The sequence below is a fragment of the Crotalus tigris genome, unplaced genomic scaffold (assembly GCF_016545835.1).
Source record: "Crotalus tigris isolate CLP2741 ecotype Arizona unplaced genomic scaffold, ASM1654583v1 scf7180000018335.1346539, whole genome shotgun sequence".
NCBI classification, from domain to species: Eukaryota; Metazoa; Chordata; class Lepidosauria; order Squamata; family Viperidae; genus Crotalus; species Crotalus tigris.
The window spans coordinates 725,825-870,003 of NW_024096950.1; the positions used below are offsets into that span (position 1 = coordinate 725,825).

Here is a 144,179-nt window from a genome sequence, read left to right on the forward strand (position 1 = left end):
ACGGTGAATTGTTCCGCAGTGAGTTGACCACACTGAAATTGTCCTAGACCAGGGGTCTTCAAACTTGGCCCTTTGATGATTTCTGGACTTCAACTCCCAGAATTCCTCAGCCAGGCACGCTGAGGAACTCTGGGAGTTGAAGTCCATAAGTCATCAAAGGGCCAAGTTTGAAGACCCCTGGTTTAGAGTTTGAACATGCATTTCATTGGGGCAGCACTGTTTTATTTTGTTTTATATTTTATTATTATTTTATTTTATATTTTATTTTATTATTTTATATTTTATTATTATTTTATCTTATTATTCATTTTATTTTACTTTTTAAATTTATTGGCTGCACATCTGAACACAGGGTGGCTTACAATATTAAAGGAAGGGAGAATTTAAGTTTTTTCACTCGTTTATTCCCACAATTGGATTCCTGTTTACTCAACTCTGAAGGCACTTTGTTCTTCTGATTACTCCCCTCGGCTGAACTTATCCTGGGAGAAGTTCTGGAGGTGTTTTCAACAGTAGCTCCTTCTCAGAGAAGTCCTCAGCCTAGCTCTTAAGACTTTGAAGAAAGTGACGGACTCTTGATTGTTTTAGATCAGTGATTCTCAACCTTTCTAATGCCGTGACCCCATAATACAGTTCCCCATGTTGTGGTGACCCCCAAGTGGGTGTGGCCACCAATAAGAGGGAGTAGGACAGCTAGAGAAAAGGGTAAAAAATGGCGGACAGCATGGTTTGTGACCCCCGTGAAATGGTCATTCGACCCCAAATGGGGTCCCGACCCACAGGTTGAGAACCACTGTTTTAGATGGTGTCGCTTGCTTGATTGATGTGGCAGTTTGGACTGTGTAACATTCATCGCTAGACTGAACAATAGTGGAAATGAAATTTAGCACATACCGTCTGCAAAGCTGTTTGCATCTAATGGTGGTCTATAAATGAGTGTTTGTGTAAGCAGGCAAGCTGAATTTTTCCAGTGTGGCTCTCAGCCCCAAACATTTTTCAGCCTTTAGCTCAAAATAAATCTTTCCACTCTATCAGAAAGAGGAAACACTCTGTGGTTATTGCCTCCAGAGCTGATGGTTTACCAAGCATAGATCACTGATGGTTGTTTTCTTTCCTGCATTTGCAGAACAGCAAGAAATAAGCAGTACAGTACTTAACATGTTACGGCCATGCTTGAGAGGCATTTGACAGATCTTGGTTTCCCAGGGAGCAAGCAAGGCTGCTGTAGCTTGGTGACTCGTTTCCCCTGTTCAGATTTGAAGTTTTCTGACCTGGTTCATATTCTACATTTGCCGCGTTCTGCTGAGTTTTCATTTTCAAGGTGAAAAATTGGAACGCTTGGCTGTGCTCTTATCTGCACCTAAGCTTCAGGATGAGACCGTGGCTTTTCTTTCACAAAGGAGAAGCGTTTCTGTTGTGTTCTGGGCCTGATAAGGAAACTCAGCAGGCCCAGAATGTTGCAATTGGTCCCAGGCATTCCAAAAGCTGCCCGGGACCAGACAGAGAGGCGCGAACTGGCTAAATTCCTATTGGTTAACACTGTCTGGGTCTCTGGCCCCATAAAAAGGCCTGTGTGCCTTTTGTTCCTTGCTTGGGTGTTGGAGAAAGAGAATAAAGTGTTAGTTACTTGTCACCATGTGTCTTCATCATTCGCACGCGAACGACGAACTCAACAGTTTCTGTCTCGATTATGTCACTGGAGATGTCATAAGTACAAAGAGGCACTTTCCACCTGCACAAAGTCAACAAGTACTGTAGGGATCAAAGTTCTTGCTTAGGCTTGCAAGATTCAAATGCAAGGAAGACAGGCTCAAGAAACAGACGGATCTCAACAGACTTGAACACTGGGCCTTATCTAACAAAATGAAATTCAAATTCAATAAGATTTTACACTTAGCAGGAAAAATCCAATATACAGGTACAGATTAGGTGAAAACTGGGTCAATAATTGTGAGAGGGATCTTGGAATCCTAGTGGACAATCACTTATATATGAACCATCAGTGTGCTGCAGCTGCCAAAAAAGCTAACATAATCTGAGGTTGCATTAACAGAAGGATAGAATCAAGATATCATCAAGTATTCGTACCGCTTTATAAATCTTTGCTAAGACCACACTTGGAATACTGCATCCAGTTTTGATCACCATATTATTAAAAAGACGCTGAGACTCTAGAAAGAGTGCAGAGAAGAGCAACAAAGATAGTTAGAGATCTGGAGGCTAAAACATATGAAGAACGGTTGCAGGAACCGGGCATGGCTAGTCTAGTGAAAAGAAGAACTGAGTGACATGATAGCAGTCTTCCAATATCTGAGGGGCTGTTACAAAGAAGAGGGGGGCAACCTATTTTCTGAAGCACCATAAGGCAAGACAAGAAGCAATGGATGGAAACTAATCAAGGAGAGAAGCAACTTGGAACTAAGGAGAAATTTCCCGACAGTGGGAACAATCTACGAGTGGAACAGCTTACCTTCAGAAACTGGAATCCTTGGTACTATGAACTTGGTGATTTTCTTGCAGACATTTCATTACGCAACTAGGTAACGTCATCAGTGCTAGAAGGGAGTGGGGTTTGCTCTTTATTTATATACAAGTGGCTTGCCCTGTCAATGTTGAAGGGAGTTCATAGACTTGTACATTTAACAGAGAGCAAACCCACTCCTTTCTAGTGTTGAAGCTACTGAACAATGGACAATGGATGGAAACTAATCAAGGAGAAAAGCAACCTGGAGTTAAGGAGAATTTTCCTAACAGTGAGAACAATTAACCAGTGGAACAGCTTGTCTCTGAAAGTTATGGGTGCTCCATCACTCAAGGCTTCTAAGAAGAGACTGGACAGCCATTTGTCTGAAATGGCATAGAGTCTCCTGCTTGTGCAGGGGGTTGGACTAGAAGACCTCCAAGGTCCCTTCCAACTATGTTACTCTGTTATTCCCCAGCTTCCTGTTGATCAGATTTGCCAGACTACTACTTCCATCATGCTCAGCCGGTATTGTCCAGGCTGCTTCTGAATTTAAAAGGTGAGACATGGAAAATGCTGCTCACCTCCACCATTAGCCTTGAACTCTGTCTCTCCTTGACTAGGCTTTAGGGTTGGGTAGGGTGAACCTGGCGAGGAAGAATTAGTGCCACTTATAAGGAGAAGACAACTAAACATCTTAATTTGCTCGGACACATTTATTTATTTAAATTTATATGGCCATCCAGCAACCCTGCACAACATCCAAACAGAAACCACAGGACAAAGCTTTCCACACAGAAGGCAAACTTTTTCATTCGAAAGAAATAATTCAAAACTAAAACAGCGGCCAAGAACAGAAAGCAACAGAATGTAATGAAATAGTAACTCCGCTGAGGCACAATCACAAAATGACTACAGTGGGAACTCAGGTTTCCCAAGGCTCAGATTGCCCGAGGATTTGCTGATACAGTTGTACAGAGGAATTATTGAGTCTGTCATTTGTACAGCAACCAAACAGGACAGGTACAGACTTCAACAGATAGTGAGGACTGCAGAAAATACAACTGCAACCAGCCTGCCTTCCTCTTGAGGACCTGTATACTGCATGAGCCAGAAAGAGGGCTTAGAAAATATCTACAGGCCCCTCACATCCTGGACATAAATTCTTTCAACTTTTCCACTCAGGATGCTGCTATAGGGCATTGCGTGCCAAAACAGTAAGGCACAAAGATTTTTTTTTTCCCCCATGGCATCACTCTGCTGAACACCTAATTCCCACATCATTGTGGTACACCTAAGAATATCTAATCATGTAGTAGGACTGTATTAATATTATCCTCCTCGTTTTTCTTATCTTTTCATTTTTCCTACTGCCTTCTCCAAATCACACTGATTAACAATTAATCAGTGAAAAATTGGATATGTCTAGTTTAATGAAGAGAAGGACGAGGGGGGACATGATAGCAGTGTTCCAATATCTCAGGGGCTGCCCCAAAGAAGAGGGAGTCAAGCTTTTCTCCAAGGCGCCGGAAGGCAGGACAAGAAGCAACAGATGGAAACTAATCAAGGAGAGAAGAAACCTAGAACTAAGGAGAAACTTCCTGACAGTTAGAACAATTAACCAATGGAACAACCTGCCTCTAGAAGCGGTGAATGCACCAACACGGGAAGTTTTTAAGAAGAGACTGGACTATACCATTTGTCTGAAATGGTATAGGTTTTCCTGCCTGAGCAGGGGGTTGGACTAGATGACCTCCAAGGTCCCTTCCAACTTTATTATTATTATTATTATTATTATTATTATTATTATTATTATTATTATTATTACTACTACTACTACTACTACTATTACTACTACTACTACTACTACTACTACTACTACTATTACTACTATATAATGTCTCCGGCCATGAGCAGAGGGTTAGACTAGAAAAATCTCTGAGGTCCCTTCCAGTTCTACGATTCTATGTTCTAAGTTAGTGGTTCTCAACCTTTTTAATGCCACGACCCCCAACCGGTCGTAAGTCGAGGACTACTCAACTGGTGCAGCACCGTTTGCAGAATGGGACTTTTGGCGGGCTCAGCAGGGCAGAGACAGCCTGGACAATTCCTATTGGCTTTTGAAAGCCAATAGAATTAGACTCTATTCAAGAGAGTCTATTCTATTGGCTTTCAAAAGCCAATAGAATAAAAGGGAGTAGCACAGCTAAGGAAAAGGGGGGGGGGGGAAATGGCAGACTGCGTTGTTAACGACCCCCGTGAAATGGTCGTTTGACCCCAAATGGGGTCCTGACCCACAGGTTGAGAACCACTGTTCTAAGTGAAGGATATCCATAGGATATGGTGAAAAATGTCAAGATGGGGGTTGACGGTGCAATCAAAACTCTGTTTTTTGTGTATGTTGAGGTGTACGTACAGGTTTTATTGGAAGACTTTGAAAAATAACACTGCAGACAAAGTCGGTGGCAAACTACTTACGTACTATGCCAAGAACATTGCTTGAAGACACCAGGAAGCTGGACTCTCCTTTAAACCAATTTTAAGCCAGACATTAGACATTTTGGACAGAGAAGGACCGGGATCTGTTCCCCTGGAGGCCCATCTTGGAAAAGACGACTGCTTTAGTTTTTCACCCACCCCTTCCTGAAAAAAAAAAAATCCTTTCATTTCACTCCCATCCAGCCCACCCAGTTTTCAGGGCAAAGTCATAAATAAATATAATTATAGGTGAACCCTGAGCGCATGAGTGGAGTGTTAAAATTACAACGCTTGTGCTGATGATATGCAGTGAATTTTCCTTTAAGAAATTCCTGGCAGAAGGCGATCCAGCCAGAAAGCTGGAGGTGGGGATGAGTCACCCAAATGAAAGGGAGAGAGAGAGAGAGAGAGAGAGAGAGAGAGAGAGAGAGAGAGAGAGAGAGAGAGAGAGAGAAGAGGCAGGAAAAGTTATTCCCGAAGAAAATATGCAGCCGTCCAACCTGACGTCAGATCTGTCTTTAATAAAGCTTCCCCAGAGTCAAGGAGAAGCGATTTCCATCTCCTGTCAATTCAGCGGCTGGAAACGGACTCCAGCAAAGGGAGTTGGATGTTGTCTTCTTCCAAGAACTGGGTTCAATCCATGTCTTTCACCCTGGCTTCCAGTGATGAGGTGGCTTCTGCCTTGGCTTCTAGTAACCAGCAGCATTTTGCAGGTAAGCTCCCCGCCCTGGTATGGTTTGGCAACCCAGGAGAAAGCGAGAGAAGAATGCTCATTACTAAAGGTGGAAGGTGGGGGGGGGGGTTGTTAAAAAAAAAAAACTCTCTCCCAGGCATTTAACTAACTGCAAGACTGAGAAAAGTTGCAGAGAAGGAAAAGACATTATCGCTTTATAATACCTTGGTAAGACCATACTTAGACTACTGCATCCAGTTTTGGTTACCACGATATGAAAAAGATTTTGAGACTCTAGAAAGAGTACAGAGAAGAGCAACAAAGATGATTAGGGGTCTGGAGGCTAAAACATATAAGGAACGGTTGCTGGAATTGGGTATGTCTAGTTTAACGAAGAGAAGGACAAGGGGGGACATGATAGCAGTGTTCCAATATCTCAGGGGCTGCCCCAAAGAAGAGGGAGTCAAGCTATTCTCCAAAGCGCCTGAAGGCAGGACAAGAAGCAATGGATGGAAACTAATCAAGGAGAGAAGCAACCTAGAACTAAGGACTGCATCCACTTTTGGTCACCACGATGTAAAAAAGATGCTGAGACTCTAGAAAGAGTACAGAGAAGAGCAACAAAGATGATTAGGGGGCTGGAGGCTAAAGCATATAAGGAATGGCTGTTGGGATTGGATATGACTACTTTAACGAAGAGAAGGACCGGGGGGACATGATAGCAGTATTCCAATATCTCAGGGACTGCCCCAAAGAAGAGAGTGTCAAGCTATTCTCCAAGGCACCTGAACGTAAGAAAGACAAGAAGCAATGTATGGAAATTAATCCAGGAGAGAAGCAACCTAGAACTAAGGAGACATTTCCTGACAGTGAGAACAAGTAACCAGTGGAACGACTTGCCTTCAGAAGTTCTGGGTACTCCCTCACTGGAGGATTTAAAGAAGAGATTGGACAACCGTTTGTCTGAAATGATACAGGGTCTCCTGCTTGAGCAGGGGGTTGGACAAGAAGACCTCCAAGGTCCCTTCCAACACTGTTATTCTGACCTCTGGCAAGGTGATCAGGTGAGGGCTGAAGAAGTACAGTGAGACCTTGAAGTACAGTGTCTATATGGAAGTTGTTCAGCTTTTTGACCCCTTAGGACAACTGTAGATCTGAGTAATGAGCTGGATGCGGGGGTGGTTGGGGGGGGGAAGAACCTGGAGAACAGAATGAAGCTAGACACATGGAACCACTCCATATATATTTTCCCATGTAGAGCTCCTGGTCTTGAAAATAAATGTGGGACTGCTTGGGTGGAGGACTATGGAAGAGTAGGGCAAGAGGAGATATTTAGAGAGAGAGATCAGCATCTCAAAGATAATAATACATGACTTCTGAGGGATGAATCAGTAACTTAGAAGATGCCACATGCGGCAGGAACTCGCTGGAAAATGCAAGCTTGTGAGATGAGATTTTTGCAAAGCTTGGAGGACTGCGGCAAAAGATTTACTAGACAGTGCCCAAACAGGAGAACTACATTTCCCACGTGGCAAAACAATTGAGGCCATTAAAAAGCACGGATTCCCTGATTTCCTGTAGGCTAAGCTCCAAGACTCAATCCAGAACATGACCCGTAGAAAGGGGCAGGTTGAAAAGCTTGCATAAAGGAAACAAATGTTAAGAAAAAGAAATTGAGCACAGGTTTCAGCGCTGAGGCTTTTATATCAGAGGTTGCCTTGTTCAGAAGCTGAGTAGGTAAAGCAGGTGAGATTTAGTAACTGCGGTGTCCTGAATCTTTGAATATCATTGGCAGGGAAGACGGGGTCTTTCGATAACTTCTAGATGGCCCTCTACCATTCAGAGGAACTACAGATCAGCCTACATGGAAGATGTAGGGGAAAAATCAGGGAGGGAGGGAGGAAGGAAGGAAGGAAGGAAGGAAGGAAGGAAGGAAGGAAGGAAGGAAGGAAGGAAGGAAGGAAGGATGGAAGGCAGGCAGGCAGGCAGGAAGGAAGGAAGGAAGGAAGGAAGGAAGGAAGGAAAGAAGGAAGAAAGGACCAGTCTGAATCAATTCACTGCAGGATAACTTCTAGATGGCCCTCTACCATTCAGAGGAACTACAGATCAGCCTACATGAAAGATGTAGGGGAAAAATCAGGAAGGAAGGAAGGAAGGAAGGAAGGAAGGAAGGAAGGAAGGAAGGAAGGAAGGAAGGAAGGAAGGAAGGAAGGACCAGTCTGAATCAATTCACTGCAGGATAACTTTAGATGGCCATCAACCATTCAGAGGAACTACAGATCAGCCCACATGGAAGATGTAGGGGAAAATCAGGGAGGAAGGAAGGAAGGAAGGAAGGAAGGAAGGAAGGAAGGAAGGAAGAAAGAAAGAAAGAAGGAAGGAAGGAAGGAAGGAAGGAAGGAAGGAAGGAAGGAAAGAAGGAAGAAAGGACCAGTCTGAATCAATTCACTGCAGGATAACTTCTAGATGGCCCTCTACCATTCAGAGGAACTACAGATCAGCCTACATGGAAGATGTAGGGGAAAAATCAGGGAGGGAGGGAGGGGAAGGAAGGAAGGAAGGGGCCTGGATCAGCAGGGGAAGGAAGGAAGGAAAGAAGGAAGAAAGGACCAGTCTGAATCAATTCACTGCAGATAACTTCTAGATGGCCCTCTACCATTCAGAGGAACTACAGATCAGCCTACATGGAAGATGTAGGGGAAAAATCAGGGAGGGAGGGAGGAAGGAAGGAAGGAAGGAAGGAAGGAAGGAAGGAAGGAAGGAAGGAAGGATGGAAGGCAGGCAGGCAGGCAGGAAGGAAGGAAGGAAGGAAGGAAGGAAGGAAGGAAAGAAGGAAGAAAGGACCAGTCTGAATCAATTCACTGCAGGATAACTTCTAGATGGCCCTCTACCATTCAGAGGAACTACAGATCAGCCTACATGAAAGATGTAGGGGAAAAATCAGGAAGGAAGGAAGGAAGGAAGGAAGGAAGGAAGGAAGGAAGGAAGGAAGGAAGGAAGGAAGGAAGGAAGGAAGGACCAGTCTGAATCAATTCACTGCAGGATAACTTTAGATGGCCATCAACCATTCAGAGGAACTACAGATCAGCCCACATGGAAGATGTAGGGGAAAATCAGGGAGGAAGGAAGGAAGGAAGGAAGGAAGGAAGGAAGGAAGGAAGGAAGGAAGAAAGAAAGAAGGAAGGAGGGAAGGAAGGAAGGAAGGAAGGAAGGAAGGAAGGATGGATGGATGGAAGGCAGGCAGGCAGGAAGGAAGGAAGGAAGGAAGGAAGGAAAGAAGGAAGAAAGGACCAGTCTGAATCAATTCACTGCAGGATAACTTCTAGATGGCCCTCTACCATTCAGAGGAACTACAGATCAGCCTACATGGAAGATGTAGGGGAAAAATCAGGGAGGGAGGAAGGAAGGAAGGAAGGAAGGAAGGAAGGAAGGAAGGAAGGAAGGAAGGAAGGAAGGAAGGAAGGAAGGAAGGAAGGATGGATGGATTAGTCTGAATCAATTCACTGCAGGATTACTTCATAGTTCTGATCTACCATTGTCAGCCCTTCAAGGTAGACCAGAGAAGAAGTACCAACCATGAGTACTAGTTTTGTCTTTACAGTCAAGTTACAGTGACCGCAGCTTGCAAGTCTGAAAGCATTCCTCCCCATCCTCACCTTCACTTTCCAGAAAACTAAAATCATGGGGTAGACAGTAAAGAAAAACATATATTAGAGAGATAAACTGCATGAATTCTTTTTGCCTCTTGTCTGCACAGCTATAATTGTTTGGCTTTAAATTCCTTAGCCAGGCAATGCAGTGTGTGTTTAAAATGGGGCTCGCACAGGGCTTTCTCGCTCTGTGTTTACATTCTCTGATTATAACTTGGTCTGTGGTTTTTATGATCACTTTGGACTTCTCCAAAGCACTGATGGAAAAAAAGGCACCATCATTTTGCAGGGTCAAATTTGGAGGGTCAATTTCTTTTAACCATCTAGGGTGAAGGTAGATCTTTCGTGATCAACAGCATCATTTTTCTGGAGAAATGCACAATCGTGCTCTTGTTAGGCAAATGCATGTGACAGTGGGATTGTTCTGCTCTTTTTGGTATGAGGGTCTTCATGGTGCATCTGCTTTAGCCTGTGGTGCAAATCTGGACCATCTGATTAATGATGGTTCAAAGTATCCTGCAAGTCTTGAGAATGAGTTACTCAGTACTCTGGATCAGCTTGTTGCATGAACACAACTATAAAGCTGGACAAAGCCTTTGAGATCATCATGTCCAGCCCTCTGCTCATTGCAGAAATCTAGACTACAGCATCCCAGATAGATAGATAGATAGATAGATAGATAGATAGATAGATAGATAGATAGATAGATAGATAGATAGATAGAAACACATCCACCTCTTTCCTTGGATATTAACTCTGCTATTAAGCTGTTCTTCCTTTCAGGAAACTTGCCCTAATGTTTAACTAAAATACACTTTCGGGTAAGTTTGCTCTGTATTCCATATTTTGCACTCTGAAACGATAGAATGATAGAGAACAAACCCTGATTTTCTCCATTCAAATACTTGAAAAGTGGTGTCATATCCCTGCCCCCAGCTCAAGTTGCCTTTGCGTGAATTCATCCAGCTGGACATCCCAAAGATGGTTTTTCAAAAGGCAACTGGACTTTGGTTTTTTCCTTGAAGATGTTTTGCTTCTCAACCAAGAAACTTCTTTGGTTCTGACTAAATGGTGGAGGATGGAAGGATTTATATTCCTTGCAGTCATCTTTCTGAGAGTCGTTGAGGACACTTGGAGGGTTTATCTATGCCCACAGGGTCACCTGAATAGTGCAAATGGGTGTGGAGCCTTCTGGGAAATGCTGAAAGGATGGTGTTGTAAACAGGAGATAGTTGGTGTCGTATCCCTCCCCCTCTGATGAGAGAGGTCTGTTCAATCCTAATGTAGATGACCACAATCATGACTGGATGACTTAGAATCTCCATAGACATCCAGATGGTAAGATATCCAGATGGAGAATCTCCATAGACATCCAGATGTTCTTCCCTCGCAGACTTTTCTACTCTTCCTTTGTCATACACATGAAGTGGTAGAGAAGTAATCTTATGTAGATGGTAACATGCCAACCTGATCCTACACTTCTGGTTGTGTGGGGTGGGATAGTGTCAGTGGTGGGATTCAAATATGTGAACAATCAGTTCTCTGTGTGGATGCCGCTTCTGGGAGTCCATTCTGGACCTGGGCAACAAAAAATTAGCTACCGGTTCTACCGAAGTGGGGCGAACTGGCTGAATCCCACCACTGGATAGTGTCCATCTCCTAGAAACTCCATATTAAGTGTGAAGATCTGTAGGACACAGGCTCTTATCTGTTTAGATTTATGCACACAGGTGGGTAAACTTGGTTGTGTGGACCAGTGATCCCCAACCTTTTGGACACCAGGGACCAGTTCTGTGGAGAGAGGATTTTCCGCGGACTGGAGGGGGTGTGGTTACATGTGCTGCCTGCATCCCGCGGATGGGGCTTTGCTTGTTTGCATGGATTGGTTGCTGGGATGCTGCAGCACCAGGGGGTTGGGGACCCCCGGTGTAGACCAACAGCATTGAGCAAAATTTCTAAGATGGCTTAATGTCTCCAACTACTGCATGGAAGATCTGTAGAACCAGTTTGTTCCAGTGTTAAGGCACCAGTCTGGAAAACAGGAGATGGTGAGTTCTAGTCCTGTCTTAAGCAGGAAAACCAGCGCTATGAATTTGGGACAATCACCAGGAGACTATGAGTTCTAGTCCTCCATTAAGCCTGCAATCTGGCTGGGTGACTTTGGGCCAATCGCCAGGAGATGGTGACTTCTAGTCCCTCTTTAATCAGGAAAGTTTAGGCCAGTGGTGGCGAACCTATGGCACGCGTGCCAGAGGCAGCACTCAGAGCCCTCTCTGTGGGCACCCATGCCATGCCCCGGAGATGGCAACCGTCCTCTTCAACCAGCTGCCCGCTAACTCGCCAAGGTCCCACATGGCTGGATGCATCCCAGCACCCATGCGCTAGTTGGCCTCTGTGTACGGGGGCCAATGGTACCAGGCCCCTGCCTCACCCTGCGACAATGGTACCCCTGCCCTGCCTCGCCTTGCCTCACCTCATCCCACAGGACCAGCCTCCTGCCCACTGCCCCACCCACCAGAGACCCCCTGGATCTCCCCCAACCCTGCCCGGCCCCCACAGGTGTCCCTCCCCAGGAACAACATTGAGTTGGCCACACCCACCCATCTGCCATGACCTGTAGCCATGCCCACCTGGCAGGCCACACCCACCCAGCAGCCATGCCCACCCGGTGATACATAAGTGGGTTTGGGGTTGAAGTTTGGGCACTCGGTCTCTAAAAGGTTCGCCATCACTGGCTTAGGCAGTTTTTTTCCCAAATGCAATCATATCTCTTCATATAATGTTGCCCTACCTACTTCGCAGTAATCAAGCCCTCCCCCCCAAACATTAGGGGCAGCCCCTATCTGGAAAAACAAATACCCCCCAAAAAAACACCTTTATATCTGCTCTTTTTAAGATCCCTCTTCTTATATCTGCTGGGTGCTACAAAAATCCAGTTTAAGGATCAGTTTGATTAGATTGAATCTGTAGATTCCATCGATTCATTCACTCAACATGATTTAAGTTGTTGAACTGAAGAGCTTTGGTGCAGCTGCTTCTGAACGTCCATTTCCAAATCAAATCGATGATTCAGACTGACTCGGCTCTATTTACCAATATGAACTGGCATCTGAAGTCAAATGAGTTAAACAGTTCAGAGAAAATTTTTTGCTTTGAAACAAAAGAAATTGACTTTCCAGAGACGCAGGATGCTGTGAGTCCAATCAAAGCTAACTTATATCCATTTCATTTTTTGCAAACCATTTCTCCATATGAAATCACATCTAATTTGAACATGTTCTGGGCTAGAGAAAGCCATTTAAACATCTATGTACTACTAAAACTCTCAGCTTTGTAACCTCTAACTGGGTGACATGATGCATTACAGGGCAAAACAGTACCTCCAGTCGGACTAACTTATAGAATGCATCCAAAATCTGGGATCCATCACTCCCATGGCATTGAAATATGGTAAATTTTATAAAAATCATTTTACAAAATTCATTTTATGAAGGCAGGACAAGAAGCAATAGATGGAAACTAATCAAGGAGAAAAGCAATCTAGAACTAAGGAGAAATTTCCTGACAGAACAATTAATCAGTGGAACAATCTGCCTCCAGAAGTTGTGAATGCTGCAACACTGCAAGTTTTTAAGAAGAGACTGGACAGCCATTTGTCTGAAATGGTATAGGGTTTCCTCCCTGAGCAGGGGGTTGGACTAGAAGACCTCCAAGGTCCCTTCCAACTCTGTTATTCTGTGCTATTCTAAAGCATTTTTATGACAAAATACATGTCACAACACATTTCCTCTGCTCAGTTTCTGATGTCTGACTATGCTGTACTGTTCAGCATGGGCTACTTTCAAGGCAGATAATATCTCTGAATATCTCCCTGAATAGAATAGAATAGAATAGAATAGAATAGAATAGAATAGAATAGACCTTGGAGGTCTTCTAGTCCAGCGCTCTGCTCAAGCAGGAGAACATATACCATCTCAGACAGGTGAATGTCCAGTCTCTTCTTAAAAATCTCCAGTGATGGAGCACCCACAACATTGAAAGCAAACTGTTCCACTGGTTGATTGTCTCACGGTCAGGAAGTTTCTCCTTAATTCCAGGTTGCTTCTGTCTTTGATCAGTTTCCAACCATTGTTTCTCGTCCTTCCCTCTGGTGCTCTGGTGAACAACCTGAACCCCTCTGCCTTGTGGCAGCCCCTCAGATACTGGAACGCTGCTGTCATGTCTCCCTTATTCTTTCTTTTCTTTAGACTAGCCAGCTTTTCTTCGTATGTTTTGGTCTCCAGGCCTTTGATCATCTTAGTTGCTCTTCTCTGAATTTTTTCCAAACTCTCAACATCTTTTTTATGATATGATGACTGAAATTGGCTGCAGTATTCCAGGTATGGCCTTACTAGGGTTTTATAAAGTGGTACTAATATGTAGAGAAGGTGATGTACATAGAAATCTTTTTTAATGTTACTCCCACTGTAACCCTGCAAACCAGGTTAGACTGTTGATCAACACCTGAATTATTACACCCTTACCTGTGGTAATTAAAGCTGCAATTCTGTTCATACAGCTGGTCCTTGACTTACAACCATAACTGAGTCCGGAATTATAGATGTAAAGCTTCCCCATTGACTTTGTTGTAAAAAGGTCACCAAAAGGGGATCACATGGCCCCAGGACAGTGCAACAGTCATAAATACATGCCAGTTGCCAAGCCTCTGAATTCTGATCGCGTGACCATGGGGCGGCTGCAATGGTTGTATGTGTGAAAAACGGTCATAAGACTCTTTTCCAGTGCCGTTGTAACTTCGAACGGTCACTAAACAAATCCTTGTAAGTCAAGGACTATCTCTAAGTGGGCCTGAATTTTAAATACCATCCATATTTCAACCATGCTCACCTTTTTAAAGAATCATCCTGGTCTTAAAACATTAAAACAAAAACCATTTCTCTCCTTTTGTCTTACACACACAAGTTAAATGATTAGAACAGCCATAAAACAAATAAATAGCACTAAAAGCAACATGTTCTAAGAAGCTATGCTGAGAGATGAGTTCAGAATCCCAGCCAGGCTAAAATACGGAGTGATTTCATACCCGAGATTTATGAGTTGTAACGATTTGCGGTTCAGTCAAATGAGCAAGCAGGCTGACTCTTGCAAAAATAAAAAAAAGCAAAATTCCCAGATGAAGTTGCTTCCAGCCTGCAGGACCCTGGTGATTTAGCAAACCAAACAATTCCAACCGAAAATATGCAAGGGTGGGAACTCAGCAAAGCCAGGCTGAAACATAAATTAACCAAGGCCCCAAATCTTTCACCTAGAGATTTTAAGGGTTAAGTGGAGCCTTGAGCACCCGCACCCAATTGTGTGCAAGCCTAAACAGGTACTCCTTGACTTACAACTGTTGGAAGAAAAGTCTTTATCATGGTTCATCCAAGCTGGGAATAAACATGGCAACTGCTTTGGGAAGAAAATTGTAGTTTATTGGAGAGGAGAGTCAGACAGGAAGATGGTTCTGGCAGCAAGAGAAGTGAAAAAAAAAGGACTGAGCACATGTAGGAAGTGGGTTTATATACCTTCTGGATCCTTTTGTTTGGAGTTGTTCCTGTGGCATGAATTTTGACCTGAGTCTGAGTGTGCCTTTGTGGTATTCTTATGGTGATGGGTTAATCCTATTATGTCCAAAGGTCATATCCTGCTTCCCTGGGGCTGATGACTCTTAGAGTTTGGATGGGGTATGTAGATCTTTGTCTTCTTAATCTCCTAGCTCCCTGGATTTACATCTGCATCTCTATAGAGCTGGTTTCTGCTTGGGGAAGGGAGACCTGGGGCTATTAAGAAAAACTGGGCATGCTTTCCTGCGTTTTTAAGATCTTTTCAGAAAAATATATTTTCCTGCCCTTTTAATATTTCCTTCTCTGGGGGGCTGACTTCTTACACAACCATTCATTTAATAGCAATAGCAACAGCATTTAGACTTATACATTGCTTCACAGTGCTTTACAGCCCTCTCTAAGCAGTTTACACAGTCAGCCTATTGTCCCCAACAATAGGGATCCTCATTTTACCAACCTCTGAAGGATGGAAGGCTGAATCAACCTTAAGCTGTTCAGGATTGAACTCTTGGCAGTGGGCAGAGTTAGCCTGAAATACTGCATTCTAACTACTGCACCACCACAGCTCTTACCACGGCTGTCTAAGTGGTTTACAGAGTCGGCATATTGCCCTCGACAATCTGGATGCTCATTTTATCGACCTCGGAAGGATGGAAGGCTGAGCCAACCTTGAGCCAGTTAGGATCGAACTCCAGGTTTTGGGCAGAGTTAGTCTGCAATACTGCACTTTAGCCACTGCAGCATCATGGTTTTTGGTGGTGTGGTCCTGGCCAAAAACGATCATTGGGGAAGCTGGATTCATTTAATAACTGTGCAATTCGCTTAATGACTATGATGACTTAATGACCATTGTAAAAATGAATGTAAAATTGGGTCCGAGCACAGGGTGTCTTGATTTATGAAAGCAATATTTTATAATGGAAATCCCGGTCCCAGTTGTGATCGTAAGTTGAGGATTGCCAGTATGTGTAATTGTTTTGTTGTTGATGATGGAGGTGGGAAAGAGGAAGGAGGAAATGGCGTGGCTGAGTTAAAACAAAACAAAAAAAAAATGCAAAAAAAGTCCCCCTCTCAAATGTAAAAAAAGATGTCGAGACTCTGGAAAGAGCACAGAGAAGAGCAACAAAGATGATTAGGGGACTGGAGGCTAAAGCATATAAGGAACGGTTGCTGGAATTGGGTATGTCTAGTTTAACGAAGAGAAGGATGAGGGGGGACATGATAGCAGTGTTCGAATATCTCAGGGGCTGCCCCAAAGAAGAGGGAGTCAAGCTATTCTCCAAAGCACTGGAAGGCAGGACAAGAAGCAATGGGTGGAAACTAATTGAGGAGAGAAGCAACCTAGAACTAAGGAGAAATTTCCTGATAGTCAAAACAATTAATCAGTGGAACAACCTACCTCCAGAAGCTGTGAATGCTCCAACACTGAAAGTTTTTAAGAAGAGATTGGACAGCCATTTGTCTGAAATGGTATAGGGTTTCCTGCCTGAGCAGAGGTTGGACTAGATCAGTGGTTCTCAACCTTTTTAATGCCGCGACCCCCCAACCGGTCATAACTCGAGGATACTCAACCGGTCGTAAGTCAAGGACTACTCAACTGGTGCAGCACCGTTTGCAGAATGGGACTTTTGGCGGGCTCAGCAGGGCAGAGACAGCCTGGACAATTCCTATTAGCTTTTGAAAGCCAATAGAATTAGACTCTATTCAAGATAGTCTATTCTATTGCCTTTCAAAAGCCAATAGAATAAAAGGGAGTAGCACAGCTAAGGAAAAGGGGGGAAAATGGTGGACTGCATTGTTTGGCGACCCCTGTGAAATGGTCGTTCGACCCCAAATGGGGTCCCGACCCACAGGTTGAGAACCACTGGACTAGATGAACTCCAAGGTCCCTTCCAACTCTGTTATTTTGTTATTCTATAAAATATTCAGACTCCCCCCACCACCAGGATTGTTCTCTGAGATTTGTTAATGGCAAAGCTTGGGTGGAACATTTTATTAAGCTGCAGCTATTGGTTCTGCAAGCAGTGAGAAGACTTTAATTTTTAAAATCATTTTATTAAAGATTTTAATACGTCTAGCAAAAATGAATACAAACTAAACTAAAAGAAAAAAAAAGTCTGGAAAGTTCAGAAAAAAAGAAAAAGGGGAAAAGTAGAAGGGAAAAGACAAAGGCAACAAAGACAATATTGCAGAAGGGGTATCTAACTTTCATCTCCCCAAGCATGAGCTAATATAGAAAAGGTTTCTTCTCTTGTAAAGTTACAAGCTTAAATTTTATCTATATGCAATCCAGGAATCATCATTTTAAAAAAACTTTTACAAAAATAAAAAGTCCACTAGGAATGATTAGGAAGAATAACAATAAACAGTTTATTTTATAATAATGAACACTAATAACAGATAATTTGTTTATAACAATAAACAAATGGCTCATGTCTGGTCAAATAATCCAACTTTATATTCCTTCTTTTTGTTCTGTGCAATCTTGTCCTATAAATCATTCACATAGCATCTCATCCCTCTGTTGCTGTTGAAACAGGACCTTCTTTTTTATCCATTTCTATTAATATAATAATCATCTGATAATGATCAGATGATTATTATATTAATAGAAATGGATAAAAGAAGCACTTCAGAATGACAGTCACTGGAACTGCATCCAGAGGTCTAATTTCTCATGCCAAAGCATCTGTTGGATCTGGAGGTTTCATCAGAATCAAATAATGTGTGCCATAATATCACAGTGCAAGCTCTTGCTATGCAGGCGGTCTCGTTTAGCAACCATTCAAAGTTACAACAGTGATTAGAAAGTTCCTTTTTGATCAAACCTCACACTGATGATCTTTGCAGGTCTGCAAAACAAAGGAAGATGAAGTCAGATCATAAGCACAGTCACAGATGAGGACTAGCTGTTGTTGAGAGAAAAATCTTCATCAGAGTCCAGCCCAAGCCGGGAATAATCAAAATGAAGACTGCTTTAGAAAGAAGGTTGTAGTTTATTGAAGAGGAGCGCCAGACAGAAAGATGGCTCTGGAAAAACTGCACACATGTAAAAGGGAGTGGTGGGCTTTTATATCTTCTGGGGCTCTTGAGGTTGTTTCCTGTTCCTGTTTGAGGCTTTGTATTTCCTGTGTCATGGACTTTGACCTGAGTCTGTCCTTTTGTTATTGGTGGGTTAATCCTATTATGTCTCCCGTCCTTAGAATTTGGGTGGGGATATGTAGATTTTAAGTGTCTTTGTCTTCCTAATTTCTAGCTTCCTGGCTCCAACTTTCCTGAATGGATTATTGAATTTGCATTCCTAAAAGCTGGCTTCTGCCTACGGCAGGGGTAGGCAACCTTGGCTCTTTTATGACTCGTGGACTTCAACTCCCAGAATTCCTGAGCCAGCCATACTGAGAGGAAAGGGAGAGTTTCCAAGCTGAGCCATGCTGGCTCAGGAATTCTGGGAGTTGAAGTCCACGAGTCATAAAAGAGCCAAGGTTGCCTACTCCTGGCTTAAGGGCTGGGGCTGATTTCTGGGGGGCGGTTTCTGTCTTTTTTTAAGATCTTCTCCATTATTCCTTTGGGGAAATATATTCTGCCTTTTTAATATTCCCAAAATATTTCTTTCTCTGGATTCTTCCCACACTGTATATGTGCATGCATTGTTATGCATGCAATGTTATGCACAACGTGCAAGTTAAGCCTGCTTCAATGTCGGCTCGGCCTGCAAATGATTTAAAGACTTTGGGGTCCGTAGATGTTGTTAAACTACTGTGGGGCAAGCAAAGGTCTTAACCAGTCTAGTTTCAGCATTCTCAACCTTGAGATGGAACAGGATTTTAAACAGTGATCTTCATCAGACGTAGACTTCAAAGGAAAAAAAAAAAACCTTAGATCTTAGTCTCAGACTGTGGTGTCATGAGTAATCAGGAATGAGAATAATTGAAAGGAAGACATTATGATTAAATGCATGCTTTGTAGGGACAGAGGTTGGGTGTGGGAGATGTTTGAACCTCACCATACCAGTGATGCATGAATAAGACCACGGTCAACATCTGAAGTTCCATTTCATGCCATTCCTTGGGGGAATGAGAGTACAACCATGACAATCTCACAGACTCTGAATCTCTGCAGTTTCCTTGGAAAAGATTTTCAGAAGTGGTTTGCCCTTGACTGTTTCCTAGGAATGGGAGGGAGTAACTAGCCTGAGGTCACCCTGCTGGCATTGTGTCTAAAGCAGGACTAGAACTCACTGTCTCCTGGTGATTGGCCCAAAGTCACCCAGCCAGCCTACATGCCTAAGACAGGATTAGAACTCAACATCTGCTGGTGATTGGCCCAAAGTCACACAGCTGGGTTTTGTGCGTGAGGTACTAGAACTCACTGTCTCCCAGTTTCTAACGGGATGCTTTAATTACTACACCAAACTGGCTCTAAAAAAGAAAGATTTTTTTTTCAGAATATCAGAATAACAGAGTTGGAAGGGACCTTGGAGGTCATCTAGTCCAACCCCCTGCTGTAGGCAGGAAACCCTATACCATTCCAGACAAATGTCTGTCCAGTCTCTTCTTAAAATCTTCCAGGGTTGGAGCATTCACAGCTTCTGGAGGCAGGTTGTTCCACTGGTTAATTCTTCTCGCTGTTCAGGAAGTTTCTCCTTAGTTCTAGGTTGCTTCTCTCCTTGGTTAGTTTCCATCTGTTGCTTCTTGTCCTGCCTTCAGGTGCTTTGGAGAATAGCTTGACTACCTCTTCTTTGTGGCAGCCCCTTAGATCCAAAAATCCAAGCCAACCCTAGTTGTAGTCATCCCATTTGGCAACACCATCCTGCTGAATGTAAATTGTGCTGTTCACCAAAATGCTTGATAGGATGAACATCCTGACCATAGGATGTTCCAGGCATTGCCCTGGAACAGTGCAATGCCATCTAATACCTAAGCCTTCACAGTTCTATATTTTTCTATAATGTTCACAATATAGCTGTTGCATTATAATTGTGGGGCCTGGAGGTAGCGTACACCGAAAATGTACTTTTGAGATCTTTGCACACTCTGATTTCAGGATAAAAGGTGGTCCAAAAAAAAAAAAATCATACCCTTTTGGATCTCACAATAGGTCTTGATTCTTGTTTCAATGCTGCCCCCTGACGTTAGATTACAAATAAGTGGAGATTCTGCTACGTTGCCAGTAACTGGATTTTAATTGTGGAATTCAACTGTGGATAAACCCTGAGTCAAACTTCTCACACATTTCAATGAAATGTATTTTGACAGAATATTGCTTATCCATTGAAATCAGAATTTTGATTAGATTTGATTGTGTCAAACATGATATTCATCTAATCTCAGGTTGTTTTTGGCTTCTAGTGACCACAAAGATAAGATTTTCTTATGATAACAGAATGACAGAGTTGGAAGGGACCTTGGAGGTCTTCTAGTCCAACCCCCTGCTCAGGCAGGAAATACCATTTCAGACAGGTGGCTATAACAGTCTCTTCTTGAAAGACTACAGTGATGGAGACCTTATGCCATTCCAGAGAAATGGTTGTCCAATCTCTTTTTAAAAACCTCCAGTGTCGCAATACCCACAACTTCTGGAGGCAAGTAGTTACCCTGATTAATTTGTTCTGTCAGGAAATTTCTCCTCAGTCCTAGGTTGAGTTTCTTCTTAATTATGATCTCTCCCTAATCTGGACTCCCAGCAATGCGCTCATTACCCCTTTAACTGAGAAATCAGGAGTAAAGGAACTTGTAACGTCCACACAATTTAATACCAGATCTGCAAAGATTAGGATGGTAACAGATCATGTGACAGTTTGTGGAAGTGTATATTGGACTTTGAAGAAACACGGCAGGAAAAGTATTGATGCTTCTGAACTTTGGGGGTGGAGAAGACTCCCGAAAATAATGTGGACAGCCAAGGAAAGAAATTCGTGGATTATCACACAAATGACCCCAGAATTCTCCTTTCAGGCACAAACGGCATTGAAACTGATGTGAATGGAAACCCTCTTTCCATTGTTTTTCAACTTTGGCAACCTTAAAATGTGTGGGTGTCAACTCCCAGATTACCTCAGCCAGAACTCTGGAATTCTGGGATTTGGAGTCCACACATCGCAGTCACCAAGCTTGAGAAACACTGTTCTATATAGCGATTGTAATACAGGTATTCCTCGCACTTACAACAGTTCATTTAGTGGCCGAAGTTACAATGACCCTGAAAAAAGTGTCTTATGATCATTTTTCACACTTACAACTGTTGCAGCATCCCCATGGTCACATGATTTACATTTGGATGCTTGATAATTAATTCACATTTATGACGGCTGCAGTGTCCCAGGCTTGTGTCATCCCCTTTTGTGACCGTCTGACAAGCAAAGTCGATGGAGAAGTCAGATTCACTAAACAACCGCATCACCAATTTAACAACTGCAGTGATTCATTTAACAAATGGGGCAAGAAAAGGTGTAAAATGGGGCAAAGAAATTTCTCAGTTAGCAATATAAGTTTGGGGATCAATTGTGGTCATAAATGAGGACTATCTACAGAGCTGTAGGAGACCACTGGGCTATTTTGTCCCTACTAGTTTTCCCTTTACTCAGCTCTTTCCAAAAGAGCAGTAGAAACAATCTTAAAGCCACAATGAAAAAAAGAATCACTCAAAGGAATAAACACAAAAATGAGGCTATTTTTTACACAAAGAAAAGCAATTTGAAAAGCATACTAGATTCCCCAATAAATTAATTGGTTGAAAACTTTAGGAAGCTTATCAATAGTGCTGAAGGCTATCAATATTGTAATGACACACAACAATATTTTTCAATTTAATCAAAATTACACACACACACACACACACACCCTAGAAAGAGTACAGAGAAGAGCAACAAAGAGATTAGGGGACTGGAGGCTAAAACCAGTGCTTTTTTTCTTAAAAAAAAAAAAATGTGCCGGAACTCACACACGTCATACAACCTGCCTTGCCTACCCTACAAGATTCCATCCCAAAAAGGTGCTGTAGCTCCGTTCTGGGCGTTCTATGAGAAAAAAAAGCCCTGGCTAAAACATATAAGGAACGTTTGCTGGAATTGGGCATGTCTAGTTTAATGAAGAGAAGGATGAGGGGGGACATGATAGCAGTCTTCCAGTATCTCAGGGGCTGCCCCAAAGAAGAGGGAGTCAAGCTATTCTCCAAAGCACCTGAAGGCAGGACAAGAAGCAACGGATGGAAACTAATCAAGGAGAGAAGCAACCTGGAACTAAGGAGCAACTTCCTGACAGTTAGAACAATTAGCCAGTAGAACAACCTGCCTCCAGAAGTTGTGAATGCTCCAAAGAGATTGTCTGAAATGGTATAGGGTTTCCTGCCTGAGCAGGAGGTTGGATTAGATGACCTCCAAGGTCCCTTCCAGCTTTATATTATGGATCATCGCAGTCAGCCAGATGTTCAGACTGGATTTGGCATTTTGTCTACCTATCGAGTCCTTACCCAGGACCTGGGATAGGCAGATGTGAATGTTTGATGGTATTACAGATATTGTCGCAGGATGGAAGCAGTTCCTAGTAAGGCCGCCTTTTGCAATTAACTAATAGCGAATTTGTCAATGCCAATGGTGTTCAAGTGGTGCTCCAGTTGTTTTGGGATTGCACCCAAGGAGCCTATGACTATTGGTACTACCCTTGCTTGCTTTTGCCACAGTCTTTCTATTTCTATTTGTGGGTCTTTGTACTTTGTTATCTTTCCCAGCTCTTTCTCATCTATTCTGCTGTCTCCAGGCACTACCGTGTCCACTATCCAGACTTTTTTGTCTTTCTTATCAACAATTGTTAAGTCTGGGGTGTTATGTTGCAGGTGCTTGTCTGATTGAATTCTGAAGCCCCAGAGCAGTTTGATTTTATCATTTTCTATGACTTTCTCTATTTCTTTCTCTATTTCTCTCCCACCATTTTTTGCTTACAGGCAAATAATAATAATAATAATAATAATAATAATAATAATAATAATAATAATAATGATGACAAATTCGCTATTAGTCAATTGCAAAAGGCGGCCTTATTAGGAACTGCTTCCATCCTGCGACGATATCTGTAATACCATCAAACATCCACATCTGCCTCTCCCAGGTCCTGGTAAGGACTCGATAGGTAGACAAAATGCCAAATCCAGTCTGAACATCTGGCTGACTGTGCGATGATCGATAATAATAATAATAATAATTATTATTATTATTATTATTATTATTATTATTATTATTATTATTATTATTATTATTATTATTAAACTGCTCTGGGACTTCTAGTAGTCTTCTGACTACTTCTCAAAAGGTGACTAAGAACGTAGCCACAGAAAAGCCCAAGGGAAAGGTTTCCTCTATTAAGATTAAATATCTCTCTTAGTATTAAGTAGAAATCTAAGAATCTGAGAAAATTAGAATTAAAAAAAACAGAAGGCCCTTCAGATAGTCACTCATGTTCTGGTCACCTCCTGACTGGACTACTGCAAGGCACTCAACACTGACTCTGCTTCTCAGAAGTTCATGTCATAAATATGATCTCATGGTTCTGACAGATGAAACTCTTCAAAGAACTTCGAGGCATTGTTTATCTTAAAAAAGTCTTTATTAGAGAAGCATAGTGTGGGCACTAACATAATCGAAGCCAAAAACTGAATTCCCCTCCCCTGAGCACATAGTATCAAAGCACAATTCCCTCCTCCAATTAACAGTCATAAATCACATTTTCCAGTTAGTTTGAAATGCAGGCTTTCCCTCCAGTTCTCCAGTCCGCCAATTCTTATCATCTCTTATTTCAATAACCTTGGGTCACACACTAAGTCTATGTCTAGCTAAACTCTCATGCACGTTCCTCCCCCCCCAGCATCATCTAACTCTAACTCAAACTCTAAGAGTAAAATATAAGAAGATGATGGTTGAATCTCCAACTGTTGTCAAAGCAAAAACATCCGATGTTAGCAGCATTGACATATGAGCCAAGCATGTGAGTTTTGATCACATGACCATATGAATGCAGTAACAGTTATAAGTATGGAAAAACTATCATAAATCACTTTTTTCAGTGCATTTGTAACTTTGAGTGGTCTCTAAATAAATTGTTATAAGTCAAGGACTACCTGTAATGCAAAATTTGCCTCAAATAAGCTTTCTGTTAGTAAGTAGAGGGAAAGTTCCTTTGAACAAGTCTACCCAATTTTATGATCCCCCCCCCTTTTTTTATAAGTCTCTCTCTCTCTCTTTCTCTCTCTCTCTCTCTCCTTTTGTCTTTTTTCCCATTTTGCTAGTTAACTTTTTAAAATGTTTCCTAATGTTTAATCAATAAAAATCAAGCTACATTTCGGCTAGGATGATCTGAAGGATGGAGTTGGGTGCTCTGATTTGGGTAAGGCGTATGGTGGGTGTCAGCTAAACTGGAAATTATGCAGAGTAATCTTTCATCGATACTATGACTTTGATTAGGAAATTATGCAGAGTAATTTTCCGTCCTTATGATGACTTTGATTCCCCATATTCAAAAAGAGGACTGTAGTTGAAATGAAAATGGCACAACTTTTAGCCCACTAGGTGGTGCCATAAGAAGGTGGAAAGCATGCACAATACTTCCTGTTAGCTTTTTTTTTTTTTTTAAGTTCACATTTAAATGCAATTCTTTGGTCTCGCCCTGGGAAAGAGATTCCTGCTCTTCTTCACAAGTTGCTTGAAAATGGCTTTCAAATTACCCTGCTTGGGGTTTTAGAGCTTGCAACAGAATGTGACTGCCATTAGGCCAATTCTGCCCTGACATACTGGTGTCATCACAACACCCATTTTAACACTTGTGCTCTGAAGATGCTGCCTTGGGCAATAGAAATGGGAGTTCATGAAGAGCGCAAAATAAGACCACTACATAGTGTGGGGGAAAAAAACAGGTCCAGTTACAAGCCGGGAATAAAAATGGAGGTTGCTTTTGAGAGAAGGTTCTTGTTTATTGAAGAGCAGAGCAGCATCTAGTTCTGGGACTGTTGATCAATAGATTTGATGTGTACAAATACAGTTTTACAGCATTTTGTAATTTGGAGATTTGCTTTGGGTGCTTTTGTTATGAGATTTGTTTAGCTTGTTTGCAAAGGCTAGCAATGGATCTAAAATACTGACTTCCTTGGTCCTAATCCTGTCAAACAAATGTAATTAATTTTATCCCCTCATCTTTTGTTTTCGTACCTAAGGCAGGACTAGAACTCTCAATCTCCTGGTTTCTAGCCTGGAGCCTTAACCACTAGATTAGAGGTAGGCAACCTTGGCTCTTTTATGACTCCTGGACTTCAACTCCCAGAATTCCTGAGCCAGCCATGCTGAAGGGAAAGGGAGAGGTTTCCATGCTGAGTCATGCTGACTCAGGAATTCTGGGAGTTGAAGTCCACGAGTCATAAAAGAGCCAAGTTTGCCTACCCCTGCACTAGGCCAAACTGGCTCTTATATGAGTCTCACATACGTGAACGTGGGATAGAGCGGACATTGTAATGGCATGGCACTGCTTTCATGATTTTGAGAGAATCATTGGATCCCAGAAATAGCTGTGGATCGCCAACACTTTGCCAAAAGTCAAGATGGTGACTGGGAGAGTGTATCCAAAGCTGCCATCTTGACTTTTCTGACACACATCCACTTCAGATGTCCCTGCTCTGGAAAGAAGAAATAAATGTTGAACTACAGAGTCTGTTTTGGGCAAATTGCTGCCTTTCTTTGCAATCCAGCACTCAGAATATTATTTAATCTTTTATCCTCAAATCACCCGATCCTCTTGAAGGGGAAGGTCATCCATCTTACTTTTATTCAAGCCAAAGAAAAGGTAACAATTAGCTCAAAGTACAGGAGTACAGAAATTTGATCAGGAGTGATCAAAAGGAATGGAATCGAATTGCAGAGTGGTTTTCTGCTTGACCTTAGCTTCACTTTTGGCCTTCAAAGCTCTGATAAAATCCAGGAACTATGGCAAATTGGTTTTAAATGCCACGAACAAAGGGAATGGACTGCCCAGGCCATGGGAACCTTGGCCTCCTAAAAAAGAAGAATGAAACTACTTTTCTATGCCATTTGAAAGTAAACCAATTAATTCCAATTCCCGCTTGAAATGGGAACTGGTACAGCAATTACAGCATTGTAGCCAGGACATTTTGAGGAACAAAAAAGCAAGTTTTGACCCCTTTCAAAAAGGAGGAAGAGAAAAGGAGAAAAGGATGGGCTAGTTCTCTTCTGTAGGTCATTCAAGAAAGGACATTTTTAACTCAAAGCAGCAAAAAGTTCTTGCATTAAAGCTGGGCTAAAATGTTATGGATGTTTCAATGGACGTATAACTATAAATCATCTAGCATATGAGAGCTAGCAAACTTTGTAATGAAATAAATGTAGAATGTTTATGGGCATTTATGGGGCCAAGATATTCAAGATGGTTGGGACAATTTCAGTTGACTTGGCTCTGGCAAACAATTATTGTTCTGTTTGTAAAGCTTGGCAGTGTTTGGATCGCCATGATGATGCAGTTAGATTGTTATACTTGCATTTTCTTTGGATCAGAAATTGTTTGTTTACTTGTGAACTTGCAGCATTCTGTTCAATGAAGAACTATTCTCCTCCAGTTCAAGGTTTAGGTGCAATTAAATGATGGAAGACTTGTGCCCTTTTTAGATGTTTTGCTTGTAAAAAAGAATCTAATAGAAAAGAATCTGTGTAGCTTAAGCTTGAACTGTAGAGACCCTGGTGTTCTTTGAACTTGGTTGTTCATTGCCTGACTAATGTTGGGGAAGAAGGAAGGAAGGAAGGAAGGAAGGAAGGAAGGAAGGAAGGAAGGAAGGAAGGAAGGAAGGAGAGGGAGGGAGGGAGGGAGGGAGGGAGGGAGGGAGGGAGGGAGGGAGGGAGGGAAGGAGGGAAGGAGGGAAGGAGGGAAAAGGAAAGAAGGAAGGGAGGGAGGAGAGGGAGGGAAGAAGGAGGGAGGAAGAAAAGGAATGGGAAGAAGAAAGGAAGGAAGGGAGGGAGGGAGGGAGGAGAGAGAGGGGAGGAAGGGAGGGAGGGAAGGAAGGAAGGAAGGAAAGAAGGGAGGGAGGGAAGGAGAGATAGAAGGAGGGAGGGGAAGAGAGGAGGGAGGGAGGAGAGAAGGAAGTAAGTTTTATTACCCAACCATGGTAAGATCTTCAGCACTGATGATGTTCCCTAGTTGGGTAATGAAATGTCTACATCAGACATGTCAAACTCGCTATGTCATGTGACATTGCGCGACATATCGGAACTTTTTCCCCATTGCCGGCAATGGCATGGGTGCGGTTTCTTTGTTGTTGTTGCTGTTGTTGCTGTTGTTGTTGTTGTTGTTGTTGTTGTTGTTATTATTATTATTATTATTATTATTATTATTATTATTATTATTACATCCCACTCAGCCCAACAGGCCCCCTTGTCTACATGGTAGCTGACTCCATATAGTAATTTCTGATCTTCAATTGTTCCCTCCCATCAGCTGGTCTTTAACTAACTGTTGTAATTTAGGTGCCTGATCCTTCATGAATTAATGCCATCTTTTTTTACCTCCTGAAGATGTGGTAGAACATAGTCTGGAAGGGCAGGAGAAAGGGGACAAAGAGACAGCAGAGCTTGGAATGTCTGGCAGGCAGGAAGAGGATGAAGGTGGACCAATGGTGGGATTCAAATACCTGAACAACCGGTTCTCTGCATGGATGCAGGCCTGGGCCTTTGAGGCCTAGAAAGGACTTCTGGAAGTGGCATCCATGCACTTCTGGTGGGCCATTCTAGGCCTAGGAGACCTCCTCCAGGCCTCTTGAGGCCTTGAACGGACTTCTAGAAGCAGTGTGCATTCAGCCGATTCTCCGAACTCAACAAAATTTAGGTGCGAACCGACTGAATCTCACGACTGAGGTGGACCCTTCCTAGCAGTTCACAGAAGATACCTAATAGTTATGCAGATAAGTCCTTTAATCTGGCAAGATTCTGTTTGTAGGTGAACAACTCCTCAGAAATAACTCCACGCATCATACTTGGTTCTTTGCAACCTGACAGTAATTCAGTCCTTCTCAGTCTTTCTCCACCTGGCAACTTTAAGATGTGTGGATTTCTAATTGTCTCTTTGTTGCACAGGTCTTTCCCCAGAATGCCACCACCACTGTTACCACCACATCACCACCTGTCATCTCTTCAGCGACCGAAGTCTACACACGAACACAGTACTGTACATGGCCATGTGAATGTCCAACAACAGTACCTCTGTGTCCCTCAGGGGTCAGTCTGCTCACGGATGGATGTGAGTGTTGTAAGATGTGTGCCAAGCAAATTGGAGAGAAGTGCACCGAGGCGGACGTCTGTGATATTCACAGGGGCTTGTACTGTGACTACAGCAGAGATGCACCTAGGTACGAAATAGGAGTGTGTGCACGTAAGTAAAGTAAATACCTTTTTTTGGTTTGTTTTAAAAAAGCAAAGTGTTGGCTCACATACTAATCCAATTCTGCTACTCCTTCTTTTGGGGATGACTCTGTGCAATAGCTCACCTCCTCCTTTTCTGCTTTTGCTTTGTGCTTCCAAACTCCTAAGCTGCATCAAGATCACGTGAAGTATTGGTACGGATTTATACTGCACTGGTAAGACCACACTTGCAATACTGTGTCCAGTTCAGGTCACCATGATAAAAAAGAAGAAGATGTTGTGTCTCTAGAAAGAGTGCAGAGAAGAGCAACAAAGATGAGTAAGGGATTGGAAGCTAAAGCACACACTGAGCAGTTGCAGGAAGTAACAATGTCTAATCTAACAAAGAGGAAAGGGGTTATACAGTATGATAGCAGTCTTCCAATGTTTGATGGGCTGTCATAGAGAAGAGTAGACCTTCATATAGACATTTCATTACCTAGCTAGGGAATATCATCAGTGCTGAAGATGTTACCCTAGTTGGGTAATGAAACTTCCTTCCTTCCTTCCTTCCTTCCTTCCTTCCTTCCTTCCTTCCTTCCTTCCTTCCTTCCTTCCTTCCTTCCTTCCTTCCTTCCTTCTTCCCTCCCTCCCTCCCTCCCTCCCTTCCTCACTCACTCACTCATTCACTTTAAAGAGAACCAGTAATATTAGGGCTGTAAGGATTGAGAAGCTCACTTTGTAAGCTGCCCAGAGTTTTGAAATAGTGAGAGGGCATGTAAATTTACTAAATAAACAAAAAATATTATAGTCCTTCTGTGGACAAAGCATCTCCCAGCCATTCATTAAAACTGCCACATCTTAATTCAGCCCTTTTCCGGAGCCCGCACAAAGATGCAGCTGCTTTCATGAACAAATCATGAAGGTAGCACAGTTTTATTGCAACTTTTAAAGCAGCTGCAGTTTTTTGCAGATTCATATGAAAACATACCCATGCTGCAGGCCCAAACTGCATCTGAATTACGTTTGAAGAAGCATGCTTTTTTATATAAATATTTTATTAATTTTCAATTTTTACAAACGTGCTTATTAGACAACATGTTGACTGGGTCCATTAATAATTCCATGGTACATATAAGCTTCTTCAAACTAAATCCAATATTACACCATCCAATACCTCTTCTCTTTTTCTGGTAATAAACATTTTTCCACATTAAGCAAATACAATTCTTATCGTTGTTAATAAATATACAGTTGAATATCAGCATTTATTACACTTTTCTAATAGTATCAATAATATCAGTTTAAAATATCTTTTCTAACCAAAGCATATCTTGATTGCATTTGCACTCAATATCCATTTGTTCGGTCAGTATCCTATTTTCACTTTTTTTCCCCAGTTTTAATTTCCCATCCATATTCAAAATGTCCCAATCATTTATAGTTTCAAACCAAGTTATATTTGGGTAACCAAAAGCTTTCCTTATACAAACTTCTTAGCATTTTCTTTTCCCTTTTCATGCCAAAATATAATATTCTGATTACCAATCTTATCTATCTAGTTATAATAATAATATCATGGTTCTCATGAATGAAATATATCAATGCCTAAAATGCGAAGTTGATTAATTATTATTATTATTATTATTATTATTAATAAATAAATAAATAAAGTTGGAAGGGACCTCGGAGGTCATCTAGTCCAACCTCCTGCTCAGGCAGGAAACTATAGCATTTTGGAGAAATGGCTATCTATTCTCTTCTTAAAAACTTCCAGTGTTGGAGCATTCACCGCTTCTGGAGGCAGGTTGTTCCACTGGTTAATTGTTCTGACTGTCAAGAAGTTTCTCCTTAGTTCTAGGTTGCTTCTCTCCTTGATTACTTTCCATTCGTTGCTTCTTGTCTTGCCTTCAGGTGATTTGGAGAATAGCTTGACTCCCTCTTCTTTGTGGCAGCCCCTTAGATACTGGAACACTGCTATCATGTCCCCCCTCGTCCTTCTCTTCATTAAACTAGACATACCCAATTCCAGCAACCGTTCCTTATATGTTTTAGCCTCCAGTCCCCTAATCATCTTTGTTGCTCTTCTCTGTACTCTTTCTAGAGTCTCAACATCTTTTTTACATCGCGGTGACCAAAACTGGATGCAGTATTCCAAGTGATCTTGATTCTATCCCTCTGTTAATGCAGCCTAGCACTATGTTGGCTTTTTTGGCAGCTGCAGCACACTGCTGGCTCATATTTAAATGATTGTCCACTAGGACTCTTGAGATCCCTCTCACAGTTACTACTGTTGAGCAAGGTACCCCCTATACTACCCCCTATACGAAACTAATCAAGGAGATAAGCAGCCTAGAACTAAGGAGAAACTTCCTGACAGTTAGAAAAATTAACCAGGGAACAACCTGCCTCTAGAAGCTGTGAATGCTCCAACACGGGAAATTTTTAAGAAGAGACTGGACAGTCATTTGTCAGAAATGGTATAGGGTTTCCTGCCTGAGCATGGGGTTGGACTAGATGACCTGCAAGGTCCCTTCCAACTATTATTATTATTATTATTATTATTATTATTATTATTATTATTATTATTATTATTATTATTATTATAAAGCCTACTGTGCAAAGTTGTATTATACTATACCTGTACATTTGGTTTTTCTTGCCTAAATGTAGAACCTTACTTTTTTCACCGTTGAATTTCATTTTGTTAGATAGCGCCCAGTGTTCAATGCTCAAGAGTGTTGTTCTTCTCACCAACCTTTTGCTGACGCTCCTTCTTGTCCTTATAGAAATGGTCGGCGTGGGCTGTCTTCTCAATGGAATCAGGTACAACAACGGGCAGAGCTTCCAGCCCAGTTGCAAATATAACTGCACCTGCATCAACGGGGCTGTGGGTTGTATCCCCCTGTGTACTGACTCCAAGCCGCCCCTCGTTTGGTGCCCAAACCCGAAGCAGATTAAGGTCAAGGGTGAATGCTGTGAAGAGTGGGCCTGTGATTATTCAAAGAAAATCAGGAAGACATCTCCACGACATCTCTCTTCAGCAGGTAAGATGGGGGTAAGGAAAGCCCAGCAACGAGGAAACTGGCTTGAAAGTTTGGATTAAACTCCATGAAACAGTGTTTCTCAACCATGGCAACGTGAAGACGTATGGACTTCAACTCCCAGAATTCCCCAGCCAGCAATGCTGGCTGGGGAATTCTGGGAGTTGAACTCCACACGTCTTCACGTTGCCATGGTTGAGAAACACTGTCACAAAGTATGGGATTTTAGGATACATAAAAAGTGGGAATGGGCGGGTTGTAATTCACCAAGTGGTGAGAACTCAGCCATTATTATAGCAACTTTGGTGAACCAAGTGATCACATTAAGCCTTTGTAAGGTTTTTTTTGGTTTGGGCAAAGCCCGGCAAAGGAATTTAACAATGTATTCTGTTGATCAAGGTGGGATCATGCCTGTTTTAAGCAAGAAACTGGATGGGTGACCTTGGGCTAGTTGCTCATTTACAGCTTGAGGAGGACCTCTCTATAGCAAATCACTTCTGAGAAATATGACCAAGATGGTTGCACAGACTTGTCCAAGCAGACTACAAGTCAGAACTGTCTTGAAGGCTGACAGAAAAGGGGGTGTCCTCAAGTGTGGAGATGTACAAAGTGTCTTCATACAGTAAGACCCAAAAGGCAACTTGGACTTTCTTTTTGCCTGAAGACTGTTGAAGGTTCTGGTTCATCCAAGCCGGGGATAAATAAATAACACAACAACTGCTTTAGAAAGAAGGTTGCAGTTTATTGAAGAGCCAGACAGAAAGATGGTTCTGGCAGGAAAGAGGAGAGAAAAGAAGGGGTGAGCACATGTGGGTAGTAGGTTTTTATACCCACTGAAGCCTTTTGTTTGGAGTAGTTTCCTGTTCCTGTGTTGAGGCTTTGTGTGTCACGTATTCTGACCTGAGTCTGGGTGTGGCTTTCTGGTATTCCTGATGGTGGTGGGTTAATCCTATTATGTCCCAAGGGTTATATCCTGCTTCCCTGGTGATGGGGCTAATGACTCCTAGAGTTTGGGTGGGGTATGCAGATTTTAGGTGTCTTTGTCTTCTTGATCTCCTAGCTGGGGCCTTTCTGATGGTTTACATCTGCATTTGTACAGAGCTGGCTTCTGCTTGGGACAGAGAGAGACTTGGGGGCAGGGTTGGTTTCTGCTTTTAAAATCCTTTTGAGGAAATATATTTTTCTGCCCTTTTAATATTTCCTTCTCGGGGGTGGGTGATTTCCCATAAGACGTTTTGCTTCTCATCAAAGAAGCTTCTTCAGTTCTGTCATCCAAGTCATGGCTGTCCCAAAGGTGCTTTTTCCCAAAGGCTTGCTTTGTTGCTGCTTGAAGAGGTTTCGCTTCTCCTCCAAGAAGCTTCCTCAGTTCTTGGATGACAAGCAAAATGTCTTAAAGCAAAGAGAAAGAAAGTCCAGCTGCCTTTGGAAAAAGCACCTGTGGGCCAACCATGACCTGGATGACTGAGAATCTCCACAGACATTCTCTTCATGAGACTGATAACAAAACCTCAACTAATTTCATCAATGCCTTTGCTTTGTCAGTTTATGGAGGAGACATTGAAACATGGCAGAAGAACTGTATCCTGCAAACATCTTCCTGGAGCCCTTGTTCCAAGACTTGCGGAATGGGCGTTTCCACAAGGATCTCAAATGATAACGCCCAGTGCCAGTTTATGAAACAGAGCCGGCTCTGTATTCTGCGCCCTTGCGAGGTGGACATCACCAAGCACATTAAGGTATCTCCTACGTAAGACTAGGTCAGTTGAGGGAACTTTTGGAGAGGAGAAGTCAGGGCTGCAGTGGGAGTTTGATCAGGGTTGGACCCCCCCCCCCATGGGAGGGAGGTTTTTCCGCAGACCGGAGAATGCGTAGTTTTGTGTGCTGCCTGCATCCTGTGGATGAGGTTTTGCTTGTTTGTCATCCAAGTCATGGCTGTCCCAAAGGTGCTTTGGTTGCTGGCATGCCGCGACCCGGTACTGGTCCACAGATTGGGGTTTGGGGACCCCTGCTTTACAGCACTCTCTGAAGGGTTTATAGAATCAACATATTGCCCCCAACAATCTTGGTCCTCATTTTATGGACCTTGGAAGGATGGAAGGCGGAGTCAACCTCAAAAGGTTGTCCAATTTATCCAGTGTTGGAGCTTCTGGAAATAAGCTGTTCCACTGATTGTTTTAACTTGTCAGAAAATTCCTCCTTAGTTCTAGGTTGCTTCTCTCCTTGATTAGTTTCCATCCGTTGCTCCTTGTCCTGCCTTCTGGTGCTTTGGGCCCCTTCTTCTTTGAGGCAACCCCTCAAATATTGGAACACCGCTATCATGTCCCTCCCTAGTCTTTCTTTTCATTAGACTAGACCAGGGGTAGGCAACCTCAGCTCTTTTATGACTCATGGACTAGCTGCATAGCTGACTCAGGAATTCTGGGAGTTGAAGTCCATGAGTCATAAAAGAGCCGAGGTTGCCTACCCCTGGACTAGACCTACCCAATTCCACCAATAGAAATTTTGGGCTTAGTTGTGATCGTTAAGTTGAAGACTACTTTTATGTTTTCTTTTCCTTTTAGAAAAGCTTGAAAGGATGTCCATTTTGGTCAACTTAAGTCGAATTTGCACCATCCATGGTTAATTCTTTTCATGTCTCTTCTCTTCTCCCTTTCTTGTAGCCTGGGAAGAAATGCTTAGCAGTGTACAGAGGAGAGGAGCCCATGAACTATACGCTCTCTGGGTGCACAAGTAGGGTCAACTACAGGCCTAAGTACTGTGGCCTTTGTATGGATGACCGTTGCTGTACGCCCTACAAATCAAAGACCATTGAAGTCAACTTTCACTGTCCAGATGGGACCAGCTTTTCCAGGAACATCATGTGGATTAATGCCTGTTTCTGCAACCTGAATTGCAAGAACCCCAATGACATCTTTGCTGACTTAGCTCATTATCATGATTACTCTGAAATTGCTAATTGACTTGACAGGAGTTGATGGGAGGGGGGAGAGGAGAAGCACAAGAAAAAAAAGGAAAAAAAAAAACAGGCTGCCAAGACCTACAATGTATTATTACTCTGATTTTACAGAGGGTTAAAAATTAATAATTAAAGAAGAGGTTGTTGTTTTTGTTGTTATTGCAACTGTTTCACCTGGATAGATAGATAGATAGATATAGATATATATAATTTCATCAAGGTAGCTTAAAGCTACCTTTGGCTCAATCTGTGGGTTTTAGAAGTCATGCTGGGAACAAATTGTTGGAAAGCAGGCTGTTAGCTCTTTGTGCGTATCCACAGCTGTGTGAGAGACTAAATCAGCTTTTAAGATCAGGTTTCTGATCTATCAGGCACAACGTTGTAATAAAGCAAGCCCGTTGCTGAGCATTAGCAAAGAAACTAATGGGATATTTAAGCTTTGAACCCGTTTGGTCTTTCCTTTCTCCTACATATTTCATAAAGTTCAGTAATAGTGGAACTTAACTTCGTAAATAAGCTCATAAAAGCTACCAGGCTGTTGTATGAGCTAACCAGCTGTGGGCTGAGACATGTGAGAAATTATGGAGAAAAATGGAGATTTCCTATCCTTGCAAAACCATCATTCGTTTCTGAGCAGTGCATAAAGGAGGGAGTGTTCCTAGGAACAGGGAACACAACTCACTTCTCTGAAGAAATGGCTCTTTTTCAACTTTGGCAAGGCTGGCTTGGGAATTCTGGGAGATCTCTTTCCCCAGCATATTCCACACCAGGCACCAGTTTCATGAAAGCCATGGTTTGGCACACAACCTAGATCCCGTGCACGTGGAGAAGACGTTTTGCTCGCTCGCCCGGTGTGGCCCGGTTCCTAACAATCCATGGACCAGTACCAGTCTGTGGCCCAAGGGCTGGGGACCCCTGTTGTAGAAGCCTTTAAGGTCAACCACCAGTGACTTCTGGTTCCCCCCCCCCCAGAAGAGTCGTGTTTTTGAATGGCAAAGACAAGCCAGCGAACAGGGAGATCATGTCTTCAACCTCTGTGTCTCACTAATTTCTTGGAATTGGCAAATCACCAACTGCTGCTCAGGTTTCACGTGTCCCAAGTTGTTTAAATGCCGGTCTATAGCTACCTAAGCTCCTTTTTATCCTTTCCTAACTGGTCTGATTAGATGCCCTTCGGTAAACTGCCACCCTCCAGATTTACAAGGACACTGCTTGGAAACCAGCTTAGTTGTGATCCTGACACACCTAAGAGATTCAGGCTAGGGAAGAAAGAAAGACTGACTTTTAATGTTTTTTTTTAAAGTCCTGCTCATTCAGTTATTCATAATAAAAAGCATTATTCCTCCTCCTCCTCTTCCACTCCCCCACAAACAAACATCCTTACCACTATTCTGGACACAGAAAAAAAAAACCCAAACACTGCAAAGTTACAAATTTATTTTGTTTGAAATAAATACAAATAATTCATTAATAAACTTTCCCCCAAATAGGCATGTCGAGCCTATTACAATCTGCTATTCCTCATTATAAAGTTTCCAGAACACTTTGAAGTGGTTATTTGAAGGAGGAAAAAAAAACAAAACAAAACCCAGGCAATTAACCTAGGGTGGAAATCAGTTCTCGTAAACTACCTCAGATAGTCAGCTCCGGAGATGCTAAATGATGTAAATGCTCAATATCCAAAAATTCATTAGCTATATTAAGTCTTTGTGAAGTAGCAAATAGATCAAGCCAGTGGAAAAATAGATATAATTATGTTTCTATAAAAACTAGAATTCTCATCTATGCCAGAAACCTGGCGAGCTGTCTTGCTCATAGCTTCCCATCCTGTAGCGCTGCAGACACCGGCAAAGTAGCTTTTAAACTGTAGAATCAATACAATCTAATTTTACAATCATCAAACTAAATCTCTTTATTACAGCTTTGCCTCTTCCTCCAACATTTTTCGGACATTTATCCAGCTCCAATTTCAAAGTCTTAAGAGGTTGATCAGATAGTTCTTTGTAATCACTATACACGAATTCCACTGTCTTAATTTACTGCTAGAGTAAATTCAAGAATGAGATGCTTGTTACTTCTGATCCAAACAATTTTGAAGCAAATATTAGAGGTGAATGAGTGGGTGGGGATATCCCTGCAGGAAAACGTGCAATACCAAAGTGGTTTAATTACAGTAAAGACAACAGCTTTATCTATTGCTGCTGCTTCTTAAAGATATCACCCGTTGAAATGCAAAATTTAAGACCAAATTTTTAAATTTCTAAAAATCCCGAACCCTTGCTCTGATTAAGCAGCATGAAAGGACTGCAACTAAGTTCTCAGGTCTGGAATCTCTGAAAGGCAGTGGGCTTTGCCTCCAAGTTGTATCAATTTCCCCGTTTTTAATGTGGTTGTGTAGCAAATAAAGAGCTTGGATGCTATCCATGAAGCCAGTCACTCAACTCCCTTTGAGGAATAGGTATAGTCAGACCAGAGGCTGAAGAGTTTTGAAAATCTCCCACTGTTTTCTTTTCTTTCTTCCTCACCTCCCCTTCCACAATGAAGTCTTAACGGGTGTTTGTATGTAGGTCTTTGGTTGTTCGGGTTTTCTCCCGCGTAAAATTGGAAGTGTCTTGGCGACGTTTCGACGAAGTCCCATTCGTCATCTTCAGGCTGGTGTTTTCGGCTTCGTGCTTCGAGGACTTCATCGAAACGTCGCCAAGACACTTCCAATTTTACGTGGGAGAAAACCCAAACAACCAAAGACCTACATACAAATACCCGCAAAAACCTCAGAATATATATATATATATATATATATATATATATATATATATATATATATATATATATTGTATATATATTAGATCAATAACTGGATGAGTGTTAAAGCCATCTAGAAGTAGCTGGAAAGAAGATCAGCCATTTGATTAGGGAAATAGAGCATCTGAGATGTTTGGTTTTTTTTTTTTTATTGGTCCCCATGGATTTGAGGAAGGGAGGGGCAGAGATCCATTTGTTATGGGGAACACCTTAGGTTAAATATTGCAATGCACAGCCCGAGGTGGCTTGATCATGGTTTGGACAGGACACTCCCACTGACTTGGGGCTCGATTGTCCACTGGTCTTGGCAGAAGTCGAACTCAGCTCAATCTCTGTGGCAGCCTGATTCCGGGGAACGTCCCCAGTTTGGGCCCTGCTTCTGGGGCCCTCGCCTGTGTGAGACCGACTTCGGGCACCTTCCGCGGTGTGGGATCGGCTCCTGTTCCCTTCCATGGATGTGACACTGGAGCCGGAAGCTGTGCGGGATCTCATTAGTCTGGTCATGCTTGCGGAAGGCACTGTCAACGGAAAACTCGGCATTAGGAGGAGATACATGAATTTGCAATGGCCATTGTGTAAAAATGGAGGAGGGTGTGTGTGTGTGTGTCTGTGTTGCATGCAGTTTTTTCAGCCAAGAACCAAATTAGGCCACGGATCAAAGCGTGAGTAAGATCAGGATAAGAAATACATTGCTTTATTTATTTATTTATTTATTTGAGACTTATATACCGCTTTAAGTGCAAGCACTCTCTAAGCGGTGTACACCAGTAAGCAATGTATATATATATATATTTACATTGCCCCCAACAATTTGGGTCCTCATTTTACCTACCCCGGAAGGATGGAAGGCTGAGTCAACCTTGAGCTGGTGAGATTTGAACCGCTGATCTGCTGAACACAGTCAGCTAAAGTGGCCTGCAGTACTGCACTCTAACTGCTGCGCCACCTCGGCTCATTTATTAACTGATCTTACTGTCAGGCATCAAAGATCAGGTCCACATGTAAAGGTCTAATTAATCTGATTTATGACTACTCAGGCCTACGCACAGCAATCTTCTCAACTAATAGCTAGTACCTGCTTTGAATTAGGTAGGGGTCAACAAAATTCAAGGGGAGGGTTGCCCATAGTTTGCTTGTAGCTACATAGAGATTCTAGACTCGCCCCTCTTTTAACTCCATCCCCAGTTCTGCCACTCCTTCCACTATACTTACATAATTAACAGAATTATTTTTCTCCTTTTTCATGATGGTTAACTTTTATCGCATTAAAACATATATATATGGGGAGGCTCTGGAGACTACACCCAAGGCTCCAAAGAATAGGGTTTATTTATGTGCTCCCTGATGTAGGTTTTCTACCCAATACCACAAGACAAAACCCCAAGACAAAAATCTACTGATTATAAGTGTTTTGCGATTAAGGAAATAATTTAGAAAAAAGAAGGGAAGAAGAGAGAACCACAAAATCTCCAGAGATAACAATGACCAAAGCAGAACATCAGTCAGATACATCGGGACTTCTCAAACAAAAGCACCTGAATGCATCGTACACAGTTTCAGCCACACAGACACCCACCCGTGACAGCAAATTGCCCAATTTTTTTTCCCAAGCAACAACTACTTACTGTATCCCATTCCTTGGATGAAGTATTTAAAAGCTTCAGCAAGCTTGGCAGGCTGTAAAAAGGAAACACAGCATGAATGTAATAATCACCTGTTATTAAAGATTTCCAAAAAGGGAAATTGGACAAAGAGTAGTCAAAACAAAAGACCTCAGATCCACTGAATACGTTTAGAACCGTAGAAGAAATTGCCAGCTTAAAATACCTCTGCAATCCAACACTAAAGACTTGTGGAGTTGAAGTCCACAAGTCTTAAAGTTGCCAAGGTTGAGAACCCCTGCACTAGATCAAAACGGCTCTCAACTCTGCTTATGGAGTTTTGCTTTCCAACACAGATGGTAAGTATAAATAAATGGATCCGGTTTGCAATAGACCAAATCTTGGTGAAATCCTCTTCTGTACTCATTACCTTCGGTCGCCCCAAATCAATTCTCACCTGGGAAACCTGAGGAAGACCACCACAGTCAGCCATCTGCAAAAGAAAAAACAGCAATGTTTTAATTTTTTAAAAAAATCCTACTTTCTCAACAATACCAGTTTACTTGCCCTGACTTGACAACCATCTACATAGGAAGAACAGATTTTATCATTGGACGTGAGAAACAAAAAGATTTCTGGATACAGCATAGAGACGTTAAAGAGATGTTTCTGTTTAAAGGTGGAGATGTATTTTTACCCTTCTGGTGATAACGTTCACTCAGAAATCTGTTCGGAAGAATTTTAAGGAGGGTTTTCTAATCAAAGTAATATTCCATTTTAGCTGGAGATTCCCAATGCCTGCTGGTAAAGGGGTAGAAAAAATACTTATTTTCCAAATGGAATAATTAGTAATAATAGCTAGGAGGTCTTAACCCACACTTTGTTCATAGCGTATAACAGGGGTCTTCAAATTTGGCCCTTTTATGACTGGCTGAGGAATTCTGGGAGTTAAAGTCCACACGTCATAAAAGGGCCAGGTTTGAAGACCCCTGGCATATAATGTCCTTCACATCAGTCCTTCAGATATGTTGACCTTCAACTCCCAGAATTCCACTCAGTTGTTTGGGAATTCTGGGAATTCACAGGCAAATACATCTGTACTGGTAGGCACCAAATTAAGAAGTCTACTCTCTACCACAATTCTGCTGAATGAATATCCCTTATTTCATTTTTTTGTTTTGCTCTCCATTTCTTTGTGAGAATGGGCAACTTACTAGCTGAAAAGGCATAAATTAACTAAATGAATGATAACTGGATTCACTATGCAAAGTTTGGAGTTAAAGCATTTTAACTCGCCCCTGTCCCCCTTTGCCAGATCAGGAATATAGTAGGAAAAATGGTTAATTCTGTTCCAAATGGCACCCCGTCATTAGCAGCACAAAATGGACCCCTCAAAGACTAAATGTAGAACGAGGGATGTAAACAAATGGCTCGAGTTCCAGAAAGATCCGTCTGCCAGTACTCAGAATGCCCGAAGTAACCTCTCATCCCCAGAACCTTCTTAAGTGTTTACTGTATTAAGCTCCATACAGATCAATCTTGTACGGTAGGCTATGAAATGGTGCACGTTTACCGTGTGAACCTGCACGCTTCCCTCCTAGCAGGATTAAAATCTATTACGGGATAAATTTCTAAACATAGTAGTCGCGTTACCTTCTGACCCCCCTAATTATATTTAAGAGCCCTAATGCCTGTGCAAAAATGTAGGTCAGTGTTTCTGCAGTCAAGGAGAAAAGGGAGACTTCCATACGTCTAGCCTCCAGCTTCCCATCTCTCTTTCATTTCACTACCATTTGCTAGTTTATCTCCCAACCAGTTGCATTGCTCTAAGTCAGTGGTTCTCAACCTGTGGGTCGGGACCCCATTTGGGGTCGAATGACCATTTCACGGGGGTTGCCAAACAACGCAGTCTGCCATTTTTCCCCCCTTTTCCTTAGCTGTGCTACTCCCTTTTATTCTATTGGCTTTTGAAAGCCAATAGAATAGACTCTCTTGAATAGAGTCTAATCCTATTGGCTTTCAAAAGCCAATAGGAATTGTCCAGGCTGTCCCTGCCCTGCTGAGCCCACCAAAAGTCCCATTTTGCAAACTGTGCTGCACCAGTTGAGTAGTCCTCGACTTACGAATGGTTGAGTAGTCCTCGATTTACGACCAGTTGGGGGTCGCGGCATTAAAAAGGTTGAGAACCACTGCTCTAAGTACTAATGCCTGGATCAAAACACTCTAGTCTGGGAGTGTCTAACCTTGGCTCTTCACAACAATTCAAACTCTTTCATACAAATCCCAAGAGCTCTGCCTTGGGCTCAGGGGTGGGATTCAAATATGTGAACACCCGGTTCTCTGTGTGGATGCTGCTTCCGGAAGTCCATTCTGGGCCTGGGCTGGGCCGCAAAATATCAGCTACCGGTTCTGCCGAAGTGGTGCGAACCGGCTGAATCCCACCACTGCTTGGACCCCGGTGGTTACCTTTAGAAGCGTAGTCTTTGTTGGGTCAAGTTTAGCGTTGCAGTCCACCTGTGAGGAAAAGGGACAGAGAGAAGGAAAGAGGCACGCTGGCTGAGGAATTCTGGGAGCTGAAGTCCACAAGTCATAAAAGGGCCACGTTTGAAGACCCCTGGCATATAATGTCCTTCACATCAGTCCTTCAGATATGCTGACCTTCAACTCCCAGAATTCCACTCAGTTGTTTGGGAATTCTGGGAATTCACAGGCAAATACATCTGTACTGGTAATCACACTTTCAGAAAAACCTCTTGTATGCAGCTTTACTTGCTTTGAGGCTAAGTCCCAACTAGCGAAGGAATTCCATTAGTAGTCGTCTCCAACTTCCAGCCGTTCATTTGGTGACCGTTTGAAGTCACAACGGTGTTGGAGAAAGTGACTTACAACCAGTCCTCGCACTGGTGACCGGCTGCAGTGTCCCCCACGGTGACCATTCTGATTTGGGGTGCTCGGCAGCTATCACACATTTACCACGCGATGACTGTTTGGGAGCTCAGCCAGCTCCGAACAAGCAAAATCAACGAGGAAGCCAGGAGGATGCAGCAATTTGCGATTACGTGGTGTTTCACTTAATGACGGCACCACTTAACAACGAATTGTCCGATCTCTATTATGGCGGTAAGTCAAGAACTACCTGTAGAGGATTTTCGGAAGTCACTAGTGAAATTCTGGATGCTTAAAAGAATATCCCTGGATATTCCATTATTTTTTTTCTGATGCTCCACTGCTTCTTAATAGGCAGAAACAGGAATTCTGTTTTCCTGTTTTTCACCAATCTAGCTTAAGGTTGCAAAAGTTCACAGCTGGCAGCGGCCCCCATTAACTCTCCTTTGCTCTCCCCATTTTGCTTCTTTGCTGACGCTCAAAAACAGGACTTCTGAAATTATGCTGTAAACCCCATGTAGCCTGAGGACCCCAAGTTATCTATCTACTCCAGGTTTCGGGACTGTCAGCTGCGAAAGGAGTGTAATCCCTATCCTTGTCTCTCACCAGTTGCCAGGATGCTTTCATTTCGATTCCCGCTTGAACAGACGGCTGGGTTTAATATCCAAATGACCCACTCCCAAACCTGTGCTATTCTTTAGATCGGGAGAGAAACTCTCATTGTTGATTACAGTTACTGCTTTTAATCCCTGTAAATTGCCTAGTTGGAATTTTTCACAGAAAACGCGATGCAAGTAGACAAGGCTGTGACTAAGTGTTAAGTATCTTGATAATGATCTAGATCTATTATTTTTAAGTCCTCCATTTGAAATGACGTTAAGTACTTCTTGCCTACTCCTTTCCATGCGTTGGCTAATTCCTCACAAGTTGTTGTAAAAAGTTCCTTCTCACAGCACATGCCTAGTGGTTAGAACTTTAGTCCAGGAACAGATAAACCTGATCAATCCCTCACTTAGCCATGAAGCTTAATGAGTAGCTTCAATTAAATCATTACTCTTCAGTCTAACCTGATTTGACTGAAATGGGTCAGGAATACAATTGTTAGGATTATTTTCAAGGTGCCAGCTTGAGATGGCTAATCTCAACCTATCTCAGAAAGTTAGAAAGATATGATGGCAATCAACTCACAGAATTGATCTACCTTGGCCCAGGATCCAGAATTCCAGGTGAGAAAGCAGTCATGCTGGCTGTACTTAATATTTTATATCTAAGTCTTGGGAACTGGTACATCATTAGACTTGGGCTATCAGTCCTAGATAAACTGCAAATTTCCAAAATTTGTTTCCCCCCCCATCTCCAATTAACTTTAATGGACTGTTAGGGACTTTATTTCAAATCTGGAGGGCAGAAGTCAAAATAAACGAGATGCGATCCTTAAAGAGAAATACCGAATCACGTTGCATGCTCAAGAGAAAACTGGGGTTGGTTTGTTTGTTTGTTTCATTCATTCATTCATTCATTCATTCATATTCTGCCTTTGCTATTATGTACGTACCACAGCGTCAACTGCAGGAGAGCTGTCTCCAACCACCAACAGTGCAGGGCACCTGAAAAAAACACACAATTAAAATAAGTCATTTCATAATGCTCAATGGCTTTGCACTCCTTTAAGGAAGTGATTCTAACTGTATCAGAAAAAAAACAAAGTTGTTGGTTGAGCAAATCAGATTCAAGGTGTTGGCTTGTTGACTAAATAAACCCATTAATTTTCGTAAAAACCTAAATACAGCCAAACTGTTGCGGTCTACTAAAAACCGTCAAAAGTTTATTTAGGAGGATATGAGTAATGCCGGATTTTCCCCCCACCCCCCCAAATACATAAAGGCAATTGCAAAAATAATGATTATGCTAGCTTTAATGTTTGCACTTTTTTAGCCCAAATAACAATATAACATAAATACTTCTATCATTGCAGTAGCTCTTACTTGCTCCTTGGTTGCTGCTATGATAGGCTAAATCTTTTCATTTTCACCATAACAAAACCGAATGTATGGTTGGAAATCTAATTTAGAAACTCGGGGACCACATGGTTTAGCTTCCTGCTCCCATTTCTATTCAAGGATCAGTTTCTTCTACAATCACTAATTCTTGGCTTCTACTATTTATCGTTTTTGTCTTTTTGGCGAGTATCTTAACAGTTAGTGTTGACTCCTGGTGATTGCCTGGACAAGTTCCTGAGGCCTTCTTGGCAAAGTTTTTGAGGAGTGGTTTGCCCTTGCAATCCAACCCTCCTTCCTAGGGCTGAGAGGCAGGGACTGGCCCAAGATCACCTTGTAGTAGTAGTAGTAGTAATAAAAGTTGGAAAGGATCTGGGAGATCATCTAGTCCAACCCCCTACTCAGGTAGGAAACCCTACACCATTTCAGACAAATGGCTGTCCAGTCTCTTCTTAAAAACTTCCAGTGTTGGAGCATTCACCGCTTCTGGAGGCAGGTTGTTCCACTGGTTAATTGTTCTGACTGTCAGGAAGTTTCTCCTTAGTTCTAGGTTGCTTCTCTTCTTTAGTTTCCATCCATTGCTTCTTGTCCTGCCTTCAGGCGCTTTGGAGAATAGCTTGACTCCCTCCTCTTTGGGGCAGCCCCTGAGATATTGGAAGACTGCTATCATGTCCCCCCTCGTCCTTCTCTTCGTTAAACTAGACATAGCCAATTCCTGAAACAGTTCTTCCTATAGTTTAGCCTACAGCCCTGTAATCATCTTTGTTGCTCTTCTCTGTACTCTTTCTAGAGTCTCAACATCTTTTTTACATCGTGGTGATCAAAACTGGATGCAGTAGACCACGATTTATTTCTTAAATTGGTACAGTCCAAATTTCAGTAGAAACTGGGAATTCTACGTCCCCTTTTCTAACCCAACATTTAAAAGGCAGATTGTAACAAAAACTTACTGCAGAGTAACAACATTTACTCCTGGAGCTGGACGCTCAATATCGAGATCTCTTCGGCTATAAAACAGACAGGAAACAATTGTAAGAAGTTATTACATATGCAACCCCCCCCCCCCCGAAAGTAGGAAGAAGTCATCAATATGAGAGTGGTGGCTAATGTGTATTCCCAACTAAACGAGTAGATGATTAGAGGACTGCTAATCTGGCATTCTAGCTTTCAATTAAATTTTGAGTACAGGTAGTCCTTGACTTACAACGGCTCATTTGGTGACCGTTCGAAATTAAGATGGCATTGAAAAAAATGTCTTATAACCGCTTTTCATACTTATGACTGTTGCGTAAGTTTAAATGTCAAGTGGGAATCCCAAGCCTTACAACTAAGCTTCTCACAGGAGCTGTGTAGAAAGATCTCCAAAACAATCTGGGATCCTGTTACCGATTCCCCCCTGAATAGTAACAGCAAATATTTTCCTATGCGGTTTGAAATGCTCGCTGGCCTATTACCTGTTGTAAGAGTTGACAAATAGATGGAGATTGTTTTGGTTCATGTCACCGATGATGTGCTGGCGGTAAGTATGGATCAAATCGTGGCTGCTGTGAATCTCCTCCTAGATTTCATGTAGGCACGGATATAGGGTTAAGGAGTGAATTTGTAACAACCACCTAATCAAGGATCTGCAACATACACTCCCACCAATACTGACAGGGCAAGTCACCCGTATATCAACAGAGAGCAAACCCACTCTCTTCTAGCACTGAGGGTGTTATGAAATGCCTGCAAGGAAACAACCAAGTTCAGAGAGCACCAAGGACCCCACAGTCGTCATTGTTCTCCTCCTCTTCCTCTCCTCCTCTTTTCTTCCTTTTCTTTCCCTTCTCCTCCTCCTTTCTTCCTCTTCTTCCCCTTCCCCTCCTCCTCCACAAACCCCACTGCCTTCCACTACTGATGGTGTTACCCAGTCAGGTAATGAAATGCCTGCAAGGAAACACCCAAGTTCAGAGAGCACCAAGAACCCCCACAGTTCAACTCTGAGCTTCAAATGTTCTTTTCTGTAAGTACTTGCAGATTACAAACTTAGCATGGCCCACGTGGGCGTATACAAATGTTCAGAACATGGAAACAAAATCCTGCCATGTGACAATCCCAACTTTTCTCAGACAGCTTAGAGCAGCATAAATACATTCCTTAATTTCACTCTCAGAAGCCCACTAGCTCTGAAGATATCCTTTTTTGGGACAAGTAATATGGCGCTCTTAAATTCTAAATGAGAAAAAAAGCCAAAACCTGCCTATTTTTTTCAGTGTCTTCACACAGTGATCAAGGGGGGGGGGGAGAGAGAGATTGGGCGTAACCAAATAAGATTTAAAAAAATAACAGAGGAATTCTGGGAGTTGAAGTCCACAAGTCATAAAAGGGCCAGGTTTGAAGACCCTTGCTCTATTGCAATGTTTCTCAACCTTGACAATTTTAAGGCATGTGGACTTCAACTCCCAGAATTCCACAGCCAGCAATGCTGGCTGTGGAATTCTGGGAGTTGAAGTCCACATGCCTTAAAATTGTCAAGGTTGAGAAACACTGCTCTATTGTATGGCTAGCACACCTTGGCTACAATCAATTATTAGTATCCTGAGCAGTAAGATGAAGGTTGAGCTTTATATTTTAATATAACTGTTCAAGAAGTAGGCTTACCTTGGCAAAGAGATGTGAAATGACCATCTCTGGTAAAGCATGAGCCCATCCAGAAATCTAGACATGGTTTTTTTAAAAAAAGAAGTACATTAGGATAATTTAAATATTCCATCGATCATGTATCATTACCTCAGTCACGTAATACACTGACATTCAATTATATACTTCAAGAAATACATTTTGCTCCCTCATTAAATACATTGTCCTGAAAGGATACACTGGCCTCTTATATTGTAAGGGTTTTCCTCACTCTAGAGTTTCAACGGATGAAGAAACGTTAAAAACAACAATAACTTGGCTATGAGTCCCAAATAAACCCAAATGTTTATTTCTGCAATCCCTGTGCTTCTAAGCATACCTTGATCTGTTTTTAAGGTTAGTTTAAACAAATGAGGTTTTTACCTTGGTTGCGGCCCAGTCCATCCACCCTTCGGCGCATGGATTGACGTTGATAAGGACGAGTCCTTCCACCATATCAGGATAGTTAAGCTGCAGATTGAAAAGGCACATGAGCAAACAGCCAGATGAAGAGATAGAAGCAAGCTAGAACTGAGAGAAGCAACCTAGAACTAAGGAGAAATTTCCTGACAGTTAGAACAATTAATCATGGAACGACTTGCCTCCAGAAGTTGTGAATGCTCCAACACTGGAAGTTTTTAAGAAGAGATTGGACAGCCATTTGTCTGAAATGGTATAGGGTTTCCTGCCTGAGCAGGGGGTTGGATTAGGATATCTCCAAGATCCCTTCCAACTCGAATAGAGTAGAGTAGAGTAGAGTAGAGTAGAGTAGAGTAGAGTAGAGTAGAGTAGAGTAGAGTAGAGTAGAGTAGAACAGAGTAGAAGCTGGAAGGGACCTTGGAGGTCTTCTAGTCCAGCCCCCTGCTCGAGCAGGAGAACCTATATTGTCTCAGACAAGTGGATGTCAGGTCTCTTCTTAAAAATCTCCAGTGATGGAGTGCCCACGATTTCTGGAGGAAAGCTGTTCCACTGGTTGATTGTCCTCACTGTCAGGAAATTTCTCCTTAATTCCAGGTTGCTTTTCTCTTTGGTTAGTTTCCAACCGTTGTTTCTTGTCCTTCCATCTGGTACTTTGGTGAATGTGACCCCCTCTGCTGCTGCTGTTATTTTTTTTAAATAACAATAACAATAATAATTATTATTATTATTGGAAGAGAGGTAAAACATGGGAACTTTTTTTGAGGAAGAGGATTTCCTCCGCATATCATCATTCTGAAGATCTGTTGGAAGTGGACATTTGTTTATTAAATAGATACACCCAGTAACCACCTTATTTGAAGATAATTTTAAGGTCTTCCAGGGCAAACAACATGTCACGTGCAGAGGGTCTGTTTAAGGAGTTCTGAACTCTTGCACATCGGAGCAGTATTGTCACCTGAATGATACAAATTGGGTTCTTCTGTTGTGGTGGGGAGTAAATAAGAAATTGTCAAGTGCTGGAAATCAGTTCAATTGAATATATAGGTATATTGTATGCTAAAGATTTTTACAAGAAACTGAACTACTAATAGTAGTAGTAGTAGTAGTAGCAGCAGCAAACTAGTGGTAGATAAAATTCAATGGAATTCAAAAAGGGCTGGACTTAGATTTCTTGTGGGCACAAAGGGATTTAAGACTAATGATGCATTTGACCCCTCCCTCAAGCTCAGCCTGGTCATCTCCTACAGAAATATTGTGAAATATTTCCACTCTGTGCTTTGGCTGCTCAAATCTCAGCCACTTCTTGGTGAGGAAGAAGTTACGTCACATTTTGATTTTTGTTTGACACTGGATGTCTGCTACTCAATCAAGGTAGAGCACATCAGAAGATGTGAAGCTGAAAACAGTGTTCTGAACTCAAGTTTATAGTATGTATCTTATCAATAAAGATTATCTTATCTGTAGTTATACAAAATGTGCAACCAGAAGGGAAGCAAACCCACCCCCATTCCCAACTTACAGCAAATCGTGTTAAAATGTAGGCCCCAGCTCCAGTTCCCATTCCAATCACACTTTTCAGTCTAAAAAGAAAAAAAAAAACCAGGAAGTTAGAAATAAAATTATATATAAAGATAGATATTTAGAAAAGGAACATGAAGTCAAGTATTGGTTTCTAATGCCTTCCACTTCTGGATATTCTATTTTATATTCAATATGCATCCCAGTTGCTCCATGTCCGTTTAGAACAGAACGAAGGTCATTTGGACAAGGTAGCTCCATCCAACTATTCCCATTCCCTCAACAAATAGGCAAGCAAAAAGCAAACAAAAAATTGTCACAGCAGTAGCCCTTAAAGATGGCATAAAGATTTAAGAGTTGACCTCATGCTCTAGATATGTCAGGGTAAATAGTTCAATTTAGCTCCCATGCACAAATATTTGCTTTAATCATATTGACTAGTTTAATAATTAGCTCTGCAGGTTTTAGACTTCTTCGTACAAGAACAGATTTGGCACAACTCAGATGCAGAAAGGAGGCTGCTAAGTAGCGCAACAAACATTTAAGTAAAATTGAGTTTTCTTTATATTGAAATTTAAATGAAACGTATTGCTTAATAACCAGTCAACCTTTTAATTCAGAAACCTACCACAGAATCCACAGAGGGAGTAAATTTAGATATTTCTCTACTAGTGCAGAGGTCCCCAACCTTTTGGGCATCAGGGACCGGTTCCGTGGAGAGAGGTTTTTCCATGGACCGGAGGGCGTGTGGTTTTGTGTGCTGCCTACATCCCGTGGATGGGGCTTTGCTTGTTTGTGCGGACTGGTTGCTGGCATGCTGTGGACCGGTACCGGTCCACGGACTGGGAGTTGGGGACCCCTGTACCAGTGGACTCATAACAAAATAAAATATGGTTTTGGGATGGTGGCAGATGGAACTTCAAGAACCTGCTTCTAAAAGCAGAACGTTCCACACATCGATTATTACTATATCTGTCAGATGTGGAGATTTTCTTTTTCTAATTAACCAGTGCAACCAAAGCGATGTGGAATCCTTCAACCATGAGTGCTCCAAAATACAAAGGATTCTAAAACCTCTCCACTTCTAATAACCATCAGAGAAAACAAGACAGTTTTCTTAGATGTTCTATGGATGTTGTGAAGGAACAGGAAAATGGTTTCCCTGAAGCTTGACTGAAAAACTTGAAGTGGCTATTAGCAGACAATTCTACTCACCCAAATTGCTTCAGGACTCCAGGGAGCATTTCAGACAGTTGATCCATGGAAGGATACATGTACCTATAAAACAAAGGTTAGAAGGACATTACTTGTTTTCCAAAGCATGAGAATTGTTGTACTCGTTTTACTTCATTCTGGGTTGGGTCAACTCAAACCTAGCTCCTCGCTTAAGAAGGATTCAGGGAAAGTGGAACAAGTTCAAAGGCGGGCAACAACAACAACAAACCAAGCAGTAGAAACTGAGACCAGCAAAGACAATTTGAAGGAACTGGGTTTGTTTAGCCTTGAAGAAAGATAACTAGGAGGGAACTGTGGCACATTACAAATCCTTTAAAGCAGGGGTCTTCAAACTTGGCCCTTTGATGACTTATGGACTTCAACTTCCAGAATTCCTCAGCCAGCCAGGAATTCTGGGAGTTGAAGTCCACAAGTCATCAAAGGGCCAAGTTTGAAGACCCCTGCTTTAAAGGATGCCACGTCAAAAAGGGCAGTTTTTCCAACATTCTTAAATTGCAGCATTACAATATTAGGTTCAAGTTACAGGAAGACAGAACTTCCTAACAGTAAAACCCGTCTGAGATCAGACATGACTAACCAAAGGGGTGGTAGGTTTCCACTTACTGGATTTATACAAGAGATGGTTAGACTACCCAAACAGGAGGTTGGACTTGATGATCTTGAAGGCTCCTTACAATTCCAGTCACAATCCCATAACCATTAAACAATACGGTACCAATTACTAAACAAGCCCATATGAGATCTAGATGCCGTCTACAGATGGTCCTTGACTTATGACAGCTTAGCCCAGCATTTCCATTGCTAAGCAATACAGTTAAGTGAATTGAGCCCATTTTACAACCTTTTTGCCAGTTATTAAGTGAATCGCTTCAGTTGTTAAGTGAATCGTGTGTGTATATACGTGTGTGTGTGTGTGTGTGTGTGTGTGTGTGTGTGTGTAAAAATTATTACCCACCCACCTCCCTTATAGAATCAAGCAGTTGTCAAACGAATCTGCCTTCCTCCATTGACTTTACTTATCAGATCCCAGCTGGGAAGCTTACAAATGATGATCACATGACCCCAGGAATACTGAACTGTCATAAGCCAGCACCCTAATTTTGATCACGTAACCATGGGGATGTTGCAACGGCCATAAGTGTGAGACCTGGATATAAAGGTTATTTCCCCCCCCCCCCGCTGTTGTAATTTCAAAAGGTCACTAATTGAACGGTTGCAAAATCAAGGACTATCTGTACTACAAGCTTAGCTGTGCTATTTGCAAATCAGTGTCTATTTTCCTGGAGAAGAATTGAGAATCAGGAAATTAAAAATATGCTTCAGAAAACAACTACAACAAAAACCTGGCCAGTAAAATCCATTCCCCCCCCCCATTTCCCATGTGAATAATTTTGGGATTGAGACTATAAAATCTGAATTAAAATCCACAGAATTAGCAGGAGCCACTAACCCAGGCGGGAAAGAGGGCGCTCCGTCTTGCTGTCCGGGGGCATCCACGTGGCAGACCGCAAAATGCTGGGTGATTTCCTGCATGTCCTCATAATTGAAGAGGGGGTTGAAGCACGTTTTGTCTTTGGAGGGAAGCAGAGGAGAAGGCAAAACTTGGGAAAAGGCGTTCTCAAGACTGAGTAACCGCCAAGTACGACAGAGCCCTTACAACTTTATTGCACAGTGAAATGGACAGACGCTCTAGGTCAGCTTGTGACAATCTATGTCCCTATGAAAATAACGATGCTTCCTTTATAGAAAAAGCCAATGGGCATTTAGGGAAAGCAATTTTTCAGGAAAGTGGGCTGCACACTGGGCTGCTTCATTTCTCTGCACTTTTTGCAACACAAATTTGAAAAAAGAGCTTCTTCTTCATAGTGTGAATATGTGGGCTACTCCAAGTCAAGCTTTTCATCAATTTTCATCCATTGGATTTCCAGTTCGCACAATGCTCGTTTCTGGTTGAAGAGGCCATTGCTGGATGAAAGAAAAATCCCCAAATTATTTTCCTGTGGCCTTTCTGACAGCGACTATTTTGCTCTGTAAAAATGCAGATTCATAGTTAAAAGCAAAGGTTAGTCCTCGGCTATTGTGCAGCCACAGCTAAAGTGGACTTTGCTATAGCGAAGATTTGATGAGGGATTCCTAAAATTTAAATCCCACACTTTTAGCATGAACAATTCACAATCGCTCTGGGTCAACAAAGGAATTTCCGCCCGTCGTGAATTATCCAGCAGCTCACAAAAATTATTAAAAAATGTTTCTTTGCCTATTGTGTAGTACTAAGCCATAACGTACTATACATGCAGAATTCAAAGTAATAGTAGTAAAGTTGGAAGGGACCTTGGAGGTCATCTAGTCCAACCCCCTGCTCAGGCAGGAAACCTACACCATTTCGGACAAATGGCTGTCCAGTCTCTTCTTAAAAACTTCCAGTGTTGGAGCATTCACCGCTTCTGGAGGCAGGTTGTTCCACTGGTTAATTGTTCTAACTGTCAGGAAGTTTCTCCTTAGTTCTAGGTTGCTTCTCTCTTTGGTTAGTTTCCACCCGTTGCTTCTTGTCCTGCCTTCAGTGCTTTGGAAAATAGCTTGACTCCCTCTTCTTTGTGGCAGCCCCTGAGATATTGGAACACTGCTATCATGTCCCCCCTCGTCCTTCTCTTCGTTAAACTAGACATACCCAATTCCAGCAACCATTCCTTATATGTTTTAGCCTCCAGTCCCCTAATCAGCTTTGTTGCTCTTCTCTGTACTCTTTCTAGAGTCTCAACATCTTTTTTACATCATGGTGACCAAAACTGGATGCAGTATTCCAAGTGTGGCCTTACCAAAGCATTGTAGAGTGGTATTAATACTTCACGTGATCTTGATTCTATCCCTCTGTTAATGCAGCCTAGCACTGTGTTGGTGGGTGGGTATTGTGTGAAATTTGCCACTGTGATTTTCAAACTCTGGATTTCTTTCTTTTTTCTTTTTGCCATACCACTGTAGCTTCTTCAAAAGCCAATTGAAACAAGACATGGTTTAGCGTCATATGTGAACTCAGCCAATGTTACAGTAACACTTCATTAAGACCAGCCGTTCTAAATTTTTTACCCTTCGGGTATGTTAGGACCACATCTCCCATAATTCCCAGGCAGCTTGGAAGCTGGGTGAGAATCCTGGGAATTGCAGCCCCATTACACGGGAAGGATACCTTATTTGGAAAAGCTACATTAGATCACAAGGCACAAAACAGAGTAACTAAGCCAGAAAGAAGTAGTAGTTCTCCACTGCATGCTAGTTATGAGAATGGGCAAGACAACCCAAGATGACACACTTACGATTCAACCCAATATCATGGTATGTTAGAATAGCAGGTCTGTTTCCCCGGGGTGTTCCACACATGGTGACATGGACTGACCCATGGACTGTTTCAATGTCTTGTTCCTGTGGAGGAAGGCAGCAAATTAGCCATTTGCACCTCAGCAAAAAGGCTTCTGAATCCCACCAAGTATTTAACATTCAATCAAAACTACTTTAAGTAGGTCTGCTGGATTCTGTTCACAACATCTGCAAGTCTATCATTCAAGTCCTTAGTGAGAAATTATCAATCTGTACTTACAGGGGCTAAAAAGAAGTCCTTAATAACAAGCTATTTGGAGTTCCCGTTGGAATAAAGAGGAGCAAAAATTAAAGAGAGGATCAAACTGGGAGTTGAGTTGACTACTATTTCTTTGAGGGGTCTTTGGTGCTCTCTGAGCACGGTTGTTTTCTTTTCTTTTTTCCCAAGTTTTTAAATTAATTTTCCAATATTACATTTACATATTTGAAAAGTAGAGTGGCGGCTGAGCACAGTAATTCCATTACATTTGAATATCATCAGCACAAATCTCAGTGTTACAACAACTAATTCCCTCTCTTTCCCCCATAATATCTACTGTCATATTCGAACCAATACATTTCTTATTCTATCAATTAAACAAAAAATACCTTTCTAGTATTCATCAATGATCTTCAGTCTATACATATCTTAATTAATTTACACTCCATCTTTTAGACAATAACCTAATACGTTTTTCTTAACTTTAATTTCCCATTGATATTTAAATTTAACGTTTAATCTTTATCATTTCCAGATTTTAAATGATCCCAATTTCTAAGTCTCCTATCTCATATCTGGGGCTAATCATTTTTTTCTTCTCTTCCTTCTTCTTCCTTTCCAGAAAAAGAAAAAAAAAAGAGAAAAAAAATAAACCACCAGCATTTGTTACCACAAACCCATATACAAATTTAATTATTAGCATTTATACATCTAAGTTTTACTTAACCTTTATCTCAACTCATAACAATATCTTAAATTCAAATTTTAGTTATTTGTAAACATTCAAACTTTTAGCCAATCAGTGACCTGAGCTCAGTTGTTCTCTTGTAGACGTTTCATTACCCAACTAGGTAATATCATCAGTGCTAGAAGGGAGTAGGGACTTTCTAGCACTGAGGTTACCTAGTTAGGGCAATGAAACATCTGCAAGAAATCAATCAAGCTTAGAAAACACCAAGGACCCCTCATTTCAACCCTGAGCTACAAACAGTCTCCTTTATTACTACCATTCTCTGCAAGCTTACTATATGACTATGTACGATTGCCAACTTCCCTCAGAGAAAGTTGCCTCTTTCCAACCATCTAGAAAACATCGGGGAGACACAACCCAATCTTTGCCAAATGTTTGGGATTATGTATTCCATAGTATTCATTTCTGGTGACACTGACAGGCTGAAATTGTTACACGTCTGAATGAAGGCATTTGAGCCAGTAACGTTGCTGAAACAAAGCGGGTTTGGTAAAATTTGATCAGCGTATGGATGTTGTGTTATCAATATCTCACCCTGAAGAAATGCAGGTGGTTAAAAAAAACAATGGAAATATTTGCCCATTTGTTTTGCTCCCTTTCAGAATTCATATGATTAGCCACATGAACGATGGCTGTTAAACATGCTAGAGTTGCTTCAGTACTGCAGAATTAAAGAATGTACAGGAACATTAGAAAGATGCATTCTGTTCCTTTTCCTTTTCTTTTGTAAGCCTGGAAAGAAAATCGGGTTTTTAAAAGTATCCAAATGAAGGATTATAACATTCAAAAATATATTGTTGGCCATGCTGAGTTCTTTTATTCAGAGATTATACGGTAGATAAGTTTTTTACAAAGCTTTTTTTTAATTATTCACTGACACTTTCTAATAATCTTCAAATCACATCAGTTTTCACTGCTTCTGGTTGTGGTAAAAATTCCAGCATCAAGCTATTTTATACATTAGGAAAACTGGAATTTAAGATCTGGCAAAAATCTTCTGACCTGTGAAACATGTTCAAGTATGGCAAGATGGAAAGTGATATTATATTGTTTGATTGGATTGTATAATCTGATGAGCCAACATTAGGCAGTGGGATGACCCATCTTAAAAAGAAAAACCTTATAGCATACTAGAAATTTTCTGTTCTGGGAATAATACTGTAATTGCCTGGAGTTGGGCAGCATATAAATTTAATAATAATAATAATAAATATCAAGACAAGTACAAATTTCCCTCCTACATCACATAGCCCAAGAAGATTGGCCTTTTTGTCCAATATTTAAACCCCAAAGCAAGATAGTCTCCCATAAAATTATTATTTTTTTAAATATCGCCTACTAAAGCCTTTGGGTCTGTAACCTTTAACTGTGCAAAATGGTATATTGTAGGGTAACAATTTTTTAAGCAAGTTACCTCAAATGGGCTAACTTATGGAATGCATCCAAAATCTAGACCCATGACTCAAAGAGAATTGAAATTTGGCAAATGTTATAAAACATTTTGATATAAAGCTTATCATAAAACACTTATGGCATTCAAAACGACATAAAATCTTTCTGGTGGGCAATTCCTGATGTTTCACTGTGCTGTACAGTTCATCACAGGCTACTTTCAAGATAATCTCTCTGAATTTTTAAAAAACTTTCCCAGAAGATTAGAAGCTTTGCCATCCTTGAAAACATTGAAGAATCTGGTAAGGCTATATCTGTAAAACAATGAGCCAACAGGTCACAATTCTTGTGTGTGTGTGTTTGTTTGTAATTAAAAGTTTTAAAGTCAAGATAAAAACATATATGAACTAATTCAGAAGCAACAAAGAAAGAGAAAGGAAGGGGGGGGAAACAAAAGTGCAGAAAGAAAGGATAAAAGGAAATAAAAAGAAGTTTTCAATTTCCTTTGCAGTGAATACAAGTACGGTATGATTGCAAAGCTATCACTCACTCCATGATTACAAAGCCCATTTTTTGCTAATAATTTTTTCCCCTAATCATCAGAATCACACATCATATATGCATTTTTCTCTGTTTCATGCAAAAAGTCTGCAAGGAGTTTCCAGTCATAAATAGACATACTTTCTTATTTCTAATCCAAGGAAAATAAAGCTTCCAAAATTTACCCCCAACTCTGAAGTCCAGCAAGAATAACAAATGAAAATTTTTTGCTTGTTTGTTTGTTTCTGGCTTTCTGTATCCCCTTTCCTTCCCCAAATACTTACCGTGTTATGCAACAAATAGGAAGTATCTTCCACATTGAGCACCATTTTTAGAAAGTACAGTTTGAAGTTAATCCCAACGAACCCCACGAGAAAAATAAATATCGGCTTTTGCTTGGGATCTGGGGAGCAACTGGTTTTTATAGCTAAGCCACTGCCCTACTTAAGCCCTGAGACTCCCAGCGAGGAAACTATTGTGCGACATCCTCCTTAAATCAGATTTAAAGTGGGCTTAACAGCGGGAAACTGGGTTCTGCCATCCAGCAAACATTGTGTGCACATGCGTGTTGCAAAGGACGATAATTATCGTCCAGACAAGCCCGTCTTACAAGTACAGCAGTGCGCTTTGTGTATCTTAAATGTTTGTAGTGTTTTTCATTTTATTAGGATTTTTAAAATATTTTTAGAATGATTGTTTTATACTTGTTGTTTTGTTGATTGTTGTACGTTGCCAGAATCGCTTCTTGTGAGATGGGAGGCCATATAAGCATGTTAAATAAATAAGTAAAGAAATCAAATTTACGCTAAAGACACATAACTAAGCTTGAGCAGAATAACAAAGCACCTCCTGTACAAATGCAACGGTAAAACTTTAAACAACTTCATGCTCCCCTTTGCTTCCTCAGGAAAAAGACACCAATAGAAGAATACCTAGAACAGGGGTAGGCAACCTTGGCTCTTTTATGACTTGTGGACTTCAACTCCCAGAATTCCTGAGCCAGCCATGCTGAGGGGAAAGGGAGAGGTTTCCAAGCTGAGCCATGCTGGCTCAGGAATTCTGGGAGTTGAAGTCCACAAGTCATAAAAGAGCCAAGATTGCCTACCCCTGGCCTAGAATAACAGGGTTGGATAGAGGGTAGAGTTTTTCATGGAAGAAGTCCTTAGAAGTGGTCCCTGCTAAAGGACACTCCCTTGTGGGAGGGATTCAGAGATAACCTTTCCTTCCAGATTTTAATATCAACAGCCCATCGAAAAATCTGCCTTCCCCAAGCAGGTTATTATCTACCAGACCACTAAACTGTCAAGCTGCGTAGAAGCCTGGGCTTCAGGAGATTATCCATGCCATCGCAACCACTACTAGACAAGGATTAGAATCAAATTTAATAAATGGTCTACACTGATGTGTCCTTCAGTCCTTGTTCTAAGCCCTTCGGCACACAACTCCAGCGGTCAGCTGTCTCCAGGCTGGCCAAATGTCATCTCTGGGTGAAATCGGCTGGGCTTGCAGTAGGCTTCCCCCAAGAAAACAGATGGCGTCTCATCCTAATCAACGTCAAGTTTATTGTTAAGAGGCTCTTTGTTGACAACCCTGTGCTACAGCCCTCGCCTTGGCGATAAAAATATCCCAGGTACGCTAATCCGACAGGAGGCTGAAGATAAACCTGCCATCTGGCACCTTGCAGAAAGCTGGGTGTGGTCTGCAGACTAGGCAATACTGCTGCACGTAGCTATGTCCAAGAAAAGTCCAAGAAAAGAGGTCACCACTTCCTGGGATGCAATAGTGAATAGCTGCCTATGTCAGCTCCACAAAAGCAATGTTCCTGTCCAGGCAGCTGGGCTGCCTTTGGAGGTTCTTATTAAAATTCAGATCGGCGTGATGGCCCAGTGGTGAAGACTCTCGCCTCCTGCTCTGAAGGTTGAGAGTTCAATCCTAGGAAGTGGCAGATGTTTCTCTTTTACGGAGTAAAGGAAAAAAATATCTGCTGTGAACTCTGCGTAGGCATCAGGAAGGGCATCCAGCCAGTAAACGCTGAGCTCCAACCAGTCACCTCGACTCTAGCCCAAATTAAGGGACTACAGGGTTGTAAAAAAAAAGAAAACCCACAAAAATTAAAATTTAGATGGGGAGCCAAAGCAGGTATGTAGCAGGTAGCTCTTTTTCAGAGAGAGGTGAACCATATCCGTGGGACCTGCTGAGACTTGAAGCAAAAGGCCGGGGGACACGTTCTAAGTGGTGGGCAGGGTCAACGCATGAGACTTTGTGTTTAGTTTTGATTTAGACTGAATCAAAATAAAAGCGAATTAGATGCTGTGGAAGGCAAAGGTGTCTTCAAGATGACATCCTGCAATGACATTTCAGACAAACGGTTGTCCAGTTTTTTCTTAAAAACTTCCAGTGTTGAAGCATTCACAACTTCTGGAGACAGGTTGTTCCACTGGTTAATTGTTCTAACTGTCAGGAAGTTTCTCCTTAATTCTAGGTTACTTCTTTCCTTGATTAGTTTCCATCCATTGCTTCTTGTCCTGCCTTCAGCTGCTTTGGAGAACAGCTTGACTCCCTTTTCTTTATGGCAGCCCCTGAGATATAATACTGCTGACTGACCTTGATACACAGGAGATCTTTTCTGAATGGAGCGACACTCTGTGTAATTTATTAGAGCTGCAATTCTGGAGAAAGAGACAGACTGGGTCACAGCACCACAATGTGTTGATTTGCCTAAGACAGGGGTAGGCAACTTTGGCTCTTTTATGACATGTGGACTTCAACTCCCAGAATTCCTGAGCCAGCCATGCTGAGGAGAAAGGAAGAGGTTTCCATGCTGAGCCATGCTGGCTCAGGAATTCTGGAAGTTGAAGTCCACGAGTCATAAAAGAGCCAAAGTTGCCTACCCCTGCCCTAAGAGGACCACATGCATACCATCTGAACCTGGGAAAACCTAGGAGCCCTGGTGCCACAGTGGTTAGAATGCAGTATTGCAGGCTAACTCTGCCTACAGCCTGGAGTTCGATCCTGACAAGGCTCAAGGATGACTCCGCCTTCCATCCTTCCGAGGTCGGTTAAATGAGGACCCAGATTGTTGGGGGCAATATTCAAATAATGCTGACATTGTTAACTGCCCACAGAGTGCTGTAAAGCACTGTGGGGCACTATATAAGTCTAAGTGCTATTGTTGTTGCTCTCTGGATGGTTCATCCAAACAAGACGAATAGTTAATAGTCATAGGGAATCAAATGTTTGTTAGCCCTGATGGCAGTGGGATTACCTCTGAACTATTTTTCTAGGCAGCTTCCTCCTTTCCCTGTACCTGGTTAATAGAAGCAGTGCTTCATGGAGAATACCTTTAGCATCCTTGGCCAGTAGACCACCTCCTCCACTGGCTCAAAGGGAGATTTTGCAAGCACCCTGGCAAACAGTGACTCCGTCCTTGTGATATTGGTAAAGTGGAGGGTATTACAGCAGTTAGCCAGTCTTACATAGTGATTTAGAAATCTTTCAGAAAACAACTATTCCTGAGGATCTGAAGGTTTCAGAAAACAACACGAAAGCCAGAGTAAATGCAAGCAAACAGTACATAAGTCAAACTCAGTCACTTGTTCACCTGCCAACTTTAATCAGAAATGTGCTTTTTCAAGAACCCTTTTCTATATGTGCTTCTGCGAAACATTCATGTTACAGCTTATATTGTAACTACTCGCTGTCTCCATGGACCACTGATATATCATTAGATTAGATTCATTAGATGCCCATCACAATATTTAACAGTTGTAATGTTTGTTCTACCACACTTACGTGAATGTCATCATCAATATCAGGCAGGAGACGAGTGATGACCTGGAAAAGAAAGATTACAAGAGGGTTACAAGATGGAAAACCCCAAAGGTTTCATTTCTGAGATAAAGGCTGTGGAGATCTCTTATTAGCTTTATCCCATTTATATAAAAGTTTAGCAAGATAGGATCTCTCAGATGTCATCAGGTTGAGAGGAGATCCCTCCAAACCAATGGGGCAAAAGTTAACAATGATCATTGAGAAGCCCATTAACCCTAAAATACAACAAAGCCTGGATCCAATCCAGAAATAAAGATCGGATTGTACTGGCAAATAAGGCCAGACACCACAGAAGCTATTAAAAAAAACACTCCATCATTCCTCCTATAAGCGGAAATCTGATTCATATCATTTGCAGTTCTTCAGAAACATTCATTCTGTGGATTGGGACTTGTAGGAAGATGAAATGAGGGTGTCCCAGCTTATTGGTGGCCCATGTGATGCCTCCCTCCCCCCAGTAAAATTGATTTTACTCAAACTGTCACTAAACTTTGTTTACATAAATGACCACTCCCTGTGTGTTTAAACACCGTAAATGGCACCGTAAATGGAGAAGTTGATCTTGCCAAATGACGAAAAGCAATTCTTAAATCTTACTTGTCCATAATGCAAGGGGTGGAGCAGTGATGCAAAACCCGTAGGGTGCATAGCTGTGGGGTTTTTTAATTATTATTATTCTCAGCCCCCCCCTCCAAAACAGAGGTTTTAGCGAAGGTCATTTTAGGATTGTATATCCCTTTAGTCAAGTACTTTGGCCACCTAATGAGAAGGAAGGACTCACTGGAGAAGAGCCTAATGCTGGGAAAGATGGAGGGCAATAGAAGAACGGGACAACAGAGAAGGAGGTGGCTGGATGGAGTCACTGAAGCAGGAGGCGTGAGCTTAAATGGACTCCAGAAGATGGTAGAGGACAAGAAGACCTGGAGGAATGTTGTCCATGGGGTCGCGATGGGTCAGACACGACTTCGCAACTAACAACAACATCCCTTTATGTCACTTCAAATTGGAAGGAAGTTGTTCCATGGGTTTTCAGCTATTTTATTATAGGAAGCTCTGCAGAGAGTTCACTTTCTGCACCGTTAATCTATACTTTTCATTTAATAGCAACATTCTGGGGAGCCGGTATCTTGTTAACAGGTAAAATGCCAAATGTCCCCAGGTAGTTTTGAATCAGCCACTTTCTCTCTGTCCATCCTGTCTCACAACTCCCAAAGAGCTTTCTTCTGAGCTCCAGAAGAGAGGATGAAAATTTAAGGAAGACTAGAATAACGAATTACGTTTGTGAAATAAAGCGTTCAACGCTAAGACAACAATCGGACAGAACAAATGATATGGGTCACTTTAAAAAAAAAAAAGTTTACATGGTAGTAGACAGATATGAAAATCACTGCTGAGTGAGTACTGGGGAGGATTATCCCATAAATGATGCCCCTACTGCACTTCAGAACAGGATCTGCGATTTGAGAGTCTGGAAGATTTGGCAGTCTTTCTGGTGCAATTATGCAAACTTAACTCTTAAGCGGACAGCAAAACCCCGCTCCCTTCTAGCACTGATGATGTTACCTAGTTGGGTAATGAAATGTCTGCAAGAAAGCAACCAGGCTCAGAGAACACAACTTACCTCTTCTTTGTCGACTAAAGGTTTCTGCTCTGCAACACGAGATTCCGGACCACCTGACGACATTGTCAGCAGTTGGTACCTAAGAAAATGCAGAAATGTTAGTGTTCCTTAGGAGCAGAATGTTGTACATACATATCTACCAAAAGAATATTTGAAGCTCCAGGTTGAACTGTGGGATCCTTGATGAGCTTGGTTGTTTTCTTGCAGACATTTCATTACCCAACTAGGTAACTTCATCAGTGCCGATATTATCTAGTTTGGTAATGAAACATCTGCTGGAAAAGCACCAAGCTCAGAGAATACCACATATCTGCGTTTTTACAAGATTGAGATTTTTCAAAGCCAAAAGCTGAATAGACCTCTGCAGAGGTGCCTGACAGCCCCACAGAACATAGACTGATGATGCTATGAGATGTTTCAGGCAGCAGAAGACCTGCCTTCCAGAATTCTCTTGACCAAACGCTCAGCTGCTAGACCTCACTTTTGCAAAATCAGCAGAGCTTCTGATTGTGGAACAATGACCCACAACTGGGTGGCTTTTCAACACTGCAAATCCATTCACTTAGTTAGATGGAGTAAAGCAGGAGAGGTGAAATAACTAGACGAAGGAGGCTCAGTGTGTTTCCTGCTGGCCTTGCTGATATTCCCTTCTTATAAGCTGATAAAGCTGTGATGTGCGTTTGGGACAACGTGCATTCCTTTTCTGTTTCAAAAATCAGCTGAAAAAGAGTCACAGGGCAGAGCAATGCATTGACAGGGTCGCTGGCAAGATAAAGCATGGGTGACTATCAGCAAAAAGCATTTAAAATAACAACAGTGAATATTACAATATAGATAATGAGAATAAATAGATCATCCGTGATTGTAATCGAAAAGGCACATAAGTTCGAATTTTCCTCACCATCTTAAACAAGGGATGCAGAAAAGACCTTCCAAATGGTGGAATTTGGTTAACTTCTGAATCAAATCAAGTTGTAAGACTAACGTAATCACAGAACTTATCTCTGTGGTTAGAATCAGGCAGCAGAATTATAGATAATATTAAGCAATATATCCTAGGACAGGGTTGACTTTCATTATTCTGTCTCTTTCCCTTTGTGATAATTGGTAGATGATGACCAAAAAGTAGACGGAACTGAGCCAAGAACCCAACGGATAAATCATCAGAAATTCTAATTTGCGTTCAAGGTACAGATGATTAAACGGCACCAATATTGCAACTCAGCGGTTAGTTGCAATTAATATAACAGGACCTTCTTAATGATGGGAAACTAGAGCTTCTGTAGAAGCTATTTAGAAGGTATACTGAATGCATGGTCTCTAGGACTAAGTAACTTTGAGGAATACATTGGGAATATTTGACATTTTCATATTATATGACGGCGTTTTCACAGTGCGACAGTTAGAACTGACCTGTTCAGTTCTACAAAACACATGTAAAAGGCAAATGCCTAGATAACATGTCCACCCTCCTGCATATTTCACCCCATTTTATCATGCTGTTTACTTCCTCCAGAAATCTTGGACACATTTCTGAAACCAACATTTTGGTTTCTAAAAACGCCAGTGCTGCTGATGTAAGTCTTTGAGATGTTCTTGTAAACTAATACAATCTGGGAGGCTGTATCACAGCAGGAAAGACTTAAATAATCTAAAATAAAACAAAGCCAGAGAGGAAGGAACTTGGTGGTCACCCAAGGTTGTGTTCACAAACTCCAGGCTATCTACAGTTTGCTAGACATTCTAAGTAAGAAGAAGACAGAAGATTGAGAGTACTGTTATCAAGGGACATTACTCAAAACATAAAGTAAAGTCACGCCTGGAGTTTTGATTTCACTTCCCCAAATTAAGAGAAACCGGATGAGGACTGAGTATTAGAAGAACTCCATGGTCTAACATCGTGAGCTGAACACGTCAATCTCCTCATTTCAAGTAAATCACATAAAATTAACGAACAAAACCAGGGGAGGACTGAACTCCTACTGTTTTTATAACAGGGGGTCCGGAGGCCTCACAGAACAAAACACATAATGAAGTTCCGCCACAGCCAGCGTGGGGTCACTGATAAGGTCTCTCATTAGCTGTCCTTCAAACAAGACAACATGGCCTTTCCATCCAGAGGTGGGTCTGATTCAGGCATTCAAAACAGGATCCCGTCAATTAAGCATGCTTCAAAGTATCGATAAGGATTTCGTCTTTGAAAAAGCAACAATTGTTTAAGCTGTGTTAAACTTAGCCAAGCTATCTAGCCTTCCTTCTTAAAGGGGGGGGGGGATGAAACTTTGGTCATTTCATCATGATCCCTCGAAGTATTAGCACTGCTTTATAAAACCCTAGTTAAGACCAGACCTGGAATACTGCAGCCAGTTTTGGTCACCCATACTACAAAAAAGATGTTGAGACTTTGGAAAAAGCTCAGAGAACAGCAACTAAGATGATCCAAGGCCTGGAGACTGAAACATATGAAGAACGGCTGCAGGGCTTGGGTTTGGCTGGTCTAAAGAAAAGAAGAAACAGGGGTGAAATGAGAGCAGTGTTCCAGTATTTGAGGGGCTGCCACAAAAGAGGAGGGGGTCCCCAAAGCTCCAGAGGGCAGGACAAGAAACAGTGGTTGGAAATTGATCCAGGACAGAAGCAACCTGGAATTAAGGAGAAACTTCCTTACAGTGAGGACAATCAACCAGTGGAACAGCTTTGCCTCCAGAAATCGTGGGCGCTCCATCACTGGAGGTTTTTAAGAAGAGACTGGGACAGTCATTGGACTGTCAGACAGTTGGAAATGCCGTCTGAAGCCTCGTGGAGTTGTTCTGGGCAGCTTAGGAAGACTGGAGCTGCAGCGCTGACCACTGTGCTAAGATAGCTAACGAGGGGTGAGGGAAAGAGCAAGGGGATATTCCCCAGAGCCCTGGGGAAGGAAAAGGGGGGAAATTACATCCCCCTCAGCCTCAAATCAGCCGATCTGAGGCAGCGCTGAGCCCAGTGCTGAGAAGCTGTGGCGGTAAGAGGAGAGGAGAAAATCCACTATTCCCAGCGAGAATGTGGATGAGGAGAGGAAAATTCATATACCTGTTGAAATTTGAGAGCCAAAGCTGACACGTCTTTTAGAGCTGGAGACCAAGTCAAGACTGGGTTCTCCTAGCAACAGGGGGCGTGACAAGTTTGGCTGACTTGGTCTCAAGAGCAGGCAGACAGAGAAAACCCATTGGTGGATTCTCTGCCTTCTCTGTGCTGGAGAAGGTAGAGATTCTCCTGCTTTTGCAGGGGGGTGGACTAGAAGACCCCAAGGTCCCTTCCAGCTCTACTCTATTCTACCATAAAGGAAGACAGAATAGCAAACCAGAAAAAAAATATGAACAATTGACCCCATGGACCGCTTTCTTCTTGCCTCCAGAGGGAGTGCGGAGCACACCGAGAAACGACTCAGAGCGCAGGCACCTTCAGAGAATCCAAGGACAGAGGTCCCTTACGGCTGTTTCCGGCAATATAAATCACATGCCTGCCTTGTAAATCCATCTTGTGACTAATATGGAGTGCACGTAAGCAAGATAACACTCCTACCCCATATAAAAATACCTCTACCTCATAAAATAAGAAATAGTTGTTTTGTTTTTGTTTTTTTTAAAAAAAGTTCATGCGCAATCTGTTCTCAGGTGGTGCCTGCCAGATATTTAACACTGGGCTCGCCTTCTGACTAAAAGCTGCACATCCATCATTTGGAGACACAAAGACATTTGGAGCACTTCGATTTGGGGAAAGTTATTTGCTACCTTCCGCGTATCACTAGCTCAGTTCAGTCCTTTTTATCAGGGAATGATTCTCAAGAAAGCATGGAAAAGGCAGACCAAACTAAGAATTCCACATCAAGAGTCCTTTTATTGAAACAGATATAGCAGCTGAATCTTGCAAGCAACGGATGGAAACTAATCAAGGAGAGAAGCAACCTAGAACTAAGGAGAAACATCTTGACAGAACAATTAACCAGTGGAACAACCTGCCTCCAGAAGCTGTGGATGCTCCAACACTGGAAGTTTTTAAGAAGAGACTGGACATTTATTGTCTGAAATGGTATAGGGCAGGGGTAGGCAACCTTGGCTCTTTTATGACTCGTGGATTTCAACTCCCAGAATTCCTGAGCCAGCATGGCTCAGCTTGGAAACCTCTCCCTTTCCACTCAGCATGGCTGGCTCAGGAATTATGGGAGTTGAAGTCCAGGAGTCATAAAAGACCCAAGGTTGCCTACCCCGGTATAGGGTTTCCTGCCTGAGCAGGGGATTGGAGAAGATAGATGACCTGCAAGGTCCCTTCCAATTTTATTATTTTGAATGTGCTTCCTTCCTCCCTCTTTTTATTTTTGTGTGAATTAGGCAGGGGCTTGTCTGAGATGTTTTCTCAAGTTATTTTCTTGGATGGGGCTCAAGCCCCTGTTATCTGACCACTGTTTTAGTAATGGCTCTCCCTGCCTTCGTGGCCATTCCCTCTGGCCGCCATATAAATAACCTCACCTGCAGATTTGGAGGCTGAACGTCTAAGCCTCAGCATCTTCAGGATGTAGAAGGTTGCAGTTAAAGAAATGGAAAGATTTTGAATATAAATGAAGATTAGTTTAAGAGGTCTGAACTCCTCAAGTAATATAGTACCCCTTCTTCCTTTTTTCTTTTGTGTTTGTTTTTTTCACATGAGAAATATAAAAATGTTGGGATGGTTTACATAAAAGAAATGTTTCTGTTTTGTTCTCCTCTCCCCTCTCTTATTTTTCTTTAAGATATGAGAAATGTAAAAATCTGATAGCTTGTATGAGAAAAAAGACTTAGACTTAAGTGTAACTAATTTTGAGAAAATCTTAACCAGAAAGAATGTTTTGAATATTGTGGGGAAAACAAATTTAAATAAGAATGTAAACAGGATTCACGACGAGGCAATCAAGATGATTAATGAAAAGAAGCTTTATATTTGATGTGGTTATTATTTGCAGAAACATGAGAAAAATGTTTATATTCAATTGTCATTTATTTAAATAAGAACTGTATTAATTTAAGGTTAGCAAAAGAGAATATTCCTGGAAGAAGAGGAAATCAAGTAAAGGTACTATATGGACTATAGAATTATAGAAATTAATTCTTGTTTTTCAAACACTAACCCAGACAACACGGATGTTTACCAAATATTAAGGTGTATGTTAAAAATTAATAAAACATATATATATTTTTAAAAAGGTTGCAGCCTATATGCCTACCACTTCCTTCCTCCAGAATCCCAGCTAACAAGAGTGAATGTGTGCATGCAGGATAGTAGGTGCAAACTCAGAATTATGTGAAAAACTTGTTCCCTTAAGCTCTCCACAACAAACAATGCTCAGGCCATGGCCATTACATAAACATGTGCTTTGCACATCAAAATAGGATTCATGGTTTGCATGAAGAGAACTGTGGCTTCTCGTTTCTGGTTCTATGTGCACGCAGCCCCAGCAATGCTCAACAGTGCACGAATCCAACTACTGGTGGCTTGATTAACAAACCTTGATTAAACAAAAGATGACTTGCTATCATGCATGAATCTGGCCAGACAGCCCAGGCAGATGGACCCCAGCACACCACGTCCCATATTTTGTTGGTGCCTTTACAGATTGCTGCCTCATCATGAGTGAACTACCCCAAACATTTGGGGAATGGAATTAAATAAGCAATCAAGGCTTCCTAAGCAAAGGTGGAGATGATATGTCGCACAGGGCCAAGATAATTTGCCCAGCTGGGCAGGCTCAAAATGATCCATTTCTTAAGCAATTCAGGATTATATGAGGATCCATCCAAGAGTCAGGAGATGATCGCGCCAATTCTAACCACAGGAAACAAATCACTTGAACTACACTAGCACACAGATCTTTTTCTCACAGCTGCAAAGCTTGTTGTTTGCGTTACAGTATTCAGGAGTGCAAAGGGCTACATGTGGCTCCCAGTTTTGGCCTTTGGCCTCCGAACACAACTGCTGCACAATTTCCTGCCATTTTAAAGCAAAAAGCCCAGGAAAGAACGTGCTGTGTCCTTGGTGTCCTTTAAAACCAAATGCAAAAGAAACTTCCCACTATAAAAAAAGAAAGATAAATCCTGACTTTTCCCACATGCAGGCTTAGCCAGCCACTTTGGATCCTTGCTCAAAATGACTCATCCTCCCCTAATGTGTAAAATGTAAACCGTACCCACTACAAGTTTGCAGAAACCTGGCTTAACTAGAGGTAAAAACACCCTTGACAGATCTACAATATATAATGTTTTGGCAACAATGCAGAAGTGATCTGTTAATGCTTACTTCTACACAGGCAGTTCTCAGCTTACAACAGTTTGTTTAGTGACCATAGTTAAACAGCACTGAAAACATAAGTCACATAACGGTGACTTATGACTGTTTTTCCTACTTACGACCATTGCATCCCCATGGTCAAGTGATCAAAATTCAAACTTTTGGCAACTGACTCATATTTATGACGGTGGCAGTGTCCCAGGGTCCTGTGATCCCCTTTTGCGACCTTCAGACAAGCAAAGTCAAAGGGGGAAGCCAGATTTACTTAACAACTGTGTTACTAACTTAACAACTGCAGTGATTCACTTAACAACTGTGGCAAGAAAAGTTGTAAAATGGGGCAAAATTCATTTAACAACTGGTCTTGCTTAGCAACAGAAACGTTGGGCTCAATTGTGGTCATAAGTCAAGGACTACTTGTAATTTTTTTTAAAAAAAATCCCAACTCTGTGATGGCCTGGTGGTCTCCCATCCAGTTACTAACTTGCTCCACTGTTGCAATTGTGTTTGGTTTTAAAGATCAGCCAAAGTATTGCGTTTATATACAGCCTGAAACAGCTGTCCTTTGTTAAAAATGTCACAATTGTGAAACCTTTATTTGAGACCCATTTCCCCTATCTTCAGCCAGCTCAGAGGCCAAAAAGTCTTGCTGCATAATCACCTGTTCCCACAGCCTTAGCAAGTTTCCTTCGTTTCAATCTCATTAAATGCAATTCTTACCCATTTCGTTAAGGATTAACGCTTGACTGTCACACTCGTTATAGAGAATGGGCATTAATTATGCCGCAATTGTTTTCCAGCAGGGCAAGGAGAACGTCAAGACTGAAGCAAAACTTGGCAACTAGGTCACCCTCCTGACCTGCAGTGTAGAGCATCCTTCTGTAGATTTCCTGTGCATCTTCAAATGGGTTACAGGGAGCCACAAAGGGTGCTTAAAGCGCCTCGTTCCTTTCAGAATGAGAAATCTGGACCAAACAGTAGAACGCTATTTGTCAAACCTGGCAACTTGAAGATGTGTGGACTTCAACTCCCAGAATTCTCCAGCCAGCTGTGCTGGCTGGGGAATTCTGGGAGTTGAAGTCCACACATCTTCAAGTTGCCAAGATCTGGAAACACTGTGTGGACACTCATTTTCTACTATTAATTCCTCTCAAAACCTGAGCCAAGAAGATGCTAATCATTTTTGTTTCACAGAGTTAATGAATACAAGTAGTCCTCAAACTTGCAACAGTTCATTTAGTGACTGTTCAAAGTTGCAACAGCACTGGAAAAAGTGACCTTTGACCGTTTTTCAGAGTTAGGACCTTTGAAGCATCCCCATGATCATGTGATCAAAATTCAGATGCTTGGCAACTGGTTCATTCATACTTACGACCAATGCTGGTCCCACGGTTGTGTGTTCACCTTTTGCGACCTTCTGACAAGCAAAGTCAATGGGGAACCCAGATTAACTTAAGAACCAGGTTACTAACTGCTGTGATTCGCTTAAGAACTGTGGCAAGAAAGGCTGTAAAATGGGGCAAAACTCACTTAACAAACGTCTCACTTAACAGAAATGTGGGGCTCAATTGTCATTGTAAGTTGAGGATTACCAACACAACAACAACAACAACAATGTTGGAAGGCACCTTGGAGATCATATGGTCCAACCGCCTGCTCGGGCAGGAAACCCTATACCAGGGGTAGGCAACCATGGCTCTTTAATGACTCCTGGACTTCAACTCCCAGAATTCCTGAGCCAGCATGGCTCAGCTTGGAAACCTCTCCCTTTCCCCTCAGCATGGCTGGCTCAGGAATTATGGGAGTTGAAGTCCAGGAGTCATAAAAGACCCAAGGTTGCCTACCCCTGGCCTAGGCCTAGGCCGCTTTATGACTCATGGACTTCAACTCCCAGAATTCCTGAGCCAGCATGGCTCAGCTTGGAAACCTCTCCCCTTCCCCTCAGCAGGGCTGGCTCAGGAATTCTGGGAGTTGAAGTCCACAAGTCATAAAAGAGCCAAGTTTGCCTACCCCTGGTCTATACCATTTCAGACAAATACAATCCAGCTCTTGTCTACTGTCAAGTTATACTGGCCTTCAACTCTTCTCACAGTTGACAGACCCAAAACCAATTAAGCAGACTTTGCTTTCCTTGTGCTCCAAGGCATGCTGGGAGTTGCAGTCCAACATAGTCAGGAGAGTAAAGGCTTGGGAAATGCTGGCTCGAGAAAATTTAAACAGTGTCAACTCTTTTGTTAGAGCGAAGCCAAGACACCATTTTTAGACCTGTTTATTGTCTGCACAACGAGCAGTCAACTTTATAAATGTCAGCACTGTATAACCAAAGGCAACCGAAGACTTAACTTTGAATGTTAAGAATCAAGAGATCAATTTATCAAATTCCCTGTGCTGGCTCCAAAAAGCCAAGATGAACAAGATACAGAAAATATTAGGAGCTACATGACAACAACCTCCCCCCCCCCCCGAAGCCAATTCCATGTTATGGCTAATAGTTTGCTCAAGTTGAGGAATAGATTTTAATGCTCTGAGGTAATATTTCAGAACATAATATTCTCCTATCTATTATCCGAGAAAAGTGTCCCTTCCTTTCTATTTGTTCTAGTTCTCTATCTGTATCTTTATTGCTACTGCAACCTGGAGTCCCAAATTCTACAAATAATTAGAAGGCTGAGTCCACTGTGTGTGATGTTAAGCCCACAGTTGTGTGTTAAGTTCAGTGTGCTGCCTTATATTAAGCCACAGATTGCTTAACTATCATGGCTTGATACAAGGTGGGTCTTTCTTGCAAGCTACCCCATTTTACCCTCAAAATCTAAACATTTTGTCTTTCATTTGATCTAGTGTCACAATATATCTCTTTTCAATATTATTTACGGAACAAATCATCTAGCTTCCCCAAAAAAGACCATCAATGCAATGTTTAAAATATTTGAATACAGAGCTTTCAGAGAATCACAGAGTTGGAAGAGGCCAGCAGAAGTCCTCAAGGTTAACCTCATCTTTGTTCTACATCCCTTTACATTTAATCCACCAAAGAATGCAAATTGTTCAGTGTCAGCTGTTTCAATCCCTCTTCCCAATACATTGGTGAAGGAGATAGCACACAATACCCCAAAGCAAAACCATATGGTTCAAGTCAAAAAGATGTTGAGACTCTAGAAAGAGTACAGAGAAGAGCAACAAAGATGATTAGAGGTCTGGAGGCTAAAGCATATAAGGAACAGTTGCTGGAATTGGGTATGTCAAGTTTAATGAAGAGAAGGATGAGGGGGGACATGACAGCAGTGTTCCAATATCTCAGGGGCTGCCACAAAGAAGAGGGAGTCAAGCTATTCTCCAAAGAGCCTGAAGGCAGGACAAGGAGCAACGGATGGAAACTAATCAAGGAGAGAAGCAACATAGAACTAAGGAGAAACTTCCTGATAATTAGAACAATTAACCAATGGAACAACCTGCCTCCAGAAGTGGTGAATGCTCCAACACTAGAAATTTTTAAGAAGAAACTGGACAGCCATTTGTCTGAAATGGTATAGGGCAGTGATGGCGAACCTTTTAGAGACCGAGTGCCCAAACTGCAACCCAAAACCCACTTAGGTATCGTCGGGTGCTGGATGGGTGTGGCCCCTTGGGTGGGCATGACTCATTGGGTGGGCGTGACTTCAGTGATAATGGTAGACTGGGTGGGACTAAAAAGTTCAATCAATCAATTCCAACTTTGTGAGATTTTTTTTTCCCTGTGAGAAGTTGAAATTGATTGATTGAACCTTTTATTTTTGCACATGGTGGTGGAGGCCTAAAGCGAAAAGGTTTTATAAAACCCAGGTGAAGGACTAAGACTGGGGCGACGGTGCGCGTGCCCACAGAGAGGGCTCTGCATGCCACCTGTGGCACACGTGCCATAGGTTTGCCATCACGGATATAAGGTTTCTTGCCTGAGCAGAGGGTTGGAGTAGATGACCTCCAAGGTCCCATCCAACTTTATTATTATATGGGGATATCCAGGTTCAAGTCTATCTTCAACCATGGAAGCTCCCCACCTTAGGTTACCTCACACAGTAGAGGGGGGGAATGGGAGGAGGAAGAGTTACTTGGATTATACCACACGGTGGTATATTGGGTACCAGTTTGTGAGTAGGTGCAATTCAAGTTGTAGTAATAACCTATATAGTCTTGGGGACAGAATACCTATAGGACTGCTTACTCCAACTAGAAGGATTGCATCTTTGCTCCTAGGAATCTGGAAAGCTCTGAAAAACTGGCTTTGGTCCCAGGCCTGGAGTTGATGTATCTTGTTTGATTTTTTTGTTTTCTGTGAGTTCAGTCTGGGCTGTCCGCTTGCCTTAATGTTTTTATCTGCTTTTATAGCATGCTACCCAGTTTCTATTGAACTTGAATAAATCTACTCTACATTAAGAATCCCCACAATGTGAGGTGGTGGGAGAGTATCTGGAAGCAAGTATACTCTGGCAGTGCTCCCCACAATAACAGAATAACATAGTTGGAAGGGACCTTGGAGGTCTTCTAGTCCAACCCGCTACTCAGGCAGGAAATCATATACCATTTCTGATAAATGGCTGTTCAATCTTTTCTTGAAAACCTCCAGTGATAGAGCACCCACAACTTGTCAAGGCAAGCCGTTCCACTGATTAATTGTTCCCACTGCTGGAAACTTCTCCTTCGTTCTAGGTTGCTTCTCTCCTCCGTTAGTTTTATAAGTTGGTTCATAAGATTCGGTTGATTCAGTTGGCTTAGATTAGAAGATCAGTCAGAATTTAGTTATCAGAGCAGTAATGCTATGGAAGACGCTGCTAATGATTTGCTTATTAATGTTCTCTATGTTGCATATGCAATTGGAAATCATTTTTGTGACCTGATTTTGATTAAAGCAACAGAAAATCACTTGTATTCTAAAGTAAAATAAAATGTCAACTGTCACCTCACACTTGCTTGTGCTTCATGGTGACAGTCTGCCATAGACTCTGGGGAGGATGGATGGGAGGGGGAGATGCTGGGGGGGGAAGCAAAAGTAACTTCTGTATCACCCAGAGATGCTGCTTCAAGGTCACCTGGCTGGGAGAAGAAGGCAGTTGCATATCAGCCTAAGCATCAAGTGATCATTCTGAAAACATCTTGTTTGAACCTGATTGGTCATGGGGGGGGGGTCAGCAATGGGAGGCAATTAAGGGAGAGAAAAGTTGAATTTAGGGATTTTGGCATGCAATTCTCAGTTCTGACTATGTAATATGCTTGACTTCTAATAAAACTATACCTTTCTCAATAAATGGAGCCAAGGATCTTTTCTATTTATAAGTTTAAGCAGTGGAAGGTCTGACAATAAACTTGTTTCCTTGTACCAACTCAAAAGGTTCCACAAAAGGGAAAAAAACCAATGTCCGAACTTCCAAATGTTTCTTTTATGCTACCCACCATAAATGTTTGAGGGAAGGAACACTACCAAAGAAAGCAGGAAATCTGCAATTACAGTTTCACTAAGGATTGCTGCTTGCAATATAAATTTTGTGAACAGAAGGCAGCACTGGACTAAAAAACAATAACACCCATTTGCAACATGCTAAATAAAATATCTGCCCAAAATCTGATTATTATTTTTTTTTAAAAAAAAAATCTGCCTCCAGATAACACACTATACTGCAAATCTATCTATTTTTCTAGCAGTTAAATAATATTTTTCTAGGATTTTATCCTTTTATTAGGGTGATAGAAGACAGAGGAACACAAAAAAACAGTTCTATCTATACCCACACACGTAGTAACAGTTTATACATGCCAAATTTTTGGAATTGCACAAAACAGCTAATTTTCAAGCTCTGTATTGCTGATGCTTCTAGGGAAATAAACAAAAGTCCATTGTTTTTTCAATGTTGATTTCTGCATCTGACACAAGCCTGTTCCATTTGTCCATTCATCTTTGCTTTCAGCAAGTTTTTAATCTCTTAATAATCTTTTCTAAAGTTTATTCAACTATTTTTACTAGGGATTTTTGTGGATTTTGATGTTAAAGAAACTATTTTAATGTTGAATTTAGTAACAGCAGCAAGGTTATTGGTAGGTCAATACTGGAAGAAAGACTCGTTGCCTACTATAGAAGAATGGACACTTAAGGTTTCTAATTTAGCAGAAATGGCTAAAATTTCTGCCTATTTAAAGGATCATACATTTAAAGGATCATACAAAGAAAGATATATTATGGTATGGAGAAGATAGATAGATTATATTCAGATTAAATATGGAACTAAAAAGTTCCATTTATTTTATGATTAAATTTTAAATAATAATTATTATTAATAGTATTTTACAATGGAAATTATTTAGTTTATTTACTGTTATTATGGTACTTTATGTTTTAAAATGGATTTGTTTATAGTATTATGATATTAAGGTTTAAAGGGAGTTAAGGGTTAAGTATGAATTTGGTTACTTTATAATTTGTTAAATTTAATTAGATTTTGTTTAATATGTTTGTAATAACCCTGTACTCGGCTCTGGGAAGTGGAGGGGGTAGGGGGGGTGGGGGTGTTAAAAATGTTTTTTGTTAATTGTTAATAAAACTTTTTCAATAATAAAAAAATAGTCTTTTCAAATGCATCAAATGATTTCTTAGTTTACCCTCTTTGAGGGAGGATAAACTCTCGCCTCCAAAGATAATGGCAAATATTTGGTGGCTTTATGGTTTTTCAGTGTGTGTGTGTGTGTGAGCGTCTGATTTTCAGGAAGTCATTTAATTATTGAAAGTCTTACCAAGGAACTGAAAAGCAAGCAACATTTAGTAAACAGAAGTTTAAGACTGGAGGAGCAATCAAACAGCAAAAATGTTATGCTTTGAACATTCTGGACTATTAATGCCGTACTTATCCATTTTATTTTTTATTTTTTGCCAATTGCCTTGACCAGTTTTAACGTCAGAAGACAGACCCAACACTCCTTACAAAATAGAATAAATTTCAAGCAGAGTGGAACATGCCAGATTAGAAATAAGTCTGAAGTTTTTGGCCAAATTTAGCTACCGTTGGTTTCTGTTTCCGGACCTCAATGCACAGCAAATTCTGTAGCAACCAGCCTTTTTCTCCATGTGCAAACAAGCGGCCTTTACCTATTGCTCTTGGTCAGATCACTGATATTTACAAGCTATTTTCTTTATGAACTAATCCAGCAGAGTTCATTTTAGCAGTCTCTGTGTTTCCTCTAAAACCCAACCACTTTAAAAACACTTTGCATTTCTCTGCTGAAAAAAACCAAACATTCTCTTAGCAGGAGTATCTCAGTGCATGCTCTTCTTGGGCCAACATGAGCAAATATCACTTTCTAACCTTTATAAACATGACCTAGATGCAGGCTGCAAGGATTAATGAGCCTGAACGCACCCACTGCACCAAACAATTCTGGCTGTGGGTGAAATTGATCAGCAAATTTTCCTTCTCTGAGTAAAGTCCAAAAGCTCTGTTAAGATTAAGGACTTTGCCCATCACATGGAAATCTGGGCAGGGTAGCCTTTCTACATACTGTAGAGTCAAATAAAGCCAAATCAAGTTGATCACCATTCCTAAGGCCTGCTAAATAAGCCAGGATATTGAAATCGGTGACTTTAGGAGCATTTCCAAACTATGTTATCTCTTCACCTTGAGAGAGTGCAATCAAATTTAGAAGAGGTAAATTCCAGTTCTCCAACTGTGGTCTACCACAGTGTTTCTCAATCTCAGCAATTTTGAGATGTGTGGACTTCAACCTCCAGGATTCCCCAGCTAGCATGTTGCCAAGGTTGAGAAATACTAGTCTACACTATATTTAACTAGCGTGGATGAGCAGACATTAAGACTTGTGAAATCTATCTTTCCCACCACTTCTGCTAGAAACTCAAGATGTACCACCTGAAAATCAGATACAAAATGGTATCTTAATGTTAAAGGAAAAGTCTTCATCAGGGTCCAGTTCAAGCCGGGAATACACAACATGGCGACTGTTTTAGAAAGAAGGTTGTAGTTTATTGAAGAGGATAAGAAAGATGGCTCTGGAAGAAAAGAGTGTGAGCACACGTAGTAGGGAGTGGGGTTTTATACCTTCCTGTTCCTGTTTATATTTGTATTTGCTTTGCATTTCCTGTGTCATGTACTTTGATCTGAGTCTGAGTGTGCCTTTTTGGCATTCTGGTGGTGATGGGTTAATTCTATTATGTCCTGTCTTAGAGTTTGGGTGGGGTATGTAGATTTAAGTGTTTTTGTCTTCCTAAGCTTCTAGCTGGAGGGCTCCAATCTTCCTGAATGGATTATTACATCTGCATTTCTACAGAACTGGTTTCTGCTTGGGGGAGGGAGACTTGGGGCTATTAAGAAAAACTGGGCATGCTTTTCTGCCTCTTTAAGATCCTTTGAGGAAATATAATATTCTGTCTTTTTAATATTTCCTTCTCTGGGGGGAGGCTGATTTCCCACATTAAGAAGGGATGTATTGCATTATGAAGCAAGATTTTTCTATGTAGATACTCAAAATAGGGCAAGACATCAAGTCACGGTTTGACATCAAGTCCTTGATCTCCACGACAGAAGTACAGAACAGTACTTTCTCTTGGTGATATTGCTCAACTACTGGGGTCAGAAATCTGATCTCATCCAACCCAGCAGAGATCTAACGTCTGCAAAAGCCACCATGTGCCCATATAATTAACAACAAATCTAATCTGCAGATTGCAAATAGTTTTATCCTGCATTCCATGCTTCTCAAATGAAGATAAGGGTCCCAAGTCCTACAGTGAATGTTATTTCCAGTCATTGATCAGCAAATCAGATTAACCCATTTTAGTTCAATAACCAACTGGCCCAAAACACCCAGAGCAGAATTTCTCTCTGTCGCTTTTAGCACTGGGATGATTTTAATTCTGTTATATGTAACTCTGCCACGACACAATCTTTCACATTCCCAACATGGAAATTAAAGCACCACCTGTTTCCGACCTTTATAGTGGATATGATCAGGAATCAAGCCTTTCGCAACTGGAAACTTTTAGACAAGTCAGATCACAACTCCCAGAATTCCCAGCCACCATGAAGACCGTTTGGGAATTCAGTTCCAATACAACTGGAGCACAACACGAGTAACTGGGCTGCATGCGGTATAGTAAAATAGTTGGGGCAGAACCATTCTGGTAAGCAGAGCCACTGAAAGTAAAAATTTGTTTTACTTTGTTTAAAACAGTGGTTCTCCACCTGTGGGCCGGGACCCCATTTGGGGTCGAACGACCATTTCAAGGGGGTCGCCAAACAATGCAGTCCGCCATTTTTTCCCCCTTTTTCCTTAACTGTGCTGCTCCCTTTTCTTCTATTGGCTTTTGAAAGCCAATAGAATAGACTCTCTTGAATAGAGTCTAATTCTATTGGCTTTCAAAAGCCAATAGGAATTGTCCAGGCTGTCTCTGCCCTGCTGAGCCCGCCAAAAGTCCCATTCTGCAAACGGTGCTGCACCAGTTGAGTAGTCCTTGACTTACGACCGGTTGAGTAGTCCTTGACTTATGACCGGTTGGGGTCACGGCATTAAAAAGGTTGAGAACCACTGGTTTAAAATGTATTTGTGATACGTAACAGAGGAAAGTAGCCACAAGAAAAAAAAATTGTATGAAAAAAATTCAAGCTACCGAAAAAGGGTAGACTAATTTATGGAATATGAAGTTCCGCAAAGCCATTCCTGTATGTCCAAAGTATGAATTTTCTGATAGGATACCACATCTGTACGTCTGATTCTATAAACCTCATGTGTTCTTTTATTACTCAACTGCAGCCATGGCGCCCAAACTTTATCACAACTTTCTAGCTCAACAAACCCAAAATTAATCAATCCTTTAACCTTGTCAGTAGTTTTGCCTGTTCCAGTCTAGGAGGCCATCTGATTAAATGCTTTACATGTGGGCCAAAGTTGAAGTTGCAAGAGGTAGGTAAGATCTGCAGGACGATGTTAATTGTAATTAAAAACCATTAGCTGTTCTTTAACCACGATGAAAAATTACACAAGAATACAACACAAAAATCTCCTGGGTGCCCTCCAGACAGTTGGGAACAATTTACCAGCAAGGAATGGTGAGGCGGCACCAGGACGGTCTGAGGCGGAAATGCTGAGACATCATAAACTGCAGATGCTAAACATTTCTGAAAACGGTCGAATTCAGGATAACTGGAGCAAAGTGTTGCACAAAGCTGCTTTACAACTGGCAATGTAAGGGACAGTCAAAAAGAGGCAAGTGGCAGCATGGGCAGAGACATGCACACACACAAAAATCTGGATTCATCCTAATAGGACCTTTTTATTTATTTTTTAATATATTTTATTGATTTTTTTACAATAACACTCTTTAGTGCTTAGTAAACAGCGTGTTGTCTGGATTCATATATTTAAAGAACTATCAGTAATAATTAATTTCTATAGTTCCACAATCAATATATTAATGATATATTTCCTTGATCTTCCCTTCTTCCAGTAATATTCTCCTTTTGTCAACATTAAACAAGTATGGTTCTTAATACTTTCAATACATACAGGGTTGGATATACACATTTTTTTTCTTGTGTTTGTATAGACAACAGTAACATCAGCATATAACATCTTTCCTGATCGGTTTATGTTTCAACTGTATTTGTAAAAGTCACCTTATTGAGTCACTCACTATATGCCCATTTCAATGACCGATTCAGCACTGATGGCATTTAACTTATGCTATTACTTCCTTACTAAAGTTGATCACAATACGATCCTGACCCACAAGGACTGAGCATGCACTGTGACAAGCTGCAAACCCCAACACAAAGTATGGCCGGGTCCTTGGTCCTCTCTGGGCCTAGTTGTTTACTGCAGTCGTTCCATTACCAAATTAGTGTGAGATATAAAAACCCCAAATTTTGATACAATACGAAGACAAATCTGGTTAACAAAACAAAGGTTTATTGGAGAATAACATAAACAGAATAAAAGAGAAAAGAAAAAGAATAAAAGAGAGGAGCGTTTGCAAACGCGGCCCCCTGGATCCTTCCCTATGGATTGGATTCCAGGAGCATACTGGCTTGGTTTCAAGATCTGCATTTTATAACCCCTACAATGCATGTCACATCTAAGCAGCTCTTTCATCTTTATAGATGTACTCTGAAGTTGTACTTTGTTAACCTGACCTCTTCTGTCCATCTGCTGTTATCTTGTTTATTTGTAATTCTCACCTTGGGTCTACTCAAAGTGTAAGTTCCTGTGTCCAGAGGATTTTTAGGCAGGAAATAGTAAACATTTGGTCATATATTGGCATTGCATTGTTACATTTGTGTTACAGTGTTACATTTGTACTAAAGAGACAGTTTCATATAATGGCGTTACATTTCTACAATTATTTCTACAATTATTAAAAGAATAACTTTTATTTCCTTCATTAGGTAACGTCATCAGTGCTAGGTTAGGTTAGGTTAGCACTGATGTTTCTTAGTTGAGTAGTGAAACATCTGCCAGAAACCTCCCCAAGCTCCGAGAGCACCAGGGAACCCACAGTTCAACCCTGAGCTGCAAATATTCTCTTCCGTCGGGTAGAAAGCCCTGCTTTCACAAGACCCAGGATTTGCAATTCGGATTCTAAAGGGACCTGCCACCTTTGCATAACTACTGTAGGCAGAGAGGATCATCGAGCAGGCCATGTTACTCTACTTAAGAAGGTAGGAGAAAACAGCGGCATCCATTTCCTGGGACAGTATTTCTCCTGCCAGGAATAAGTTTCTTCCCATCCATCACAGTCGACACAGGTAAAAAAAAAAATGACACGGACGTCAGCAAAAATTCCCCAGTAAGACAATTAAGCTGATAATATCTGCAGAGGCCAAGAGATATCTTCCAATTGAAACATGGCACTGAGTTTTTCACCTTTGTGTAGTCCAGAACTTAGCTTTCTCTGATGGAAGAATGCCCCTTTGTCATCTTTCAGGGAGAACAACAGCCGTGTTGTATAGACGATCTGCCATCCCTTGTTCCTTCGTTGTGCACAGAGGACCTTTTCTCTGTTGAATTTCCAAAGCGCCCAGGCAAACCTTGACTTGAATGAATGCGTAAGTTTATTCTTTGTGGGACAATCGTTCATCTCTGCCCAAATGGCCAAAATCAACTGGCTATTTCTTATTCTGGCCGGAGTTAAAGATAAACTGTGTTGGAGCAATAGCCAAGTCATGTTCCTCTCGCAAAAAAGCCTCTTCGCTTTCTTCGCTCCTTTTCCAAATGGCGTTATATCTTGATTTCAGCCGTGCTGGTTTTAATGCTCAGTCCCACGTCCAAGCATGCACTTTCCTGCCCAAGATAACCCAAGCTACCGTATCCGTTGCCCAAATAAAGAATAAAATAAAGATGTGACTTCCTGAAATCATCAAGGCAAACGTCGTTGTTTCAGGAAAAGCACCTTCTCCGTTTGGGCTCTCCCAATTCCCAGAATCCTTTGCTACAATGCTGAGAATCCCCTTTATAGCCAAGAATTATGGGGACTGAATCTATAAAGCATCTTGAAAGGCCATTTTGTGGAGAGGATGAGGAGGTCCCATCAAAAGTTCTCCCTTGTTGACTTAGCACGCCTCCCCCCTCCAATGCCACATTCAGGTTTGTTCAAGTTACATGTAAAACATGACCTCAAATTCTAGAACTCATCTCTGCTCTTAAAAAATTCAATGCTATTCCAAAGAATACTAATTGAACTGTTTCTGTTTTACTCCACCTAAAAAGTCTTCTGCACAACTTGGCTTTCTTTATGCCTATGGGTATGAACGATGGTAAAACTTAAATAAAGAGCTTCTTGCTGGAAAAAGAATGCTTAATTAGTCTGCTAATCTAAGTCCAACAAGAAAAGGAAAATAGCCAAGCTATCAAACCATGTATGTTTGCAGATTTATCCTCGGCATTTGTTTCCCAATCTTAGGTTGCCTCAACCTATAGACTTAAATTTTCACACTCAAGAAGATCTAGCCATCTATCCCACATGGGATTCTGGTCCCCAGCCCCCCCAGACCCTTTCTCTTTTGCAAAGCATAAGCAAAACAAAAAAGTGGTCTGATCCAATGAAATGTCATCAAAGATACAGTGATGCAAAGATAGATGTTGGTTCCTGGGTGCAATTCTAGATGCTGGCTGTCACTTATAAAGCCCTACATGGCATGGGGTCCATATATTTGAGGACTGCCTATTCCCCATAATATCTGCCCACCCCATTCGCTCCAACAGGCTGCACTTAACAAAATAACAGAGCTGGAAGAGTCCTTGGAGGTCATCTAGTCCAACCCCCTGCTCAGGCAGGAAACCCTATACCATTTCAGACAAATGGTTGTCCAGTCTCTTCTTAAAAACTTCCAGTGTTGGAACATTCACCGCTTCTGGAGGCAGGTTGTCCCACTGGTTAATTGTTCTGTCAGGAAGTTTCTCCTTAGTTCTAGATTGCTTCTCTCCTTGATTAGTTTCCATCCATTGCTTCTTGTCCTGCCTTCAGGTGCTTTGGTGGGAATTATTCTGGGCCCAATGCCATCTTATGAGACCCATCACCTTGCAACATCTTGTCTTACCTTCTGGTAATCTTTGAAAATCTGGTTCTTTACCCAATCCTGGGCCTGGGCTGGTCCCCTTTTATAGTGGGCAGATTATGTAGTTTGGGGTTTTTTTGTGGTCTCCCTTCACATACCAGTTGTGTTTTGTGCTATGTGGTGTGTTAGCTTTGGTATATTACTTTTAGGAAGCTACCCAGAGCAGTTCCAGATATGGGTAGCCTAGACCTTTGGCTAGCGGAAAGTAAGAACATGCAGCCCTCAGGACCAGCGGGTGCAGTAGGTAAGAGCCATGGGATTTGGGGACTGAGAGTAACAGGATATGAAAGGCTCAACTTTAAGCACATAGAAAGCATTCTTCCAGCTATCATTTGGTAGGCATAAGAATACTTTTGTTCCCAGCGCGGCTTTTTATAGAACAGGGGAACACACTGATAATTCAACAAAATTCCAGGAATGGAATTAAGGCACCCTTGTTTCTGGTGTTTTAACAAGAAACGATCTGGGCACAATTCCTAAGGCAGCTCATCACAAAGGCAACGGAAGGGGCCAAGGAACCGTCGCTTGCCACAACTTGTTGCAATCGCAGGAAGGAAGAACTCCCACAGAGATCGAGCCCCCTTCCAAGGCCAGCCCAACTTGCCAGAGGATTCCAGCTGTTTCGACTGTTTACCCAAGAAGGGCAAAGGGAATAGTGAGCTTTTGCTGGCCGAATGGGAACAGCAAAAGGTTGACTCTCTCTTGTGGCCATCCTTCCCAGCTCGGAAAATCAGGTGAGCAGCTTTGCAGGACCCTCTTCTTACAAGGTTGAGGGCCCCGGATTTGTGGACTTCCAGATGCAAGGAGTTCTCCCTGGAGGGATTCACCAATCTAAAAGCAAACTCTTCTTCGCATATTGAGAGCAGGCTACCCCCCCCCCCCAGAGAATTCACTGCCACCTAGAAGGGCGGAGATTAGTGCTACACCTGGTAACGCAAATGCAGCTGGAGCACCTTCCAGAAGTAACTCAACTTCCACTCCCAGAATTCCTGAGCCACGAGTTGAAATCCACATCTTGGGAGGGTCTCCGGGCAGCTTAAATTTACGCACTTGAAAGTCCTCACAGCCTTGGTGGCCTTGAGAAGCCCTGCTGATGTACAGCCTAACTCCCCTCCCAGTCACGGTCACCCTGTACAGGTAGTCCTTTCGTCGTTCCCATTCAACTAAGTAACATCATCAGTGCTGGAAGGAATTGGGATTTGCTCTTTATAAATGTATATGTATGTGTAAAGAGAGCAAACCCCACTCCCTTCTAGCACTGATGATGTTACCTAGTTGGGTAATGAAATGTCTGCAAGAAAACAACCAAGCTCAGAGAGCACCAAGGACCCCTCATTTCAACCCTAAGCTTCAAACATTCACTTTATTGGCAAAATCAACTCATCTCATATACTGTCATTGAACAGAGTGGACATATCAACCTAAGCCAGCCCAGAGGCACTTTTCAAAGTTAAAACAAATAACTTAAAATCAGTGTTTCTCAACTTTGGATAATTTTAAGATGCATGGATTCAACTCCCAGAATTAAGGAGTCTCAATCACATCTTAAGTTGCCCCAAAGGCAGAGAAACACTGACTTAAATGCCCAAAGTCAGGCAACTCACAATAAAGCAGTCATATTGCCTCAAAAGCAGGTGAATTTGCTTAAATATTTTGCCACTCTGGACAAGGCAAAAGAGCAAGGGGGAAAAAAAGCAACAGGCTTTTAAAACACAATTTTGCCTGCACACCTAGCCAAGAACAGGATATTAAGGAAGGGAGCTGGTTCTCTTGGTCCATCTCTTCAGAGAAAGAGGGGGGGGGGAACATTTTATCAAACCACAAAACAATCTGGGAGCTGAATTCGGGTTTTAATTACAGAGAATGCACACTGTCATAAAAACTCTGCTAACAAAATTAGGTCCCCCTAATTCATCCCAAGAAATCTGTGGTCATCAAACCCTAACAGACACGAGAAGGCTCCCCCCCCCCTTTTTTTTTTCTTTTTTAAAAGGAAAGCTTGAATTGTCAATTTCTTCCTATATTGCCAAATTTCCTATGAGGCTAAATTTAACTGCTATCAAGGAAGGAAGGCATGCAGCTGGGGCACTGCATTGGCAGAATAATTGGGGGGGGGAGAAGAGGGGGAAAAATTATAAGACAGAATACCCAACTGCAAAATAAAATCAACTTTTTTTTGGGGGGGTGTCAGGAATTCAAGTCTGGGGGAAGCAGATGGGAAGAGCTTGGGGGGGACAACCCGACAGCCCTTTTTTGAAAGGAATGGAGTAAACTGGGAGGGGGGGAAAGACCAGGTTTGTTTGGCCTCGTACCTCCCCCTCCCCTCTTCTCCAACCATGCCTGGTCCTCCCCCCCCCCTCACAACAACCCCGCGAGGTCGGTTCACCAAAGCGCGCGTTGTACCCAGCGCTTGACTCCCTGTCCCATCCTCCCCAACCGCGCGGTTTTGGTTTTTTTTTTTTTTCCCCGACCTTCCCCCCCCCCTCTCCGCGGAGCGAACTCCACCAACCGGTCGCGGATGATGGGAACACGCGTTCCTTCAACGGCCCGGCGAAGGGGGGGCGTTAAAAGCGCGACTCGTCTCTTTCTCTCTCACCTGGGCGGGGAGCCCCTTTCAGACGCTGCCCCGAGCGAGACCCCCACCGAGCCGGGAATTTCGAGCAAGAAAAGGCGGCGACCCCTCACCGTCTCCGCGAGCGCGCAACGGTCTCCACCAACGGATGTTCGCGGACGGCTACCAACCACCTACGCCCACGAGACCCCACACACTTCTCCTACGTCCAACGCTGCGGGAGGAGTATTTATAGGCAGGTCGGGCGGACCACGCCCTGCCCCTCCCAGGGGGGCGTTCCTTCGACCACGCCCACATGTCTCCGCCCCGCCAGAGAGGCTCGACCACCCGCGCGCCGCTCCCCGCCCTCTTCTCCTCTTCGGGCTCCTCCCACCGCCCGCCCGGCTCTTGCCCCGCGAGGCAAAGGGAGCGAGAGAAGGCGAAGGCCGGGCGGCAGGCGCGGTCGGTGGGCGTCAAGAGAGATTTTCGAGCGGACCAAGAGACCGCGCAACGCCAGCTTTTCCGGACTGGCGGCATTCCTCAACCGAGCGCCCTCCGGATACAGGAAGGCGAATGCCCATAATTATCGACTGGCTGGAAGTTAACGGGAGGGTTCCTTTCAAGCCCAAAAGCTAAACACGGGCGAGAGAGAGAGAGACGGGGGCATTCAATCTTTCATTAAACTATCATCTCTGATAGACGTACATATACACGTATGTGTGTATATACACAGGCATATTATCAGATAACACAGTGTTTCTCAACCTTGACCATTTTAAGGCATGTGGACTTCAACTCCCAGAATTCCACAGCCAGCAATGCTGGCTGTGGAATTCTGGGAGTTGAAGTCCACATGCCTTAAAATGGTCAAGGTTGAGAAACACTGAGATAACACATTCTATCATCTATCATCTCATATATGTATGTATATATGTGTGTATAAATACACACACTAAAGACACGTCTATCAGACGTTCTCATGTGTAGGTATATATGTGTGTGTATATACACTCCACACACATGTCTATCAGACATTCTATCAATCATCTCGTGTATGTATATGTGTATACATACACATACTCTACACAGTCTATCAGACATCTATCATCTCATGTATGTATATATGTGTGTATACACACATACTTTATGTACAAATATATGTCTATCAGTGATACATTTATGTATATGTGTGTATACACACTATATATACACACAAACATCTATGTCTCTCAGATGATAGGTAAATACCAGTAGATATCTTTGTCTCTCTTTGTGGGTGTGGGTGTATGTGTAGGTAAATACCAGTAGATCTCTCTCCATCTCTCTCTCTCTCTCTCTCTCTCTCTCTCTCTGTGTGTGTGTGTGTGTGTGTGTGTGTGCGTGTGTGTGTCTCTGTGTGTGTGTGATATGTGTGTCTTGGGATGGGAGATCCTAGCACCACAGGCTAGTCCAAGAAGTCAAAAAAAGCATTCCAGAAGAAAGTAGTGACAAAGTGAAAACTGAAGAACCAGACTTGCTGCTTTTGAAATGCGTGGATTTCAGCATGTAACTCATCTTTGAAGGATGGGACACCCTTTTCTTTACAGCGAGATGTCCTCAGTGTTATAAAAATATTGCTACAACACTTTAAAAAAACTTGCAAAAGCAGAGGCGATACTGTAAGGCTCCACATCCCTGATTACAATCCTGTTATTGCTGGTTAAACATTGGCAAGAATAGAGGAAATAGGCCTCCATAATATTTACTTGAGTTTTAGCAAAACACATCATTTGTCAAAATGGCCAGGTTAAAAGTTCCTGAATATCGCCAATTAAATGCTGGCAACTCTGGCTTCCAAAGGCAGTGAAGTGGGAGAAAAATGTACACAACTTTTTGCCAGAATTTAGTGTGCGATACTGCATAGCCCATGGTGGGCTGTAGATGCATAATCCTTAAGAACCACGGAAGCCTTTGCTGAAGTTATGCAAGCAAACCAGTTTTAACCATGGGCAGTAGAAAAGCTCAGAATGTTAATACGATAGAAAATATTCTAATTTTACTTGGTTACTTTTCTTACAAAATGTTTAGACAGGCTTGCCAGGAACCACAACAAACACCAGTTGCTTTTTTTTTAAATCTAAAAACAACAGTAAAGGGAAACTGAAACTGAAGTCAAGGGAGGAAAAAAACTCAAAACCAAAGTCTACATCAAAACTTCTCTCAAGAATGCTGGTTAGCAGCATTCCCATCTAGCTAGGCTCCTGCAGATGATTTAACCAATAGTTCTCATCCCATGTTGCTGGCAATCAAAATTAATGGGATTTCAAAATATCTCTAGAGGCTGAGATGGTACAAGAACACCAAAGAATCACCAAGGTTTTGGGTGCACCATCACTGGAGGTTTTTAAGAAGAGATTGGACAGTCATTTGTCCAGAACGATCTCCTGCATGGGCAGGTGATTGGACTAGAAGACCTCCAAGGTCTCTTCCAGCTCTTATTATCCAATGTCCAAGCTTTTTATGTCAGTGTCAATAGAAGACCATCCTTCATTGGGAGGAGAGAGAGAAGGGGGGAGGGAGGGAGGGGGACGGAGAGAACACCATGGCTAAGGAATTCTGGGAGTTGAAATCTATTGTTAGAAGTAAAGTCTTCATCCTGGTTCATCCAAGCCGGGAAGAAATAAGCAAACATGGTGACTGCTTTGGGAAGAAGGTTACAGTTTATTGCAGAAAGATGGTTCTTCAGGAAAGAGCAGAGAAGAGAAGGGCTGAGCACATGGTATAGTAGGTTTTTATACCCCCCTCTAGCCTTTTGATTGGAATAGTTTCCTGTTCCTGTGGCATGAACCTTGAGGCTGTTTCTGAGTGTTTGTCTAGGCCTTGATATTTGTGGTTTAATCCTATTATCATATCCTGCTTCCCAGGTGATGGGGCTAATGACTCCTAGAGTTTGGGTGGGGTATGCAGATCTTCTCTTTTGTCTTCTTGATTGCTCTGGCTTCAATTCTCTGATGGTTTTACATCTGCATTTGTATAGGGCTAAAGTCTTGCTTGGGGCAGAGAGATAGATTTGGGGCCAGGTTTGGTTTTAAAAAGTCCTTTTGAGGAAAAATATATTTTTCTGCCTTTTTTAATATTTCTTTCTCTGGGCTAACTTCCCTCACTATATATATCTTAAAAGTTGCTGAGATTGAGAAGCACTGTTTTAAAGGATCACTATCCAACCTGTAGAGACTTTTGAATTCCTAACTGGTAGCTAATTGGGAGGCTGTTTACAAACTCTTGACTGCTGATCTATCAGATGTGGCTGAATTAGCTTTTTCTCCAAGCTCAAGTAATATGAAGGGTTATAGAGGCTGGGTTGGGAGATGCTAACAGAATAATGCTTGGTGATCCAGCTGTTGGGAATGAGCAGGAAACCTAACCACACCATTGTCAATTTTATTGGCAACTGCATTAGCTGCCAGTCAGCTTCCAACTCTAATTTAGACTGTCTTAATCTTGATTGGATGGAAACCTTTGTTATGAGGGAAGTTAGCCCAGAGAAAGAAATATTAAAAAGGGCAGAAAAATATATTTTTCCTCAAAAGGACTTTTTAAAACCAAACCTGGCCCCAAATCTATCTCTCTACGCCAAGCAAGACTTTAGCCCCATACAAATGCAGATGTAAAACCATCAGAGAATTGAAGCCAGAGCAATCAAGAAGACAAAGAGAAGATCTGCATACCCCACCCAAACTCTAGGAGTCATTAGCCCTATCACCTGGGAAGCAGGATATGATAATAGAATTAAACCACAGATATCAAGGCCTAGACAAATACTCAGAAACAGCCTCAAGGTTCATGCCACAGGAACAGGAAACTATTCCAAACAAAAGGCTAGAGGGGGTATAAAAACCTAGTATACCATGTGTTCAGCCCTTCTCTCCTCTGCACTTTCCTGAAGAACCATCTTTCTGCAATAAACTGTAACCTTCTTCCCAAAGCAGTCGCCATGTTTGCTTATTTATTCCCGGCTTGGATGAACCAGGATGAAAACTTTACTTCTAACAATTTGGCACCTGAGATGGGACTCCAAGCTAACCTCTCCAATGGACTGAGACTGGTAAGCCCCATCTTGCCAGCAGCAGACCCCCTTGTGTCTGTGGATGGGTTTCCAAGGCCTTGCCCATGTGGAGCTAGGGCAGTAAAACGAGTTTTGAGAGTTTGAGCTAACAGTTACTTTGCTTTGATTAGAAGAAACATCCCCCCCCCATATAACTGGCTGGGAATTCTGGGAATCCACACTTCTTCAGGTTGCTAAATCTGAGAAATGCTGGTCCAAGTCTCATATCTTGAGACCTTCTGTTGCAGTGCAATATTTCCTTAATCATTAACAGCTATGCCCTCATTTGCTGATGTGTTTCAGGTGTGCTATGTTGCATGAGGATATTTTATTTTATCAATTACGGTTTTATCACCTCATTTCCCCAAGGATCTCAGTTCCTTGGACAGTTGTTAGAACACCCCAAATTACCTTCCCTCCACGATGGATTAAAAAAAAATAGGCTCACCGACCACTGTAAGTTCCCGAGCTAAATTATTGTGGCAACTTTTCTAAGTTTTCCACCACAGAAAGTAGCAACAGCAACAAATAATATTCAAAACAACAATAATATACAAGATGGACAATTTTAAGCAAATGTGTTCTACAAAAGACCTTTCATATGTCTGGCAGAATATGTTGCTATCTATAATCTGCAGAGACTGTTATATAAAAACACTTTCCCAGCTGAAATAATACTTTTTAAAAGCAGTCACGTTGTTCAAAACCCTGACCATATGACCTGCCTCTGAGCAAGTAATTTTGAAGCTTTTCGCTTATTATTGATGTAATTGCTTTTAAAAAAAAACAACTTATAACTTATAAACCAGGGGGCCTTCAAACTTGGCCCTTTTATGACTTGTGGACTCCAACTCCCAGAATTCCTCAGCCAGCATGCCTGGCTGAGGAATTCTGGGAATTGAAGTCCACAAGTCATAAAAGGGCCAAGTTTGAAGACGCCTGTGATAAACTAAGGGAAATGTTTTCTAAGACACATGACTTTTTGGAAAAATGTACATATGTATCAGGTTGTGATAAAATGGCCAGCTTGCAGCAGCGGTTTCTAGAACTTTCTATATCCCACCACCCATACTTAAGAATCAGTCCCTAATCAGTCTTTTCCCAAGGAGAGAAGCAACTTAGAACTAAGGAGAAACTTCCTGACAGTTAGAACAATTAACCAGTGGAACAACCTGCCTCCAGAAGCTGTGAATGCTCCAACACTGGAAGTTTTTAAGAAGAGACTGGACAGCCATTTGTCTGAAATGGTGTAGGGTTTCCTACCTGAGCAGGGGGTTGGACTAGATGACCTCCAAGGTCCCTTCCAATTTTATTGTTATCATTATCATCTTCATCATCATTATTATTATAAATGTAACAGCAATGTATTACAGGGAGATCTTGACTGATGAGGGCAACTGGAGCCAGAATCTCTGTTGCTAAGCAAGGCAGTTGTAATATAAGTCATGTCCGATTTTATGACCTATTTGCCATGGTTGTTAATCAAATCACTCTAATTATTAAGTGAATCATTAAGTGAATCTCTCTTCTGCTCGTCAGAAGTCTGTGGGAAAGTCACCAGTGGTGACCACCTGACTCCCAGAAGGCTGCAGCTGTTGTAAATACCTGCCAGTTGCCAAACAACCAAATTTTGACGATATGACTGTAGGTGATGCTGTGATGGTCACAAGTGCGAGGACCTGTTGTAAGTCACTTTTTCCAGTGCCATTGTAACTTTAATGGTTGCTAAACAAATGGTGATAAGTCAATGATCTATCTCTCTATTGGGAGTTGGGTGCTTTCCTTGCATCTGATGCAACCCAATTGTTAAGATTTAATGGGACTGTAGGTCTCCACTTACCAATGGCGGAGGCATTCTGGGTATCCACAGGGCACCTAAAGCTGGCAAGGGATAAAATGAGCATGGTGACACAACCCCTGCCTTTTGCATACACGAATCTGTAATAATGCAAATACGAAAAGGGAAGAACCTTCATTGTGACATCACAATGCACATTTGGCATCATCATGGTTGGGTGTGAATGTCTCTGAGACCAGTGGCTGAAATGGGGTCTCTCTACACTTCGTCCTTGTGAGCGCCTGAAGAGGAGCATAAACTTATAGGGCAGGAGTCTTCAAACTTGGCCCTTTTATGACTTGTGGACTTCAATTCCCAGAACGCTGGCTGAGGAATTCTGGGAGTTGAAGTCCAGAAGTCATAAAAGGGCCAAGTTTGAAGACCCCTGTTATAGGGAATATTCAGAAGCCATTAGAGAAGACAAGAAAGGCAGGAACATTCCTTAAGTCCTGACAAAAGCAATAACAGAGGATCAGGCTACTCTCTGAAACAGTGATCCTCAACCTCGACAACTGTAAGACATGTGGACTTCAACTCCCAGAATTCCACATGTTGTTTGGGGAATTCTGGGAGTTGAAGTCTACAAGTCTTAAAGTTGCCACGTTTGGAGAGACTAGAACAGGGGTCTTCAAACTTGGCCCTTTTATGACTTGTGGACTTCAACTCCCAGAATTTCTCAGCCAGGCATGCTGGCTGAGGAATTCTGGGAGTTTAAGTCCACAAGTCATAAAAGGGCCAAGTTTGAAGACCCCTGGACTAGATGTTCTCCAATGCCATGATTCTCCAATTCTATAATTCTATGGCTCAAATGGCCTTGATCAGTTCTTGCAATGCTGAGATAGCAACCTGGCCAGGATGGACAAACTGCACTGATTTGTAAAGACACTGGGAGCACATTTTCTGGCTGGGCACCATACATATGGGTTAATAAGCTTATAGGTTACAAATTAATAAACTTATATGTTAATAAGATTAGCACAGTCACTGATCAAAGGTCCCCTTTGGGCTTCGGGAGACTTTCTCAAACATCTGGGTAGGAATTGATTGTGGGACCTTTTGAGTAGCAAATGTATTAGTGCTGAATACATATAGCCCTACTATATGATTTGTAAAGAGTAAACATATTTTCTCCTTCCACTGACTGCCCCTGAAATGTGGCAAAAGTGGCATATTTAAAGTTTAAATTCAAACTTCTTTATTATAGCCCTGAGGTCAGATAGAAACAAACTATTGAATAAAAGAAGTATTGTATCCTTCTACATTAACAGAGGCTGCATTAACAGCCTGCATTAACAGAGGGATAGAATCAAGATCACGTTAAGTGTTAATGCCGCTTTACAATGCCTTGGTAAGGCCACACTTGGAATACTGCATCCAGTTTTGGTCTCCACGATGTAAAAAAGATGCTGAGACTCTAGAAAGAGTACAGAGAAGAGCAACAAAGATGATTAGGGGACTGGAGGCTAAAACATATAAGGAACGGTTGCTGGAATTGGGTATGTCTAATTTAATGAGGAGAAGGATGAGGGGGGACATGATAGGAGCGTTCCAATATTTCAGGGGTTGCCACAAAGAAGAGAGAGTCAAGCTATTCTCCAAAGCACCTGAAGCCAGGACAAGAAGCAACGGATGGGAACTAATCAAGGAAAGCAGCAACCTAGAACTAAAGAGAAATTTCCTGACAGTTAGAACAATTAATCAGTGGAAAGTTTTGCCTCCGGAAGTTGTGAATGCTCCAACACTGGAAGTTTTAAGAAGGGAATGGACAACCATTTGTCAGAAATGGTATAGGGGGTTGGGCTAGAAGGGGTTGGACTAGAAGACATCCAAGGTCATCACTGGAGATATTTAAGAAGAGACTAGACCAGTGATGGCGAACCTTTTAGAGACCGAGTGCCCAAACTGCAACCCAAACCCCACTTATTCATTGTCAGGTGCCGGATGGGCGTGGATGGCCCACTGGGTGGGTGTGGCCTACTGGGTAGGCGTGGCCTACTGAGTCACCGTGGCTGGCCTGGATCTAGGGCTGCAGAGCTATTTCGCACTCCCCCACAGGGCCGATCCGGGCAGCAGAAGCCGAGGTGGTGCAGCAGTTAGAGTGCAGTACTGAAGGCCACTTTAGCTGACTGTGTTCAGCAGGTCAGCGGTTCAAATCTCACCGGCTCAAGTTTGACTCAGCCTTCCATCCTTCCGGGGTAGGTAAAATGAGGACCCAGATTGTTGGGGACAATGTAAATATATATATATACATTGCTTACTGGTGTACACCGCTTAGAGAGTGCTTGCACTTAAAGCGGTATATAAGTCTCATAAATAAATAAATAATAAATAAATTTTCCAGGCCTCCGGAGCCCGGATCCGGCTGCTGGGGCACCGCAAAAATCGCTCCGGAGGCTTACCTGGATGCCTCCATCATCCAGCCCAGATCCATCCAGCAGCTCTTGCAGCTGCTCCCTGACTCTCAGTGCAGAGAGAAAGAGAGCACAGGCGCACGTGGTGAGGTGGAGGGGAGCAACTGGCCCCGCCTCCCTCTGGGGTGATGGCACGCATGCCCACAGGGACGACTTCACGTCCCGCCTGTGGCACAAGTGCCATAGGTTTGCCACCATGGGACTAGACAATCACCTGTCTGAGATGGTATAGGTTCTCCTGCTTGAGCAGGGGGCTGGACTAGAAGACCTCCAAGGTCCCTTCCAGCTCTATTCTATTCTATTCTATTCTATTCTATTCTATTCTATTCTATTCTATTCTATTCTATTCTATTCTATTCTATTCTATTCTCATTCTCTGTCGTCTCCTTCTCCTTTTGCCTTCTTTCCCAGCATCATGATCTTTTCCAAGAAGTCCTCTCTTCTCATTAGATAGCCAAATATATATCTGTGTGGTATGTCTCTGTGTGTATGTGTACGTGCACACGTGTGAGTGTTTGCTGTCTGTTTAGATGCTAGCTCTCTGAACCAGATGTTAACTTGGTCCCTTAGGGCAGCTGGCATGCATTCCCTGGATCAATTGTCTTTCTGGCAAACAATCTGAGCAGGTTTGCAATGCACAGCTTTCAGTGGGAAGACCTAAGTCAGTGTTTCTCAAACCTTGACAATTTTAAGGCATGTGGACTTCAACTCCCAGAATTCCACAGCCAGCAATGCTGGCTGTGGAATTCTGGGAGTTGAAGTCCACATGCCTTAAAATTGTCAAGGTTGAGAAACACCGACCTAAGTGAAATACTACCTTTGGGCTGGCAGTGACTGCATGCAGCCTATGAGTCAGAGGCTCACCTGCGTCTACTCACGTTCCTCGAGCTGTTCCCAAAATCCACCTATGCCGTAGAAAGCTAACTGCTCCTAGCAGGTTTTCTAAAACAAATTTAAGGAAGAATTAATTAACAGGAAGGGAGTGGTCCCTGTTTCCATACAGACTTGCATTCAGTTATTTATTTATTTATTTACTTAAATTTGGGTGATGGTGATGATTGTTCCGAGCTACCAACTCCATCTCTTTGGGAGCTGCTCTTGGCTTGGATGAATGAGGCGGTTTGAACCTAAAACGAGATGGAACCATTTAATGCAGGGGTGTCAAAGTGCTGGCCCGCGGGACGGTTTCATCATACCGGAGCTGCGCCGACCCCATTGCCGGCAATGGCGTAAAAGCTCCGATACATCACGCAATGTCACGGGTTTGACATGCCTGATTTAATGGCTCAATGAGTTAACTAACTGAGGAAATCTTCAGAAACCCGATAGCTAAAATGTTCAGGAAATAGGCCACCATAGTAATGAGGGGTTTTGACTACAGGTGTACCTTAACACAGAGGTCCCCAACCTTTTGGGAACCAGGGACCGGTTCCGTGGAGAGAAGTTTTTCCACAGACCGGAGGGGGTGTGGTTTTGTGTACTGCCTGCATCCTGCGGATGGGGCTCTCCTTGTGTATTTGGCCTGGTTGCTGGCATGCTGCAGTCCGGTACCGGTCCATGGACCGGGGATTGGGGACCCCTGCCTTAACAGAATAACAGACAGTTAACAGACTTGGAAGGGACAGGCTTCCCCATTGATTTTGCTTGTCATAAGGTGTTCATGTGAGCTGGGGAGACTATAACCATCGTAAATAGGAGTCAGTTGTCAAGCATCCGAATATAAATCCCATGGCCCTGGGGATGCTGCAACGGTTATAATTGTGAAAAATGGTCCTAAGTCACTTTTTTCAATGCTGTTGTAACTTTGAACAGTCACTAAAAGAACCATTGTAAGTCGAGGAATTCCTGTAGTCCAAGTCACCCTGACTGAAAGCTTTTTATGACCTGGCTCCACGTGAGATTTTAGACTTTAGAGTTTTCCTTTGGGCGATCTCGTGGTGAGACCGGCGGGAAACAAATTTAATAAGTAAATAACCCCTTACATATTGAAGTACAGCCAGTTCTTGAATTAAGACCACCTAAGGCCACATGAGCCCCGCATTACGACCTTTCTTGCCACTGTCCTTAAGAGAATCACTGCAGCTGTTAGTCAGATGGCTGTGAAGAGAATCCGGCTTCCCCATTCACTTTGCTTGTCACAAGGTCGCAAAAGGGGAATCCTGGACACTGCAACGGTCGTAAATAGGAACCAGTTGCCAAGCATCCAAATTTGGATCACATGACCGTGAGGATGTTGCAGCGGCCGTAAGTGTGAAAAACGGCCATCAGTCTAAGAGGGAGTCAAGCTATTCTCCAAAGCGCCTGAAGGCAGGACAAGAAGCAATGGATGGAAACTGACCAAAGAGAGAAGCAACCTATAACTAAGGAGAAACTTCCTGACAGTTAGAACAATTAACCAGTGGAACAACCTGCCTCCAGAAGCGGTGAATGCTCCAACACTGGAAGTTTTTAAGTAGAGACTGGACAGCCATTTGTCTGAAATGGTATAGGGTTTCCTGCCTGAGCAGGGGGTTGGACTAGATGACCTCCAAGGTCCCTTCCAACTTTATTATTATTATTATTACTACTACTACTACTACTATTACTACTATTATTATTATTATTTTGCTCAGGCTCCTATTTATGATGGTTGCAGTGTCCCAGGGTCACATGATCCATATTTGGATGCTCGGCAACTGGCAACTTACAACGGTTCATTTAGTGACTGTTCAAAGTTCAGTAGCACTGAAAAAAATGTCACATAATGGTGACCTATGACCGTTTTCCCCACTTACGACCATTGCAGGATGCCCATGGTCACGTGACTCATATTTATGACGGTTCCAGGGTCCAGGGGTCCTGTGATCCCCTTCTGCGACCTTCTGACAAGCAAAGTCAATGGGGGAAGCCAGATGCACTTAACAACCGGGTGACTATCTTAACAACTGCAATGATTCACTTCACAACTGCGGCAAGTAAGATTGCAAAATGGGGGAAAGTTCATTTAACAGCTGTCTCGCTTAGTGACAGAAAATTTGGGCTCAGTTGTGGTCATAAATTGAGGACTACCTGTATTGTAATGGATTGATCCTGCCAGTTCTGTTTTAGGCCCTTTAAAAAAAGATGGATTAATTGTAAAACACAAGAAAGGTTCATTGATTTGAATCCAATACTGTCCTAAGTCAGTCTTTCCAACCTTGTGCTCTTCTTCTATTCCCATTATTCTCCAGCCACCATGAATATTTCTGAACATTTCTATTTCCAGATTGAGAAACATCACAAAACCATGGTTAGTGTGAATTATGGGTAAAGAAAATGTAGGGTTTTTTTTTTGTGGTTTGTATCACAGAAAGCATAACAAAGCACTCCCCAGTTAGGGCTGAAGCTACATTTACTGTACATCCTGTTTTGTGCTTGACAGACTTAACATAGATTTCTTTTCGAATAGCTTGGATCAGTCAACAAAATCCAAGGCAATCTTAGAGGTTATGGAAAAGCTACTCCCACTTACAAACCCATTTAAACCCACAGCCTCATCTGGCAGCAAGCCAAACCACACAGTTTAACCCTCCAGTGGAGGTTGAGTAAAAAAGAAAAAAAAAAAGAATTCAAAAGTTCATCATAAATACACGGTTTTTCACACAGGAGGTGTAGAGAAGGATATCTGGAAACTATTTCTAATGAAGGGTTTGAAATTGGCAGAGTGGGCATTTAATAGCGAAACCTCAGGTCGCTAAACAAACGGTTACAAGACAAAGACTCCCTGTATTGGAAAAGTTAACAACAGCTAGAAAAATCATAAAATGGGGCAAAACCAACTTAACAACTCTCTCGCCTAGCAACGCAAGTTTTGGGCTCAATGGTGGTCGTTAAGTCGAGGACCACCTGTCAGAACTAAGCTCAACTTTTTGTCCCATGCAACCACCCCCCCCCCCGCCCTGTATGCGCAGAAAAGCTTTTGACTTTTCTACACCATGCTCAGGTCACACTAGTTCATACCTTTTGCAATTTCAAAAGCAGTCATGGGATTTTGAATCATCATCTCATTATACGGGATTTCACAGCAATTGCACCGAATTGCCTCAGCTTTAAAGGAATGTCTGTTATAGACAGTAAAGTTAAGACTTGCCAGCCCCAGTGACTCACTCGTGATTCCTAGCAGAACCAGCTGAAGAAATAACTCAAAGCTGAGACATTGAGGAGGTGCATCTTAGCCCGTAATGCAGAGACTGTATTTTATTTATGTCTTCTTGGGCTGGGAAATACCTCTGAAGAAGGCCATTAAGGAATGAAACATGCACCTGACAAAAAAAAATCCAGACATATATAAAACTTGTTGTTATGACTGCAGGCATGGACTCAGTTTGGGAGTATCATTTACGGTCCAGGTAATTTTCAAGTGTGGTAGAAACCGACGTCTATTGTAATGGCAAGTTTCAGATCCACACTCAGAAAAAAAGGCTCCAGAGCAGTGGTTCTCAACCTTTTTAATGCCGCAACCCCCAACCGGACGTAAGTCAAGGACTACTCAACCGGTTGTAAGTCGAGGATTACTCAACTGGTACAGCACCGTTTGCTGAATGGGACTTTTGGCGGGCTCAGCAGGGCAGAGACAGCCTGGACAATTCCTATTGGCTCTTGAAAGCCAATAGAATTAGACTCTATTCAAGAGAGTCTATTCTATTGGCTTTCAAAAGCCAGTAGAATAAAAGGGAGTAGCACAGCTAAGGAAAAGGGGAAAAAAAATGTCGGACTGCGTTATTTGGCGACCCCCGTGAAATGGTTGTTCGACCCCAAATGGGGTCCCGACCCACAGGTTGAGAACCACTGCTCCAGAGGGTGAGTTCACTAGGGAATTAAACCAACATTTGGCTGTTTAATGACGGCTTACCATGTTTTGTGGGGTCCTTGGCATTCTTTGATCTTGGTTGTTTTCATTACCCAACTAGCACAGAACAAGAGTTGGAAGGGACCTTGGAGGTCTTCTAGTCAACCCCTTGCTCAAGCAGGAGACTTTATACCAGAGGTAGGCAACGTTGGCTCTTTTATGACTTGTGGACTTCAACTCCCAGAATTCCTGAGCCAGCAAGGCTCAGCTTGGAAACCTTTCCCTTTCCCCTCAGCATGGCTGGCTCAAGAATTCTGGGAGTTGAAGTCCATGAGTCATAAAAGAGCCAACATTGCCTACCCCTGCCCTATACCGTTCCAGACAAGTGGCTGTCCAGTCTCATCATATATATATATATATATATATATATATATATATATATATATATATATATATTAAAAATAATGCTAAAAATAAAAGAGTAATTCCTGGGTGTATGCATACTAGGGATGCATACTGGTGTATGTATGCATACTGGTGCTCATGTTTTATTCCCTAATATATATAACTAGTAAAGTTATGCTTAAAATCCTACAAGCTAGACTCCAGCAGTATGTAGATCGAGAACTACCAGAAGTACAGGCAGGATTTCGAAGAGGCAGAGGAACTAGAGATCAAATTGCCAACATACGCTGGATCATGGAGAAAGCTAGGGAATTCCAGAAAAACATTTACTTCTGCTTCATTGACTATGCAAAAGCCTTTGATTGTGTGGATCACAACAAATTGTGGCAAGTTCTTAAAGAGATGGGAATACCAGACCATCTTATTTGTCTCTTGAGAAACCTGTATGCCGGTCAAGAAGCAACAGTGAGAACTGGACACGGAACCACTGATTGGTTCAAAATTGGAAAAGGAGTCAGGCAAGGCTGTATACTGTCGCCCTGCCTATTTAACTTATATGCAGAGCACATCATGAGAAAGGCAGGGCTAGATGAATCAAAAGTTGGAATTAAGATTGCCGGGAGAAATATTAACAACCTAAGATATGCAGATGATACCACTCTAATGGCAGAAAGTGAAGAGGAACTAAAGAGCCTCTTGATGCGGGTGAAGAAGGAGAGTGCAAAAGTTGGCTTGAAACTCAACATTAAGAAAACCAAATCATGGCATCCGGCCCTCTCAATTCCTGGCAAATAGATGGGGAAGAAATGGAGGTAGTGACAGATTTTATTTTTCTGGGCTCAAAGATCACCTCAGATGGGGACTGCAGCCAAGAAATTAAAAGACACTTGCTCCTGGGGAGGAAAGCTATGGAAAATCTAGACAGCATACTAAAAAGCAGAGACATCACCCTGCCAACAAAAGTGCGTATAGTCCAGGCCATGGTTTTCCCAGTTGCAATGTATGGCTGTGAAAGTTGGACCATAAGAAAGGCTGAGCGCCAAAGAATTGAGGCCTTGGAACTATGGTGCTGGAGAAGACTCCTGCGAGTCCCTTGGACTGCAAGGCGTTCAAATCGGTCAGTCCTAGAAGAGATCAACCCCGACTGCTCTTTAGAAGGCCAGATCCTGAAGTTGAAACTCAAATACTTGGCCACCTAATGAGAAGGAAGGACTCACTGGAGAAGGGCCTAATGCTGGGAAAGATTGAGGGCAATAGAAGAACGGGACGACAGAGAATGAGATGGCTGGATGGAGTCACTGAAGCAGTAGGTGTGAATTTAAATGGACTCCAGAAGATGGTAGAGGACAGGAAGACCTGGAGGAACGCTGTCCATGGAGTCGCGATGGGTCGGACACGACTTCGCAATTAACAACAACAACAACATATATATATATATATATATATATATATATATACACACACACACACACACACACACATATATATATATATATATGTTTTCTGAGGTTTTCGCGGGTATTTGTATATAGGTCTTTGGTTGTTCGGGTTTTCTCCCGCGTAAAATTGGAAGTGTCAGACACTTCCAATTTTACGCGGGAGAAAACCCGAACAACCAAAGACATATATATATATATATATATATATAATTTTTTACAGTAACAATCTTTAGTATTTAGTAAGCAACATGTCTGGGTTTATATGTTTGACATTAATAGTAGTACAATTTCCATTCCTATCCTTTATTCCATTTTTTAAACCATTTATAAAAATTTTCCCATGTTTGGGACTTCCGGTGGATTTTGCGCGCGCGATGGCGGCTACTTTGTAGCCGTCTCTCCTGGGTAAGTGTAAGAACCGCTATGAACAGCAGACATCAGCTGTTCAGCGGTTCAAAATCCCCCTCCCGGGCAAAGGGGGGGGGGGTAGAGAGTGTCTGAATAGTGGTAGAGCCTCTTTTGCACCCCCCAAGTTTTTTTGGGGGGGGTGAAAGGAGTGCTCCCACGGAGTTCAGACTTGTCTCCGCTTCCCAGCTGTTTTTGTCCTCAGGGACAAAACGAGCCGCTGCAAACACCTCCGTGCTTAAAGAGAACTGTTGAGGTTTTTTTTTATAAATGGACAGAGCTGAGTAGAGGATTTAGTTTTTGCTTTCTTTGACTTATTTGGATTTTAAGTTTTAAGACTTGTTTCTATTTTTATTCTCTCTTTTTATTTTTCTTTCTTTGTTGAAAGGGAAAGTAAAATGGCGATCGGCAAATCTCTCGGTGTTTTTTTTCTGGAAGTTAGAATGCTGAACGGCAGGCCTTTTGGTGTTTCTCTTTTTTTCCTTTCCCTTTCTCTTTTTATTTTCTTATGATTGGAATGGTTGTTTTTGGTACCTCTAAGTATTTTTTTGGAACGGACTTTTTCTATTTAATTATTTTTTTTTCTTCTCCCCCCCTTTTTTTCTTTTCTTTGAACTCCCTTCTTTTTATTGTAATGACCCTTTTTTGAAGGACCTTTTTTCTGTTTAATTTTTGCAATTTTTAAGAAGGAGTAAAGTTTTTTTTAATTCCTTTTCTCTTCTTTTTTTTCCCCCTTTTTTCTTTTTATTATAATGACCTTCTTTGGAGGGAGTTATGATTTTTGAAGGAATTTTTATAATTTTTTAAGAAGGACTAAAGGCTTTTCTTTAAGATGGCTCCAAAGCGTCCAGGGATTTCTACAGCTTCTAAATCAACAGTTTCACCCTCTTCTGGGGGTCAGCTAATAACTATGAAGGATTTGCAAGACATGATGGGAGATGTTATAATTCAAATTAGGGCAGAAATGAAAAAGATTTTAGAGGAAAATAATAAGATCTTGAGACAAGATTTTGTTTTGGCTTTAGAAGGAGTTGCTTCTGTTCTTGAAAAGGTGAACTCCCATGTGGAAGAGGTAGATGAAAAAGTGGACATAATGGAGGGGAAAATTGAAAGTATGGAAAAAGAAATGGAAAATGAGATTCTTATGCTTCAATATGGACAAATGGAATATGCCTTAAGAATTAGGGGCCTGGGAGAGTCTTTGCAAGGAGATCTGAAAGAGATGGTTGCAAAGGACTTTGCATTGATTTTGAATAAAGAAAAAGAGGGAATACTTAGTGAAATTGAAAAATTATTTAGGGTTAACTCTGTGGTGGCAGCACAGAAGAATCTGCCAAGAGATGTGGTAATTTACTTTGGTAAAAGATCTTTACGCAATGAAATTGTGCAAGCCTATTATAAGAAGAGATTTCAAATTGCTTCACAAGATGTTATAATTTTTAAGGAGATCCCATCTAAAATTTTAAGAAGAAGAAAGGAGTTTGCTTTTCTAGCAAATGAACTTAAAAAGAGAAAAATTTTATTCAGATGGGATGTTCCGATTGGAATGGTGGTGAACTACCTGGGGACATGTTATAGACTTAATACTGTTTCTCAAGCAAAAGATTTTTATACCTCGGTCCTGGGGGTATGTGTATCGCCATCTATTAAGTTTAAAGCTTTGGAAGAAAAGAATGTAGAATTACAGTTTGAAGAGCCTATATTTATGAAAATTGGGGAACCCTTGCTTGAGAGGCCCCAACAAGTCCAGGTTGAGGAACAGAATACAACTTGTGTAGCATACAATTGCAAAGAAAAGCAGCAACAGAAGAAGGTCTCTGAATCTCTGGGAGAAGTTAGACCTACAAAGTCTTTGGAGCAATTTTCAGAAATGGAAATTGGGAAATTTCAGTTTGAGGGGCACCAACAAGAGAGGAACGGGCAGAGGATAACTTGTACAACTTATAATTGTGAAGATCAACACAAGGAGGAATTCACTGAGGAAGTTTTACAGGTATCGGTCCCTGAGACTTGTGCAACATATAAATGTAAAGAAAAAGTAACATATAAACGTAAAGAGAAAGACCAACAGAAGAAGGAGGTTGAGGAAGTTTCACAGGTACTGATTCCTGAGCTTGTGGGTCAACCAGGACTTACAAACTCTTTGGAGCGATCTTCAAGGGCAGAATTCCATGCATTCTTTTCGATGCTTGCGGGCAAGAGAGACTGATATGGATTGTGCTTATAGTAGACAGAAGATTATGGATATTGAATGAAAATTTTAGATAAGAAGTTTGTGTTTATAGTGGATGCAACTGGTTATTGGACAGAAAATTATGGATATTAAATGAGAACTTTAGACAAGAAGTTTACTATTGAGATTGTGGGAGAAGTAAAACTTATATCGTTTTTGGAAAATGTCTTATGTAATGTCTAAACATGTGTTTTGGGATAATAATATATTTCAGCTTTAAGTTTTAAATCTTTAATGATAATATTGTTTAAACTTGTGTTTTGAAGGGATTATAATTTGTTTATTTCAGTGAGGGGATTCTAATAAATTTGTGTTTCGAAGGGAGTATAACTTGTTTAAGTTTCAAGTAATGCTTAAATTTGGTTTTTAAATATTATTATTAATATTTCTAAGAGAAAATAATTTGTTTAATTAAATGTATAGATTTGTTTAGGAAAGAAAGTAATGTTTAAATCTGTGTTTTTGGAGGAAGTCTATATAGAATGATGATTGTATTTAGATTTGTTTAGGATTCAAAAGTGTTTCAAGTTTTTAAATATTATTATTAATATTTTTAAGAGAAAATAATTTGTTTAACTAAATGTGTCTAGATTTGTTTAGGATTTTTAAGTTTTTTTTTTTTGGATAGGTGAGAAGATTATGAAGATTGAAGGAAATATGTATTTACTTTAAGTTTTCTAAGAGTATTTAGTTTTAATGGTATAACAAAGGTTTATATGTTTATTTTTTTGTATTAGGATAAAGAAAGAGGGAGAAATTAGATTTTATATTATAGGCATAGATATTCAAAGAAAGTAATGTTTAAATTTGCGTTTTTGGAGGGAGTTTATATAGAATGATGATTGTATTTAAATTTGTTTAGGTTTTAAAAGTGTTTTAATTTTTTTTCTCAATTAAGCCTGTACTTAGCTCTGGGAAGTCCAGGGGAGGGTTTGGGAGGTTGGGGAGGAGGGGGGTGAGGTAGGGTTGGGGGGGGTATGGGAAGGGGATTTGTTTTTGTAAAAATTTAAAAATTTTCAATAAAAAAAAAAATTCCCATGTTTGAAAGTATTCTGAATCTTGCTTCCCCTTTATTTTCAATGTGAGCCTATTCATTTCTGCACAGTCCAAAATATTCTTCATTATGTCTTCTTCAGATGGTATTTCTTCATTTTTCCAGTATTGAGCAAATGTAATTCTCACTGCTGTTAATATATGTAATATTAAGTATACACGTTTTTTATCATAATTTTCTGTGATTAATAATTCCGGTTTATTGTCTACATGTGCTCCTATCATCTTTTCTAGCCACCTATGTATTTTTGACCAATAGTTCTTTGCTTTAGGGCAGGGGTAGGCAACCTCGGCTCTTTTATGACTCATGGACTTCAACTCCCAGAATTCCTGAGTCAGTCCATGAGTCATAAAAGAGCCGAGGTTGCCTACCCCTGCTTTAGGGCATGTCCACCAAAGATGATAATACATGCCTGGATTTTGTCTGCATTTCCAACAATTGCTAGACACATTTTTAAACATTTTTGCTAGTCTTGCAGGTGGTAAATGCCATCTATAGAACATTTAATGTAAATTTTCTTCATTGTAGATGTCCAGTCTTGTCTTAAAAGCCTCAAACGATGGAGCACCCACATCTTCTGGAGGCAAGCCATTCCACTTCTTTATTGTTTTCACAGTTAGGAAATTTCTTCTTAGTTGCTTCTCTCCTTGATTAATTTCCATCTACTGTCCATTGTTAGGTAGTGTAAGGACCCACCCCACTTTGCATCTTAAGAAGACAGAACTCCTGGAATAGTTCTTCCAACAGGCATCCTTTATTAAGAGAAAATGGTTGCAGGCGTTCTAGACAGGACTTGGGGTCCAAGCTCTCCCATTCAAGGTTTTAAGGGGTTCCCCAGTAGCCCCACCCAATCACCCCCTTCTTCCAGCGACAGTCTCAGGCATTACACTCCCACCCCCTTTTCCTTACTGCCGGCTGGATGTAGACTTCAGAGAGGAGTACATGAAAGGTAAAAGCCCCATTGTTATGGTTAGTCGTTTTGGTGATATCCACATCCAGTCCCTTTGAAGTGTACTGAAGGAAGTGAGGGCCATAAAGCCCCTTTGTTTACCCCCTTCCCTTCATCGTATGACAGAATCCAGAGAAGGCAGAAATTGGGTTTTCTATAGTTGATAGCTAGAGATGAAATATAATTGGATTCTGACAGGTAGCTTCAACCGTAGAAAGGAGTGGGTTTGCTCATATACAAGTATATAAACTCCCTTCAACATCAACAGGGCAAGCCACTTGTGTATAAATAAAGAGCAACCCCCACCCCCTTCCAGCACTGATGATGTTACCTTGTTAGGTAAAGAAATGTCTGCATGAAAACAAGCAAGCTCAGAGCACCAGGGATTCCACAGTTCAAGCCCGGTTGCAAATATTCTCTAATACCGTTAACATGTTTGGGGGAATGAGGGTTGTCAACCACCACATTCACGTCTTATTTTATGACACTGCAACCTGCACCTTTGATGTTGCTTAATCCTATGCATCCCTCCCCATTGGTCATGTTTCCTAGGAGTAAGAGTTGTTGTGAGTTATTATTAAGCCATATCTAGAAGGCTAGAGGGGCCTATACTTAGCTTCACTAATTGCAGTGAAAGCAACAGAGGCTTATTCATTAGAACATAACGCATAGAATAATAGAACTGGAAGGGACCTTGGAGGTCTTCTAGTCCAACCCCCTGCTCGAGCAGGAGACCCTATTATCAATTCAGACAAATGGTTATCCAGTCTCTTTTTGAAAGCCTTTGGTGATTCATTTAAAAAGCAGTTAAAGAAATCTTGCAATTCACGAAATGGCTTGGTGGGACCAGACCATCTCTTAGATCAAACTTCTCTTCAGCTTGTTGTTACTGTGGATATAAAACTGGAGGGAGAAATATAGAATAGAATAGAATAGAATAGAATAGAATAGAATAGAATAGAATAGAATAGAATGGAATGGAATGGAATGGAATGGAATGGAATGGAATGGAGTGGAGTGGAGTGGAGTGGAGTGGAGTGGAGTGGAGTGGGACGGGACGGGACGGAACGGAATAAAATAAGAAAAGAATAGAATAAGAGTAATGTAGAGTAGAGTAAAGTAGAATAAGAATAAGAATAGGATAGAATAGAGTAAGAATAAGAATTAGAATAGAATAGAATAGAATAGAATAGAATAGAATAGAATAGAATAGAATAGAATAGAATAGAAAATATGGAATGGAATGGAATAGAATAGAATAGGAGTGACTGTTTGTTTGCTCTTTATTTCATAGACTATCTTCCAAATCAGCAAGGAGTCCATATCCCACGAGCTTCCAAATGGGAAGAGAGGCCTAATCTAAATCAATGAAAAATTCAGTATCTCAATTCCACGTGACAGATGTGACTTTTTAAAACTGAGCCTGCAATGCCATATGACGGAGCTGAGAACCAAACTGTCTTCTTTGGATTGAACAATGCTCTGGCCAGTGTATAAGGAAGCCAAGGATCTGTTAATATTACTGTGCGTTTTCATATGTGTGTGGCTGTCTCCCACATACAGAAACTATGGGAAGGGTTGAGAGCAGCACTTTTGAGCGACAGAAGACGGAACAGGAAAGAGACTCCACAATCTAAGTGCTTTTAGATAAAAATGTCTTTGCCAGGATAGCTGTTGGGAGCTCTAATTTTCTGGGTTACCGCCCCTAGCTAATTGATCTCAGTTTACAACAGGCATAGGGAAACGAGGAATCAGTCATTTAAAAGTATTGCATACAAGTTGAGAAGCCAATGAGGCATTCAGTCTAGCCCTGAAAAAAATCTATTATTTCAGCATCTGATTTTCTCAGAGGAGTAGAAAAAGCACACAAACACAAACACACACACACACACACACACACACACACACACACACAGAGAGAGAGAGAGAGAGAGAGAGAGAGAGAGAGAGAGAGAGAGAGAGAGAGAGATGACACTTGTATAGAGGGCCATGGTATTCCAGAGGTTCTTGGTATGATGTTTAACTTGTCTTATCTGAAATTTGCTTTGGGAATTGTTGCCCAGAATATGAAAATAAATTTGCAAAGTCTGTGGGACCAAATTCTGTTACTCAAGTCTTCTAACTCAGGAAAGGAAGGAAGGGATAAATAAGGAAGGAAGGAAGGAAGGAAGGAAGGAAGGAAGGAAGGAAGGAAGGAAGGAAGGAAGGAAGGAAAATGAGGGACAAGTGAGAGAGGGAGGGAGGGAGGAAGGAAGAAAGGAAGGAGGGAAGAAAGGAAGGAAGGAAACATAGCCTTTAGTTCATTCTTTTACTGCTGTTCTCGAATCCAGTTGAATTCCATTCCAAGGCCTCACCCTGTTGATTTTTTTTAAAAAAAACTTGGCTTTGTGACCAGATCTGGGCTGCATTGGTTATGTTAACTTCTGACTGGTACATCTGTTTTTACCTGAACTGCTGTTTTATGTATGTGGTTTTGTGGTGTTTTCCCGTTTTTTAAATGTTTTTTGTAATTTTAGCTGACCAGAGTCATGAAGCCGAGATGGGTCGCCCTATAAATTGAAACAATAAATAACAAAATAAATAGATCCCCTCCCCTTTCCCTACTATCTTTACAAACATTGTATTTAATAAATTAGGATGAGAGAGTCTGACTTCATCTATCATGCCAAATCGTGATTTTTTTTAAAAAAATCATGATTTATTGAACAATTGACCAGATTTGGGTGTTATGGTTCCGACAGATGAAACTCTTCAAAAAACTTCGAGGCATTGTTTACCTTAAAGAATCTTTATAGGAGTAGCATAGCTTCAGCACTAACATAGTTGAAGCCAAAAACTGGATTCTCCTCCTCTTAGCACATAGTATCTAAGCACAATTCCCTCCTCCAATTAACAGTTATAAATCACATTCTCCAATTAGTCTGAAATGCAGGCTTTCCCTCCAGTTCTGCAACCCGCCAGTTCTTATCCTCTCTTATGTCAAAAGCCCTGAATTCACATACTATTGCAATATTGTTATGCCTAACTCCCATCACATTCCTCTCCCTCCTCCAGTATCATCTAATTCTAAGAGTAAAGCATAAGAAAGAAAAAGGCTGCATCTTCATAGGTTGTCAAAGCAAGAACATCCAATGTTAGGGTTTACATAATATATTAAACCAGAGGTCTCCAAACTTGGCAACCTTAAGACTTATGGACTTCAATTTCCAGTATTCCCCAATGGGGATATCTGACTAGGGAATTCTGGGAGTTGCAATCCACAAGTCTTAAAGTTGCCAAATTTGGAAACCCTTACATTAAACAATAAATTATAATCTAAAGCACACACTTAGATTTGTAGGACATGTTAAGCCAACAAAAGGAACAAGAATAACTTAGTTTAGTTTGTGAATCATCCACCGAACCTTGCTATCAGTTCTGTTACTTAAATTTTTGGACACCTTTTTCCTGTCTTTCTCCCTCACGCTCCAAAACCACAAGCACGAAGTATCCCATATGTACTCTTCTGAAATCATGCTTATCTATTTTTAAACCATTTACTGTGTAGATCTTTCCAGTTGTTTACATAGTTCACAGGCTTCTTAGGGAGCAACGGACTCTTGAAAACCAAAAAGCTGATTGCCAATATTTATATTAGTGAATAAATTAAATAAACCACATTTTAACTCACTGTAAAGAATAAATCTGGTCAGACAGGAAAATCAATCAATTTGTCCGTGGGGGTCGCCCAAAGGGAAAAAAAACCCTCTTTCCACAGACCCTTGTTTGGGATGTTTTGTGAAATATTAGTACTGCTTTATAAAATTTTCATAAGACCACACTTAGAATACTGCATCCGGTTTTGGTCATCATATTATAAAAAAGATGGTCTGTGGAAAGAGGGCAGAAAAGAGCAAAATAAATAAATAAATAATGATTAGGTGGCTGGAGGCTAAAACATAAAGACCTGGGCTTGACTAATGGTGGGATTCAGCCAGTTCACACCACTTTGGCGGAACCGGTAGCTAATTTTTTGTTGCCCAGGCCCAGAATGGACTTCCAGAAGCGGCATCCACATAAGAGAACCGGTTGTTCACATATTTGCATCCCACCACTGGTCTAGGGGGTGACAGGATAGTAGTCTTCCAATATTTGAGGGGTTGCCACAAAGAAGAAACCTATTTTCCAAAGCACCTGAAGGCAGGACGAGAAACAATGAATGGAAACTAATCAAGGAGAGGACCAACCTACGACTCAGGAGAAATTTTCAGACAATGAGCACAATCAGCCAGTGGAACGACTTGCCTCCAGAAGTTGTGGGTGCTCCATCACTGGAGGCTTTCAAGCAGAAATTGGCCAGCCATTTGTCTGGAATGGTACAAGGTCATGAGCAGACTTCCGAGGTCTCTTGGAAGTTATTCTGAATCCACAAGAATGCTAGGTTTTTGCATTCCTTTAGTGTTGTTGTTTACTATTTCTCTTGTTTTTATAGCTAGAGCATGTTCATTATCCTCTTCGTAAGCTGGGTCACTAAGTAGCTTTAGCAATGAAATAAATAAACGATATTTAACCACTTTCTCACCAATTTAGTGTAGCCTTCGAAAACATCATTCCACAGTTCTATTTCTCACGACGCCAAGCAACCAAACAAAAAATACCATCCTTCAGAGTCACCCACAAAACTGATTCTCACACAGATTCCTTTTTATAGCTTTCACAGCTTCTGGAGGCAGGTTGTTCCACTGGTTAATTGTTCTCACTGTCAGGAAGTTTCTCCTTAGTTCTAGATTGCTTCTCTCTTTGGTTAGTTTCCATCAGTTGCTTCTTGTCCTGCCTTCAGGTGCTTTGGAGAATAGCTTGACTCCCTCTTCTCTGTGGCAGCCCCTGAGACAGTGATGGCGAACCTTTTAGAGACCAAGTGCCTCAAAACTGCCCCGCTCACCTCTGCTCCATCCCCCTCCCCACCCACTCCACCTCTGCCCCATCCATCCCACCCCCCACCCCACCCACAGGGCCACCCACCGCCTCCACGGACTGCCACAGCAGATCACCCAGGTGGGCCTGCAGCACTATGATGGCCGTGCCCACTGCCTGTGCCTGCAGCATCATCTGTGCATGACTGCCATGTCCTTGGCTGTGCTGCTCTGAGCATAGGCCACGCCCGGGGGTGACTCTCCTCTGGGGGGGCTGCTGGTGAGGAGGAGGCTGTGGGGGGAGGCAGGGCTGGGGCGACAGCGTGAGTGGCCACAGAGAGGGCTCTGAGTACCACCTCTGCCACATGTGCCATAGGTTCGCCACCATTGCCCTGAGGTATTGGAACACTGCTATCATGTCACCAACCCAGATCCTTGATTGCAGTTTCTGAGATTTTTATTTGCTTCCCCCCTCTTTTTAAAACAGATATTGGACAATACACAAATCAATGAGAGCTTGCCCTCTCCTCTAAAAACCAATGGCCCTAAAAATCAATGAGTAGAGTGGTCTTTTCAGGAGCCCTTGAACGGCATCCAGAACTCTTCGGCAAATCTGGAGTCCGTTTATAGAGGGGACATCTGCAATCTGCAAAGAAGGGAAATCCAACTGACTCATTTCTACCACAGTGAAAGTCTCTGACCTACAAGTAGAGGATCATTTGATCCAAAAACGGAGCCTGGGGAAGAACAAGGAAAAAATGCCGTAAACAGCTGCTGTTTTTCTACCTACAGCAGTGTTTCCCAAACTTGACAATTTTAAGGCATGTGGACTTCAACTCCCAGAATTCCACAGCCAGTGTTGCTGGCTGTGGAATTCTGGGAGTTGAAGTCCTCATGCCTTAAAATTGTCAAGTTTGGGAAACACTGACCTACAGCACTTTTAGACAAAAGAGTTTTCAGAGGAATTTCTCTCTGAGGAGCCAAGCTGCCAGCAGATTTTTTTTTCAAGAAAAAGATGACGGTGGAACAAACATTTTGAAAAGTTCTTCCTACTGCAGGTAGGCCTCGACTTACAACAATTGGCTTAGTGACCGTTCAAAGTTACAACGGCACTGAAAAATGTGGCTGTTTTTCCGTTACGACCTTTGCCTCCGGGATCACGTGATCAAAATTCAGATGCTTGGCATATTTATGACTCATATTTATGACGGTTGCAAGGGGCCGTACGATCCCCCTTCGCAACCTTCTAACAAGCCAAGTTCAATGGGGGAAACCAGCTTCCCTTAACTGGATTATTCACTTATCAACTGCAGTGATTCACTTAGCAACTGTGACAAGAAAGGTTGTGAAATGGGGCAAAGCTGACTTAACCAATGCCTCAACCACAGAAATCTGGGATTCAGTTGTGGTCATAAGTCAAGGACTCTCTGGTCCTGGAAAAAGAAATGATAAAGGACAGACGCGTTCTCTAGGTTGAGGGAAATAACTGAAAATAAATAGAAATCAACTTATTACAGATGTCTTGTAATGGGCTGCTTCCAAAGAAAAAGAATTGCCCTTGAATTACGACTGTTCAAAGTTACAACTGAAAGGAAAAAGGGGACCTGTGACCTGGGTTCAAAGTTCTGACAGTCGGGCACCTGCTGTGTTCACATGACTAAGCTTCGGGCAGAGGGGAAAGCGGCTGTTTGATGGCTGTTTGCAGCATCCTGCAATCATGTGGTTTTGCTAAAAAAAAAAAGGGGGGGGCACTTTTGATTTTCAGCAAAACCATTGCTTAGTGACCATGGTGTTTGCTTTACAACTAGAATATTTGCTTAATGACTGCAACAAAAGGGCATAAAATTGGGTCATTCGTGTGACTGACCCACTTTACAATTGCTATGATATACACCATAACGGATAGGCTCTTATGATCATATATTAAGGACCATCTGTATGGCAATCAATCAATCAATCAATCAATCAAGTCATAGATCCAAAAAAGGAGAATGAGGAGATTGCTTTGTTTGAATTTAAATTCATCCTTATCTGATTTGGAATTTTGGAACCAATACAAAATGTTGAAAAGTGTTTGAACTTCGCATGTTTCCCAAATTCTACCCTGCAGTTTGCCAATAATAATTAAAACCTTATAATAGTGAAAAAGTCTGTCCCAAAGTGGTTTATAGATCAAGGAATGATGTTGCAAAAATAGTATATTATGGACAGAACTGCAATCATGCAAGCGTGTCTCTGAAGAAACATCAATAATATCTACAATTTTATACAATAGTTTATGTACACAAAACTAGAAAAAGAGTAGAGAAATTTTTGTGCGAAGTTTTTTTTTTTTTTTTTTAAACCCAGCCTTCGTTGACTTATTTGCAAAGGGTGTTTCTGTGTAGTTCTAATTAATTCTGTCTTAACACTGATCTTTATGAAGTCTGAAAAGAGCTACAGACCAACAATATTATTTGCAGAGCAAAAGGACAGATGGATCAGATAAAAGGAAAACTGGAAGTTTAAAATAATTTTTTAGTGTCCACAGAATATTGGCTGCACACAGGAGAGAGGCCAGTGGAGAAACTGGAGTAATGGAATAAAAATTGGGATATTCCAGAAGAGGACATGACTCAGTGGTCTAATCTGCAGATTTTGGTTGCAAATTCTGTGGGTGTGCATTGCATGTATGTGTGTGTATATGTAATTCTATTTCTGCTTTTGTCCAACAGGAAACCAAAAGTGACAGTTGAAAGACGCAACCGTTTCCAGGACAGAAAACGCAGCCTATCTTTATCCAGCAAATTTAAAGATGTACTCCTTCATCTGATGTCTGTGGAGATTCTCAGTCATCTGGGTCAAATGCTTTTTCAAAAGGCAATTGGACTGTTTTTTTCCTTGAGGAAGAATAGAATAGAATAGAATAGAATAGAATAGAATAGAATAGAATAGAATAGAATAGAATAGAATAGAATAGGATAGGATAGGATAGGATAGGATAGGATAGGATAGGATAGGATAGGATAGAATGTAGAATAGAATAGAATAGAATGTAGAATGTAGAATAGAATAGAATAGAATAGAATGTAGAATAGAATAGAATAGAATAGAATAGAATGTAGAATGTAGAATAGAATAGAATAGAATAGAATAGAATAGAATGTAGAATGTAGAATAGAATAGAATAGAATGTAGAATGTAGAATAGAATAGAATAGAATAGAATAGAATGTAGAATGTAGAATAGAATAGAATAGAATAGAATGTAGAATAGAATAGAATAGAATAGAATGTAGAATAGAATAGAATAGAATAGAATAGAATGTAGAATGTAGAATAGAATAGAACAGAATAGAATGTAGAATGTAGAATGTAGAATAGAATAGAATAGAATAGAATAGTATGTAGAATGTAGAATGTAGAATAGAATAGAATAGAATGTAGAATGTAGAATGTAGAATAGAATAGAATAGAATAGAATAGAATAGAATAGAATAGAATAGAATAGTTGGAAGGGACCTTGTAGGTTATCTAGTCCAACCCCTTCCCAAGAAGGACTCCCTACATCATTTTTGACAGATAGCTGTCCAGTCTCTTCTTGAAAGCCTCCAGTGATGAAGCATCAACAACATCTGAAGGCTGTCTCTTCCATTGGTTGATTGTTCTCACTGCTAGAAAATTTCTCCTTTCCTTTTATTTTTTGCAAACAGTACGATTAATTTAATGCTAGTTTAATAGCTAATAATGCTATTGCACCGTATTTGCAAAATATAGTGCAATAGCACTCCTCTTTTTAAAAGCAAATGAAAAGCTGTATCTGTGCAAAGGATCCAGGAAGAAATGACTAGCTATCCAAATAAACTGCGTACTAAAGTCCAGAAATGGCCAGAATAAACTCCAATGCTGTTATTTTATAAAAATCTAAAGTTTGCTGGCCGATCATTTTGATCCAAGTCAAACATCAAAGCCACTCAATGGCAGCTGGGACTTCTAAAAGAAAGAAAGGGATACTATACGACTTTCAACATTCACCATGCTCTGAGACCTAATCAATCACAGCTGATTTCTAAAAAGTTAAGCAGGCAGAGGACGTGGATAGGAGACTAGCAGAAATCCCAGAAATAAACAGACCATAATGCAATGTTGGGGGGGAAAAATCCAGAAAGAAGGACTGAAGAACCACTTCCAAGAAAACTACATGGAGGTATCCTTGAAGCAGCAGAGGTTGAGGCTGATTACGAGATTAGATCTTTACTTTCACTGTTTCTTTCATTGTTCTCTTGAAATAAAATTTGAGAAGTCTACTTTTTCATGCGGCTACTATGTTCCTAAGGATTCAAAGAAAATTTCAACAACTTAACAAAGTGTAGTGGAATATAGTCCAGAGTCACAGGAAGGAGGGGACTCTTTCCAAAGAACAAAAGCAGAGCTTGGAACATCTGGTGGACGAGAGCAAGGTTGGACCCTCCCTAGTAATTCACAGAGTATATCTATAGTTATGCAAGAAAATTGCTTTAATCTGGCAAGATTCTGTTTGTAGACAACAATAAAGGAACTATTCAGAAGTAACTCCTCATGTCGTTCTTGGTTCTTTGGGCATGATACAAACTAAATTTCCTGGCATTAAAAACTGGTGAATTGGCAGGTATGTCTCCATACTCTTTCAAGAGGCTTTCTTTGTTTTGTGTGGTGAGCTTGCAAGACCGCTGCCATGCCACTCTTGAACAGAGTTTATTTAAACAAGACCTGGTACCCATGTTGTGCTAAGCCAAATTTATTTAACCGTGGTTGTGTTGACTATTGGACTTTGAAGGAGCAGGAGAGAAAGAGTATTGATGCTTTTGACACTCTGTTATTGGAGAAGAGTCCTGAGAATATCATGGACAGCATTATACAAGTTGATCATGAAACCAATCAATCTAGAGTTCTCATTCAAGATGCAAGTGACCAGGCTCTAATTATGCTACTTTGGACACATCTTGTGAAGACCTAACTCTATGGAGAAGTTCATAATGCTAGGAAAGGTGGAAAGACAGTGAAAAGGAAAAAAAAGGGTGACCAGCAGCAACGTGGATGAATGCCATCACAATGGAGATAGATGCACCATTGGCATATCTACAAGAACCAGGTTGGGGGCAGGTCCTCCTGTTGAAATTCCTAGCTACATGTTCCCTGGGAGTTGACTGGCTTGAGGCCACATCATCAATCAATCAATCAATCAATCAATTTTGAATACCACTCAATAATAATAATAATAGTAATAGTAATAATAGTAATAATAATAACAACAACAATAAAGTTGGAAGGGACCTTGGAGGTCATCTACTTCAACCCCCTGCTCAGGCAGGAAACCCTATACCATTTTGGATAAATGGCTGTCTAGTTTCTTCTTAAAAACTTCCAGTGTTGGCGCATTCACTGCTTCTGGAGGCAGGTTGTTCCACTGGTTAATTGTTCTAACTGTCAGGAAGTTTCTCCTTAGTTCTAGGTTGCTTCTCTCTTTGGTTAGTTTCCACCTGTTGCTCCTTGTCCTGCCTTCAGGCGCTTTGGAAAATAGCTTGACTCCCTCTTCTTTGTGGCAGCCCCTGAGATATTGGAACAGTGCTATCATGTCCCCCCTTGTCCTTCTCTTCGTTAAACTAGACATACCCAATTCTAGCAACCGTTCCTTATATGTTTAGCCTCCAGTCCCCTAATCATCTTTGTTGCTCTTCTCTGTACTCTTTCTAGAGTCTCAACATCTTTTTTACATCGTGGTGACCAAAACTGGATGCAGTATTCCAAGTGTGGCCTTACCAAGGCATTGTAAAATGGTATTAATACTTCACGTGATCTTGATTCTATCCCTCTGTTAATGCAGCCTAGCACTATGTTGGCCTTTTTGGCAGCTGGCTCATGTTTAAATGATTGTCCACTAGGACTCCGAGATCCCTCTCACAGTTACTACTATTGAGCAAGGTACCCCCTATACTATACCTGTGCATTTGGTTTTTCTTGCTTAAATGTAGAGCCTTGCTTTTTTCACCATTGAATTTCATTTTGTTAGATAGCGCCCAGTGTTCAAGTCTGTCCAGATCCTCCTGTATCCTAAGCCTGTCTTCTGGAGTGTTGCCTATTCCTGCCAGCTTGGTGTCGTCTGCAAATTTGATGAGTTGCCTATCTGTCCCCTTGTCCAGATCGTTGATGAAGATCTTGAAGAGCACTGAGCCCAGAACAGAGCCCTGGGGCACCCCACTACACACTTCCCTCCATAGAGATGCGGTTCTGAAACAAGAAACAGCCAAGCCAAGCCGTCATAGATACTCTTTAAAAAATGCAGATATGTTTCAGTTTCTCCAACTAGTTGATTTATTAACTTATTATTAATGGGGTTGTTTGTTAATTCATGGATAAATATAAGCATGCTTTGTATGCTGGACCAGTGGAACCCTTGTGAGTTAAGCATGCTTTCCTTTAGCCGTGTGACTTGCCTCTGACAAGTAAAGAAGTTAAACTGTAACTACATTTTATAACCTGCCTTTTGCCTCGAGGGAAGCAAAACACAAAAGCCACAATGGAGGAGGAGGAGGAGAGATCAAAGGGCCATACAGTAAACATTAATTGCAGTTACATATTTCAATGTTCATGGCTGTTGGGAGGGAGGGGACATCCATAGAGAAAAACAGGGCTGGGATTGCAGTGAAAAATAAATGGGGTTAACCTAGCTAATTATTTCCAGGTGATGTTTATTCGGTCAGACCTTATCTAGGAAAGATTTCAACGGTTTTCATGACTGAGATGCAATTCTGTCCCTCCTGAAGTCAAGGTGGGTTCTGATATTGATTTCAGTGGATCTGCAATTCCTCCTCCTCCTCCTCCTCCTCCTCCACTGTATTACTGTAGGTTACTCCAGGCCTCATGCAATAAGAAAACAATCCAAATGTTTATCAATACATCCTCAGTACATATCTCATATGGCCATTTTGCAGTTCCCCACATTGCAAAATTTTGGGGGACTCTGCTGAAAGATCTCAGGGCCCAAGTCCAAAATTCTTCAGCATGGGGCAAAAGAAGCCGAGAGGCTCACCCAAACAGCAATAGTGCTTTATTAAAAAGGGGGGGGAAGAAGGGATGTTGTAAGTAGAAGGTGCCTCATCTGGGCACAGTGGAAGGAGCACGGTAGCTCTCATGGTGAGGACACTGGAAAGGAGGTTAGCAAGCCCATGTTTGAGTCCCAAGTGCTGCCATGGGGCAGGGTTGAGCTCTCGTCCTTTGCTCCAGCTCCTTTCAGAGACATAAAAGGGGTTTTAAGAAGAGAATGGACAACCATTTGTCAGAAGTGATCTTGATTCTATCCCTCTGTTAATGCAGCCCAGCACTGTGTTGGCTTTTTTGGCAGCTGCAGCACACGGCTGGCTCATATTTAAATGATTGTCCACTAGGACTCCGAGATCCCTCTCACAGTTACTACTATTGAGCAAGGTACCCCCTATGCTATCCCCTATACTAAACTAATCAAGGAGAGGAGCAACCTAGAACTAAGGAGAAACTTCCTGACAGTTAGAACAATTAACCAGTGGAACAACCTGCCTCCAGAAGCGGTGAATGCTCCAACACTGGAAGTTTTTAAGAAGAGACTGGACAGCCATTTGTCTGAAATGGTGTAGGGTTTCCTGCCTGAGCAGGGGGTTGGACTAGATGACCTCCCAGGTCCTTTCCAACTTTATTATTATTATTATTATTATTATTATTATTATTATTATTATTATTATTATTATTATTCCCCAACTGGGTGTGTGTCCCCCCATCAACGGTGATCTCACCAGCTAATCCTTTCAACTTGGAAGTGCCTCAGTGCTTCTGACACAAGTGCAAACCTGGGTACATACATGATTAGAGAAGCTACACAAGATTTACTTTCATCATACTTTTAAAATACTGTGTACTACTGTGTTCTAATACAATGGTTATGTTTTTTCCTGCTGCATGGGGCCAGTTCTGCTTTCTAGGGACCAGAATTACCCTGCCTATCCAAATTATAGAAATTATATACTGACTGACATTTATTTCTCTGGATTTTACTGACTGAATTCTGACAGCACAACCCATCCATCAGAGAGTTAGTTGATGTAGCAAAATGAGGTGCTGGACTGGGATTTACGAGAGCCAGGAAGACATCCACCTTCAGCCATGGGCATCCACTGGCTGACTTTGGCCTTGATACATACAGCACTATTTGGGGAAAGAATAGAGAAGGACTTGCTAAGCGTATTACTTTGAGTATTTGGAAGAGAAAAAAAAAAGAATGTACATTTACAAACAAATGTGATTTGCCTAATTGTAATGTAGAGTATCACTGATCCCAGCCACTGCAGTTTTCAAACCACAGCTTGTGATTTAGCCTGCGTGAACTCATCTGCAGAAAAGCCTGAATAAGCCCGATGTGCAGAGCCTAGCTATTATTCTGGATAAACCACGGCTTATAGCTCAGCCTGTTGGGCAAACCCAATCAACTCTGCCTTTCTCAGCAAACCAGGGTCAACCATGGTGCGAACACAAATGACAGTGAAAGATCCGAAGCTGTTTTTTCAAGAGGCAACTGGACTTTCTTGTTTACAAACAAGAAAGTGCAGCTGCCTCTTGAAAAAGCACTTTTGGGGCAACCATTACCTGGATGACTGAGAATCTCCATAGATAGTGAAAGATAATCTGGAGGTCACATAACTGCCTCTGAGGCTCTGAGACCACAGTAAAGGAACTGAAAGCATTAGCCACACAATTTAGACTCAGATCAGGACTTTCTGCTGCTTGTTTAAACAAGAAGTGTCAACTGCGACACACAGAGATTCTGACATGTTAGCAGGCAGGGTGGCTGAGTTCCTGGGCCTAATATTGCCCCAGACACTCTGGAACTTGGCTAACCCATCGGGTTATCCAACGAGATCGTTAAAGACAAACTCTTCAGCAAGGTTGAAGAGCTTGGCAGGATGGGAGGTTATGGGAAGGAGAAGAATTTTGCTCTTTCTCACTCCTTTTGTTTGCTAAGAAAGGAATTCTACTTTGCAGCAGGAAAGGTGTTTGTACGAAGGAGGTCAAGGCGCACCTGATTCTAGTTCTATAGCACCATTGTTGGCCAAACCAAATAGACTTTCCCCAGCTGCCAGGATTAGTTATGTGGTTCAAATATCCTGCTTGTTTAAAAACATAAGGAGGAGGTTCCCTATTGAGTTCTACAGTCACACACCTGATTGTATGAACTCTAGTTCGGGGGTCCCCAACCCCCAGTCTGTGGACTGGTACCAGGCTGTGGCATGCCAGCAACTGGTCTGCACAAACAAGCAAAGCCCCATCCAGGGGATGCAGGCAGCACACAAAACCATGCACTCTCCGGTCCTCATAAAAACCTCTCTCCATGTAACCCAGTGGGTCGGGACCCCATTTGGGGTCGAACGACCATTTCACGGGGGTCGCCAAACAAAGCAGTCTGCCATTTTCCCCCCCTTTTCCTTAGCTGTGCTACTCCCTTTTATTCTATTGGCTTTTGAAAGCCAATAGAAACCACTTATGACCGGTTGAGTAGTCCTCGACTTACGACCGGTTGGGGGTCGCGGCATTAAAAAGGTTGAGAACCACTGATGTAACCGGTCCCTGGTGCCCAAAAGGTTGGGGTCCTCTGCTCTAGCTTATACCCGGGACCACTTTTGATGGAAGTCAAAGGAAAGTTGGCTGTGTGAGCCTATGCATCCTGACTAGGTGGTACATTCCAATTGAATTTAGTGGGTCTGGCTTCTGAAGGACAGTCAAGTCATGTGGTGTTTGTGCAGGTCGAGAGAAGACAAGACACCAATCTATAATGAAACAAAGGAGTAAGGACACTGTTTGCTGATCCAATGTGCAACGCAGGGGATGAATGACTTAGATATCAATATAAGTCAAATTTTATGGCCAAATGGTAGCTATTAATTTATTAGCAGAAGGTTTTCTGTACATACTTTCTACTGTAGTTTGTTCAGAATGAGTCTCCAAAAAGAAGCACCCATTGTAATAATGAAACAGGTACGTAATGAATGAATACTGCACAATGTAATGCAAAGACAGTACCTAGGGTCCCATTCCATTTAACAGAATAACAAAATAACAGAGTGGGAAGGGACCTTGGAGGTCATCTAGTCCAACCCCCTGTACATACAAGCATTTCAGACAAATGGCTGTCCAATCTCTTCTTAAAAACTTCCAGTGTTGGAGCAAATTGGCAACTTCTGGAGGCAAGTTGTTCCACTGATTAATTATTCTGTCAGGAAATTTCTCCTTACTTCTAGGTTGCTTCTTTCCTTGATTAGTTTCCATCCATTGCTTCTTGTCCTGCCTTCAGGTGCTTTGGAGAATAGCTTGACTACCTCTTCTTTGGGGCAGCCCTTTAGATATTGGAATACTGCTATCATGTCACCTCTAATCCTTTTAATTAAACTAGACATATCCAATTCCTTCAACTGCCACTATGCAAATGGAGCACCGCGCGGCAATGGGGCACCACCGCTGTGCAAACAGGGCACTGTGTGGCACAAAAGCATGGCGCCAGATGCTGCAAATATGGGGCAGTGCTAGTGAGTGTCACACGGGTGCTAGCACCGCCCTGTTTGCATTGTGTGTGGTCACGGTCCCGTTTGTGTGTGTTTGCATAAAATGCTTCCCCCTGCCCTTTCCCTCCAGTCTGCCAACTGAGAACGGTTGGAGACCTCTGCACCAGAGGAATTAAAGGCATGAGATAAGAAAACCAAATATAGTGCTCAAACAAATCACCGGTATAAAACCTTTTCATAGCTTTCTATTCTTCTTTGGTTAAATGCCTCGTTTCTCATACATTCCCTTTTATTTTACAAATATGTGGGATTTCATCTTTTGGGAGTTCCTCAATTATATCTTCCCAAGTCTCCTCAGGACACGTCTTCTTGTCTTTTGTATATTTCTTTTGCAATTCTGTCCTCATTTATTCTCTCCCTATTACCAAACTGTTGTATTTTTGGCTGTTCCCATCGAGATTCCATCCATATTTATCTAGCACAGTGGTTCTCAACCTTTTTAATGCCGCGACCCCCAACCAGTCATAAGTCGAGGACTACTCAACCGGTCGTAAGTCGAGGACTACTCAACTGGTGGAGCACCGTTTGCAGAATGGGACTTTTGGCAAAACTCACTTAGCAAATATGGAGCAAAACTCACTTAGCAAATGTCTCACTTAACAACAGAAATTTGGGGCTCAATTGTGGTAATAATTTGAGGACTACCGTATACAATTAATTTACATTTTTGGACAATCAGCTAAGTCAGCAGTGGCGAACCTATGGCCCGCGTGCCAGAGGCGGCACTCAGAGCCCTCTCTGTGGGCACACGTGCCATTGCCCCAGCCTTGCCTCCCCCCGTGACCCCCTCCTTACCAGCAGCCCCCCTGGAGAGTTGCCCCCAAGCATGGCCTATGCGGAGCAGCGCAGCCAAGAACATGGCAGCCAGGCCGCATAGACAAGAATCTGGCCTCACGCCCCATTCTGCACAGTTGATGTTGCGGGGTGCGGGCAGAGGACATGACTGCCATAGTGCTGTTGGGCTGCCTGGGCGATCTACGGCAGGCCCTGGAGGCAGTGAGTGGCCCTGCAGGCAGGCGGGGTGGGGGCGGGGCAGGGGGCAGAGTGGGGGCGGGGCCAGTTTTTGGGCACTCGGTCTCTAAAAGGTTCGCCATCACTGAGCTAAGTGGTATATTTCACTGACTGCTTGAGCTTAATTCCTTTTCTAACATGATATTTTCTTACCACACTGAAATGAAATCCCCTTCCCACTGCCTTAGAGCTTGCATAAAACAGGATCTAGCATGCACTGTTTCCTCACTCCTTTTATTTTTTTTTCATCAGTTCCCTGAAAAAGCTCATGTAATGGTTTTTTTTCCCCCCTTGCTCTGCGGCATTTCTGCTAAGAACTTTTCCCACTTTAAAAAGGATTTTAAAATGTACAAGAATAAAGATATAAATGGGATACTGAAACCCACATGGGGGGAAGCATCATTTAACATTTTCCTCCTATGATTTCTGAAGTAAAATTAGTCCTGATTTGGAGCTTGCAGTTTGCATTCCTGCAAAATTATCTTTTATCTACAATGATGGATTTGGATTGAACTAGGAACAATTTTCATAGAAGATCTGTGAAAACAATTCCAGAAAAAGGGATGTGACAACACAGTCCAGATCTGTCATCTATTTATCTATCTATATCATGTCTGTCTGTTTGTCAGTCTACATACCTATATCTGTCTGTCTGTCTGTCTATCTATCTTTCTATCTACATACCTATATCTACCTTCCTTCCTACATCTATCTATCTATCTATCTATCTATCTATCTATCTATCTATCTATCTATCTATCTATCTATCTATCTATCTATCTCTATCACATGATAGCTAGCTATCATCTATCATCTCTCTCTCTCTTTCTCATCTATCTAATCTTTATCCAAGATTTTATTAAGATTCCTTCCTGCCTGCCTTCCTGCCTTCCTTCCTTCCTTCCTTCCTTCCTTCCTTCCTTCCTTCCTTCCTTCCTTCCTTCCTTCCTTCCTTCCTTCCTTCCTTCCCCCTCAATATTTATTTACCAGAAGCAAGATTTCTTTTTGTTTCAATTGAACTTACTCAGTTGCAAATTTTTATAGGATTATAACCTTCAAGGAGAATAAAATATCTCTTTATAAGAGATAATTGGAAAGAGGAACAAGAATGCAGAAATCTGACATAAATAAATGTTGAATTAAGGCACCAGCCAGCTTTGAGATATATATATATATATATTATATACTATTACTAAAAATATATATAGTTTTAGTTTTTATTTTTTACATTTGGCTTTTCTATACAGTAGTCATTTTTATTGGCCAAAATTCTTAAAAAGGACAACCGCACACAACAGCAGAAATTCACTTCTCAAATATATGCTTTGATTGCTTCGAGTACTGTAGTCAGAATAGTTTTGATTAGTCAATTTTAAATTTGATTAATTTAAATTGTGCATTTTAAAAAAGTGAAATGATGCAAGCAGAAGTTCAACAGGTAATGCTTTCCCCAAAGAAGTAAATCTAAGGCAGTGAAAAGCTGCCATAGATGGATTTCTGCCAACATTAAAGGGATAGGAAACTTGCTCTAAAAATAAATACCTTTAATGCACACCACAATAATTTCCTTGTACCTATTTGAGCCAAGCACAACTGTAAAGAGGAAAATGAACAATAAATATATATAAAAAATATTCGTTATATAAACCACCCACTGCTTTGTATTTTTTTTTACCTGTTCATCAGTACTGCATGCATTGATCTGTTGCTGGCCAGCAACCAGTATCCTGAGCTTTCTTCCTTGGCTTACGATAAAAAAATGACGGTTAGTCCTAGAAATTTGTATCTATAAAAGCTGGCTTGGTTGGAGAAAAGCTACAAATAAACTAAGGGATGGTGTTTGTAGCAATCCAGCCACAGATCCGATTTTGCCAGGCAACAAGTTCATTCCCCTCCCATTTTCTAGGAGGTGAAGACACTCTGTTCATCCACAACCTAATTCTCTTCTGCACATAATTCCCGTCAAATCGGAGCTGCTTAGAACAGCTTACAAGACGGCATCTGTTCAGCGGCAGATATACAGATCAAGCTGGGAACATTCAGAGGGGTGATGATGCCGTTAAAATTCTGGTAGGGATGTGAAGCTGCAGAAAACAAAAAAGACCAGAGTTGCTTCTTGTAACTGTTACTTCTGGCTCCTAATCTGGAGAAATACAAACTTGGAGGTCCATTTGGTAACCAAATAACAGAGTTGGAAGGGACCTTGGAGGTCTTCTAGTCCACCCCCAGCTCAAGCAGGAGATCCTATACCAGGGGTAGGCAACCTTGGTTCTTTTATGGCTCGTGGACTTCAACTCCCAGAATTCCTGAGCCAGCCATGCTGAGGGGAAAGGGAGAGGTTTCCAAGCTGAGCCATGCTGGCTCAGGGATTCTGGGAGCTGAAGTCCACGAGTCATAAAGCGGCCTAGGCCTAGGCTAGAGGTAGGCAACCTTGGTTCTTTTATGACTCGTGGACTTCAACTCCCAGAATTCCTGAGCCAGCCATGCTGAGGGGAAAGGGAGAGGTTTCCAAGCTGAGCCATGTTGGCTCAGGAATTCTGGGAGTTGAAGTCCACGATTCATAAAAGAGCCAAGGTTGCCTACCCCTGTCCTATACCATGTCAAACAAATGGTTGTCTAATCCCTGGGTCACTGCAACCGTAGTAAATACATGGCGGTTGCCAAGCGTCTGAATTTTGATCACATGACCTTCAAGATGCTGCCATAGTCGTAAGTGTGAAAAATAGTCATAAATCACTTTTTTCAGTGCTGTTCTAATTTCCAACACTCACTGAATGAATGGTTGTAAGTTGATGATTTCTTGTAAACCTTTTTATGGCACCTACTACTTCTCCAAGCATTTGCTCTTCTCTCTCTTTGCCCTTCCATATTTGTGGTTTGGATAGTTTAACCCAATTCTCTTTCGTACTTCTGTTAAATGTATTTATTAAGCAAATATATATAGCCACTGTTCTAACCAATGGAATTCTGGGCGGTGAGCAGAAATGTCTGTCTTCTAATTGCTGGTTTCATTTATTTAACTTGCCCATTTTTATCTTGAGTAAATCTCTCCTGGGCATTAAACTACTGTGTAGAGGTATTTTAAAAATATAAATCAAATGCATACTGGCTACCCGGGCATAATTTAAATTCTAAAGAAGCAGAAATCATCAAAGGCAAAACCTGGCTAAACAGTAATAGCAATAGCACTCAGCACTTAGACTTATATACCACCTCATAGTGCTTTACAGCCCTCTTTAAGTGGTTTACAGAGTCAGCCTATGGCCCCCAACAATCTGGGTCCTCATTTTACCGACCTCGGAAGGACGGATGGCTGAGTCAACCTTGAGCCAGTCAGGATCAAACTCCTGGAGTGAGCAGTGAGTTAGCCTGAAGTACTGCATTCTAACCACTGCGCCACCACAGCTCTTAAAATGCCTATGAGTTGGATCTAAATGATCCAGTGGACTGCCATTTAAATATGGGCCAGCAGTGTGCTGCAGCTACCAGTACTGCTGATGCAGTCCTGGCTGCATCAACAGAAGGAGAGCATCAAGACCACAAGAAGTGGTCTGCATTGCACTAGCTTGAAATACTGAGTCCATTTCTGGTCACCACGACCAGAAAAAAGATGCCTAGAAAAAGTGCAGAGAAGAGCAACAAAGATGATAAGGAATCTAGAGGCTAAATCGCATGACGTGTGGTTGAGAGCGCTAGGTATGACTAACCCAGTGGTGGCGAACCTATGGCACGCGTGCCAGAGGTGGCACTCAGAATTCTCTCTGTGGGCACGCATGCCATCACTCCAGCCCCCTCGCCCCTGGCCCCCTCCTCACCAGCAGCCCCCCCAGAGAATCAAGGCAGTCAAGGCAGCAGGGCAGTGGGGACAAGACACTGCACTTGCGCACCGTTGCACGCAGATGATGCTGTGGGGCATGGGTGAAGGGTGTGGCTGCCATGGCGCTGCTGGGCTGCCTAGGCAATTAGTGGTGGGCCGTGGAGGTGGTGGGTGGCCCTGGGGCGGGTGGTGTGGGGGCGGTTTTGGGGGACTTGGTCTCTAAAAGGTTCGCCATCACTGGACTAACCTATTGAAGAGAAGGATTAGGGGGAAGCGATAACTATCTTCCTGTACTTGAGTGGCTCTCACAGAGAAGGGGGGGGGTTGACTTATTCTCCAAAGCACCAGTAGGCAGGACGAGAAACAATGGGTGGAAGTTTGTTAAAGAGAGAGCCAACTTACAAGTAAGGAGAATTTTTCTGAAAGTGAGAACGATTAATCAACAGAACAATTTGCCTTCCAGAGTTGTGGGTGCTTCATTGCTGGAGGTTTTTAAGAAAAGATTGGGCAAACATTTGGCTGGGATGGTATAAGGCAGACATGTCAAACACAAGGCCCGGAGGCCAGATGCGGCCCGCGAAGTGGTTTCATTCGGCCCGCAAAGCCATCCTGGAAACAGTGAGGGAACGGCCCCCGCTGCCTTGGCCCTGGCCTAGGCCAGCTGGGAGCCAATGTACAATTTTGTGGTGACCATCTATGCTGAAACGCATTCAGTCTTAGCTCCACAAGGCCGTCCGGAACCAGCGAGGAACCAGCTCCTGCTGGGTCAGCCCCGCCCCCTGGGTGCATGCTGGGGAGGTGTCACCCTTTGTGAGGAATGAAGAAATGTACCATGCCTTGGCACTTGCCCCGGTCCCACCCCCTTCTGCCAGAGACCCTCAGATCTGTCCCACTCCTGCCCAGGCCCCCACAGGAACCCTTGACACAAACGATGTAGAGCTGGTCATGCCCACCCAGTAGGCCACATCCACTCCATTCACGCCCACCCAGTACGCCGCACCCACCCTGACCACACCCACCCAGCCCCCCGAAGGCAACCGCAATGCTGATGCAGCCCTCAATGAAATTGAGTTTGACACCCCTGGTATAAGGTCTTCTGCATTGAGCTTGGGGTGGACTAGAAGACCTCCAATGTCCCTTTCAGCCCTATGATTCTATGACACTTTTTAAAAACCCCTCACTGTATTTGTTTGCTTGTATTAATTGTATTTATTTGCTCCCTGGTAATAAAATTATTATAATAACTGAAGTGTAGTTAATTTGAGACAGTTAGCCAGGGACCTTCTTTCTGTTAAGGTTTGTTACTATGAAGGGTGTCAACTATCTTGTTTTTCCCGTTGTTGTTTCTTTAACCTTGTAGAAAAAGCAAGCTGACATGTCAAACTTCTTGCATTCTTTCATCTCTGAGAAGGAGAAAAATAAACCTTCTGCATTTTATCTTTTCAAAAAGGCTGCTTCAAAAAAACAAAAACAAAACATAACTATTTGGAAACTGTTTCCGGTCTTTGTGCTTGAGGTGGGAAAAAAAATGAAACTGGTGATTTTGGGTTTTACTGATTCGATAGGTTTGTTGTTTTAGAAATGGCTAGTTCAGTGATGGCGAACCTTCTAGAGACCGAGTGCCCAAACTGCAACCCAAAACCCACTTATGTATCGTCGGGTGCTGGGTGGGCGTGGCCCATTGGGTGGGTGTGGCCCATTGGCTGGGCGTGGCTGCAGTGGTAAGGGCAGACTGGGTGGGACTAAAAAGTTCAATCAATCAATTCCAACTTTGTGAGATCTTTTTTTTCCCGCGAATAGTTGAAATTGATTGAACCTTTTTTATTTTTGCACATGGTGGCGGAGGCCTAAAGCAAAAAGGTTTTTTTTTTTTTATTAAAAACTTTTATAAATTTTACAAAAAGAACAAAACAATACAAAAACAAAAAACAACATATACAAAGAGAAAAAAAACTAAACATTACACAACAAAACCCCCCTTCCCCCACCCCCACCCAGACACCCCCCCCTTCCCCCCCCGAGCTTCCCAGAGCAGGATATAGGCTTAATTAAAAAACAGTTAAAAAATTATATTTATAGAAAGAAAGAAAGAAAAAAGAAAGAAAAGAAAAAAAATATAACATTAACATATATATGTATATATATAAAAATAAAAATTATGAAAAAGCTATATGATATTTTTTTATATCCAATTTAAATTGTATAAATTTTATCCATTTATCCCAAACAGCAAGAAATTTCTCTTGCGTTTGTTCCTTTAAAAAAGCCGAAATCTTTGCCATTTCCGCCAAATAAGACACTTTAAGAAACCATTCCTGCAATGTAGGCAAAGATTCCTTCTTCCAATATTGTCCTACTAACAGCCTCGCGGCTGTAATCAAATTTAACATCAATATAACCTCCTTTGTATCACAATCAGTAACTATACCCAACAAAAATAATTGCGGAGTAAATTTTACCCTCCTTCTAAAAATTCTCTGGATATTCCACCATATCTTAATCCAAAATGCTTTTATCTCTCTACACGACCACCAAATATGATAATAGGTAGCATCCATACAACCACATCTCCAACATTTAGGTTGTAAGTCAGGGTACATAAGAGACATTTTTTGTGGATCAAGGTGCCATCTATAAAACATTTTATAAAAATTCTCCCTTAAGTTCTGTGCTTGTGTAAATTTGACATTTCTCACCCAGATGGTTTCCCAGGTGTCCAATGGAACTGGCTCACCAAAGTTCTGCGCCCATCTGATCATACAATCTTTAATTAGTTCCGTTTCTGAATCCAGTTCAACTAAAACCCCATAAATCCTCTTAATGTGGGTTTGTCTTTGATCCTTCACTTGCTTAATAAAATTTTCATCTTCTCTAAGAAGACCCACCTTGCAATCCACCTTCCATCTATCTACTAGTTGCCTATATTGGAACCAAGAATAAATAATATTTTCTTGTGCTAACTCTTCCCGTGATTTTAACTGCCAGTTTTGTCCATCCCATCTAAGTAGCTGTCTGTAAGACACCATATCCATTTTAGCACCTCTTTTTATTCCTTCTATCGCATGCCAAGGTATAGCCCATAATGGTACTTTAAAATCACTTTTATAATATTTTCTCCAGGTCCTAAGTAAAGAAATTCTTAGAATATGAGCTTTAAAGACCCAATCCATTTTTTTATTAAATATTAAATAGGCATGCCACCCAAAAAGTAAATCCCATCCCTCTAGATGTAGTATCTCAGAATTTGTCAAATTTACCCAATCACTAATTAGTGTTAGAACCACCGCATCATAGTATAATTTCAAATTCGGTACCTTGAGTCCACCCCTCTCACGGAAGTCTTGCATAATTTTAAACTTAACCCTTGGCTTTTTCCCTGCCCAAATAAATTTATTAAGACCTTTCTGCCATTCACTTAGATTAATCTCATTCTTCAAAATCGGTAACATTTGAAACAAAAAGAGAAACTTGGGTAGAATATTCATTTTTATCACTGCAATTCTTCCCATGAAGGATAATTGCAACTTCTCCCAATTCTTCAAGTCTTTCTGTACCCACAACCTTTCATAGTTATTTTTAAATAGTTTTGCATTAGAAACAGATAACATCACCCCCAAATATTTTACGTTATTAACAATTTCAAAACCCGTCAAATTAACCAAAGTCTGCTTCTCCTGACTAGTCATATAAAGCAAAAAGGTTTTATAAAACCCAGCTGAAGGCCTAGGACTGGGGCGATGGTGCGCGTGCCCACAGAGAGGGCTCTGAGTGCCATCTGTGGCCTGTGTGCCGTAGGTTCGCCACCACTGGGCTAGTCTATATTATTATGCAAAAGTAAAATTGAAGTTTGATACTATTCTCTTATTCTACTTCAAAAAAGTTGGAAGTCAATGCCTTTTTTTTCTTTTCCTGCTTCTCTCTACGTGTTTCTCTTCTCTCTCCTCTATTTTCCTACTGTTTTCTTTTGTGTTTTTATATTTTACATTATAAACTAATTAAAAGGAACGAAAAAAAAGTCACGTCTGCTTCAGTCTGGGGAAAGAAGTGACCCATTCCTGATTTAAGGAGACAAGCAATAACTTGAATTGGCTGAAAATGTTTTCCCTTGCAAAGAAGTGAACCACCCTTAAGCCTATGATGCAATTGTCAGGATTGCTCATGCAATCGTAAAAAAAATGAATAAAAAGCAGACGTGCACAGAGTCACAGAGGCATTTTTGCATTCATTCAGGCTCTGTGCACACACACACGCACAGAAACACACCCACACCCCCAAACCCCCAAACTAACTCACCCCTCCGGCCCAGAGAGTGAGTCACGTTTGTCTTTCCTTTCGAAAGAGGCGATAAAAGAAGAGAAGAGAATGAAATTATTTTTGAAGTTGCAAAGCAGAAACAAAAGGAGCAAAAGGCAGGGAACAAATTGCAAATAAACGCTTAGGTTTGTTTGCAACCTGCTTTCCAGCGAGGTCGGCTGGCTTGTCACCTAGTTCTCTAGTTTTACAGATAGTCCTTGACTTACGACCTCACCTGAGCACAACATTTCTGTTGCTAAGTGAAACAAGTGAATTTTGCACCTATTTGATGACGTTCTTGCCACCGTCGTTAAATGAATCGCGGTGGTTGTTAAGTTAGTAACACGGTTGTTAAGAGAATCAGGCTTCCCCCATTGACTTTGCTTGTCGGAAGGCCACAAAAGACAATCACCAGATCCCAGGGTAGTGCAACTGTCATAAATAGAGGCCCGTTGCTAAGGGTCCAAATTTTGATCACCTGACAGGATGCTGCAAAGATTGGAGGCTTGAAAAGTGATCATAAGCCGTTGTAACTCTGAATGATCACCAAATGTTGTAAGTTAAGGTCTGTCTGTATTTGTTCTTTTTTCTTATATTGTATTTTTACAAAACCTAAGGAAAAACAGAACCTCAGCTGACTTTTTGGGATACGCCATGACAGGAACTAACCCCTAAGGCAGGGATAGGCAACCTTGGCTCTTTTGTGACTTGTGGACTTCAACTCCCAGAATTCCTGAGCCAGCCATGCTGAGGGGACAGGGGGAGGTTTCCAAGCTGAGCCATGCTGGCTCAGGAATTCTGGGAGTTGAAGTCCACGAGTCATAAAAGAGCCAAGGTTGCCTACCCCTGCCCTAAGGTATGAATGAACTGGTGGTTTAATCAATTCAGGCACCTGTTCTCCTATCAATTGTCATTCCAATGGATCAGCCAGGCTTTCTTTTGAAATTGCCTTTGAAGGAAAAAAAAAAAGAGTTTTCAAGACGCCATCCTGAAATGTGGTGTGTTTGCTCTTCGTTGTGAGAGGGTAAAAGTGTGGAAATGTCCTAACTTTCAATATGCAATCCATTCCCTCCCAATCCTCACCCTTTAAATCCCAAAGGGAAAATCCCCAAGGATGTAGTAGTCCTAGGGATCAATCATTATTGGCCTTGAGGGTGATGGGACCGTTTTTGAAGGCCATCTGCTGGGAGAATTGTGGACTTCCTGGCTGGCCACTGGGAGAAGAGGTTGCTGGTCTAGTTAGATAACCTAGATAAGCTTTACTGTCATTTTCGTTTTACTGTGGGCATACTGGCACACGTTAAAAATGAAATTCTGTTGCCTGCTCTTAGAGGTGTACACATACATAACACACATATAAACATGCTATATACAACATGTATATACCTATACCCTTACATATAAATACATATAAATATTAATCATTATCCATCTTGAATACATAGTGGAAGGAGGAAACTTTAGAGTTCACAAGGTTGATACTGAATGGAACAAAACTGTGACTGAATCTGGATGTTCTGCTTCGGATACCATGGAGCCTCCTCCCAGAAGGTAACAAGGAAAACAGGTTGTGAAGAGGGTGTGTAGTGTCCCAGACAATCTTTTGGACCCTGCTCAAGCAATGCTTATATCCTATGTCCTGGATGGAAGGGAGGGAACAGCCAATAATCTTTTCTGCCATCCTCACCACTCTCTGCATCGCCTTCCTGTCTGAAGCAGTGATGCTTCCAAACCAGACTGTAATACAATATAATAGGATGCTCTCAATCATCTCTCTATAGGAGGTGGTAAGGACAGGGGAAGGAAGGTGTTCTTTTCTCATGGAACACAGAACATGCAGGCGCTGCTGTGCCCGCTTCACAAGTGTTTCACTGTTGAGCGACCAAACCAGCCTATTCGTTAGCTGCACACCCAGAAATTTGATGCTGCTAACAATCTCCACAGGTAAATCATTAATACACAGAGGAATGCCTTTTCTGAAATCAACAATGATCTCTTTAGTTTTTCCAGTGTTTAAAACTAGGCTGTTTTTTTTTTAAAACTAGTTGTGCAGGAGATTGCTAATATTCTGAGTCCATCCACTTTGCTGCTGGTCAGAAGTGTTCTTGGTTGGGAGGAGGCAAAAAGTTGTGTAAAATTTGAAATAAAAGTGTAGTTTGGACTCAATAAAGCAGCTAAGAACTTTGGTGAGACCACTCCCTTTTCAGAGTTCATTTATTGATATGTAGCTGTCCATCTCACATATGTGACTCTGGGTGGCTTACAAGAAAATACAGTTATAGTTGTAAGAATTTCTTGGAGAAAAAGGGCAAATGAGATCAACATTTTTCAGAGTGAATCACTCTCGCTTATGATCCCTCTACAGCACAGTGCTGGAAATAAATCACACCAATGTTGACATTCATGGAGCGCCGGGACCATTTCAGTCTAATTCGAAGCAGGAATATTTTATTTTTGCTGCAATTGTGCCAGAAAGCTAAGCTGGGCCAGGAACGAGGTCTGTTGGGGACTCGGCAGCATCCGGAGATTCATCGTTCTACACTCTTGATCTAGTCCCAAAGTTGCTTTTTCAAAAGGCAACTGGACTTTCTTTTTCCTTGAAGATGTTTTGCTTCTCATCCAAGAAGCTGGCTCAGTTCTCCTGATGTAGGCTAGTCTTTCATAACTGAGTGGCAGTTGGACATTTGCAATCAATAAGGGAAAAGCATATATGGGGTCCACCAAGTAAATCTATTGTGAAGCTGGGGAAAAAAAAAACTAATAACCTTTGCTTAGCAACCATTCAAAGTAAGAATGGCACCGAAAAAAAGTCACTTACGACTGGTCGTCGCACTTAAAACTGTTGCAGCATCTTCAAACTCAACAAATCTGCAGATGATACGAAGCTGGCAGGAATAGCCAACACCCCAGAAGACAAGCTCAAGATCCCCAAAAAATCTTGAACAATGGGCCCTATCCAACAAAATGAGTTTCAATGTGGAGAAAAGCAAAGTTTTACATTTAGGCAGCAGAAACCAAAGGTATAAGTACAAATTAAGCCAAACCTGGCTCAAAAACAGGAACTGTGAGAGGGACCTTGGAGTCCTAGTGGACGATCGCTAAAACATGAGCCAGCAGTGTGCGGCAGCAGCTAAAAAAGCTAATACAATCCTTAGTTGTATAAACAGAGGCATAGAATCAAAATCAAGTGAGGTATACAGACCACTTTATAAATCCTCAGTAAGACCACACTGGAATACTGCATCCAGGTTTGGTCACCACAATACAAAAAAAAAAATAAATGTCGAGACTTTGGAAAAAGTGCAAAGAAGAGCAACTAAGATGATTAAGAGCCTGGAGACCAAAACATACGAAGAACGGTTGCAGGAATTGGCTATGGCCAATCTAGTGAAGAGAAGGACTAGGGGTGACATAATAGCAGTATTGCAGTATTTGAGGGGCTGCCACAAAGAAGAGGGAGTCAACTTATTTTCCAAAGCACCCAAAGGCAAGACAAGAAACTATGGATGGAAATCAAGGAGAGAAGCAACCTAGAACTAAGGAGAAATGAGAAATGAAACTAATGAGCCGAGGTGGCGCAGCAGTTAGAGTGCAGTACTGCAGGCCACTTTAGCTGACTGTGTTCAGCAGGTCAGTGGTTCAAATCTCACCGGCTCCAGGTTGACTCAGCCTTCCATCCTTCCGAGGTTGGTAAAATGAAGACCCAGATTGTTGGAGGCAAGATGCTGACTCTGTAAACTGCTTAGAGAGAAGCTGTAAAGCACTATGAAGTGGTACATGAGTTTAAGTGCTATGGCTATTGGTATCCTTTAGCCAGTGAATCCAATGCTGTAAGTGCCCAGACTCACTTCAAAATGAGATGGAGCCGAGGTGGCGCAGCAGTTAGAGTGCAGTACTGCAGGCCACTTTAGCTGACTGTGTTCAGCAGGTCAGCGGTTCAAATCTCACCGGCTCAAGGTTGACTCAGCCTTCCACCCTTCCGAGGTAGGAAAAATGAGGACCCAGATTGTTGGGGGCAATGTAAATATATATATAAATTGCTTATTGGTGTACACCGCTTAGAGAGTGCTTGTACTTAAAGCGGTATATAAGTCAAATAAATAAATAAATAAACTTCCTAACAGTGAGGACAGTCAACCAGTGGAACAGCTTGCCTTCAGAAGTTGTAGGTGCTTCATTACTGGAGGTTTTCAAGAAGAGACTGAGCATCCTGCAGTCAAAAGATTGCCATTTGCAGGTGTCCCAGCCAGCTTTCGCCAAACAAAGTCAATGAGGATGTACTTAATAACCACATGATTTAACTATAGTGATTTGCTTAATGAATGTGGCAAAAATGGTAGTAAGACCGGGTGTGACTCCTTTAACAACTGCCTTGCTTAGCAATAGAGATTCTGGTCCCAATTATGGCTGTAGGTCTGGAATGGTGTGTAAATGTTTCTTTTGAATTGGCTTTGCAGACTAGTATTCCAACCTAACTAGACATGTCGTTAGAAGGCAAAATTACAAAAATGTATTTTTGTCACTTACTTTGGCAATGTCATGCAGGGGAATTCACTGGAGAAAGCAATTATGCTTGGAAGAGTTAGCACTGCGGTAAAAGGAAACCAGGCCACCAAAGAACATGGTGGCTGGACACCATCAAAGCTGACACCAGCCAGAGCACGGAAAAACTCAAAGAAGGAGAGCAAGATCGCAAGCTGTGGAGAGATCCGGCCCAAAGAATCGCCAAGAATCGGACACGACTGAGTGGATATCAACATCACCATTTCCACTTGAAATTGACCAGTTTCCCTGCAATTGGTAAAAACCCGAAAGGCAGGAGAGGGTGGAGCAATTACATATAGAATCAAGATCATGTGAAGTGTTAATACCACTTTACAATGCCTTGGTAAGGCCACAATCTTGCATTTGCGCCAGCAGTAAGCGGAGAGCAGGAATTTTTAAAGTGCAAAAGAGCCATTGGGCAAGACCAGGTTTTGCGTTCCCAGCAAGAGCTTAAGGGCCCTTCCAACACTTTTCATTTTTCCCCTAGCTTTTGTGTGTGTGTGTCTGTATGTCTGATTAAGCTTAGGAACAGGTCAGTGATTTGCAAAGGAGGATAAACATTGAGTTCTGTGTATGTTCCCCTCTGAACATTTGGCTTTTTCAAGGGCTGACAAATGTATGAAGACAGCCAAAGCTCAACAAAATGCCTCCCCCAGTTACAAGATCACGTGAAGTATTAATACCACTTTACAAGGCCTTGGTAAGGCCACACTTGGAATCCTGCATCCAGTTTTGGGCACCACGATGTAAAAAAGATGCTGAGTTTCTAGAAAGAGTACGGAGAAGAGCAACGAAGATGATTAGGGGACTGGAGGCTAAAACATATAAGGAACGGTTGCTGGAATTGGGTATGTCTAGTTTAACGAAGAGAAGGACGAGGGGTGACATGATATGTTTTAGCTTCCAGTCCCATGATACTTTTTGTCGCTCTTCTCTGCACTCTTTCTAGATTCTCAACTCTAGAATCTTTTTTACATCGTGGTGATCAAAACTCAATGGTTCTTAAGGGTGGCCTTAAGAACATCTCCCCCTCTCTCTTCCCCCTCCAGCTTCTGTCATGTCCCTTGATGCCCTTGAGCCAACCCACAACATGGAGCTTGCCCAGAGATGGAAGGAAATCAACCCAGGATGAACTGTGACAACCCAGGGTTTATTTTTAAGCAGACTGTCTGTTAGGTTCCTGGTTAAGAAGCAACAAGGAACTGAAGAAGAGAATATTGGTATCTTTCTTCTCTAGCTGAATACAGGTAGTCCTTGATTTATGACCTGCAACTAGAACTAGAAGTACTATTGCTAAGTCAGGTGGTTGCTAAGTGAGTCTCATCCAATTTTAGGACTTTTAAGCTATTGTGTTTCCCCGAAAATAAGACTGGGTCTTATTATTATTATTATTGCCTCCAAAAGAGGCACCGGGTCTTATTTTCAGGGTAGGCCTTATCTCACCTCCAGCACCAATAGACCCACTCACCTGGCCCACTTCTTCTGGGGCCGAAGTTCTGCAGCTGCATTCGGACCTGCATTTTGCAGTCAGGTCTTTTCAGAAGGCCTAAGCAGCCGAGTACCAAGCTATAGATTCAATCCATAGCCTGGTGCTCAGCTGCTGAGGTCTTGCAGAACCAGGCTATGGATTGAATCCATAGCTTGGTTCTTGGTTGCAGAGGCCTTCCGGAAAGCCCTGTGACTGAGAAATGCAGGTCTGGCTGCAGAAGAGGCCTCAGAAGAAGAAGTAGGCCAGCAAAGAGAGGCCTGGCTACAAGGTGAGAACAATTTGCCTTCCAGAGTTGTGGGTGCTTCATTGCTGGAGATTTTTAAGAAAAGATTGGACAAACATTTGGCTGGGATGGTATAAAGTCTTCTGCATTGAGCTTGGGGTAGACTAGAAGACCTCCAATGTCCCTTTTAGCCCTATGACTCTATGACACTTAAAAAAAATCCCTAACTGTATTTGTTTGCATGTGTGAATTGTATTTATTTGCTCCCCGATAATAAAATTATTATAATAACTGAAGTGTAATAAATCTGAGACAGTTAGCCAGGGACCTTCTTTCTATTAAGTTCGTTAGTATGAAGGGTGTCAACTATCTTGTTTTTCCCATTGCTGTTTCTTTAATCTTATAGAAAAAGCAAGCTGACATGTCAAACTTCTTGCATTCCTTCATCTCTGGGAAGGAGAAAAATAAACCTTCTGCATTTTACCTGTTCAAAAAGGCTTCTTCAGAAAAAAACAAAACATAACTACTTGGAAACTGCTTCTGGATTTTCTGCTTGAGGTGGGAAAGAAAATGAAACTGTTGATTTTGGGTTTTACTGATTCGATAGGTTTGTTGTTTTAGAAATGGCTAGTTCAGTGATGGTGAACCTCTTAGAGCAGTGGTTCTCAACCTTTTTAATGCCGTGACCCCCCCAACCGGTCGTAAGTCGAGGACTACTCAACCGGTCGTAAGTCGAGGACTACTCAACTGGTGCAGCACCGTTTGCAGAATGGGACTTTTGGCGGGCTCAGCAGGGCAGAGACAGCCTGGACAATTCCTATTGGCTTTTGAAAGCCAATAGAATTAGACTCTATTCAAGAGAGTCTATTCTATTGGCTTTCAAAAGCCAATAGAATAAAAGGGAGTAGCACAGCTAAGGAAAAGGGGAAAAGGGGGAAATGGCGGCCTGTGTTGTTTGGCGACCCCCGTGAAATGGTCGTTCGACCCCAAATGGGGTCCCAACCCACAGGTTGAGAACCACTGTCTTAGAGACTGAGTGCCCAAACTTAAGGTGACCAACCGTCCTCCTTTAGGGAGGACAGTCCTCCTTTTGTAAGTTCTGTCCTCCCTCGAAAAGTGTCCTCCTACATGTCCTCCTTTTCCATATTTCCAGGCCTTTTTTTTCCTCATAGAACGCTCAGAACGGCATTCCGGCACCTTTTTTTGATGGTTTTTTTTTTCAACTTTTGCATGAGCTGTGCTATTCCCCCAATTGGCTTTCGAAAGCCAATAGGAATTGCTGCTGAGCGCCCCAAAACACCCGGCTGGCAAACTTTGCACATGCAAGTTGTCTATATTATTGTTGCAATGAATAAAATGTTTCTTTTATTTACAATATTTTTTTCTTCAATTTATTTGTGTCCTCCTTTTCATTGTAAAAAAGTTGGTCACCTTACCAAACTGCAACCGGAAACCCACTTATGTATCTCAGAAGAAGTGGGCCAGCAAGGAGAGGCCTGGCTGCAAGCTGAGTGGGTGCAGGGCAGGTGGGGCAGCTCCACACCCCCACCCTAGCTTGATTTTTAGCTGTGTGCCTCACCCCAAAACTATGGCTCATTTTGGGGATAGAACTTATATTAGGCCCATCCCCAAAAATAAACCTAGGGCTTATTTTTGGGGTAGACCTTACTTTCGTGGAAACACTGTAATCACTGCAGTTGTTAAGTGAATCACATGGTTGTTAAGCAAGTCAGGCTTCCTCCACTCTACTTGTTGGAAGTCACCTGGCAAACTCTTTTGTACTCAAGAAATGTGGGAGTCCCAAATTTCTGCGCCTTCCATCCCAGGGCAACCACGTCATGTGAAACCTGTTACATTAATGGAATTGGGGTTTACGCAGGCAGAAATTGGAGGAAACATTTGCGAATGAATTACTTTTTTTTTGTTGTTGGTGCAAGTTCATCTCCAAGCAAACGATCCCACCTTCGGATTCATGATTAGGCAAATTAAGATGTTGTGGTATGCACCCCCTCCCCCGAAAGGCTTGTGATCGCTGTCTTGGCCCAGCAACAGAATGTCTGTGTGGGTGTGCACTTGTACATTGTGGAATCAGAAAGAAAGAGTCAAAGCTTGGGAAAATTGCTAATAGGGGACTTTAACTATTCTTCCTTGGACTGCAAGAATGGGCAGAGATCTGGGCACCGAGAACATAGAAATTCCTACCAAAAACTTCCTTCCTTGACCATCAAGAAGAATAGAATAGAACGGAATAGAGTAGAGTAGAGTAGAGTAGAGTAGAGTAGAGTAGAGTAGAACAGAACAGAACAGAACAGAACAGAACAGAACAGCACAGCATAGCACAGCACAGAACAGAATAGAATAGAATATGGAATGGAATGGATTGGAATAGAATAGAATATGGAATGGAATGGTTGGAATAGAATAGAAGAATGGAATAGAATAGAATAGAATAGAATAGAATAGAATAGAATAGAATAGAATAGAATAGAATAGAATAGAATAGAATAGTTGGAAGAGAGCTTGGAGGTCTTCTAGTCCAACCCCCTGCTCAAGCAGGAGACCGTATATCATTCCAGTGGTTGTTCAATCTCTTCTTAAAAACCTCCAGGGTTGGAGCATCCACAACTTCTGGAGGTAAGTCATTGCACTGATTGTCCAGTCTCTTCTTAAAAGCCTCCAGTGATCAAGTCAGGAAAGCATAGCTAAATCTTCTCCAGGAGGATCTGCTTCTAATCTGTCCTTCAGGTCTTCCCACATGCCCACATCACTACCACCACCACTACCTTGTTGCTGGTCGTCCTCTTCTTCACTTTCTTTCTACCTTTCCTAACCTCAGAACCTTGTCTGTAGAATTGGATCTTCACAGGTGTCTGAAGTAGATTAATTTGTGCCTGGAGCAATTACTCTGGACTGATTTATTCAATGATTCATTGGTTTGTTTCCTTGGCTGTTGATGGTATTCTCTGGAGTCGTCTCCAACACCAAAAGTTGCAATACTCTTCCTACCCTGTTTCTCCAAAGTCTCACTTCCATAAAATGCCTGCAGTATTCCAACTATTTAGTTACAGACACATCACGTTACTTGAATATCTTTTCTTAGGCCTTTCTTGGCTGCTGTACCAAATTCTAAACTTGAACATCTTTCTTGACTGCTTCTTCCTTTATTATTGACTATTGATCCTCAAAAGTAGAAACTGTCCACCAATGTCTTCATTGGCAAAAGAATCACAACAGAGAGCATTCATTTGGGTATATGTTCCATTAGCACAGCAATTGTGTGACGACGATGATGATGATGACGATAATAATAATAATAACAACAACTTGAACACCATTGGCATTGACAAATTCGCCATTAGTCAATTGCAAAAGGCGGCCTTACTAGGAACTGCTTCCATCCTGCGACGATATCTGTCATACCATCAAACATCCACATCTGCCTATCCCAGGTCCTTGGTAAGGACTCGATAGGTAGTCAAAATTCCAAATCTAGTCTGAACATCTGGCTGACTGTGCGATGATCCATAATAATAATAATAATAATGGCTTAGTGGTTAAAGAGACTGAGTTTGTCAGCTGGAAAGATGACTGTCTAGATCAGGGGTCTTCAAACTTGGCCCTTTTATGACTTCTGGACTTAAACTCCCAGAATTCCTCAGCCAGGCAGGCTGGCTGAGGAGTTCTGGGAATTGAAGTCCACAAGTCATAAAAGGGCCAAGTTTGAAGACCCCTGGTCTAGGTTCTAGACCTGAATGCCATGCGAAGGGGCGAGTTCCCATTACTTGCCTCAGCTCCTGCCAACTTAGCAGTCTGAAAGCATGCAAATGCGAGTAGATAAATAGGTACCATTTCGATGGGGAGGTAACAGTGTTCTGTGCGCCTTGGTGTACAGTCATGCTGGCCATATGACCATAGAAGGATCTTCAGACAATGCTGGCTCCCTTGCCTAAGAAATGGAGATGAGTACCCCCCTCCCCCCATTAGAGTCAGACACAATTGGTCAGGGGAAATCTTTACCTTTACCTTTAATTCAGGTTAACTATCACATAAGAATTCTATAATTACTGATAGCAGAGAATATTTGTGGCTTAGGGTTGAACTGTGGGATTCTTGGTACTCTCTGAGTTTGATTGTTTTGTTGCAGACATTTCATTACCCAACTAGGTAACATCATCAGTGTTAGTCAGGGAGAGGGCTTTGCTCTCTGTTTATATTCTTGTGGTTTTCCAGAGTCAGCATTTCTTTCTTTGAAATGGAGCTGTTGGAGCAAACAAGACTGGTAGTAAATGACTGTGTTCATTGCTTGTTGGTCTACTTCCTGCTCACATCTGATCAATTTGATGGAAGCAAGATCCTAGACGGATTCTTTTGCTTTGTTCCCTCCAGGTTCATCTGATGTTCTCTCATGGCAGGACATGATGGGATTCCTGAATTGTCAAGATGCACCGAGTCCCATCAAATTCAGATCCTTGTAAACCATCATTCTAAAATATCCATAGAAAGTTGGATTTCTCACTCATGCAAGCAGGAGCCTTCTGTGCAGGCTTTGGAAAAGGAGCTTGTAGTAGTAGTAGTAGTAGTAGTAGTAATAATAATAATAATAATAATAATGATCAATAATAATAATAATAAAGTTGGAAGGGATCTTGGAGGTCATCTAGTCCAACTCCCTACTCAGGCAGGAAACCCTATACCATTTTGGACAAATGGCTGTCAAGTCTCTTTTTGAAAACTTCCAGTATTGAAGCATTCACCGCTTCTGGAGGCAGGTTGTTCCACTGGTTAATTGTTCTCACTGTCAGGAAGTTTCTCCTTAGTTCTAGGTTGCTTCTCTCCTTGATTAGTTTCCATCCGTTGCTTCTTGTCCTGCCTTCAGGCGCTTTGGGGAATAGCTTGACTCCCTCTTCTTTGGGGCAGCCCCTGAGAAATTGGAACACTGCTATCGTGTCCCCCCTCGTCCTTCTGTTCATTAAACTAGACATACCCAATTCCAGCAACCGTTCCTTATATGTTTTAGCCTCCAGTCCCCTAATCATCTTTGTTGCTCTTCTCTGTACTCTTTCTAGAGTCTCAGCATCTTTTTTACATCGCGGTGACCAAAACCGGATGCAGGATTCCAAGTGTGACCTTACCAAGGCCTTGTAAAGTGGTATTAATACTTCACGTGATCTTGTAACTGGGGGAGGCGTTTTGTTGAGCTTTGGCTGTCTTCATACATTTGTCAGCCCTTGAAAAAGCCAAACGTTCAGAGGGGAACTCAATGTTTATCCTCCTTTGCAAATCACTGACCCATTCCTAAGCTTAATCAGACATACACACACACACACACAAAAGCTAGGGGAAAAATGAAAAGTGTTGGAAGGGCCCTTAAGCATCTTGCTGGGAACGCAAAACCTGGTCTTGCCCAATGGCTCTTTTGCACTTTAAAAATTCCTGCTCTCCGCTTACTGCTGGCGCAAATGCAAGATTTTTGTTTCGCTGCCACTGAGATCAGAGCACGTGGCCAGCCCTGCTTGGGAGGAAATGAAACCAGAGGCTTGGAATTGTCTGTTTGACTTTCCTGGTTTAATCTACCCTGAGGGAGCTCTCACCTGAAATTTGGGTTTCTCCGAGTGAACTCAACCCATCACTTCTGACTCTGGATGCTGTCAGAATGCACTTTAAGGAAGACAAGAAGTTCTTCACTTAGGAAAGAGAATTGAAATCTACAGAAATTGGCTGGGTGACACGGCTATGAAAAAAAAAATCTGTGTTGAGTTTTCTCCCGTTTTACGATTTGTTTTGACACAGTGGTTAAGTGAATCATTGCAGTTGTTATATTAGTAACATCAATAGTAGCAAATGTGAGAGGGATCTGGGAGTCCTAGTGGACAATCACTTAAATATGAGCCAGCCCTGTGCTGCAGCTGCCCAAAAGGCCAACACAGTGCTAGGCTGCATTAACAGAGGGATAGAATCAAGATCACATGAAGGGTTAATACCACTTTACAATGCCTTGGTAAGGCCACACTTGGAATACTGCATCCAGTTTTGGTCACCACGATGTAAAAAAGATGCTGAGACTCTAGAAAGAGTACAGAGAAGAGCAACAAAGATGATTAGGGGACTGGAGGCTAAAACATATAAGGAACGGTTGCTGGAATTGGGTATGTCTAGTTTAATGAAGAGAAGGACAAGGGGGACATGATAGCAGTGTTCCAATATCTCAGGGGCTGCCACAAAGAAGAGGGAGTCAAGCTATTTTCCAAAGCACCTGAAGGCAGGACAAGAAGCAACGGGTGGAAACTAATCAAGGAGAGAAGCAACCTAGAACTAAGGAGAAACTTCCTGACAGTTAGAACAATTAACCAATGGAACAACCTGCCTCCAGAAACGGTGAATGCTCCAACACTGGAAGTTTTTAAGAAGAGACTGGACAGCCATTTGTCCGAAATGGTATAGGGTTTCCTGCCTGAGCAGGGGGTTGGACTAGATGACCTCCAAGGCCCCTTCCATCATCATCATCATCATCATCATCATCATGATCATCATCATCATCATCATCATTATTATTACTATTATAACACGGCTGTTAAGTGAATTTTACTTCCCCTTTGATTTTGATTTTGCTTTGAAGCTTGCAAAAGATGGGCACATGACCCTGAGACACTGTAACTGTCATAAATATTAACCAGTTGTCAATCGTCTGAGTGTAAATCACATGACTGTGGGGACACTGTGGTCACAAGTGTGAAAAATGGTCATAAGTCACTTTTTTCAGAGACAAAGTTTAAATTTCAGGAAGAAAGATTCGGGTTGCATATTAGGGGAACAAACAAACAACCCTAGCTCCAAAAATAAAAAATAAAAATCTACCAGCGACTTTTCCAAGTAACTAATTTCCATCTCATGATTTCTGCTATCAGATTCCTTTTTTTTTTTGTCATCAATGTTTAACGGAGTTGGCAACTTTAAGATGTGTAGACTTCAATTCCCAGAATGCTGGCTAAGGAATTCTGGGGGTTGAAGTCCACACATCTGAAAGTTGCCAAGTTTGGGAAAAAGGCTGCCATAGAGTAAGGGGGCTTTGATTTGGATTCCAATCCTAAGCATGTGAGGTTCACTACCAGGGCAGTGATTCCATTACACAGCAAGATTAGACCGACCTAAAAGAAAGACATGTTCATAATGAGGTCTGGACTTAATATGCTGCTGCAGCTGCCAAAAAGGCCAGCGTAGTCCTGGGCTGCATCAACAGAAGGATAGTATCAAGATCACGAGAAGTGATAGCACTGCTTTATACTGCACAATTGAGGCCACACTTGGAATACAGTTCTGATCACTACAATTCAAAAAAAGATGCTGAGACTCTAGAAAGAGTGCAGAGAAGAGCAACAAAGATCATAAGGGGTCTGGAGGCTAGATAGTATGATGAACAGTGAAGGAAAGTAGGTATGTTTTACCTAACAAAGAGAAGGCTTAGGAAATCTGATAGCTGTGCAGCAGCAGCCAAAAAAAAAAAAAAGCTAATATAGTCCTTGGTTGTATAAACAGAGGAATAGAATCAAAATCACATGAAGTATTAATACTGCTTTCTAAATCCTTAGCAAGGCCACATCTGGAATACTGCATCCAGTTTTGGTCACCACATTACAAAAAAAGATGTTGAGAGTTTGGAAAAAGTGCAGAGAAGAGCAGCTAGGATGATTAAAGGCCTGGAGACTAAAACATATGAAGAACGATTGCAGGATTTGGGTATGGCTAGTCTATAGAGAAAAGAAGGACTAAGGGGGACATGACAGCAGTATTCCAGTATTTGAAAAGCTGCCACAAAGAGAAGGGGGTTAATTTATTTTCCAAAGCACCAGAAGGCAAGACAAGAAACAATGGATGGGAACTAATCAAGGAGAGAAGCAAACTGGAATTAAGGAGAAACTTCCTAACAGAGAGGATAAGTAACCAGTAGAATAGCTTGCCTTCAGACCTTGTGGGTGCTTCATCATTGGAGGATTTTAAGAAGAGACTGAATAGCCACTTGTCTGAAATGGTATAGGGCAGTGGTTCTCAACCTTTTTAATGCCGCGACCCCCAACCGGTCGTAAGTCGAGGACTACTCAACCAGTCATAAGTCGAGGACTACTCAACTGGTGCAGCACCGTTTGCAGAATAGGACTTTTGGCGGGCTCAGCAGGGCAGAGACAGCCTGGACAATTCCTATTGGCTTTTGAAAGCCCATAGAATTAGACTCTATTCAAGAGAGTCTATTCTATTGGCTTTCAAAAGCCAATAGAATAAAAGGGAGTAGCACAGCTAAGGAAAAGGGGGAAATGGCGGCCTGTGTTGTTTGGCGACCCCCGTGAAATGGTCGTTCGACCCCAAATGGGGTCCCGACCCACAGGTTGAGAACCACTGGTATAGGGTCTCCTGCTTGAGCAGTGGGTTGGACTAGAAGACCTCCAAGGTCCCTTCCATCTCTCTCTGTCTCTCTCTTTGTTATGTTGGGAAATGTCCAATTTGCTGACTAAGGAATTCTGGGAGTTTGAAGTCCACCCATCTGAAAGTGGACTCTAAGGTTCCTTCTAGCTTTACGCTGAGTCAATACTTTGAAGGGCTGTCAGGGGAATGACTTATTCTCCAAAGCACCTGAGGGCAGGATAAGAAGTATTGGGTAATAATAAGTACTAATAAGAAGCTTGTTAAAGAGAGATCCAACATAGATGTAAGGAAAAAAAATTCTGACAGTGAGATCAATCAGTCAATGGAATAGCTTGTCTCCTGGAGTGGTAGGTGATCCGTCGCTGAAAATTTTCAAAGCAGACTGGACCACCTTTGGACTTGTGGAGGAAATTTAAATTTATATATATATATATATATATATATATATATATGCTTTTAGTATTATCATGTAATCATATTTTATATTTTATAATTATCATTGTATAATCAATTGCCTAAGTAGATGCTTCAAGTATACGGGAAAAATACAAGCCTCAACTGGGGGGGGGAGCAGTTACCATGGGGCCCAGTGTGAATCACCATCTAGGAATTGTTTTTAAGTACCTTCTGGTGCCTGGTACCCCTACTGGATCTAACAGGTGTAGAAGATGGGAGACATCTCTCCTCTAGAATTGATATAGGATAGTAGGGGAGGGATCTTATTAGTATAATGTATTCTGTTTAGGCCCTTCTGATAGATTGTAACCTCCAAAGCCTAAGCCAATGGGGCCATGGGGGAGGGAATGGGGCGTCGCGATAGGATGTATAATAATATGTGATTTTGGAATTTGGGGTGTGGTTCAGTGCTTGGCTACATTGCATTGCCTTCCTGAATCCACCACGCTTTGCAAACCGTCATTTTTTTTAGACTTTGTTGTGAAGTCTAATAAACTTCTTTTCTATTTGTAACTCAGAGTGGATTTCAATTTGTGACTATTTTTGTGTCTAACAGACTGGGGTGGCATATGTTTTCCTGCCTTGATATGGAGATTGGACTGGACTGACCTCCAATATCTCTTCCAGCTCTGTAATTCTATGTTGATGTACACGAAAGCCCGGTTGCCTGCTGCTTGCTAGACTACAAAAGAATGTCCCTGCATGGATTTTCTCTTGGTGTCTGCTCATCTGCCTCTCTGCAGGTTGATCTAAGATGGGACAAGCTCCTAATTCAGGGGTCTTCAAACTTGGCCCTTTTATGACTTGTGGACTTCAACTCCCAGAATTCCTCAGCCAGCCATGCTGGCTGAGGAATTCTGGGAGTTGAAGTCCACAAGTCATAAAAGGGTCAAGTTTGAAGACCCCTGTCCTAATTCACAGAGATGGTCTTAACCCTGAGGAATAAGCAAGAACATTTATGGGGAGATGGAAAAGACTTCAGCTCTCAACAGGGTTTAAAAGATTTGTAATGTTCATCTCTGTCGTAGGGATCACAATGCTCTTAGTTCTTAGAGCAGGAGTAGGCAACCTTGGCTCTTTTATGACTCGTGGACTTGAATTCCTGAGCCAGCATGCTCAGCTTGGAAACCTCTCCCTTTCCCCTCAGCATGGTTGGCTCAGAAATTCTGGGAATTGAAGTCCATGAGTCATAAAAAAGCCTAGGTTGCCTACCCATCTTTGAGGAATGGTTTTCAATTTCCCTCTTCTCTCCACCAAAAATAACAGAGATCATCTCTTTGGATGAGTCTGGTAGACATTTATCACCCTGCAAGCAT

The 144,179-nt window shown here is 41.9% G+C and overlaps 2 protein-coding genes across 5 annotated transcripts; one reads left to right on the forward strand and one right to left on the reverse strand.

Annotated features, from left to right (window-relative positions):
- The first annotated feature begins 5,392 nt into the window (after positions 1 to 5,392).
- Positions 5,393 to 36,727, forward strand: CCN4 (cellular communication network factor 4). Its single transcript, XM_039350461.1, has 5 exons — positions 5,393 to 5,652; positions 27,980 to 28,274; positions 31,033 to 31,290; positions 32,830 to 33,023; positions 33,948 to 36,727. The coding sequence occupies exons 1-5, from the start codon at positions 5,425 to 5,427 to the stop codon at positions 34,245 to 34,247; spliced, it is 1,275 nt and encodes a 424-aa protein (XP_039206395.1). The 5' UTR covers positions 5,393 to 5,424; the 3' UTR covers positions 34,248 to 36,727.
- Positions 36,728 to 37,156: 429 nt separating this feature from the next.
- NDRG1 (N-myc downstream regulated 1) lies at positions 37,157 to 121,434 on the reverse strand. Of its 4 annotated transcripts, none has more exons than XM_039350462.1 (16): positions 121,301 to 121,434; positions 61,068 to 61,146; positions 59,408 to 59,449; positions 52,673 to 52,778; positions 50,812 to 50,932; positions 49,341 to 49,403; positions 48,127 to 48,187; positions 46,572 to 46,658; positions 46,170 to 46,226; positions 44,984 to 45,087; positions 44,480 to 44,536; positions 43,088 to 43,139; positions 41,113 to 41,160; positions 39,104 to 39,139; positions 38,671 to 38,722; positions 37,157 to 37,563 (listed from the first exon to the last, which is right to left on the reverse strand). In XM_039350462.1, the coding sequence occupies exons 1-16, from the start codon at positions 121,321 to 121,323 to the stop codon at positions 37,256 to 37,258; spliced, it is 1,296 nt and encodes a 431-aa protein (XP_039206396.1). In that variant the 5' UTR covers positions 121,324 to 121,434; the 3' UTR covers positions 37,157 to 37,255. The 4 variants fall into 4 exon arrangements, with proteins under 4 accessions (XP_039206396.1, XP_039206397.1, XP_039206398.1 ...); XM_039350463.1 differs by lacking the exon at positions 121,301 to 121,434 and adding an exon at positions 83,544 to 83,731; XM_039350464.1 differs by lacking the exon at positions 121,301 to 121,434 and adding an exon at positions 83,633 to 83,707.
- Positions 121,435 to 144,179: the final 22,745 nt, after the last annotated feature.

Coding starts and splice junctions, on each gene's coding strand:
- CCN4 (XM_039350461.1), top strand. CDS start 5,425: ATGCAGCCGTCCAACCTGACGTCAGATCTGTCTTTAATAAAGCTTCCC. Junction 28,275..31,032: donor CGAAATAGGAGTGTGTGCAC/GTAAGTAAAGTA, acceptor TTGTCCTTATAG/AAATGGTCGGCGTGGGCTGT. Junction 33,024..33,947: donor ACATCACCAAGCACATTAAG/GTATCTCCTACG, acceptor CCTTTCTTGTAG/CCTGGGAAGAAATGCTTAGC.
- NDRG1 (XM_039350462.1), bottom strand. CDS start 121,323: ATGCATGCAGTACTGATGAACAG. Junction 50,933..52,672: donor CCATGATATTGGGTTGAATC/GTAAGTGTGTCA, acceptor TTCCCTCCAAAG/ACAAAACGTGCTTCAACCCC. Junction 43,140..44,479: donor GTAAATGTTGTTACTCTGCA/GTAAGTTTTTGT, acceptor TGTTTTTTTCAG/GTGCCCTGCACTGTTGGTGG.